This window comes from Rhinoderma darwinii, unplaced genomic scaffold (genome assembly GCF_050947455.1).
Source record: "Rhinoderma darwinii isolate aRhiDar2 unplaced genomic scaffold, aRhiDar2.hap1 Scaffold_1023, whole genome shotgun sequence".
Lineage (NCBI taxonomy): Eukaryota > Metazoa > Chordata > Amphibia > Anura > Rhinodermatidae > Rhinoderma > Rhinoderma darwinii.
The window spans coordinates 1-104809 of NW_027461905.1; the positions used below are offsets into that span (position 1 = coordinate 1).

A 104809-nucleotide genomic window follows, 5' to 3' on the forward strand; every position below is an offset into this window, starting at 1 on the left:
GTGACGATGACTGTGGTGGTGGCAGCGATGATGACTGTGGTGGTGACCGTGATGATGACTGTGGTGGTAGTGACGATGACTGTGGTGGTAGTGACTGGTGGCAGTGATGATGACCGTGGTGTTGACTGTGGTGGTGGCAGTGATGATGACTGTGGTGGTGGCAGTGATGAAGACTGTGGTGGTAACAATGGCGGTGGCAGTGACTGTGGTGGCAGAGGTGGTATCATCTGCAGGGACCGGACTCATCTTCAGTAAAAAAAACAAAAAACCTCAATCTTTGTAGAATGAAAAGTTCTACAACTTTCTAATATACATAGCATTTAACTGCCTCTCCATTTTTAACAACTCTGGTGGCTGTCAGTAAATGGAGACCTTCAAAGGTCCGAACCCATCTGGACCTTTGCTGAGGGTTTACTACAATGTGCCAGGGTAGGAAATTCTCTGGGAGCTAAAGACAGAAGCGTTACACGTCTCTCTCCTGTCCTGGACTGACGGATCGCTCTTACCTACACTCACTTGTAACAAGCGGCAGCTGTTTGAGCAGGACTAGGTCAAGACAGCTTTTCAGCCATTCCATGTAGGTTTCTGGGTTATTGGTAACACATGATCCCAGGCGACTGCCGCTGGAAGAAGCCATTACAGTGGCCGTTATTGATGCGCTCTCCCTGCTCGTTCTCCTGCTGCCTGGTCCATATAAGTGTCAGTGTTCACTGCAGTTCTGGCATTTTATTCATGAAGTATGAGAACAGGATGGAGCGCTGCAGTACACGGAGGCAGAAGATGTAAATATATGAAGTTATACGAATCCATGATCTAATCCTGCGATCATCACCAGTAACAAGGCTGCGTCTGCGGCTACGGCCTGTGAATTCAGTCGGCACATGAATTTATCCCCGTTACGGATCGTCAGATGTAGAAGACACTTTGCGTTTCAATTCCTGACTTTTAAAATCTCTGCTTCTGGTCAGTGAATTGAAATATTCATTGTTTAGAAGCTAAAAATCCACCCTCATCATAAGTTGGTCACACAGGCGCACGGCTCATCACAGCGGATGAAGGGAAGGCCACGTGGAGCGGTCCGGCAGCCGAGACACGCCCACAATGCGGACAAGAAGCGCACCAGCATGCGGTTTTATTGCAAATTGGCGCGGTATTTAAATCGGTTACGAGCTGAATGATTTTTAAGCCAAAAAGTTGCATTACTTGCAAAACCACGCGGTTATTACTAATCAAACATCTGATTAATTGCAAAATAATTCGGCCATTATCAATTTACAAACCGCGCCGATTTGCGATATCACGACATATATTCGGCATAAAGGCGGGTTTACCTCAGAGCGATTTCCTATAATCAGGCCTGCAGATATATGGACAGCTTTTCAGTCTCTAAGTACACAATAGATGTTCCCATTTGCTGACAGAAAGCAGAGATCTTAGAATATTAGAAAGTTGAGGACCTGTGAATACTGAGTTTTGACGCGGAAACCGCGCCTAAAAAAAGCTGAAGACGCCTCCTATTGATTTCAAATGGGAGGCGGAGACGTTTTTTCCCATGAGCAGAAAAAAAAACAATTGCGGGAAGAAAAAAAAACCAGGCGACAGGACCGATCGTTTTCTGCCTCAAAAACCCCATTGAAATCAATGGGAGTCAGAAAAAAATGCTACAAACGGCCGCGGCGTTTTGAAGCTTGCGGTTTTGTCCTTTGCCTGTTGGGCCCCGTTCACACAGTTTTTTGGCGCATTTTTGACGCGGAAACCGCATCGGAGGCAGCGCCAGAAATCGCCAGCCGCATCTCCTCATGGTGACTACGCGCACATTTTTGCCGTTATTACACAGCCGCAGCCCCGCTCTAATGGCGGAGACGAGAGAAACCTCTCACCTCCGCGCCAGAAAAACGCCAGAAACCAATGGGAGGCAGAGAAAGGTTTTCGCTGCGTTTTGTGCCCGCGCCACTCAATGGCCGCGGCCGATGAACACGACAGTGTACAGTCATGTCAAAATCTGCCTCAAAACTCTTGAAGGAATTTTGAGGCAGATTTTTCCGCCTGCAAAAAAACCGTGTGAACAGGGCCTTAAAGAAAGAAAACCGGGTAAAAAAAAAAAAAACGAAAAACATCGTGACAAAAAACACGTGCGGTGCAAAACCACGTACAAAAAAAACGGAGCTGATTTTTCTGAGCAGAATTTTCTGCCTGCAAAAAAACTGTGTGTGAACTAGGACTAAACATGGATTGAGAAGACGGCAGGATCCGGCGTGGTGAGCGGACACAGAACACGCGATCCTTCTCTTCCCTCCACCGGCACAAGAATAGTCTTGAGACGACGGTAAAAATAACCGCATTACGGTAAAATCCTGCGGAGAGACCCCGTGTGTCCGGGAACAGTCAATGATCGCCGTGCACGGGTGACAACGCTGCGCCTTTAACCCTTCCTGTGACATCGCAGGGGCGGCTGAGCGAGGGCGATGAGAGGGTGGGGTGAGTCAGAGGGGGTGTCCGTGCCGCTGAACGGTTCCAGGTGAGGATTTGGAGAGGGGCTCGGGCCGCTGCCGCGATCTTAAGAACAATACGGCCGTTTTGTGAGGTTCGCGGTGGAACAAGCAGCTTTTCAATATTAGTATAAAATAAAAACAGACGTCGGAGCGCCGGCCGGGGGAGGGGGCGCTGGCCGGGGGAGGGGGCGCTGGCCTCAACAACTAGTCCTAGCACCGAACAAACTCCATGAACTCCCCGGAGAGCCGTGAATCCAACTCCACTTCATATTCCAGCAGATTCAGGTGCTGCACAATATATAAACATCCGAGAAGAGAGGCCGACAAGACCGCGCCGACCGCCAGCGACGCCAGCGAACAGGTGCAACGCGGGCGACACCGGAAACAAAAACATTTTCTTTTCGTTTTAAGAGAATTTCACCTTGGAAATATCAGCCCCTGCGTCGTCCTCAGTCTATTAATATCCTACTCAACTTCATCTCTCCAGCACAGGTAACAAGTATTGGGTGACAACCGCTAATGGCTGCCATTAATGTACACGTAGAGGGCGTCACCCAGCTTTCCACACACCCTGAATGGCATAGAAGCCTGCACGGTTATTGGTTTTATTTCCCTGCCTCTCCAAAACTGGTTTCCAGGTGTAAGTGTCAGTCTTTACTGCAGCTTTTGCATTCTATTCATGAAACCGATGACTCGGGGTGAACAGCACTACGGGTCACATCCGATTTGAGCTGCAGGGGATTGTTGGAGGGTACAGAAAATATAAATATAAAGCCGATGAGATGAAGCCATGAAATAAAATAAATCCCGTGATCATCATCAGGAACAACGCGGCATCAGTGATTGGGATCTAAGGAGGCTCCTGGAGACGTTACAACCCGTTCCTTCCCTCCAAATTCTCAAACTGTACCTCAGTCTTTAATGTAGATCTAGCATCCTATTCGTGAACCAGGAAGATCAGGATGAAGAGCTGTAGACCCCAGACAGGGGCATCCCTACTCATCTTGTCTTATACTCCAGTCACATCCAGAGCAGCATTCTAAGCTACTATATGGATTTCCGGTCACCCGGGAGACACGTGGTCAAGCAGGCTGCAGGCTGCATGCTTACAAAAAACCTGATATACTTTAAATGCAGCTCTGGGTGTGACTGGAGTATGAGAGAAGAGGTAGCAAAGTATTTGCACAGTTGCTCAACATAAAATGTGGATTAAAGCTGCAAATCTTCAGAAGTGGAATGACGTTCCTCATCATCCTCATCCCTCAGATCCAGCACCAGTGATCCGTTCCCAGATAAACCTCTCCCCACCCCCGAGACATAAAACGTGGCAGCGATACAAGCAGCAATAAAACAGAAATCTTCACTATTGTGTTCTCATCTCCACACACACACGAAGCTTCATCAACTCAACATGTTTCTAATATAGAAGAACTGAACCTGAAAATACCCCTCAGAGGAGAACAAACTCCAAAGCCCAGTACCAGCGAGGCGCCAGCCATAGTGAGCAATGCCAGGATCACCCTGCCGATCAGTGGTTCACAATATATCTAAGCCAAGTCCCCCCCTACTGTAATACATCACACCACAGTACCCCTAGATCATGACCATACACAGTGCTGCACACTAAAAGCCCAGCATGAGGACTGAGCGTGTATCCCTAGAGACACGGCGTGTACCCCCCGAGATCACATATTACAGGATCACAACCCAGGCTGTAAAGAAAGAGATCAGAAAAACCCTCCAGCCGGTCCGCACTGTATACAACTAGTACTGAAATACATCAAATGTTCAAACTTCTCCACACAATCACATGGAAAAAAGTTTACAACTACGACAACGAAACTTAGTCTGAATTCACACATCGCGGATTTGTTGCAGATTTTTGAGCCAAAGCCAGAAGTGGCAAAAACTGAGAAACATGAAGGAAGAAATAATAATTCTCCTCACTCCTGGATCTACTTCCGGCTTTGGAGCAAATATCCAAATCAAAATCTGCCCAAAAATCTGCAGCAAATATGTGATTCATGAATCTAGTCAAACAAAGACAAAAGCATCAAAGGTCAATATAAAGAGCGACTCCAGTCAATACTCATAACATTCCCATCAAAGACGTCATCAATCCTAATTCACATGGTAAATACAAGATAGTATTTTCGCTAATTCTGTCTCATTAAAACTGTAACTACTATAATACTGCCCCTATATACAAGAATATAACTACTATAATACTGCCCCTATATACAAGAATATAACTACTATAACACTGCCCCCTATATACAAGAATATAACTACTATAATACTGCCCCCTATATACAAGAATATAACTACTATAATACTGCCCCCTATGTACAAGAATATAACTACTATAATACTGCCCCTATATACAAGAATATAACGACTATAATACTGCCCCCTATATACAAGAATATAACTACTATAATACTGCCCCTATATACAAGAATATAACTACTGTAATACTGCCCTCTATATACAAGAATGTAACTACTATAATACTGCTCCTATATACAAGAATATAACTACTATAATACTGCCCCTATATACAAGAATATAACGACTATAATACTGCCCCCTATATACAAGAATATAACTACTATAATACTGCCCCCTATATACAAGAATATAACTACTATAATACTGCCCTATATACAAGAATATAACTACTATAATACTGCTCCTATATACAAGAATATAACTACTATAATACTGCCCCTATATACAAGAATATAACTACTATACTACTGCCCCTATATACAAGAATATAACTACTATACTACTGCCCCTATATACAAGAATATAACTACTATAATACTGCTCCTATATACAAGAATATAACTACTATAATACTGCCCTCTATATACAAGAATATAACTACTATAATACTGCTCCTATATACAAGAATATAACTACTATAATATTGCCTCCTATATACAGGAATATAACTACTATAATACTGCCCCTATATACAAGAATATAACTACTATAATACTGCTCCTATATACAAGAATATAACTACTATAATACTGCCCCTATATACAAGAATATAACTACTATAATACTGCCCCCTATATACAAGAATATAACTACTATAATACTGCCCCTATATACAAGAATATAACGACTATAATACTGCCCCCTATATACAAGAATATAACTACTATAATACTGCCCTATATACAAGAATATAACTACTATAATACTGCTCCTATATACAAGAATATAACTACTATAATACTGCCCCCTATATACAAGAATATAACTACTATAATACTGCTCCTATATACAAGAATATAACTACTACAATACTGCCCCTATATACAAAAATATAACTACTATAATACTGCTCCCTATATACAAGAATATAACTACTATAATACTGCCCCTATATACAAGAATATAACTACTATAATACTGCCCCTATATACAAGAATATAACTACTATAATACTGCCCCTACATACAAGAATATAACTACTATAATACTGCTCCTATATACAAGAATATAACTACTATAATACTGCCCCCTATATACAAGAATATAACTACTATAATACTGCCTCCTATATACAAGAATATATCTACTATAATACTGACCCTATATACAAGAATATAACTACTATAATACTGCTCCTATATACAAGAATATAACTACTATAATACTGCCCCCTATATACAAGAATATAACTACTATAATACTGCCCCCTATATACAAGAATATAACTACTATAATACTGCTCCTATATACAGGAATATAACTACTATAATACTGCCCGCTATATACAAGAATATAACTACTATAATACTGTCCCCTATATACAAGAATACAACTACTATAATACTGCTCCTATATACAAGGATATAACTACTATAATACTGCCCCCTATATACAAAAATATAACTACTATAATACTGCCCCCTATATTCAATAATATAACTACTATAATACTGCCCCCTATATACAAGAATATAACTACTATAATACTGCCCCTTATATACAAGAATATAACTACTATAATACTGCCCCTATATACAAAAATATAACTACTATAATACTGCCCCCTATATACAAGAATATAACTACTATAATACTGCCCCCTATATACAAGAATATAACTACTATAATACTGCCCCTTATATACAAGAATATAACTACTATAATACTGCCCCTATATACAAGAATATAACGACTATAATACTGCCCCCTGTATACAAGAATATAACTACTATAATACTGCCCCCTATATACAAGAATATAACTACTATAATACTGCTCCTATATACAAGGATATAACTACTATAATACTGCCCTATATACAAGAATATAACTACTATAATACTGCCCCCTATATACAAGAATATAACTACTATAAGGCTGGGTTCACACGTGGCGGAATTTCACTTAAATTCCGCTGCGGACACTCCGCAGCGTTAATCCGCAGCGGAGCTGTTTCTGCATTGACTTCCACTTCTATTTAGAAGTGTTCGTTTAGACGATGCGTAACATTCTGCTGCGGAGCATAGGCTGCGGAGCGGAATTTGGTGTCCGCAGCATGCTCTGTCTGTTGCGGAGCAGTGGCGGACTCATGGCGGAATTTCCCCATTGACTTCAATGGAGATTCTAAGTTCGGCAATGAAGTCCGCAGATGTCATGCACATGTTATGTGTGCTGCGGATCCGTCTTGCTTTTTTGCCATGACATTTCTTCATTCTGGCTGGACCTATGTATTTCTAGGTCTACAGCCAGACTGAGGAAGTCAATGGGGCTCCCGTAATGACGGGAGCGTTGCTAGGAGACGTCTGTAAATAGTCACTGTCCAGGGTGCTGAAAGAGTTAAGCGATCGGCAGTAACTGTTTCTGCACCCTGGACAGTGACTACCGATCACAATATACAGCAACCTGTAAAAAAATATAAGTTCATACTTACCGAGAACTCCCTGCTTCTGTCTCCAGTCCGGCCTCCCAGGATGACGTTTCAGTCTAAGTGACGGCTGCAGCCAATCACAGGCCAAGTACAGGCTGCAGCGGTCACATGGACTGGCGCGTCATCCAGGGAGGTCGGGCTGGATGCCGAAAGAGGGACGCGTCACCAAGACAACGGCCGGTAAGTATGAAATTCGTTTACTTTCACTAGGGAAAGTGCTGTCCCTTCTCTCTATCCTGCACTGAATAGGGAGAAGAGAAGCACTTTTCCTGCAGTCCGCAGCAGCTAGTCCGCATCAATTTACTGCACATTTTGTGCAGATCCGCAGCAGAATCTGCAACGCAGATTCTGTGCGGCATTGATGCGGACAGTTGCGGAGGAAATCCGCCACGTGTGGTCATGCCCTAATACTGCTCCTATATACAAGAATAAAACTACTATAATACTGACTCCTATATACAAGAATATAACTACTATAATACTGCTCCTATATACAAGAATATAACTATTATAATACTGCTCCTATATACAAGAATATAACTACTATAATACTGCCTCCTATATAAAAGAATATAACTACTATAATACTGCCCCCTATATACAAGAATATAAATACTATAATACTGCCCCCTATATACAAGAATATAACTACTATAATACTGCTCCTATATAGAAGAATATAACTACTATAATACTGCCCCCTATATACAAGAATATAACTACTATAATACTGACTCCTATATACAAGAATATAACTACTATAATACTACCCCTATATATAAGAATATAACTACTATAATACTGCCCCCTATATACAAGAATATAACTACTATAATACTGCCCTCTATATACAAGAATAAAACTACTATAATACTGCCTCCTATATACAAGAATATACCTACTATAATACTGCCTCCTATATACAAGAATATAACTACTATAATACTGCCTCCTATATACAAGAATATAACTACTATAATACTGCTCCTATATACAAGAATATAATTATTATAATACTGCTCCTATATACAAGAATATAACTACTATAATACTGCCTCCTATATAAAAGAATATAACTACTATAATACTGCCCCTATATACAAGAATATAACTACTATAATACTGCCCCCTATATACAAGAATATAACTACTATAATACTGCCCCCTATATACAAGAATATAACTACTATAATACTGCTCCTATATACAAGAATATAACTACTATAATACTGCTCCTATATACAAGAATATAACTACTATAATACTGCCTCCTATATACAAGAATATAACTACAATAATACTGCTCCTATATACAAGAATATAACTACTATAATACAGCCTCCTATATACAAGAATATAACTACTATAATACTGCCACCTATATATAAGAATATAACTACTATAATACTGCCCCCTATATACAATATAACTACTATAATACTGCTCCTATATACAAGAATATAACTACAATAATACTGCTCCTATATACAAGAATATAACTAATATAATACAGCCTCCTATATACAAGAATATAACTACTATAATACTGCTCCTATATACAAGAATATAACTACTATAATACTGCCCCTATATACAAGAATATAACTACTATAATACTGCTCCTATATACAAGAATATAACTACTATAATACTGCCCCTATATACAAGAATATAACTACGATAATACTGCCTCCTATATACAAGAATATAACTACTATACTACTGCTCCCTATATACAAGAATATAACTACTATAATACTGCCCCTATATACAAGAATATAACTACTATAATACTGCCCCCTATATACAAGAATATAACTACTATAATACTGCCCCTATATACAAGAATATAACTACTATAACACTGCCCTTTTATACAAGAATATAACTACTATAATACTGCCCCTATATACAAGATACTGCCCCTATATACAAGAATATAACTACTATAATACTGCCTCCTATATACAAGAATATAACTACTATACTACTGCTCCCTATATACAAGAACAGAACTAATATAATACTGCTCCTATATACAAGAATATAACTACTATAATACTGCCCCCTATATACAAGAATATAATTACTATAATACTGCTCTTATATATAAGAATATAACTACTATAAGACTGCCCCCTATATACAAGAATATAACTACTATAATACTGCCCCCTATATACAAGAATATAACTACTATAATACTGCCCCCTATATACAAGAATATAACTACTATAATACTGCTCCTATATACGAGAATATAACTACTATAATACAGCCCCTATATACAAGAATATAACTACTATAATACTGCCTCCTATATACAAGAATATAACTACTATAATACTGCTCCTATATACAAGAATATAACTACTATAGTACTGTTCCTATATACAAGAATATAACTACTATAATACTGCCCCCTATATACAAGAATATAACTACTATAATACTGCCCCTATATACAAGAATATAACTACTATAATACTGCCCCCTATATACAAGAATATAACTACTATAATACTGCCCCTATATACAAGAATATAACTACTATAATACTGCCCCTATATACAAGAATATAACTACTATAATACTGCTCTTATATACAAGAATATAACTGCTATAATACTGCTCCTATATACAAGAATATAACTACTATAATACTGCCTCCTATATACAAGAATATAACTACTATAATACTGCCCCTATATACAAGAATATAACTACTATAATACTGCCCCTATATACAAGAATATAACTACTATAATACTGCCCCTATATACAAGAATATAACTACTATAATACTGCTCTTATATACAAGAATATAACTGCTATAATACTGCTCCTATATACAAGAATATAACTACTATAATGCTGCTCCTATATACAAGAATATAACTACTATAATACTGCCCCTATATATAAGAATATAACTACTATAATACTGCCCCCTATATACAAGAATATAACTACTATAATACTGCCCCCTATATACAAGAATATAACTACTATAATACTGCTCCTATATACAAGAATATAACTACTATAATACTGCCCCCTATATACAAGAATATACTGCCCCCTATTTTTATATCTGGAATAGCGGCTTATAGACTGGGTTTGTGTTATGCACCTGTCTTCCTGTGGAGGGCGATGGGCCGGGTGTCTCCACCACTAGGGGTTGCTGTGTCCTGTAGACCCCTCTGTACAGAGTTCCCCTCCCCCTTTGGTCCGGTGTGGGGTCGGGGTGGGGTGCTGGGTATCTTGTATGCAGCGTCCTGATTCCTCCTCTTCTCTTTCTTTATCATACTGACCAGAATATCTGAGGATCATCAATAGGAGAATAACAAGAATCTCATTCTGGAGGTTTCTACATTGTATAGACTTCCTATGATCTTCCAGTCAGAGAACATTTGATAATTGAGAACCTGCAGATAAAAGGGATTGTACATTTCTTGGGTATTTTCTGTAATTCTGGCGATCATTGTCGCTCTGCCGCTGCTTCTATTCAACTGAAAATGAGAAAATTCTCTTTATGGTTCCATTCCGGGGGGGAGGGGGGGCGGCATTTTTTTCCAGGCGCGTTTAGCAGCTGTAAGATTTACTTTTTTGCACATTTTTTTCAGCTTTCCCATAGTTTGTATTTTTTTTCGAAATATTAGGCTTATAGAAGAAACCACACTCTGTCTCCACACTCTGTCTCCACACTCTGTCTCCACACTCTGTCTCCACACTCTGTCTCCACACTCTGTCTCCACACTCTGTCTCCACACTCTGTCTCCACACTCTGTCTCCACACTCTGTCTCCACACTCTGTCTCCACACTCTTCTTGTGGACGCATTATATTACGCCAAGAAATTGGTAGCTAAACCTTGGATGTCTCGTGGTGCGCTTACATTTGTAGAATGGCTGCCCCACAAGAAATGGATAAACCAACATAGAAACCGTCCTCTCAGATTTACTAAAATATGGGATGGATTGTTACAATCTCCTGCCGCTGCTGTTCCTCCCATCGTAGACTCTCTCACCCCCCCCCCCCCCCAGCCCATAGTTGTTCTTTGCCACGGATGTGGTTCACATTTAGGCTAGTCACACATGCGTGTCAGATTCACGTGCGTAAAAAAACGCAGCGTATTTCTTGCATCTTATGTCAGCGTGCAACACAGACGGTACACTGATGTCATGCGCTTGCGGTCAGTGAATGGCCACATTGAAATGAATGGGTCCGAGTGCTGTCAGTTATTCAACGGCCAGCACACGGAGGAGGATTAGCCTCTCTATTCCCTATGCTTTCAATGCCCTGATTGATCGACATTTGTAACTTCACCGACTCGTTGCTTCGCTTCTTTGTTCCTTTGTCTTTTACGTTTGACTTGCTTTTTGCTGGTCTCGTGCTCGGCGTGTGATATTTATTATATTGCAATAAACTTTATTAAAAAAAAATAAAAAAATTCTCGCGGTTTGTTCTGGCAATCAGTGAGATTTGATATTTTTATTCGCCATTATTGAACATCTCTTTTGTTTTGATTTATAAACGATATGGACAAAAAGTCCACGTTCCACCTGCAGGAGCTTTTACGACGTCCCATTCTAGATCCATAGACATTAAGTTTATCCCAAAGGTGTTGGGTGGGGTTGAGGTCAGGACTCCGTGCGGCCGGTCACGTTCTTAAGTCCGTAAAAAACGGACAGCACGCGGATGTCGGACATTTTTTTTTCCATATACCCATAGTCTCTGGCAAGTCTGATCCGCAAAAAAAGGAGCAGAATACGTCATGCTGTGGATTTGTTGCAAGAGAGACACGCGCAGTTGAAAAAAACGGATGTGTGAATAGCGCCGATGAAGTCTATGGGTCTGTTGTCAAAATGGACCGCACACAGACGAGAAATACGATTGTGTGAATAAGGTCTAAGGGCAACATGGGCATTTACACATTGTCTTTGGGATAAGTGGGACAAGCGGACAGGTCAGGTGGTCACATGGGGGCGGGGTCCCACGTTTGATGGCCTCTCCATTGCAGACAGGAAATGATGGGAACCTGCTTTACGACTGTCCTCACTGGCGGGGGGTTTATTGTCGCACTATTCCTTTAAATCCCACCGGTCCACGCGGCAGACTGCACCCTCAGCTCGGGGCGGACCCTCTGGCACGTGTATATTCTGCCTGTTACTAAATATAACTGGAGATATTGAAGTTTCCGAGGAGAATTAGTAGTAGAATGGATTCCACATGATTTACGCTCGCTTGTTATGTTGAATGGGGCGACGTTACAGAGGTGAAGGGTTTACTGATGACTCCATTATGAACCGTGACGGGCTGCTGCGCGGAGAGGAACGCCGTCTGGGGAGACGCTGAGAGAAATGAGGTACCCGTGGTAAGAGGTTCAGGGATTATACGGCTACTATATCGCTATATGAAGAGGGAGCCGAGTCCTGGATCACAGACGCAGCAGGGGGCGCTGCCAGGAAACGGGCAGTTCACACGTTGCATAAATACTGCAGATTTTTCCACAACATTAAGCAAATCCAGTAGCAGCAAAGAGGATGAGATAAAACAAATCTCCTCCACACGCTGTGTAAATAGTGAGCGGAACTTTATTCCGCAGCATGTCAATTGTATTTGCGTAAACGCTGCTTTTTTGTTGCGTTTTCCCCGTTGAATTCAATGGGAGGTAAAACTTACAACAAATAGCAGTTGCTGCGATTTTTTGCGGCAGGTTCGCAGCAATCCCGGCGCAAAAAAACGCAACTAATTAAAATATTTTTTTTTTTATACTTACCCAGAAGTCTGTGTTTCTTCCGCCAGGCTGGCCTCCTAGGAAGACGTTTCATCCCATGTGACCGCTGGAGCCAATCACAGGCTGCAGCGGTATTCCGGGAGGCCGGCCTGCTTAGTGCTGCAGTTTTCCGGGCGAAACCACAGTGTTTGCCCGGAATCCCCTGCAGCGCACAGGAACTCACCCCGTGTGAACTCAGCCTGAGCGGTAGCCACCTGTCAGAGGATATGAAGGCAATACCGTGGATCTCCAGTTGGGGCGCCACTCTTATTCCTTGTGTCAGAGAGGTAACGCACTGCTGGACTGCTTTCATTTAGGGGAAATGGATATTGAGTTGCTATTTTTCCATGGCCGATTGCTGGGGGTCCGTAAAAGGACTTTACCCTCATCATTGGAAGCAAATGCTGGACAGGGGTTGTCCAATTGAGCATCCACTTTAATGCCCCAGTGTCTTCCTAACAGTAACAACCTCAGTCCCCCCAATAAAAGTGCCAGCCAAACCCCCCTCCCCAACAGTGCTAGCCATAGTGCCCATGTAATGGTTACAGCTACAGTACCTTAATAGCAGTGCCCCCATAACAGTGCCAATCACAGTGCCCCCAGTGTTACTCCACACCAGTTGAGCTTGTTGCTGTGTGGGTCGCCTGCGTTCTGCTTTAGCTTCCTCTAGGTCGTTATTGAAGGATACTGATTTCATTGTCTCTTTGCTGCAGGAGATCTCGGAGCTTCTTCATCTCCTCTGGACGTGCGGAGGTCGTTGCAGGTCTTTCCGGAGAGGACCCCCCGCTGTCTGACGACTTCTTTTCGTGGAAAAATCTCTGTTAAGACAAAAATAATAAACAAATACGGAATTAACTTCATTATTGCACTAAAGTTAATCGCCACTTCCGTTTTTGCCGCCCAGTTGTCATAGGACCAGGCCGGCCGCTTCCTGCTGCGGCGGAGGTAGCGCGGTGTCTCACAGGAGCCTCAGACAGGCGCCTGCAGACCCCGTCAGTAGGAGGTTCGTCTACGAAGGCTCCGCAGGTGATGAGCCACGCGCTCCACCGCGAGCCTCTCCTCATCCTCAGCTGCGTACGTTGGAGACGACCGCGCTGGCAGAAGATTCGGTCGCATTTCTCAACATTTCACTACCGCAGCAACAACATGAGAAATAGATGACGTGGAGGACCTCCGGGGAGACAGCAATGATATCTGCTGGCCACATGGCAACGGACACAACTAAAGTGGTCACCCGGTCTGGTGTGTGTGTGAATGGAGTCTTGCTTACACTCAGAGCAGAACATTTGTTGCACTGTATCAGCGCACTTAAGCCTTATTCACACAATCGTATTTCTCACGCGTGTGCTGTGCATTTGACAATGGAAGCCGACGGACCCACACAAGTCTATGGAGCTATTCACACATCTGGTTTTTGTTTTTTACCGGAGCATGACGTGGCGGAAAAATGACAGCGTGCCCAATTCTAGTCTGTTGTGGCTCGTCTATTGAAGTTTATGGGTTCACGAAGAATCGGAAAATACGTGACGACATCTGAGCGATGTTCATGGATGAGGTGCGTGTGCGCTCTGCTTTTTTACAGATCCGCTGAGAAGCGACGCAGAAAAATAAAAATGCTCTCTATGCTGTAAAAGCGACTGAAAATGGCGTCTGAGCGATCACGTGACCTTCCTGGGGGTGTTTTCAGTGGGTTGGGACAAAATAGGAAAAAAAAAAAAGTCTGGTTTTTTTTTGTACACGGGAAAAATGGACGCATGGAGACGTAAAAAAAATAAAAATGGACAAACGGAATATCATATGGATGAAAGACAATCGCTTTTTTGGGGATGCAAATCGGACACGCTCGTGTGAAGAAGGACTAATAAGAGCGATCAGTCTAGAGAGGGGGCAGAGGGTGGTGTTGCTGCTCCGTTTAGCACAAAGAATTGTCTATACTGATACATTGTAACAAACCCTTATAGGAGCAGGATGTGGTTAGAACAGGGTTGGAGTCTAAATGAAAATGTATACGATTTCTATTCTCTGACAGTAAGCAGAGATCTTGATAACGATGAGAAATAGAAACAAAATGTATATAAGAAAATTGCAGACATTTTTCTTCATTACACAAGTAACGGCCCTAGTACGAGATTCTTACATTTGCATTGAATCTTTGCCTGTTCACATCAGCGTTCCGTTTGCGTTACTAATTGTTTCCGTTTGTTTCTGTTCCTTCAGGTTTCCGTTTTTTGTACTGAATCAATAGTGCAGTTGATGGCGCTATGGATTGCGTCAAAAAACGGAAACCTTACATAACTTAGACAAGCGGAAACAATTAGCAACGGAAGCGTTACCATTGAAATGAATGGTAATTGGACGGAAAGCCGTGGTTTCCTATTTCCTTTCCGTTGAGGGGTTCGTCTTACGGAAAGGTCTGACGGAAACCAAACGCTGACGTGAACAGACCCCTAATCGGATGAAAAATAGAAACAGTTCAGACCGATATCCAGATCCGACATCTACCTTAAAGAAACCAAAACAATAGTGAATCTTCCGCATGTCGGCCCCGACCTCCAGGACACTGTCCCGGTCCACGTCATCCAGAAAATTGTGAAGTTGCTCCTCGAGCCTGAAAGAAAAACCGCAGCGTCGTTACAATGTGTCGTACGATATTTACCAGGTGAAGATAAAGGAGACGTCTATTGTTGGATCCTTCAAAGAGCCGCCCTCCGAGCAGGTGGAGTTTCTGCAAGAATTGCTCTAAGGCTTTGTTCACAGGAGCGTTTCAGATTCACGTGCGTGAAAACCGCGCGTGATTCTGGTCCGTGTGTGTAGCGTTCGGCATCAGTGCGCTGTGCGAGCTGCAGGCGTTATTCACGCACATCTTTTATGTTATTGTTGCTTTTTTCAGTCGAATTGATGCTGAAATCACGCACTGCGCACGATGTTTATCAAGGAAAAACAGCCCCTCGTTTTCAGCCGTTTTTAAAGCATGAAACGTTTTTTGATACATTTTTTGGAGTTGTTTTTCTATTGAGACAATGAAAAATGGCTCAAGAAGAGAGATGCACTTCTTTTTACGGGGCGTTTCGTTACGCACTAAAAAAAACGCCCCGTCTGAACGAATTGCCGTTTTTCCCATTGAAATCAATAGGCAGATGTTTGGAGGTCGTTCAGTTTACGTTTGTTCAGGCAATTTTCTAGGTGTTTACTCCCTGAAAACCACCCGAAAACAGTGAGTGTGAACATACCCCAAGCGTAGGAACACACATGGCGTGTCCCGGGCGGATACGCTACGTCAAGCTGCACAGTGTATCCGCCCTGAACACCGCAGGGAATGCTGTCTGAAAATCCACGCCACATTGTGATGCATTTAATCGGGCGTAATTTCCCCTGCGGGAAGCTGCGCTGGAAAAAAAAAAGTCATACTTACCCCCACCCCCTCTTCCGTGCGTGGTCCGGCCTCCTGGGATGAGGTTGGAGGCCATGTGACCGCTGCAGCCTGTGATTGGCCTGTGATTGGCTGCAGCAGTCACATGGGATGAAATGTCATCCCATGAGGCCAGACAGGAGAAGCAGCAGGGAACTCTGGGTAAGTAGGACTATTTTTTGTATTAAGATTTTTGCGGTGGAATAATTCAATGGGGAAATCCCACAACAGAAGAGCTGCGATTCCACATCATTAATGGACATGCGGCGGCTGATGAAACCGCAGGTCAATTTAGGTGCGTTTTTTCGGCGACTTTTCTCCGCTGTGTGGGGACAAAATTTGTTAAAATCTCACCCGCTCTGCTGCTACTGTAAGGGCCTGTCCACACACAACGGAATTGCTGCAGAAAATTCAATTGAAAGCCAAAGACTCTCTGCCATGGCAAAAACGCGCCATTTCCTGTGCCCCCCCCCCCCCCCCCCCCCAATGTCAGGAGGTGGAGACGTCTCCTCTGAATAACGCAGCAATTCTGTCCACGTAGCAGGAGTGGACACGCTGCGGTCCGAACAATACCAACAGTGGGTCCATTTCGGCTCAGAAATTTTATGCATCGTGTGGATGAGATTTGTATTCTGGTGCATTTTTTCCGTAAAAATTCCGGAGCGTGTGGACGAGCCCGAATACGCTGCGGATTTTCAGTTGTGTTTACGCCGTGTGTTCCTTCCCTAAATGTTGAACTATAAACCGTGGACTGGAGGAGGCCGAGACAGGCAACGAAATAGGCATCAGCAAACCAGCGATTTATGAGGAGAGAAGAACATTCCCGCCATGACAGCGTCATCACTACCTTACTTATCCTGCACTGATCCGGAGTTACATCCAGAGCTGCATTCACAGATCTTATGCTCCACTCACACACAGAGCTGCATTTCCACATCTTTTAATCCACTCATTCAGAGCTGTATTCATAATTCTTATGGCCATTTACATCCAGAGCCGCGATCCCAGTTTTACGGCTTTCATGTACACAGGTGCATTGTGGGAGTATGAAATCTGCTCTAACTCCAGATCAGTACCAGTAAGGCGGTGTTCACATTCATGTTGAGAAATCCATTCAGAGCCTCTGTTAACAATTCCAGCAGATTTGATGGCAAGAATAGCGCAGCGTTATTTGTTGTGAAAATGACGAAAACCCAGCAGAGCCCATTACGAGGCAATAGGGTCATTCGGACGCCGTCGTTGTGGCTTTCATTATGAATTTATTACTATTGTCTCAATGGAAAGTTCTGTTCTTGTCACAAATCAGCGAGAAGAAGAGGAGCGGACGGCGAGGACGGAGAGTACGGCGAGGACGAGGCTGCAAAAGTCTGCACGCCCGAAAACTCAAGGTGAACTCGAACTTCAACCGCGAGAGAAGACGCAGCTCCAGAAACTACAGAGAAGCCGCAGCACACAGCCAATCCTGATCCAGCAATGCAAGACACATGGTAGGATTAGATACACAGCTCACACATGATAGGATTAGATACACAGCTCAGCAGACAGTATCACACATGGTAGGATTAGATACAGCAGCTCAGCAGACAGTATCACACGTGATAGGATTAGATACACCGCTCAGCAGACAGTATCACACATGATAGGATTAGATACACAGCTCAGCAGACAGTATCACACATGGTAGGATTAGATACACAGCTCAGCATACAGTGTCACACGTGATAGGATTAGATACACCGCTCAGCAGACAGTATCACATATGATCGGATTAGATACACAGCTCAGCAGACAGTATCACACATGATAGGATTATATACACAGCTCAGCAGACAGTATCACACATGATAGGATTAGATACACAGCTCAGCAGACAGTATCACACATGATAGGATTAGATACAGCGGCTCAGCAGACAGTATCACACATGATAGGATTAGATACACAGCTCAGCAGACAGTATCATAAATGATAGGATTAGATACACAGCTCAGCAGACAGTATCACACATGATAGGATTAGATACACAGCTCAGCAGACAGTATCAAACATGATAGGATTAGATACACAGCTCAGCAGACAGTATCACACATGATAGGATTAGATACACAGTTTAGCAGACAGTATCACACGATAGGATTAGATACACAGCTCAGCAGACAGTATCACACATGATATGATTAGATACACAGCTTAGCAGACAGTATCACACGATAGGATTAGATACAGCAACCCAGCATACAGTGTCACACATGATAGGATTAGATACACAGCTCAGCAGACAGTATCACACATGATAGGATTAGATACACAGCTCAGCAGACAGTATCACACATGGTAGGATTAGATACACAGCTCAGCATACAGTGTCACACGTGATAGAATTAGATACACCGCTCAGCAGACAGTATCACATATGATCGGATTAGATACACAGCTCAGCAGACAGTATCACACATGATAGGATTAGATACACAGCTCAGCAGACAGTATCACACATGATAGGATTAGATACACAGCTCAGCAGACAGTATCACACATGATAGGATTAGATACAGCGGCTCAGCAGACAGTATCACACATGATAGGATTAGATACACAGCTCAGCAGACAGTATCATAAATGATAGGATTAGATACACAGCTCAGCAGACAGTATCACACATGATAGGATTAGATACACAGCTCAGCAGACAGTATCAAACATGATAGGATTAGATACACAGCTCAGCAGACAGTATCACACATGATAGGATTAGATACACAGTTTAGCAGACAGTATCACACGATAGGATTAGATACAGCAACCCAGCATACAGTGTCACACATGATAGGATTAGATACACAGCTCAGCAGACAGTATCACACGTGATAGGATTAGATACACAGCTCAGCAGACAGTATCACACATGATAGGATTAGATACACAGTTTAGCAGACAGTATCACACGATAGGATTAGATACAGCAACCCAGCATACAGTGTCACACATGATAGGATTAGATACACAGCTCAGCAGACAGTATCACACGTGATAGGATTAGATACACCGCTCAGCAGACAGTATCACATATGATCGGATTAGATACACAGCTCAGCAGACAGTATCACACATGATAGGATTAGATACACAGCTCAGCAGACAGTATCACACATGATAGGATTAGATGCAGTGGCTCAGCAGACAGTATCACACATGATAGGATTAGATACAGCGGCTCAGCAGACAGTATCACACATGATAGGATTAGATACAGCAACCCAGCATACAGTGTCACACGTGATAGGATTAGATACACAGCTCAGCAGACAGTATCACACATGGTAGGATTAGATACACAGCTCAGCATACAGTGTCACACGTGATAGGATTAGATACACCGCTCAGCAGACAGTATCACATATGATCGGATTAGATACACAGCTCAGCAGACAGTATCACACATGATAGGATTAGATACACAGCTCAGCAGACAGTATCACACATGATAGGATTAGATACACAGCTCAGCAGACAGTATCACACATGATAGGATTAGATACAGCGGCTCAGCAGACAGTATCACACATGATAGGATTAGATACACAGCTCAGCAGACAGTATCATAAATGATAGGATTAGATACACAGCTCAGCAGACAGTATCACACATGATAGGATTAGATACACAGCTCAGCAGACAGTATCAAACATGATAGGATTAGATACACAGCTCAGCAGACAGTATCACACATGATAGGATTAGATACACAGTTTAGCAGACAGTATCACACGATAGGATTAGATACAGCAACCCAGCATACAGTGTCACACATGATAGGATTAGATACACAGCTCAGCAGACAGTATCACACGTGATAGGATTAGATACACAGCTCAGCAGACAGTATCACACGATAGGATTAGATACAGCAACCCAGCATACAGTGTCACACATGATAGGATTAGATACACAGCTCAGCAGACAGTATCACACGTGATAGGATTAGATACACCGCTCAGCAGACAGTATCACATATGATCGGATTAGATACACAGCTCAGCAGACAGTATCACACATGATAGGATTAGATACACAGCTCAGCAGACAGTATCACACATGATAGGATTAGATGCAGTGGCTCAGCAGACAGTATCACACATGATAGGATTAGATACAGCAACCCAGCATACAGTGTCACACATGATAGGATTAGATACACAGCTCAGCAGACAGTATCACACATGATAGGATTAGATACACAACTCAGCAGACAGTATCACACATGATAGGATTAGATACACAGCTCAGCAGACAGTATCACACATGATAGGATTAGATACACAGCTCAGCAGACAGTAGTGTGCGTCACCTCTGCAGCTCGTCCGGGGTCAGGTCCGATGTCCTCTGCTCCCCAGTGATCAGGACAATCTCATCTTTAAGGGCTTGAATCTCTTTCTTGAGACGCACGATCACCTGAGAAACATCAAGAGGACACAAGTGAGTGCACAGGAAACCCTGTCATCTTTCACATCACGAGAGCGCTCACAGCAGCACAGGGTATTTCAGGAGGAGAGCGCTGACCTGGTGGAGGGTCACAGCCTGGGAGTTCGGCCTTATTCCCGCATTGCAGATTTTTTCAGTTCTTTAAAGCCCAAACCAGGAGTGGGTGCAAAAAAGAAAGATTGTATAAATCTTTCCACTATATCCCCCGTGTTTAGGATTCGCTCCTGGTTTTGGCTTCAAAACACGGATACAAAATACAGACCAAACCTGCAATTTGTGAACGAGGCCTGGGAAGAAGCGGGGTCCACAGCAGCACAGAATATTTCAGGAAAGGAGCAGACAGAGATATTCTTACCAGCTGCGGGTCCGTCTCCTCGTTGAGCACGGCTTCATTCCTGATCAGTGCGACTCTTTGTGCAAAGCGACAGGTGGAGATGGATTCCTGTAAAGCAGATTACATATAAAAGATGTTTGAGGGACGGTAACCAACGAACCAACGCAAATGTTCCAAAAATCGCAGCAAAACTGAGCCGTTCTGAAGCAATTTTACAAAAATCATGGCAAAGAAGCCACGATATGACTGTGGCATGTGAACGCGGCCTTATTATGGGATTACAGCCGCCCATCATCCCCTGCAAGTCCCGGCTATCAGGAACGGACAGCGCTACAGATCGGCGCACGGACGATCTGACTATTGAATACGGAGCTCAGACCAAAGTTGCAACAACATGCGAATTCTGCAAATCTCTGTCGTGGGCACATTGACTCAACTGTGAAGTAAGACATAGTGGGCAGGGTTGCCAACCGTCCGTAAATTTACGGACAGTCCGCAAAAATGGGTGTTTTTTTTTCTGCAGTCTGTAGTGTCCAGCAGAAAAAAAAAAAGAAAGCACCAGCCGCGATTTTTCCTTATTCTCCCGGAACTTTGCACTGCGCATGCGCCAAAATGTACATGCGCAGCGCAAAAGGAAGATTTCCAGATTCCGCTTGACGTCTGGGAGGTCAGTGCAAAGAGTCAGTGCCAAGAGTGAACCAATCCAATCAGTGACATGAAGTCAGGTGACTCGGGTCAGGTGACTGGACTGGTCCACTTCCAGGCGGTCACCGACCGCAGTCAGAATTAGGACCTCCACCGCTGCGCCGCACGACCTCCTCGGCTCCTCCAAATGGTGAGTTACGTCAGGCAGAGCGTGGCAGCGTCAGGCCACCACAAGGGCTCTCCGCTCTGTCTGCAGTGTGGCGCTATTTACAAGGAGGGGCTGTGTGTGTTGGGGTATCTACAGGGGGCTCAACTGGGGCATTATTACGGTGTGGGGGGGCACGGGTACTGAGGGGGCACCTTTATTGTGTCGAGCACTGAGGGATCATTATCACCATCTGGGGTGCTGTGGATTAGGGGTTTGTTTAGAGAACGGGGTACAGGTGAGGAGGTGCTGGAAAAGCGAGAAACCAACATGTCTGTGTGTCAAGTTCTGCAGAGACGAGTGTAAGAAGTCGTCGCAGGGGTCGTCTGGAGAAGAAAAAAGAAAGTGAACGACTAATCAGAGAAAACATCACCTTGTTAGCGGGGGAAGCTACGAGTTGAGCGGTGATTGGGGAGTCACTCCTAGCGCCCTGCACAGGCAATGATTTTGTAATGTGTCCGTAAAAATGTTGGTCTGTCCGTGATTTTCAGCTCAGTGGTCCAGAAATTTTTGTAGTGGAGGTTGGCGACCCTGATAGTGGGGGAGATCGTTTTATACTGCCTTAAACGGGATGTCCAGTTTAGAAAACACATTGTCATACACCCCATTAGTGAATTCTGGAGTAATAGAGGGGGGGGTCCTCTGTTTCCTCATCTCTTGGTCAGAGTGGAGAGCGGTTACATGGAGCGTATCTGGAGGACCTGTCCAGTACTACACAGACAACACATTGATATGAATGGACACTGTGTAATACTTTATTTCTCCTGTGGTGGCGCTGCAGGAATACTGAACACTTACTGACAGGTTTCCCCACAAATCACAGATGATCGCTGGGGGTTCCAATGGGGGACAATTGTGATCTGTTTATTGTCAAGAGACCCTTCTAACAAGTAGGGATGGTCTACAGCGGAGAACACCTTTAAAGTTAGGAAGGATAAAATTAGACCAGAGAGGCAAAAACTGCGCTAAATCCATCATAGTGGCGCACGCTGTATGATAAATTTGGCGCACCTTGCGAGACCCTTTTCTCTCCTATTAGCTACGCCCCTTTTAAAAGACACTTATAAAAACTAGTATTAAAAGTGTATAAAACACATAATAAACTTGCAGCACGACATGTTTGCCACTTTTTTGGTGCAATTCGAGCCAGAACTCTGGTGCATTTTGCTTTGTAAATCTCGCTGAATATATTTCTAAGGGAGAATCGATCACATGACTCCTCAGTGTTGTAACAAATGGCGCCATCTCGCCTAGGCCTGGTGACCGATGGAGAAAGGTATAATAATAATAAATATGGGCCAACACTTCTCTTCAGGAGCCACGTAAAGCCGGTGACAACCCCCAATGATGTGACTCGTAGGGAGCGGTGTCTACATAACCAGTAATGGCGGCCGCGCTCGTAGTCACGCAGATTTTGGAACTATTTTTTAACAAGACGGCGGAAAACTTTTATCTGCTGGGAATGGTTTGCTTTTTTTTTCCCCGGGGAAAATCAGCGCTGCAGCCCAAACGATTATCTGGGAGCAAATAAAGTCTCATTTTACAACATTAATACGAGTCTAGAATAACAAACATCGTCCGCAAATCAATCACTAAGACACTGAAACGCAGTCTACAGCTCCATAAATAGAATTATAACAATGGAGAACAATGCTGGTGTCTGGACGAGGAGAGGGGCTGGAGCAGTGTACGGATGGCTCACATACATCAATGTTCCTCTTGTCTATGGAGAGGGTGGCGATCATTGTGGTCATACAGTTCCCACCAAGGCTGTCCCGGAGTACAGAGGTCATCATGGAGTTTCTGTACGGTACGTGGGAGCGATTCTTTTCAGCCAGCGCAATAATGACCTAGAGAAGTGACAGAAGTTATATACGGATTCCCCAAACATTCACTTAGTGTTAGCACATACTCAATCTACAGAACCCCTATAGAGAGAACCTACATACAGTTATAGAGTCACTGTGTACATACATGACATTATTTATCCTGTACTGATCCTGAGTTATATCCTGTATTATACTCCAGAGCTGCACTCACTATTCTGCTGGTGGTGTCACTGTGTATATACATTACATTACTTATCCTGTACTGATACTGAGTTACATCCTGTATTATACTCCAGAGCTGCACTCACTATTCTGCTGGGGGAGTCACTGTGTACATACATTACATTACTTATCCTGTACTGATACTGAGTTACATCCTGTATTATACTCCAGAGCTGCACTCACTATTCTGCTGGTGGAGTCACTGTGTACATACATTACATTACTTATCCTGTACTGATCCTGAGATATCCTGTATTATACTCCAGAGCTGCACTCACTATTCTGCTGGTGAAGTCACTGTGTACATACATTACATTACTTATCCTGTACTGATCCTGAGTTACATCCTGTATTATACTCCAGAGCTGCACTCACTATTCTGCTGGTGAAGTCACTGTGTACATACATTACATTACTTATCCTGTACTGATCCTGAGTTATATCCTGTATTATACTCCAGAGCTGCACTCACTATTCTGCTGGTGGAGTCACTGTGTACATACATTACATTACTTATCCTGTACTGATCCTGAGATATCCTGTATTATACTCCAGAGCTGCACTCACTATTCTGCTGGTGGAGTCATTGTGTACATACATTACTTATCCTGTACTGATCCTGAGTTATATCCTGTGTTATACTCCAGAGCTGCACTCACTATTCTGCTGGTGGAGTCACTGTGTACATACATGACATTACTTATCCTGTACTGATCCTGAGTTACATCCTGTATAATACTCCAGAGCTGCACTCACTATTCTGCTGGTGGAGTCACTGTGTACATACATGACATTACTTATCCTGTACTGATCCTGAGTTACATCCTGTATTATACTCCAGAGCTGCACTTACTATTCTGCTGGTGGAGTCACTGTGTACATACATTATATTACTTATCCTGTTCTGATCCTGAGTTACATCTTGTATTATACTCCAGAGCTGCACTCACTATTCTGCTGGTGGAGTCACTGTGTACATACATTACATTACTTATCCTGTACTGATCCTGAGTTATATCCTGTATTATACTCCAGAGCTGCACTCACTATTCTGCTGGTGGAGTCCCTGTGTACATACATTACTTATCCTGTACTGATCCTGAGTTACATCCTGTATTATACTCCAGAGCTGCACTCACTATTCTGCTGGTGGAGTCACTGTGTACATACATTACATTACTTATCCTGTACTGATCCTGAGTTATATCCTGTATTATACTCCAGAGCTGCACTCACTATTCTGCTGGTGGAGTCACTGTATACATACATTACATATCCTGTACTGATCCTGAGTTATATCCTGTGTTATACTCCAGAGCTGCACTCACTATTCTGCTGGTGGAGTCACTGTGTACATACATTACTTATCCTGTACTGATCCTGAGTTACATCCTGTATTATAATCCAGAGCTGCACTCACTATTCTGCTGGTGGAGTCACTGTGTACATACAGTAAAGGAAATAAGTATTTGATCCCTTGAACAGTCTAGAATTTTTAGGCTAGGTTAATTTTACCAGTGAGAGATAGATTATATTAAAAAAAAACAGAAAATCACATTGTCAAAATGATCTCTATTTATTTGCATTGTGCACAGAGAAATAAGTATTTGATCCCCGACCAACCATTAAGAGTTCAGCCTCCTCCAGACCAGTTACTGCTCCAAATCAACTTGGTGCCTGCATTAACCCCTTAATGACCGCCGATTAGCCTTTTCACGGCGGTCATTAATGGGATTTATTCTACAGCGCCGCTATTCCACGGCGCTGCTGTAGAATAAAGTAAACAGAGCAGGGAGCTGTCAAATGCCAGATGTAGCTGAGGGCTGGGGGCGTCCCTGCTCTGCTGTGTGAGATCGATATTAGTATCGATCTCACCCGTTTAACCCCTCAGATGCGGTGCTCAATAGCGTGCACTGCATCTGAGTGGTTTTGGAGAGAGGGAGGGAGCACCGAGTGTCTGTGTCTCCGATGGCAGCCGGGGGCCTAATAAAGGCCCCCCATGTCTGCCTGTAATGAATGCCTGCTAGATCAGGCCGCAGGCACGACCTAGCAGATGCCTGTCCGTTTTAAACGGACAGGCAGTAATACACTGCAATACAGAATTATTGCAGTGTATTATAATGAGGATCGCATAGTGAAGTCCCCTAGTGGGACTAGTATAAAAGTAAAAAAAAGATGAATAAAGTTAATTTAAAAAAAATAAAATGAAAAACCCACTTTTTCCCCTTACAAACTGCTTTACTATAAAAAAAGAAAAAAAAACACAATAAAGCAAAAAAGTTACACATATTTGGTATCGCCGCGTCCGTAACGACCCCGACTATAAAGCTGTTACATTATTTAACCCGCACGGTGAACGCCGTAAAAAATTAAATAAAAAGCTATGGAAGAATTGCTGTTTTCTGGTTAACTGGCAGAAATTGGCCATTTTATATACAGCCAGACACCGGACTCCAGACCCGTCTGTCACTATATGGCCTTGAAACCGTCTCTAGATTTAAATATTTAGGCATAACTATAGTACAGGATCATAACCAGACCCGAGATACGTCATTAACCCCATTGTTAAATAAGGTTGGAGGAAAATGTAAGACATGGTCTAAACTCCCGTTATCTGTGGCGGGTCGTATTAATTTGGTCAAGATGGTGATTCAGCCCCAATGTAACTATACATTACAAGATATGCCCGTTGCAGTCCCTATATCGTTCTTTAAATCCCTTAACTCCTTAATCATACAATTCATATGGGGCTCCTCCAGGTCAAAACTCAATCTGGCCACATTACAACGACCAAAAAGTGAAGGGGGAATGGCCTTGACGGATTTTTACCTGCACTACCTGGCGGGTCAACTTCGCAACATCCGGGATTGGGTGGGAGATTCACCTCTGTCTGACACAGATCACTACCTAGCCTCCCTGGTTATGGGACGTAGCCTGATCAGTTTTCTGGAATACCCTAAATTTACTCCCCATACTGAACTACTTCCTATGCATGTTCTGGCACTGGCGGTTTGGCGAGCATCCAAAAAAATACTCACTTACACTGGTACGGTTCCAGAGATTCCTCTGTGGCATAATCCTACATTACCACACATACAATTATTGGACGATATACGGGGGTGGCAAGATATGGGCATTGCTTGTCTGGGAGATATGTATGATAACGGTCTGATACTTACATTCCAACAGGTCAAAGAGACGCATCAAACTCCAGACTTACAATGGTTTAAATACCTGCAGTTACGGCATGCCATACAGACCCAATTCCCACCTCATTCCTCACTCATACCAGCATACCCTCTTATTGGCATACTAAAATCACAGGGGCCTCAGGGTCTTATCTCGGCTCTATATACTCACCTGATTCTAGCTAAAATCAATTCTGCTCCACTTCCGTTTCTGACTAAATGGAAATCGCAAATACCAGACCTTTCTTCGGAAGATCTGACTAACATCTTACACTTACCAGTATCCCCGGCTATAAATAATAAACTCATCCAGTTATACGTCGTACACCAAGCTTATCTCACCCCGGTCAGATTACACCGTATGGGCAGACTACCCACCTCAGCATGCCATAGATGTGGGCAACCAGAAGCAGATTTTTGGCACCTCATGTGGGAATGTTCATTCATATCGATATTTTGGACAAAGGTTTATGACGTTATCACTCCATTATTACCTAGCCCTCTATCGTTCTCCCCGAAAATAGCTTTACTGGGACTCATAGACGAAGAACACTGGACACATCACACTGGGATTTTTATAAAAGAAACTTTATTTCTAGCTAGGAAGACAATAGCTACACATTGGATGGCAGACACAGCTCCATCAATAGCCTCGTGGAAATCGCTGGTTGATACTGTGGTTACTTATGAACAGCTGGTATATTCCCACAGGGGCTGTCCAGACAAATTTCAGGGAGTGTGGGGTCAGTGGTTGGAGGTCAGGGCCGTCAGCCCTCATATCATGGCGAGATAAATCAGCTTCCGTACTCCCAAGTAAGATATGAGATATTGATACAGTCCATGATGTTATAACGCCACAGAGGCGACTTGTTGTTTTGTTCGATCTGTTTAATTGTTTCCTTTTAATACATACGAAATAAATTAATAACACCCCTGCAATTCTATGAAATGATCGGCAATTGGAAGTTCTGTTAACATTCTACATGTGAATATGTGTCAATGTTGATATCTTACGCAATGTCATTGCTGCTACTGTCATGTATTGTCCAATTGCTGAGATACTTTGTATGTGAGATTTTGAATAAACGAATTTAAAAAAAGAAAATCCTCAATGGACCTTGTCATTAAGCGGAGTGTGCGCTCACAGGCACGTTCTTATAAAAACAATGATAACGTTTGAATTAAAGATTTTTCTGGGATTATATTCTTAAGGGAAGATACAGACGGACGTTGCGTTTTAGCGCGCGCAAAAACCATTTGACAGCTGCGTGTGTCATCCGTGTCTGATGCGCGGCTGCGTGATTTTCGCGCAGCCGCCATCATAGAGATGAGGCTAGTCGACGCCCGTCACTGTCCAAGGTGCTGATAGAGCTAACTGATCGGCAGTAACTCTTTCAGCACCCTCGACAGTGAATGCCGAACACAATATCGAAAAACCTGTTGAAAAAAAAGAAAAAGTTCGTACTTACCGAGAACTTCCCGGCCGTTGCCTTGGTGACGCGTCCTTGGTGACGCGTCCTTGGTGGCGCGTCCTTGGTGGCGCGCCTCTCGACATCGGGCCCCACCTCCCTGGATGACGCGCCAGTCCATGTGACCGCTGCCGCCTGTGCTTGGCCTGTGATTGGCTGGAGCTGTCACTTGGACTGAATTGTCATCCCGGGAGGTCAGACTGGAGGAAGACGCCGGGAGTTATCGGTAAGTCAGAACTTCGTTTTTTTTTCTACAGGTTCATGTTTATTGGGATCGGTAGTCACTGTCCATGGTGCTGAAACAGTTTAACTCTTTCAGCACCCTGGACAGTGACTATCTCCTGACGTCGCGTACCGATAATTTTTTTGCCGGTTTCGGCCAAAACGAGTTCGGCCGAACCCGGTGAAGTTCGGTTCGCTTGTCCGGCTTCGCTCATCGCAAAGACACTCCGTTTGGATGTTCGGAAACAGAAAAGCACGTGGTGCTTTTCTGTTTACATTCATCCTTTTGACAGCTGGTGCGCTGTTTCAGTCGGTTCGCACGGAAGTGCTTCCGTGCAACCTGCGTGGTTTTCACGCACCCATTGACTTCAATGGGTGCGTGATGCGCGAAATACGCAGAGTTATTGAACCTGTCGCGCTTTTTGCACAGCAGACAAACGCTGCGCAAAAAGCACGGACTGTCTGTACTGCCCCATAGACTTGTATTGGTCCATGCGTGCCGCGTGAAAACCACGCGGCCCGCACGGACCGAATACACGCTCGTGTGAATCCCCCCTAACACCATACTCCTTCCAAAATAATGATGTCCCTTAAAATGGTTATTCTTCCTTTTAAATCACAGAGGTATGAATAACGTAGTATGTATAAAATAAAGTTTCACATTCTTATTTGCTCTCAAAAAAAAAAAAAAAGAATTGCTGTTTCCTGTTAATCCCTTCTTTAAAAAAGTGTGATAAAAAGTGATCAAAAAGTCGCATCTACTCCAAAATGGTACCAATAAAAACTTCAAGTCGTGTCGCAAGAAACAAGACCATAAACAGCTATGTCGACGCAAAAATAAAAAAGGTTATAGCTCTTCGAATGTGACAATGGAAAAATTTAAAAAATGGCTTGGTCATGAGGGTCCCAGAATGCAAGCAGGGGGAAGGGGTTAAAGACTGTATAACAGACTCCTGTCCACAGACTCAATGATCAGTCTGACTCTAACCTCTACAACATGGGCAAGACCAAAGAGCTTTCTAAGGATGTCAGGGACAAGATCATAGACCTGCACAAGGCTGGAATGGGCTACAAAACCATAAGTAAGACGCTGGGTGAGAAGGAGACAACTGTTGGGGCAATAGTAAGAAAATGGAAGACATACAAAATGACTGTCAATCGACATCGATCTGGGGCTCCATGCAAAATCTCACCTCGTGGGGTATCCTTGATCCTGAGGAAGGTGAGAGCTCAGCCGAAAACTACACGGGGGGAACTTGTTAATGATCTCAAGGCAGCTGGGACCACAGTCACCAAGAAAACCATTGGTAACACATTACGCCGTAATGGATTAAAGTCCTGCAGTGCCAGCAAGGTCCCCCTGCTCAAGAAGGCACATGTACAGGCCCGTCTGAAGTTTGCAAATGAACATCTGGATGATTCTGAGAGTGACTGGGAGAAGGTGCTGTGGTCAGATGAGACTAAAATTGAGCTCTTTGGCATTAACTCAACTCGCCGTGTTTGGAGGAAGAGAAATGCTGCCTATGACCCAAAGAACACCGTCCCCACTGTCAAGCATGGAGGTGGAAACATTATGTTTTGGGGGTGTTTCTCTGCTAAGGGCAGAGGACTACTTCACCGCATCAATGGGAGAATGGATGGAGCCATGTATCGTCAAATCCTGAGTGACAACCTCCTTCCCTCCACCAGGACATTAAAAATGGCTCATGGCTGGGTCTTCCAGCACAACAATGACCCGAAACATACAGCCAAGGCAACAAAGGAGTGGCTCAAAAAAAAGCACATTAAGGTCATGGAGTGGCCTAGCCAGTCTCCAGACCTTAATCCCATCGAAAACTTATGGAGGGAGCTGAAGATCCGAGTTGCCAAGCGACAGCCTCGAAATCTTAATGATTTACAGATGATCTGCAAAGAGGAGTGGGCCAAAATTCCATCTAACATGTGTGCAAACCTCATCATCAACTACAAAAAACGTCTGACTGCTGTGCTTGCCAACAAGGGTTTTGCCACCAAGTATTAAGTCTTTTTTGGCAAAGGGATCAAATACTTATTTCTCTGTGCACAATGCAAATAAATATATATCATTTTGACTATGTGATTTTCAGTTTTTTTTTTTATATAATCTATCTCTCACTGGTAAAATTAACCTAGCCTAAAAATTCTAGACTGTTCATGTCTTTGACAGTGGGCAAACTTACAAAATCAGCAAGGGATCAAATACTTATTTCCTTCACTGTACATTACATTACTGATCCTGAGTTACATCCTGTATTATACTCCAGAGCTGCACTCACTACTCTGCTGGTGGAGTCACTGTGTACATTACATTACTTATCCTGTACTGATCCGGAGTTACATCCTGTATTATACTCCAGAGCTGCACTCACTATTCTGCTGGTGGAGTCACTGTGTACATACATTACATTACTTATCCTGTACTGATCCTGAGTTATATCCTGTATTATACTCCAGAGCTGCAGTCACTATTCTGCTGGTGGAGTTACTGTGTACATACATTACATTACTTATCCTGTACTGATCCTGAGTTACATCCTGTATTATACTCCAGAGCTGCAATCACTATTCTGCTGGTGGAGTCACTGTGTACATACATTACATTATTATCCTGTACTGATCCTGAGTTACATCCTGTATTATACTCCAGAGCTGCACTCACTATTCTGCTGGTGGAGTCACTGTGTACATACATTACATTACTTATCCTGTACTGATCCTGGGTTATATCCTGTGTTATACTCCAGAGCTGTACTCACTATTCTGCTGGTGGAGTCACTGTGTACATACATTACTTATCCTGTACTGATCCTGAGTTACATCCAGTCTTATGTACAAAAAAGATCATCATCAAGTTCTGCAACTTTCTAATAGACTTTTTGTTTCAATTCCTCACCATGTTCAAGATCTCTGCTGGCTGTCAAGGAATGTAAAGATTCATTGTTTACTTCCAGAAGGCTAATATCCATGTAGTAAGATCTATAAACATGGAGTCCAGGCAAGGAGAGAAATGTGTGCTGCTGCTGCTTTGGTTACAGAGAATGGTCTACACTGATACATTGTAACAGACTACATACAGCTACATGGGCAAATAAGCATTACAAACACTCAACTCAGAGGCCAACCTGTAAAGGAGGTCAAAAACAGAAGTCTCATTACTGAAAAAAAGGAGGGGGTTTCCAATCAGAGACCACCCCCAGTGGTGAGGGCAGGGCATGGCAGGGAACTTCATATAATCACTGACTGAATAACAGGAATTCCCGTCTCAGGCTGTGTTCACACGGCTTAGCAAAAAACTTCTGAAAATACAGAGCAGTTTTCAAGGCGAAACAGTTCCTAATTTTCAGACGATTTTTACGGCCGTTTTTGGAGCGGTTTTTCTATAGAGTCAATGAAAAACGGCTCCAAAAACGGCTCAAGAAGTGACATGCACTTCTTTTTCGCGGCCGGTTTTTTATGTAGCCGTTTTTAAAATCGGCTGCGTATACATACACCGGTCGGAACAGAACAACGTATTTCCCATTTAAATCAATGGGCAGATGTTTCAAGGCGTTCTGCTCCCGAAAAACGGCCGAAAATAAGCCGTATGAACACACCCGTAACTCTTCAAAATAAGGTTTCACAGCAGCCGAGGGGAAGATCCCAGTGCTCAAAACATTACAGACCAATATAGACCACAGCTGCTGCAGAACCTCCTTCTCCATACAATCAGCTCAGCTCCCTGCGCCACAGAATTATTCGACAGCATCGAAGATTTGTGGTATACAGTACAGTGTCACATCTGCGCAGAACAACGTCACGGGCCCCTCGCAAACAGCGCGCGTCACGGGCCCCTCGCAAACAGCGCGCGTCACGGGCCCCTCGCAAACAGCGCGCGTCACGGGCCCCTCGCAAACAGCGCCCGTTGCAGATACTCAGCTCCTCCACCACCATATTTCTCCTAAAAGTCAGTGGCCAATCAGCAGCCGGTAACAATTCCCTCGCCCGCGGTCAGCGCAGAAGAGGATCCTCCCGCAGTAGCGCTGAGTTATTGCTTCTGCCTGCGCCTCCGTACAGTATATTCGGTGCGTTCTAACCTATAACCAATTATACATTTATTATATACAGACGTCAATGGGGGAGGGGGCAGTGATGTGTATTATATGTACAGAGATCATATTCTAAAGACACTTCATGATCCCAGAGGAGAGACTTAACCCCAAAACCGTAACACCTGCCTGTCCCACTACGTGCACCCCTCCCATTGTCACCCCTTTATAGGGACTCTTCCTGTGTGTCCGGCCTCACCTGCTCCAGGTAGTGCAGAGACAGATTGATGTACTTGGCCTCAGTCAGTAGCTGCCCCGCGACTCCAGTCTTTGCCACGCGCTCCGATCCCGCCAGGTCCACAAGGTGCAGCTTGGAGCGGCGGACAGTGGCGGAGCCGGGCTCTTTGCTGGAGATGTGGATGGTGAAGATGCAGTGGGAGCGGGTGGAGGCCTGGTTCATCGGGGTCTGGAGACGCAAGGAAATGAAGACGGCAGTTAGTGATACTGAAGAAACAGGAAAAAAATCCAATAGTATAATAAGAATAGTAAAAATCTGCAACTTTCTCATAGACCGTTTAAATTTCTCACAGTTTACAAGATCTCTGCTTGCAATCAGCGAGTGGAAACACTTGTTTAAATCCAGAGGCTGAACACCTCTGCTGATCATATGCTGTGCATTGGAGTCCTCTCTTATTAATGTGTAATAGGCTGTGTGAGTAAGAACAGGTCAGGGGTAAAGGTCCAGTCACACGTTGCGGTTTAGGTGCGGTAAATCCGCTTCGAAAAACCATGTCCAAGAACCATATGTTACTTATAACCCTGATGTCTGTACACACCGCAGAGTCATGCGGCCGAAAATTTCGCATTTCAATCCCTCACCATTTTTAAGATCTCTTGCGATCAGTGGAACACTCAGAGGCTGAAACCCTGTCCTGACCTAGTCCTGCTCACTCAGCTCCAAGGTTTGTTACAATGTATCAGTGATGGTAACAGCCCAGTACAGGAGAAAGGTTTGTGCTGCTGATGTATTAGGCGTGACTACACAGCTGAGAGTTTGCTACAGTGCCATTTAGTCTATACAATTCCCAAAGATGTAAACAGCCAGGACTCCAGACTGATACATTGTACCTGCACTGATACATTGTAACAAACTATCAGCACAGGAGAGACATTTGCACTGCTATCTTCTCACAGAATATTTTCTGGACTGGATACAATTGTAACAAACCCTCCGCTGGAGATATTAGGCCAAGATTATGTAAATGAGAAGGTTCCCATTTACTGACAGCAAGCAGAGATCTTGAACTTTTCTATTCGAAAGCTGCAGAGCTTCCTTCACACGTCGTCTTGCTGTATAGACTGCGGCGGACAGTAAAGATTTATAGGCAGCGGTCGGTCTTTGGTAAACATTCATGGCAGTAAAGCGGAACGTGGTAAATATTTATAGACTGAAGGGGCTTCTTCATAAACATTTAGACTCAGGAGGACGTCAGCTGGACCCGCTCCAGATCTCCTCCGTAATATCCAGCAGTGGCCGCGTCAGGAAGAACACGGGAAGTTCACTCATCCGACCAATATAAATCACCAACGAAATAATATAATCACGTGATCGGCGGAGTGGACATGGCGCTCCCCGCGAGACGCTCGATTGTCCCCATTATAAAAACGGTTCTCTGCGGGTAAACTAGAGGCAAGATCTAAGACTTGGCGTTACGAGGAGACCACCCTGACCACGTACCCGGTTAGGACACGTGGATATCATAGAAGGGGGGCCCCTCAGGACCCCCTCTATGAGCCAGGTCGCTCTAGTACTGTACATGGAGGGTCATCCATCTGAGCGGTCTCCACGTAACATTACATTTATACTACAGCGACTGTTTGCTGGCTCCAAACTGCAAGAACTTGTCTCTGACAGGCCCCTTGAACTAGAAGAAGCAGCACAAAGTATTTCAGGAGAGGAGTGTGCTGATCTTGTGCAAGGCAGTGACTATTAGCGAGGACAGGGCTGCGTGTGACAGAGTCGTGATGGGAGGACAAAAATGGAGACAAGTGGAAGGTCACAGACCAAGAGCTACATAGTGGAAGAAGCAGGGTCCCACCAGCACAGAGTATTTCAGGAGAGGAGTGTGCTGATCTCGTGCTGGGCATTGACCTGTCCACTCGAGATATTAGTGAGGACAAGGCTGCAAACGACAGAGGCAATGTTATGGAAATAAAGACAAGCGGTAGGTCACAGACTGAGATTTTGTGGAAGGTGAAGGGTCTCCCAGCAGCACAGAGTATTTCAGTAGAAGAGTGTGCAGAGGGGCTAATTAAGGCACGGTGTGAAATTTTATTGCATGCCTTCCGAGGGTGACTAAATAAAAAAACAAAATGTCTTTTGTGGAGTCTCCTGTGCCACCGCTGCACCGTCTGCGTAACGCCCGTCCTGTCAGACGACGATCACGTGTTTCATTCCTGAATAAGCCGAGGAGATGGTGAGCGCGTCCACGTCTCCAGCAGAGTAAATAAGGCTGTGTTCACACGCAAACTCAAAAACGTCTGAAAATACGGAGCGGTTCTCAAGGGAAAATAGCTCCTGTTTTTCAGACGTTTTTTTAAGCCACTCGCGATTTTCGCAGCGTTTTTTTACGGCCGTTTTTGGAGCCGTTTTCAATAGTATGAAAAACGGCTCCAAAAACGCCCCAAGAAGTGACCTGCAGTTCTTTTTCGCGGCCGTTTTTCCAAACGGGCGCGCGAAAAAACGGCCAGACGGAACAGAACGCCGTTTTTCCCATTGAACTCAATGGGCAGATGTGTGGAGGCGTTCTGCTTCTGATTTTTCTGCCATTTTTTGGGCGTTTACGGCCCGAAAAACGGCCGAAAATAGGCCGTGTGAACATACCCTTATTGGACGTGGTCTCCTCTGCCGCCTGGTTCATTCCTCGTACGTGGGAATTCGCTCACATTTGGTAGACATTAGCGTGGACGGTTTTGCTGAGATCGGCCAGTCCAAGTAATGAGAAATATGCTGAAACCGCGGCTGCCGGGGAAATTCCATCCCGGAGAAGATGCCGGAGTCTCCTCTACGTAACATCCTGGGACTCGGAGCCTTGAAAACGGGGAAACTCAGCCGAGCAGATTGTCTCTGACTCAGGCGGCGTTGGCGGCAGCGGCGGGGGGGGGGCCACATGTTCATTATTAAGGAGCCTTCAAGTGTAACCACTTCAAATAGTGATGAGTCCGTCAGCGAGAAGACTGACAATGGCGCAATAAGTGGGGAAAGCTCAGATCTCTTATGAATCTACATGTGCTCCACATACATTGTCCCAGACCAGACGGCTCAGAACCCCCCCCCCCCCCCCCCGCCCGCCGGCCGCCACATAGCGCTGACCTCTGAATAACTCTGCATACGTGAACATGAACTATGTACAGCGAAATTCCTCTAACCCGGTATCTGATAACCCGGCACAACTCTGCAATATAAATCAAATGTCACAAGATTTAGGGGGAAGACACAGGTTGGCGTTATCAAAAATTGCGGAAAAACCACAATAAAACCGTAGCCGGTGGAGCGAACCGATTAAATAATTCGGCAGATTAAAAAGTGACAGCAGCACATTGTATTTTTGGGCATCTGGTCTTCCTAAAGGTTCTCTACCCTGACAAGTGACGTTTCTATAACTGTCCAATAAACCGGAATATCCGATAATCCAGCACCTGTCAGCAGTAACAATGGGGGTGCAACTGACGGGGGCTCCGGGAAGAGATCACCGCAGTATAGGTGGTTTTTACGTGAGTAGATATCGCCGTGTTTCGCCACCTAGAACGAGCGCCGATTGACAGTGCGGCTCGTAGATCGGCGCTCGTTTGCTCCATTTACAAGCAATAACGATGTTTAATATGGTGACAGGTGACGCCGAGCGCTCGTCCTCATGCATTTGCATCTTGGCGGCAGCTCCTCCTCGGTTCTCACACGGAGATGCGCTGCCGACAAGCAAACTATTTTTGGGACAGTGTAAAGATGCGATCAGCTGATGGACGAGCGTTTGCTCATTGATCGCTCCCATGTTTACACAGGGCAACGATCAGGAACGAGCGATCACTCAATCATTGGCTCGTGTAAAGGCCCTTAAAGACACCACCACATACTGCAAGATGGTTTATGTTCCCTGCAGAATGTGGACACCGCCTCATAAATATTCAGACATCAGTACAAACATTTCAGCAACGTGGTGACGGAGCCGCCAGGAAACCTCCAGTGTGGAGCAACAGTCTGACGTTTCCCACATATAGGAGGTGGAGTCGGGTTGTAAATCCTTTACTTTATTTCTCTTGTACTGATCATGAATTCCATCATGTCTTATACTCTAGCCACATCCAAAGCTGCGTTCACCAGAAACAAATAGCGTTCAGTTTTGGGTGGAGTGAAGCTGCCAATACATTTACGATCGCTGTGGGCCGAAAACTAATCATCAGCCGACAACTATTCCTCCCGACTCCAGAGCGTGAATGTGTTTAAAGACGAGTGGGAAATAAGCCAATGCCAGACCCCTCTATACCCCCTCCAGGCCACCTTCTGGCCCCCACTCCAGACCCCTCTGTATCCCCCCTGTACCCACTCCAGACCCCTCTGTACCCCCTCCAGCCCCCTCTGTACCCCCTCCAGCCCCCTCTGTACCCCCTCCAGGCCACCTTCTAGCCCCCACTCCAGACCCCTCTGTACCCCCTCCAGACCCCTCTGTATCCCCTGCAGACCACCTTCTGGCCCACACTCCAGACCCTTCTTTACCCCCTCCAGACCCCTCTGTATCCCCCCTGTACCCGCTCCAGACCCCTCTGTACCCCCTCCAGACCCCTCTGTACCCCCTGCATATCCCCTGCAGACCACCTTCTGGCCCCCCACTCCAGACCCCTCTACCCCCTCCAGACCCCTCTGTACCCCCTCCAGACCCCTCTGTATCCCCTGCAGACCACCTTCTGGCCCCCACTCCAGACCCCTCTTTAACTCCTCCAGACCACTATCTGGCCCCCACTCCTGACCACTCTAACCCCTCCAGGCCACCTTCTGGCCCCCATGACAGACCTCTCTGACCCCCACGCCAGACCCCTCTGGAGGCAACTTATTTCTTGTGGGAACAAAGGATCGGACACGTTGAAATCCAACATGCCCGATCCTTCTTTTCCCCGACATCTGCCGCTGTGGGAGGGTCGGGACATCCCCATACACATGAGTTGGCCGGTCCAGTGGAATTGGCGGGTTCGGCGAACTTTCATCTAATGTATATAGGCACCTTGACACGGATTACCCAGAGATTCCTTATAAAACCCATGTACCCACATCCAGACTATTAATGAAATGGGTGACAAATTAAATGGGACGAACAAAAGAGGAATGAGGAATTCTTCTATAGAAAGGGACAAAAAAAAAAAATATCTCATAGTGCCGCCTCATGGTCTCCGGCATGGAGCGGTCAACCCACCTCCTAATTTTACACCAAACCTTCCAGACCCCACAGGTGTGAATGATGAGGGGACGCAGTTTTTATGGGAAACGTCTCTAGTAGGGTTGGGCCATTAAACTTCACGATCCTTCCTAAAAGAGTGATGATCCCGTGTGAATGTGAGAGAAGATCATCATCGATATCCCACACAATGAAGTGATGTCGGTCAGATGTGTGGGGTTCATCATCAGCGAGGTGCGTTCTACTCCTCCGCTCCTATAGGGTCAGTCATGGTTCAGGGTCCTCTTATACGGCCTGACACGGGGAATGTAAACGAGCGCCGATCCACAAGACCGCTCATTGACCGGCGCTCGTTGGCTCCTTCCGCAAGGAGCTATGGATGGGGTGGAGCGGACGTCACTGGGATCGCTCGTCCCCGTACATTATAATCATGTCGGCAGCGCGTCGTCGTTCACACAGGGGGATGCGCCGCCGACAACGATATTTCCTGCTGCATAAACGATACGATCAGACGATGAATGAGAGTTTGCTCGTTGATCGTCGGATCGTTGCCCTGTTTACACTGAACAATGTTTTGGAACGAGCCTTCATATGAGCGCTCGTTGCCCGATAACTGGTCCGTGTAAAAGGGTAAGGGGAGTGCCCGAGGATCCCACCACTAATCCGGATCTCAGGGCTCGGGCTGACGTCTCCAGTCCTACAGATGCCGGATTTTACACCTGCTGACTACAGAGCCATTATAACCAGTACACGAGGCCTATTCTGTTAACCCTTGCTGTCAGCTCCGTGTAAGCTAGTGTTCTCTGGTACCAGCCGTTTTGAATACAGACACATTTTTGCATAAATCAGTAGCACGTCAACACATAAAACGTTGCAATATATCTCATCCGGAGGGAAACGGCATCTTCCTGACCTTATTGCAGCCGGTTGTCCCCCTTTCCAGGATATCCAAAAACCTTTTAAATCCCCAAAAATATGATTTTGCAGTAATAGGGTGAATAGTGGACAGGAGGAGGGGGAGGGGGAGCCTCGTTCTATGTCATGGAGACTTCTACATCCCACACACAGCGGACTGAGAATAAGGGGAGAAACATCCCCAGAAGCCGTACAGTCAGACCCGCTCATACTGGTTGTGGGGGCTCCTCCATACTGGGGCGCCCCAGTCTCACCTCCGCTATCATCCGGTTGGTGTCCCCCAGGAAGAGCAGGTTCAGGGCTTCCTCCTCGGTGGCGGCCGGCTGCAGCGACAGGTTCTTCAGGTGAATGTTCTGCTCTGGATCTTCCATTATGGTCACCTTCCTGGACACAGAGACGAGTACGATTATTATTATGATGATCAATGGGGAGAAAAATGGCAAATCTGCGACAAACCGCAAGATAAAGGTTGTGCTGCGGCCGCATCGCGTGAGCGGGATCTCATCAAACTGCGCAAGACATTGTATGTGTGAACGCACTCGTAGGCTCCATGTTCAGCAGCCTGTATCCTAAGCAGCAATAAAACATCCGGGGGGGGGGGGGTTAAATATAAAGGGAATTATTGTAATAAATAACTATGGATTGGTTGGATGACAACAGATATGGCTGCCATGACCGGTCACCCAGCTTTCCCAAACTCCTCAATGGCCGATCTGCCTAATTTCTGGGATACGGCGTCTAAGGGTCATTGCCATTCAGAGTCCTGGGAAAGCAGAATATAAACCCTCAGGGAAGCTGTACCGGCGGCCATATTGCTTGTCATCACAAGGAGATAGCTCTTGACTCTTGGCAGCTTTTTATTTAAGTGTGACCAACATGGCGGCTCAGCGTCTTCCCCTTTAGATTACAATGAATCCCCAGAGACAATCCACCGGCTGCGCTATAGGCGCCGCTTCTCCTCTGTCAGATGTCGTCCGTCGAAATAGCCGAGAAAAATAAATATCTGCGGCCGCTCCATCTGTTTTGTGGCAAAGTCGCGGAGATAGGAATCAGATTTCTAACTAAACAATTACACGGCCAAGTGAGGAGGAGGAGGAGGAGGAGGAGGATTTAGTCATTTCCTACATGGAAAAGCCTATTTTTATTTTCTGGTCGGGACGGTGAGAGCGGTGATCAGCAGATCCGGTGACTCGGTCGCAGTCGGACGGTCGTATTTAGGGGCAGGTGGTTGATTCTCGTTCTTGTGCGATGTCCTGACTGCCGCTTTCGGAGATCGTTTTCCGAGCCCCCGATTCCTACCATCTGGACGGCTGCTCTGCGGACGACAGACTGAACGCAGCTGATAATTAAAACTCACGTATGTCACCGCCTGTCACGCGCTTCTCCTGGAGCCGAAGCGATCATGTAAACAATCACATTTATATACTGCAGGAGTTTGCTTAATCTCCTACCACCCGTTCAATGATTCCTGTGTTACACAAACATGGCTGCTACCTTCCAGAAACAGCGCCACTCTTGTCCATAGGCTGTGCCTGGTATTACGGCCACATGCACGTGAATAGTAATGTGCTGCACTGAACCTGGACAAGAGGGGTGCCAGTTCTGTAATAAAGCAGCCACGTTTGTTTGATCTCAATCCCTTTAAATTCCTAAAGAAATCTTAAATCTTAAAGTGTAAATAAAAGTATTAGTTGGATGCACGGCACGTTCTTCATATTGGATCACGGATGCCCATAACAGGAGTACGAATATATCCTAAAACGCTCTGTGATCCTCGTCTTCATTCTCCTCCTTACATCAGTACATTCCTCCTGCCCCCCCAAATAAGCACATTTCTGTCCTGAAATACTTTGTGCTGCTGCAATGACCCTGCTTCTTTCAGCAATGTCATAGGGTCAGTTAATGTAATTGCTCATAGGAAACTGCAGAATTTTTTAGCAATGTAAATATTTGGTAAATATTATTACAGTCCATCAGTCAGGAGGAGACGAGCTCTTACTACAGTCCATCAGTCAGGAGGAGCTCTTACTACAGTCCATCAGTCAGGAGGAGCTCTTACTACAGTCCATTAGTCAGGAGGAGCTCTTACTACAGTCCATCAGTCAGGAGGAGCTCTTACTACAGTCCATCAGTCAGGAGGAGCTCTTACTACAGTCCATCAGTCAGGAGGAGCTCTTACTACAGTCCATCAGTCAGGAGGAGCTCTTACTACAGTCCATCAGTCAGGAGGAGCGCTTACTACAGTCCATCAGTCAGGAGGAGCTCTTACTACAGTCCATCAGTCAGGAGGAGCTCTTACTACAGTCCATCAGTCAGGAGGAGCTCTTACTACAGTCCATCAGTCAGGAGGAGCTCTTACTACAGTCCATCAGTCAGGAGGAGCTCTTACTACAGTCCATCAGTCAGGAGGAGCTCTTACTACAGTCCATCAGTCAGGAGGAGCTCTTACTACAGTCCATCAGTCAGGAGGAGCTCTTACTACAGTCCATCAGTCAGGAGGAGCGCTTACTACAGTCCATCAGTCAGGAGGAGCTCTTACTACAGTCCATCAGTCAGGAGGAGCTCTTACTACAGTCCATCAGTCAGGAGGAGCTCTTACTACAGTCCATCAGTCAGGAGGAGCGCTTACTACAGTCCATCAGTCAGGAGGAGCGCTTACTACAGTCCATCAGTCAGGAGGAGCGCTTACTACAGTCCATCAGTCAGGAGGAGCGCTTACTACAGTCCATCACTCAGGATGGAGACGAGCTCTTACTGCAGTCCATCAGTCTGGAGGTGACGAGCTCTTACTACATACAGTCCATCAGTCAGGAGGAGACGAGCTCTTACTACAGTCCATCAGTCAGGAGGAGACGAGCTCTTACTACATACAGTCCATCAGTTAGGAGGAGACGAGCTCTTACTACTGTCCATCAGCCATGAAAAGAACTCTTCAATCATCTAAGTTAAGACTTCTCACAATTAGCAATCAAGGAGAAAAAATTGGTAACACTATGAATCATCTAGGTGAGGACCTCTCACAAATGTTAATTATCCCAGGGAATACAGTACCTACTACAGTCAAGAAACCTATAGACTTTAGGTAACATTTAAAATAAAATCAACATAATGGGAGTAACTAGCGCTAGCTAAGCAGGTGGATGGACTTGGTGGTCAAAGACTACGGAGACAAGATCTTACAGTGTTCAACCTGCCCTGACCATGCTTTTTGTAGAGAATATATCACATAAAAAACACCAACAACAAAATGTACTGCAATAGAATCTACTACAAGACTTATGTATCTGCCTTCTATAGTACCAAGTCCAAATCCTACAAGCTATTTGAAGCTTTGTCACTGCCGAAAATAAAAAATGATTGTGCAATGACGACACCCGAACTGTAACAAGTAAATACATACATACAATTTTGGGTCCATTGATTTACATAACATGACAATTAAAGACTCTGCAGGAATGAGTGTCTGCTTCCCCAAAATAGCCATGTCCTAACCAGGACAAATCCATCTGAAGCTAAGCATTGATAAATATAGGACGGCTGTCTGTAATTTACTTGCCTATCCACATTATTACCAGTAACAGGATACTGCGTGAAGGCCGATTTCATCAAAATACTTGTGGATATTCTGAAACCCATTTGTGCTTTTTAAAAATCAGACTCCAGCTTATTCCCATTAGTTATGGATGTATCGTGCAGGGAACGGCCCATTTACGATAGGTGCTAATGATTGTCATGTACAGATGGGCATGGAGCAGGTGTATGGTAGCCAGCTCTAGGTAATAGCGGACCCATAGGCTGACAATCACAGTAGACTCCCTTTCTACCTTCATCCTCTTAGATTCATCAACTGACCCAGGCTATGTACGTTAAAAAACGGTTATTTAGGGCAGGAGCAATTCCACTTTATTGCTCTGTAAAAAAAAAAAAAAAAAAAAAATCAAGAAAGAACCTGTCACAGCTATCAATCATCCAGGAGGATCTGTCACAGCGATCAATCATCCAGGAGGATCTGTCACAGCGATCAATCACCCAGGAGAGGATCTGTCACAGCGATCAATCACCCAGGAGAGGACCTGTCACAGCTATCAATCATCCAGGAGGATCTGTCACAGCCATCAATAACCCAGGAGAGGACCTGTCACAGCCATCAATAACCCAGGAGAGGACCTGTCACAGCTATCAATCATCCAGGAGAGGACCTGTCACAGCCATCAATAACCCAGGAGAGGACCTGTCACAGCCATCAATAACCCAGGAGAGGACCTGTCACAGCTATCAATCACCCAGGAGAGGACCTGTCACAGCTATCAATCATCCAGGAGAGGACCTGTCACAGCTATCAATCACCCAGGAGAGGACCTGTCACAGCTATCAATCATCCAGGAGAGGACCTGTCACAGCTATCAATCATCCAGGAGAGGACCTGTCACAGCCATCAATAACCCAGGAGAGGACCTGTCACAGCCATCAATAACCCAGGAGAGGACCTGTCACAGCTATCAATAACCCAGGAGAGGACAGTTCACAGCTAATCATCCAGGAGAGTATCTGTCACAGCTGTCAATCATCCAGGAGAGGATCGGTCACAGCTGTCAATCATCCAGGAGAGGACGGGTCACAGATGTCAATAATTCTGGAGGGGACCTGTCAATTATCCAGGAAAGCATTTGTCATTGTTGCCAATCACCCTGGAGTATCTGTAATCATCTCTTAATAAACTCTCAATCATCCTGGATAGGACCGGTTACCGTTGTCAACCATCCATGAGAGATCTTTTCAGTAAAGAACGTACAGGGGGGCATGGAACTGGTGCATATATTTATTTCCCCATTTTATGTCAGTCTATTCCATAGAGAATGAATGGAGCGGTAGCGTGAGCACCGCTCCCTTCAAAATGGGGACACAGGACCGTCGTTCTTATCTCTGGTTGTCCCAGCGTTTGAGCCCGCAGCGATCATACATTTATCCCCTGTCCTGTAGATAGTTGATAAATGTTTTTCGTGTGATAACCCCTTGGCCACATTATGCCTAATCGATCGCATCTCTGATCACTCGTATGAACGTTTCGACCATCGGCATGCCAGCCTGAACTGACAGACAAGGGACATAGTTTACATTTTCTTTTTGGTAAAACCTCAAGATGCGATTGCGCAAAGTGGGGAATAAGAGGCCGTAACTGGCGGATCACTCCACAAATGAATAATTTCAGCTGACGACCGGATGAAAGATTCCAACATGGTCGATCACTTTTTCAGCAGACACCGGTCGATCGCCGGGCAATCACATTTTTAAACGATCATCGCCTGAAATCTACGATGACTTTCATTTCATGTGTTTACAAAACGGTCAATACATTTTTTTTTTCTTATTACTGCAATAATATAATTATGCCAAAAATAAAACCCAGCACAGCTGACCAGTTACTCAGCGCACTGTCCATCCCGCATATGGTGGACTAAAACGGTCCATACACGTCAGATAAACCTGTCGGAGGAAAGAGATGGCCACGTGGGACGTCAACACGACTGATCCTTTACTGTTGCAGGACAAAGTCCTCGCTCCCCATTGAAATAACGGCGCACACTCTGCGTGTTTCTGGTGTATGACGGACTTACGGCTGGGTAGCCTGCATGGGATTCTGTTTATTGCGCGTTTAGTGATGTGATTTTCTCCTACACATTCATGCCTTGAGCACCCTATATTTTGTGGGTTTCCTCCTGCAGCTCAGATAAATGAGTGTTTTCTTTTCAGGTGGTTATCCGCGGCTATTCTCAATGACCGGACGCTCGCTATATCTCGTGTAATAAGCGGAATGCCTGTAATTCTCATCACCGTATAATATAGAAGGCTGGGAAACCCATCGCCAAACGCAGGAGAGATCGCGGTGGACGGGGACTTCATCAGGGCGCAAGGAACAAACTATGGCAAACCATATTCTGCACATAGGACCTGGTGTATGGAGGCAGCGTGCGGGGGATGATCGGTGCTCAAGTGACTTACGGGAGGTCTTCCAGCTTGGAGGCTTCATGTCTCGGGTCCAGCAGATCGTAGCCGCACTCATTGTAGATCTCCAGGTAGGAGATGTGCGCCGTGTAGACTTTACTACTGTCCTGTAGAAAGAAAAAGTAACAGAGAAGCACAAAGGTAAAATGCACGACACAAACATAAAACCTGCCGTGCACAAAGTCAGAACGGATTCTACAGGATATCACCCCTGCAATCCATCAGACTCCCCTACCAGCCCTCCACTTCTCATCTGCTGCCCCTCACAAGCTGCTAATAAACCTAAGAAGGCCCCGTGCACACGACCGGATTTTCATCTGTCCGTAAATACCGATCTGTAGTCATCCGTAATTTATCCATATATACGCATGGGTGTCCGTATATACAGTCCGTATTACATCCGTATATAAGGAGGCTGCAAATGGTGTCGTCAACATGTTGCATAGCAACGCTTCCGCAAATACGGACTGTTTATGGATGAACATCTGTAGCCGTCCGTATTTACGCAAGCGCCCATAGGCTTCTATGGGAAAGTCCGGCCGTAATTACGGACAAGAATAGGACGGGTTCTATCATTTTTTCAGCACGGACGCCCATCAGTAAAAATACTGAAAGTTGTCCGCGGCCAATAGAAATGAACGGGTCCGTAATTACTGATGAAATATTGATATCAAAGGGAGGTCAGAGACTTAAACGCCCGAAGATAGGGCATGTCGCTTCTTTTTCCCGCGAGACGGTTTTTCCGCTTGCAGGGAAAAAAAATAAATCAATGGGATGCATTTTTGGCAGTTTTTTTTTTACGCGTTTTTAGACGCAGTTTCCGCATCAAAAAACGTGTCAAAAACTCTGTGTGAACAGGGCCTTATACTCCAGATCTTCACTCGCAATTTTACAGAGTCTCCGGAGATAAAGTCTCCAAGCATTGTTCAGGGTCTACTCAAAGCTTATTCTTCCTGGCGATTTGCATTCTCCGAACTGTTGTCTACACCAGATACTGTACAGCAATCTAATGTAGCAAAACCAAACTACACCCTGTATTATAGAGGCTCAGCTAAGCTGTTAGGGGGGTGTCGATTAACAAGCTTGCTAAATTGTTTCGAATGAAAATCAGAAGAATAGTGAGTGCAGCTCTGGAGTATAATACAGGATGTAACTCAGGATCAGTACAGGATAAGTAATGTAATGTATGTACACAGTGACTCCACCAGCAGAATAGTGAGTGCAGCTCTGGAGTATAATATGGGATATAACTCAGGATCAGTACAGGATAAGTAATGTAATGTATGTACACAGTGACTCCACCAGCAGAATAGTGAGTGCAGCTCTGGAGTATAATACAGGATGTAACTCAGGATCAGTACAGGATAAGTAATGTCATGTATGTACACAGTGACTCCACCAGCAGAATAGTGAGTGCAGCTCTGGAGTATAATACAGGATGTAACTCAGGATCAGTACAGGATCAGTAATGTAATGTATGTACACAGTGACTCCACCAGCAGAATAGTGAGTGCAGCTCTGGAGTATAATACAGGATGTAACTCAGGATCAGGACAGGATAAGTAATGTAATGTATGTACACGGTGACTCCACCAGCAGAATAGTGAGTGCAGCTCTGGAGTATAATACAGGATGTAACACAGGAGCAGTATAAGATAAGTAATGTAATGTATGTACACAGTGACTCCACCAGCAGAATAGTGAGTGCAGCTCTGGAGTATAATACAGGATGTAACTCAGGATCAGTACAGGATAAGTAATGTAATGTATGTACACAGTGACTCCACCAGCAGAATAGTGAGTGCAGCTCTGGAGTATAATACAGTATAATAATAGTGGGATGATCAGAAACATTTAAATGTGAAAAATTAGCAAAAATAGAAGAAATCGGATGAGGGGCACATACTTTCTCGCAGCTTTGTATGTACACAGTGACTAAACTTTTTTTTTTATGTGGGTGTGTTTAAAATAATTAAAGGATAAGAACAATAATTCTATAAACAATCATACAGGAGACCCGCTGACTTTACAGACAGTCCAATACTAATAAAACTAGATCGTACCTTCTGAAGCTGTTCAAATATATAGGACAAGGTCCTGGGGATGATTCCTCTGTCGCTGTAACGCTCGGCTCCTCCGGTGATGGTGAAGGTTTTGCCGCTGCCGGTTTGCCCATAGGCAAATATGGTGCCATTGTAGCCAGTGAGCACGCTGTCAAGACAGAACGCACCACGTTATATAATAATATGAGGGACAAAAGAGGCTCAATCACCAATTTAGATTTATTCAATGATTTTGTAAGTCTGCAGAAATCAGAACCGGAAGTGTTGTCATGAGGACAGTCTCACAGCTGCAAACTAAACATTTGACACACTCGAGGCCACTCCAGGGTCTTGTACAGCAAAGTAAAGGGTTAACATATATCTGAGCCCACACAGGGCGACAAACGTAGGAACACGGGATAAATTCTGTAAATGTGGAGGGATAAATTCTGCAATGTGACTAAATGTATCTGCATCCAGCCCACATAATATACACACTAAGAAACCGCTCAGAGGTCGCCGGGTCCATCTCAGCTGGAACACAGAGGACATGTATAGACTGGATCCAAGGCGCCGACTGATTCCTCCCCTCCACCTCACGTTTGTACTGACACGACGGGACTGCTACTTATAAGTCATATTGTTTATTGTATGTATTATGTAACACATGCATAAAATAGTTACAAAGTGTCTAAATCAAGATTAATCTACAAATAGAGAAAAAAAAAATAATTATGTTTGAGTCACATTCAAAACTTCTCCAAGTATGGCCAAGGAAATGAGACGACAGCTACTCTGCTGCCAGGTAAGGAGGGGGACAGCTACTCTGCTGCCAGGTAAGGAGGGGGACAGCTACTCTGCTGCCAGGTAAGGAGGGGGACAGCTACTCTGCTGCCAGGTAAGGAGGGGGACAGCTACTCTGCTGCCAGGTAAGGAGGGGGACAGCTACTCTGCTGCCAGGTAAGGAGGGGGACAGCTACTCTGCTGCCAGGTAAGGAGGGGGACAGCTACTCTGCTGCCAGGTAAGGAGGGGGACAGCTACTCTGCTGCCAGGTAAGGAGGGGGACAGCTACTCTGCTGCCAGGTAAGGAGGGGGACAGCTACTCTGCTGCCAGGTAAGGAGGGGGACAGCTACTCTGCTGCCAGGTAAGGAGGGGGACAGCTACTCTGCTGCCAGGTAAGGAGGGGGACAGCTACTCTGCTGCCAGGTAAGGAGGGGGACAGCTACTCTGCTGCCAGGTAAGGAGGGGGACAACTACTCTGCTGCCAGGTAAGGAGGGGGACAGCTACTCTGCTGCCAGGTAAGGAGGGGGGACAGCTACTCTGCTGCCAGGTAAGGAGGGGGACAGCTACTCTGCTGCCAGGTAAGGAGGGGGACAGCTACTCTGCTGCCAGGTAAGGAGGGGGACAACTACTCTGCTGCCAGGTAAGGAGGGGAACAACTACTCTGCTGCCAGGTAAGGAGGGGGACAACTACTCTGCTGCCAGGTAAGGAGGGGGGACAACTACTCTGCTGCCAGGTAAGAAAAGGAGGTGACAACTACTCTGCTGCCAGGTAAGGAGAAGAGGTGACAACTACCTTGCGGCTAGATAAGGGAATGGCCATAAATGTCAAAGATGGGAATACAACCTATAGTGAATGTCCACACTTGAACCCCATTTTTTTTTAAATCTTAATTTTTCTGATGCAGGGCTCCAATGCCTTTGCATTGATAGAGATAAACGATACAATTCTGACTGCCACTAGAGGGAGCTCACCGCATACTGTCTTATTATTGAGCTTTATGTATCACCAATATGCAGTAAGCTCCCCCTAGTGGTGGCTGTAGACAGACATAATTTTATCGTTTAACTATGTCTATGGTGGAGATTCGGAGCACTGTTTGGGAAAAACTGAGCTCATACCTCTATAATGATGTATTAAGAAATCAATCAAAACAGAACGTAGCACCTAAAACTAACGTTGTGTTAAGAGGAGCACCCGAACTTCAGGCTGGCTATACAGGTTTATAAGACATATGCCCGTATTTTCTACTTTGCCAGAGGCACCAGCAGCGAATCAGGGCACCAATCCTGTAAGGTCTTGTTCACACGTTGCAGGTTAGATTTTTTTTTGCTGCACAAACCACAGAAAAACCCACGATTCAACATGTGAAAGGGTTTGATGGTTCACATCTACAACATGTTGCAATGACGAGTGTTTTTTGACAATTTGAAGTCCTTGTTCGCGTTCCTCCTACATATCCGCCTAAACTCCTCGGTCTACACGTGGCCACTTGCTGGAATCTCAGCTGCACATCGGTATCCAGTTAGTGAACACAACCCTTGTTATTTGGCCATTTCCAGCCACATGCGGCCTCAGGCAAAAACATTTACATCCAAAACTCGGAAGACAAACAGAAAAGATTAGCAGCCCCCGTACAGCTAATGAGATGTTAACGCCGGGTTATGAACGCAGAGTCTCCGTGACCAAGTCCTTGGCGGTGGCTCCAAAACGGGCAAAACAGCCAAACGCCGGGGTCACCGATTAAATGTGACAAATTGAACTAGGGAGGTTATTATTAGAAAATTCCTTCTGCATGAGCGCAATTCTTTAAATTGCAAATGAAAACAAATAAATAACAAGCAGAGAGAGCGCAAGCGGAGCTGAAATCAATGCGCGCCAGATGTCTGACCAAGATTCGGAAACACCAGGGGGGGGGGGGCGATGTACAAAGACGAGATTAGAAACAGCAAAATGATGCAGAATTGTCTCAGCCGCGTGACGTACAACAAAAACGTACCAGGGAAAATGGCCGGCAGCAATGACACGGGGCAACGTCCTACGTTTCCGACAATTCCATTATTCAAATAAGAATTTTTCACTATTTATAAACATGGCGGATAAAGGATCTTGTTCTACGAAGCCGAGAGATCATCAAGTAGACTGTGTGCAGTGATCTTCCAGCAGAGGACTGTTACAGAGCAGAGCTGTCAATCATATTACAGCCGCACTCAAAATTAGCTGCTCAGCAGTGTAAACATTGAGGGTAATACAGTAGCGATCAGCACAGAATAAAGCCCCTAATACACATTGAATCAATGTCGGCCAATTTCGGCAGGACTAGCCGACCATCTAATGCCTGTGGGGTCTTTCGACTCTCCCGACAGATTATGTTGGGGGAGAGACGGAACGGGCATGTTGAGTTTCAATGCCCGATCCTGTTCTTAGGAGGAGACCAGCCGCTGCCAGAGGAGTCTGCCGGCAGCTTACTACCCACTCCCCATTGCAAATACACAAGGGAGGCCGAACAGCGTTCATTAGGAACAGGAACGAGCGCTCGGCTGACAAATATTGAACTTGAATGGTCGCAACGGAAAATCAACTAAGGCCGGGTTCCCATGCAGAGTAAATGCTGCGGAATTTCTGCAACGCCATTCTGTGTGGAAATTCCGCAGCATTTACAGTATCGGCAAAGTGGATGAGATTTAGAAGATGGAAAAAAAACGCAGCGGAAAACGTTAACAAATTGACCAGCGGTGCGGAATTTAATCCCGCAGATTGTCAATTTATGCTGCGTTTTAGTTGATTTTCCGTTGTGGGTTTTCCCCATTGAATTCAATGTGGATGCAAATCCCGCAATATAAAGCCAAGTTTTGCGACTTTTGCGGAGTATTCTCTGCCACAAAAATCGCAACTACGAGAAAAAAAAAAATCCCATGTGACCGCTGCAGCCAATCAGTCTGCAGCGGTCACATGGGCTGCAGCGTCACCCGGGGAGGCCGGACTGCACAGGAGGGACGCGTTGCCATAACTGCCTAGGTAAGTATGAGCGTTTTTTTTACCACTGCTTTCCGCAGTGGAAAATCCGTCTGAATAAACGCACGCGATTTTTATACGGAATGTACTGCGGGTTCCAGGCCGGACACGCCGCGTGATTTTTACGCAGCGTATTTGACCCGTGGGAACCCGGCCTAAACCTTTATTTCTATGCACTGTTGCCCTTATTTTATTATAAGATGGCGATAAATAGTTATCAGGTGAAGTGAAGCGTCTGCAGGACTAGGAACAGGGAATACGACGTCCGCCGTGAGTCAGCGTGGAACGATAATCTCCCAGCCCAATGGGAAACCGCCCGGTCTGAATTTAGGGCTTTGATGAATTGCATTGTGGTCCATGGAAATGCTCATGTAACGTTTCTTGCAGCTCCCAGACACCTCGTGTGACAACAACGCAAAGCAGCGGCTTGTTGGGAAAATTTCCGTCTACGATCGCCAGATCCAAGCTCCAAAAGTCAGATATCCTGCGAAGCCCCCCCACACCCCACCCTCATTAGTACAAATATGCAGGACTCCAACTAATAAAAAGAGAAGAAAAGGAAGGAGCAGGAACACTGACAGCTTTGTGGCTGCGCTGACGACGAAGGGCACCGCACCAGAGGAATCCGAGCGCGGCCCAGTTGTCTTTAAATGAAGCGTGACGGATTTAGAACATATTAATACGAGCTCGGAAGACGTCCGGTTTCCTGGATTTCGCACGGAGCAGCGAGGACGCTGTATAAATAGGACCGTGTCAGAAGTGGAAATTCTCCTCTGGATATAATGAATCATCTCCCGGCCCCCGTAATGTCCACGTTACCATACGACCGGACGAAACACTCCGTTCTGACCCGGCTCTTAACCCCTTACTGCAACCGGAGCTCTGAGCTTCAGCCACTTCATGTCCCGGGACAATATTACTACTCATATAGGTTCTCTGCCTCTATGTAAATGAAAAGAATGAAAACTTCTTAAAGATCTCCGTTTGCGGTCAGTGAATGCAAACATTTGTTAACATCCAGAGGCTGAAAACAGTCCTGAACTAATACTGCTCACAGCGGAGGGGTTGTTACAGTTGTTTCCTCAAGCTAAATACATTAGCAACATAAAGCTCTCTCTTGTCCTGAGTGTGTTACAATGTATCAGGGCAGGTAAAATGTATCAGTCTGAAGTGCAGGATGTTTAACTCAAAGTGGATTGTTTAGACTGAATACAATTGTAACAAACCCTCAGCCTGGATTAAGGTTGGTGAGGACTGGGCCCCTATGAGTGAGGCCCCCTGCACACGACCGTATTTTTCATCCGTAATTGCAGACCCATTCATTTCAACGGGCTACGGACACCTTTCCGGATTGGTGTCTGTTCTGTAAAAATGATCCATAAAATATAGAACACGTCCTATTCATGTCCGTAATTACAGCAGAAGTCTATGGGCACTTCTGTAATTACAGCACGGACTCGCCATAGAAGTCTATGGGCACTTCTGTAATTACAGCACGGACTCGCCATAGAAGTCTATGGGCACTTCTGTAATTACAGCACGGACTCGCCATAGAAGTCTATGGGCACTTCTGTAATTACAGCACGGACTCGCCATAGAAGTCTATGGGCACTTCTGTAATTACAGCACGGACTCGCCATAGAAGTCTATGGGCACTTCTGTAATTACAGCACGGACTCGCCATAGAAGTCTATGGGCACTTCTGTAATTACAGCACGGACTCGCCATAGAAGTCTATGGGCACTTCTGTAATTACAGCACGGACTCGCCATAGAAGTCTATGGGCACTTCTGTAATTACAGCACGGACTCGCCATAGAAGTCTATGGGCACTTCTGTAATTACAGCACGGACTCGCCATAGAAGTCTATGGGCACTTCTGTAATTACAGCACGGACTCGCCATAGAAGTCTATGGGCACTTCTGTAATTACAGCACGGACTCGCCATAGAAGTCTATGGGCACTTCTGTAATTACGGAAGCTTTGCTAGGAGACGCCAGGTTTTCAGATGTTGCACATCATTGGTGGTTTCTTTTTGCGGATCCATTACGGATGAACTATGGACTGTATTTATGGACACCATTCCGTATATGCGGATGATTTACGGATGACTATAAATGACTACGGATCCGTATTTACGGGTGGATGAAATCTACGGTCGTGTGCATGGGGCCAGTGTTATATAATGTGTGCAAAGTGGTGTTCTGCTTTGGACAATCCCTACCTGTTAGAAGGGTCCCTTGCCCAGTGGCGTAACTAGTCCCATGGGCTCCAGGCCCCCATATAATAGTAGGGTGCCCCCATATAATAGTTTAGGCCTCTATATAGTAGTAAGAAGCCCTCCCCCATTAATAGTGCCCGATTTACGACAATGAAAACAAAAAATAAAATTGAAACTCCCTAAACCCCATTGACACAACGAGCTGCTGAGTCTTCTGCCTGGCGAAGGCGGCGCAATGCAGTGATGTCATCATGCCCCCTGCCTTGGGACCTCAGGCGGACATCCTTAGTAACCTCTAGTATGACACAGGTCTAAAACAGCCTATGGCTTATTAGAGTTTGTGGCGGGGCAGGGAGCCAATGGCTCTCTGCTCACCCTTAATAAGTTGCAGACTTTATCCCTCTATATAAAACCTGTTGCTTTATTGAGGGGCTGTATGTCAGGACATGGACTACTTTGTACTTGGGATTGGAGGGGCTCTCAAGAGTCATACATGCAGGGGTGTTACTAGGGTGCAAACAATCTCTCGCCAACTAAAGTTCGATAATGTCGCCATAAAAGTGGAATATGTGGCATATTTGTTGCTTGGCAGTTTCCATAAATCCTTTGAGAGAAGCTCATGTGCTCAACCTGTTCTTTTTCCCCCCTTCTTTTTGGGGGACACCAACCTATCAGACCTTTCCTACAGATATCCCATCTCTATGGTTAGAACACACCTTAATTAAGAAGATTTAGATTTCCTGCATCATTACATGAACAGGTAAAGGGGAGGAGCATGACACAGATGTCACCCCTATTCCATGGGCGATTCCCTATGCCATGCAGCGCCCTCTGCCCCTGAACTCGCTGGTATACGGTCGCATTATAGCTGTTTTGCCCGGAGTGTTCCTTTAAGAGCCCATTTATGGCTTGCAGCATTATGTTCTATATACATGTAAGATCTGAGGAGCCGGACTCGGAGGCAGCCAGAGACATTCTGTACTGGTGAGGTGTGGGACGTACTGGCTCATTATACAGCAGCTGGAGTGTAATAAGCGCAGGCTGCTGCGTGTCAGGATACAGCTGTGTGCACAATACACAGCGACTGACCGGAGACGCACATGAGGTCAGGGCATGCCGGGAACAGTGAGACGTGGGGGGGAATCATTTAATTTACACCCAGGACTGTGCCCCCAGTCTAGGAAGATTTGGAGGTCACTTTATAATAAACACAAAAAAATCTAATTCTTATTCTTGGCATGAAGATCTCCAGTAAAGAGGACGACTGCGATGAGATGGTTTAACGCGGTTCTAACTATGATGGACACCGGGGCCGCAGCCGTTTCGCTCCGTGTGAACGAGCCCGAACAGTCGCACCCGGGCACTTTCAGAGGCTCAATGGTCCCTCCGCTGCATAAGAAGACACCGGGCAGGTGGGGAGGCCTGTTAGGGTATATTTACACAGTGCAGTTTTTTTCAAGCAGTTTTTGAAGCCACAACCAGGAGGGATTTAAAAAATAAAATAAATTGGAGGTCTAAGCCGGAAATGTATAAAGTGCGTGTGACACGAAACTATTGGACCAGGTGTCCACTACTCAAGGGGTTTTGCGCGTTACATACAGAACGGCCATTTATTTTCCTGCAGAACAGTCGGCGTAATGATAGATTTTATAAACGTGTCCTACAGGGTTTCATTCTGCAGGAAATATCGGCGTCCATCTCTTTGGCAGGTTCTTTCCATATCATTCTGCTGCCTAACAAACATGATCCTATAGAGAGAGAGTGCAACGACGCGCCTATAGAGAGAGTGCAACGACGCGCCTATAGAGAGCGCAACGACGCGCCTATAGAGAGCGCAACGACGCGCCTATAGAGAGAGCAACGACGCGCCTATAGGGAGCGCAACGACGCGCCTATAGGGAGCGCAACGACGCGCCTATAGGGAGCGCAACGACGCGCCTATAGGGAGAGAGCAACGACGCGCCTATAGGGAGAGAGCAACGACGCGCCTATAGGGAGAGAGCAACGACGCGCCTATAGGGAGAGAGCAACGACGCGCCTATAGGGAGAGAGCAACGACGCGCCTATAGGGAGAGAGCAACGACGCGCCTATAGGGAGAGAGCAACGACGCGCCTATAGGGAGAGAGCAACGACGCGCCTATAGGGAGAGAGCAACGACGCGCCTATAGGGAGAGAGCAACGACGCGCCTATAGGGAGAGAGCAACGACGCGCCTATAGGGAGAGAGCAACGACGCGCCTATAGGGAGAGAGCAACGACGCGCCTATAGGGAGAGAGCAACGACGCGCCTATAGGGAGAGAGCAACGACGCGCCTATAGGGAGAGAGCAACGACGCGCCTATAGGGAGAGAGCAACGACGCGCCTATAGGGAGAGAGCAACGACGCGCCTATAGAGAGCGCAACGACGCGCCTATAGAAAGAGCGCAACGACGCGCCTATAGAGAGAGCGCAACGACGCGCCTATAGAGAGAGCGCAACGACGCGCCTATAGGGAGAGAGCAACGACGCGCCTATAGGGAGAGAGCAACGACGCGCCTATAGGGAGAGAGCAACGACGCGCCTATAGAGAGCGCAACGACGCGCCTATAGAAAGAGCGCAACGACGCGCCTATAGAGAGAGCGCAACGACGCGCCTATAGAGAGAGCGCAACGACGCGCCTATAGAGAGAGCGCAACGACGCGCCTATAGAGAGAGCGCAACGACGCGCCTATAGAGAGAGCGCAACGACGCGCCTATAGAGAGAGCGCAACGATGCGCCTATAGAGAGCGCAACGACGCGCCTATAGAGAGCGCAACGACGCGCCTATAGAGAGCGCAACGACGCGCCTATAGAGAGCGCAACGAAGGGAGAGTTCACACATGGCAGATTTGTTGTAGAAATTTCAGTCTGTTTGTAAAAATTCATGCCCCTGCCGCAGGAACAACCCCTTTCACCTGTATGGAAGAGAAGTGGAGAGGAGCAGTGTCCCGGGGCACAGGTGGAGCAGACTGTGTTACCCGGACATAGGATTCCCTGCACTACATGACAGTAACCGCTGGAGTGTGCGACGCGTTTCACTTGTTGTAAAGCCTCGACTGCAGGAATACCATTACTCCCACTACAAACATGATCAACTTCTGGCCACTCAGCAGAGGATCGCTGCCAAATGTCCGTGTCAAGTCGCAAAGAACAGAAAACAAATGTTCTGTTCCTGAAACCCAGCGGCCTGGTCAGAGCAGCGGTAACTTACAGCCTTGCGCAAGACTTGAATCCCGTCCTAGATGGATAATAAAGCATCTGACCGCACTCCGCTAAACACCATCAGAGACGCTAGAACTGAACGGCGACCCAAAGACTTCAGTCATTCCAGCTGGTCATGGGCTAAACCGGCCCTAGAAAAAGTCTCCCCCTCCCCCCACCGGTCCCTTTTCTGTGCTTCATCATTTCAGGACACTAGAGGGCAGCGGATTTATTAAGACTTTTTGGTACCAATTATAAGAAAAGACTCAAGTCAAAGCGAATCCCAAGGCTCAATGCACACGATGCGTATTACATGCGGTTTTGCCGTGTGTATTTGTGTGCGGCAAATCCGCAGCATAATACAGGACCAGAATAGTCAACGAGATTCCAGGTAATCTCATGTACGCGCTGCGGTATTTTATCAGGACGGAAATAGACCTGCGGTGCGTTTTTTAGAATCCGCAGCGCGTCAATTTCTCTTCGCATTTTATCTGCCCGGTGCTGTGGAAAAATCGCACCAAAACCCGCAGCATGAAAACGCACTGAAAAACGCATTATAAGAACACGCATGAGTAAGTGCGCTTTTTACCTGCGAATTTCCTGTGGTTTTGGTGCATATTTTCCGCAGCAACATACGCAATGCCTGCATGTGGCCTTATAAAGAAATCTTCGAAAATAAATGTTTTGTCAAGTTGAAATCCTGCATCAAGGTGAAGGCGTTCCTAGTGACCAAAGTCTAAATACGCCGGCATCTGGAGGAGCCGACCGCCGAGGGGACAAACTGAGAAAAACCGCATCACGAAGACAAGAGAACCCTCCGAAATACTGCCGGGTGACTGACGAGCGCCGGACGGGGGACGGATACAAAGAACTGAATGAAACACAAAATGTAACATCAGCAACGAATAACAGTGCTAGAACCGCGAATCTCATTCACACATGGCGGTAAATGCTTCTAGACCTTCACCCCGTTGTAACTAAATGGGGCCAAGTGCCCGCTTAACGCAGGCAGTTCCTGGGCAGACTCCCCTCCTCTCCCGACATCGTCTTTCAGCCATTTCCGGACTTCCCGCCATCGGTTGGCACGAGGTGCTAAAAGCCAGAGGTCCCTCTAATGGTCAGCGTGCAATACTACATTTCAGAGCGCCTTCTAGTGGTCAGCGTGGGGAACTAACTTCTCATCAGAAGACCTCCCTCTAGTATCACATGATTCAATTGGACTGACCAGGTACCTGAATTTTAGGTGCCATCCTGACTGCAGCACGCTTGTTCCGGGACCGCTGATTGACTATTTGGGTACCGGAGCTTGGCTAGTGACTCCGCTTCTAGACCACAGCTTGTGACCACGACCTCAACTTCATTTCAACTATTCTCTTGAATCTCAACTTGGCACCGCATCCTCGTACAGTCGTCTGCCGCCTCCAACTGGCCACGTTAAGGGGGCAGTTACTGGTCCCTGGCAGCCAAGTCCTTACCGTCTTGCGGTGGGTCCCTGGTGAAGACCGGGGGGCCTGACAGAATTGAGGTACAGTACAGTACACCCATGGGAGGTAACTACAGTCATTCCTCCTCAGTCTGAAATGGCTGATAACAGGAAGAAAAGATACCATTTGAATGCGCAGCAAGCAGAGATATGGTAGACTGAAGGTTTAGCGTCAAGGAACCATTATAAACCATTAGAAAGAACATGGCACAGCTTAGCAGCTCCTTTACCAGGTGCCAACAGAGAAATGCGCCAAGAACACCAGTGAGGCGCTGCTAGTGAGGTACGAGGCATCACATAAGAAATCTTTTAGTGAAACACGTGATTAACGCCGCACGTCTTGGGGTCGGTCTGACCTCTTCCTTAGGAATCACATTTACCAGGTGCTAAAGGAATAAACATGAAGAGGTCGAGCGATAGTTACAGGCCCGGAGGACGCAGCATTATCGGTCCGGTCACACGGAGCAGTCACTTCAGACCTCAGTGTTCAGGTCGTCAAATCTGACAGAATATCCAAAGGAGGCTCCGAATAAAGCGACCGGGAGCGCAGACATAAGTGTCCTGGAAGAAAATACCGGTCATCTCATACAACATTCAGAGCTTCACCAGGAGCAGAGAAGACAGACAACGCAGAGAAGACAGACAACGCAGAGAAGACAGACAACGCAGAGAAGACAGACAACGCAGAGAAGACAGACAACGCAGAGAAGACAGACAACGCAGAGAAGACAGACAACGCAGAGAAGACAGACAACGCAGAGAAGACAGACAACGCAGAGAAGACAGACAACGCAGAGGTGACAACGCAGAGAAGACAACGCAGAGAAGACAACGCAGAGAAGACAACGCAGAAAAGACAACGCAGAAAAGACAACGCAGAAAAGACAACGCAGAAAAGACAACGCAGAAAAGACAACGCAGAAAAGACAACGCAGAGAAGACAACGCAGAGAAGACAACGCAGAGAAGACAACGCAGAGAAGACAACGCAGAGAAGACAACGCAGAGAAGACAACGCAGAGAAGACAACGCAGAGAAGACAACGCAGAGGTGACAACGCAGAGGTGACAACGCAGAGGAGACAACGCAGAGAAGACAACGCAGAGAAGACAACGCAGAGAAGACAACGCAGAGAAGACAACGCAGAGAAGACAACGCAGAGAAGACAACGCAGAGGTGACAACGCAGAGGTGACAACGCAGAGGTGACAACGCAGAGGTGACAACGCAGAGGTGACAACATGGGGTTCCCGGAGGGTCTCTTCCCAACATGTAAGATTGCGGAAAAAAAAAAAAAACATCACATGTAAATATACTCAGAGTAAGGCCCCATGCACACGACCGTAAAAAATCTCCGTAGTTGCGGACCGTAATACAGTGCGCAATTACGGACCCGTTCCGTTCTATTGGGCGTGGACACCTTTCTGTATCGCTATGCATAACCATGCCGGGAATTATCGTGAATGTCCTACTTTCCGTGTTTTACAAAGTATGGGAGCATGGCCTGAAAATGCAGCCCGCGGCCAGCCGTGCCCGCAAACGCGGGCCGTGATTACGGGCACGGCCGTGTGCATGAGGCCTAAGTCCACAGGTAACGTAAATGCTGCAGATTTTCCACAGCGGATTTCATTGCGGAAAACCTGCAGCATATCACAGTAGCAGCAGAGTGGATGAGATTTGAACAAGTCTCATCCGCACGCGGTGTAAAGAATTCGCTGAAAAACCGTTCATAAATTGACCTGCGGTGCAGCTTTTTAATCCACAGCGTGCCAATTTATGCTGCCGAATCGCTGCTTTTCTGCTGCGGGTTTTCCCCATTGATGCGAAAAAAAATCAAAAACTCAGGAGGAGAAAAAAAAGCTTATACTTACCCAGATCTCCACACTGCTCTGTCCAGGCCGGCCTCCTGGGGTGACGTATTATCCCATGTGACTGCTGCAGCCAATCACAGGCCAACCATAGGCTGCAGCGGTCACATGGGATGGAACATCATCCCAGGAGGCTCAGCTATAGGACATCAGAAGGACATGTTTTTTGTTTTATTTTAACCTGCTGTTTTCCACAACGGATATTTCGCTCTAAAAACTGCACCACAATTTGGTGCGGTTTTTCGGACGGAATACCCTGCGGGCTCCAGGGCGGAAGCGTTGTGGACTTTTACTGTGCAGCAATACACAGGTAAAAACCGCAGTAGATGGCGCATTTTCATGCTGCGGGTCTTGGTGCGAATTTCCATAGTACTAGGTAGATCCAATTTTCAGGCGGAAACGCTAAATAAATTGACATGCTGCGGATTTTAAAATTCACACCGCACGTCAATTTCCATGCAGAAAATAGCTGCAGCGTGTAGAGGAGATTTCATGAACTCTTATTTACGTTCCTGGTACTGTATTATATTATGCTGCGGTTTTGCCGCACGTAATACGCATTGTGTGCATTGACCCTTACAGTGGCTCGGTGTGCTGAAATGCAATTCTAGTCTTCAATAAATGAGAGCGGCCATTGAGAAAACCAGCAATGTACGGCGCAGAGCACGGCTGCGGCGCTCCTCATTCCTCGATGACTGCAGCCGTCGCCGCCGACCTTTTGGCAGCGTTTATGTGAGATCGACGGAGCTGTTGGCAGATAAACTCCATGTGCTCGTCCTGGGCGCTCGCTCAGCCGCGATATCAGGCCTTTCATGCTGCGTACTCTCACATTAATTGCGCTTTGATCGTTTTTCGCCTCTTGTTTGCCTATCAAGGTATGATCCAGACTCGCCATTAAAACGTCGGCGGACTGTTTGGCTTGTGCTATTTGGCCACTACCTTCCAGCCTTGTGTTTTACATCAATCTCTAAACTCGGTTCAGTTTATTTAGGAAATGATTGTAAGGTCTCATGAGGAGGGGGGTTTGGGCATTGGTGCAGAAATTTGACTTGTGCCGCCACGGCTTGTATTACTTCTAATAATATGGATTTGCCTGTTCCAATAAGACAGCACAGACTTATACAAGGGGCCTTCGACATAAAACAGCATAAAACCTGTGTGGTGTAGTATAGAGGAGCTGTCAGCTCTGCTGTGTGGTGTAGTATAGAGGAGCTGTCAGCTCTCCTGTGTGGTGTAGTATAGAGGAGCTGTCAGCTCTCCTGTGTGGTGTAGTATAGAGGAGCTGTCAGCTCTCCTGTGTGGTGCAGTATAGAGGAGCTGTCAGCTCTCCTGTGTGGTGTAGTATAGAGGAGCTGTCAGCTCTCCTGTGTGGTGCAGTATAGAGGAGCTGTCAGTTCTCCTGTGTGGTGCAGTATAGAGGATCTGTCAGCTCTCCTGTGTGGTGCAGTATAGAGGATCTGTCAGCTCTCCTGTGTGGTGCAGTATAGAGGAGCTGTCAGCTCTCCTGTGTGGTGTAGCATAGAGGATCTGTCAGCTCTCCTGTGTGGTGTAGCATAGAGGATCTGTCCGCTCTCCTATGTGGTGTAATATAGAGGAGCGGTCAGCTCTCCTGTGTGGTGTAGTATAGAGGTGAGGTCAGCTCTCCTGTGTGGTGTAGTATAGAGGAGCTGTCAGCTCTCCTGTGTGGTGTAGTATAGAGGATCTGTCAGTTCTCCTGTGTGGTGTAGTATAGAGGAGCTGTCAGCTCTCCTGTGTGGTGTAGTATAGAGGAGCGGTCAGCTCTCCTGTGTGGTGTAGTATAGAGGATCTGTCAGCTCTCCTGTGTGGTGTAGTATAGAGGAGCTGTCAGCTCTCCTGTGTGGTGTAGTATAGAGGAGCGGTCAGCTCTCCTGTGTGGTGTAGTATAGAGGAGCTGTCAGCTCTCCTGTGTGGTGTAGTATAGAGGATCTGTCAGCTCTCCTGTGTGGTGTAGTATAGAGGATCTGTCCGCTCTCCTGTGTGGTGTAGTATAGAGGAGCTGTCAGCTCTCCTGTGTGGTGTAGTATAGAGGAGCTGTCAGCTCTCCTGTGTGGTGTAGTATAGAGGAGCTGTCAGCTCTCCTGTGTGGTGTAGTATAGAGGAGCTGTCAGCTCTCCTGTGTGGTGCAGTATAGAGGAGCTGTCAGCTCTCCTGTGTGGTGTAGTATAGAGGATCTGTCCGCTCTCATGTGTGGTGTAGTATAGAGGATCTGTCAGCTCTCCTGTGTGGTGTAGTATAGAGGAGCTGTCGGCTCTCCTGTGTGGTGTAGTATAGAGGATCTGTCCGCTCTCCTGTGTGGTGTAGTATAGAGGATCTGTCAGCTCTCCTGTGTGGTGTAGTATAGAGGAGCTGTCAGTTCTCCTGTGTGGTGTAATATAGAGGAGCTGTCAGTTCTCCTGTGTGGTGTAATATAGAGGATCTGCCAGCTCTCCTGTGTGGTGTAGTATAGAGGATCTGCCAGCTCTCCTGTGTGGTGTAGTATAGAGGTGCGGTCAGCTCTCCTGTGTGGTGTAGTATAGAGGAGCTGTCAGCTCTCCTGTGTGGTGTAGTATAGAGGTGCGGTCAGCTCTCCTGTGTGGTGTAGTATAGAGGATCTGTCAGCTCTCCTGTGTGGTGTAGTATAGAGGATCTGTCAGCTCTCCTGTGTGGTGTAGTATAGAGGTGCGGTCAGCTCTCCTGTGTGGTGTAGTATAGAGGAGCTGTCAGCTCTCCTGTGTGGTGTAGTATAGAGGAGCTGTCAGCTCTCCTGTGTGGTGTAGTATAGAGGAGCTGTCAGCTCTCCTGTGTGGTGTAGTATAGAGGAGCTGTCAGTTCTCCTGTGTGGTGTAGTATAGAGGAGCTGTCAGCTCTCCTGTGTGGTGTAGTATAGAGGATCTGTCAGCTCTCCTGTGTGGTGTAGTATAGAGGATCTGTCAGCTCTCCTGTGTGGTGTAGTATAGAGGTGCGGTCAGCTCTCCTGTGTGGTGTAGTATAGAGGATCTGTCAGCTCTCCTGTGTGGTGTAGTATAGAGGTGCGGTCAGCTCTCCTGTGTGGTGTAGTATAGAGGTGCGGTCAGCTCTCCTGACATGTCGGTTTTGGTAACTACTGTATTGCCTATAAAATAATTATTCTGATGCCCCTTCCTGAAATAGCGATACCCACTAAACATTTTTTTTATTTGAGCTCATCAGTTTGGTCTTTCAGTTTCGTTGCGGTTTTCGGACTAAAAAAATAAATAAATATGTGAAATACGCCTGAATGATGAATTGCAGTTTGTGCAAGTTGCGGTGAACCCCTTTAAACACGCCGCAGTCCTCTTACCTTTCTGCTACCGGCTTCGCAATGCTTTCAAATATGGCTTCTTGCTTTGTTTCTTGGTCGAAAGTCTCTTGAAACCTGCAAAATATCCAAGAATTAGGAGCTTTTAGCACCTCGGAGTGTGAAACAAAGCTCGATTCATAACTTTAATGTTTCTGTAGAGACCCCCCCCCCCCCCCCTACAGCTCATAAAGTGTCCGCAGAATGAAACAGAGCCCCCCCTGTGTTCTGCCAGGGAGCGCCGCCTCGCACTATTGTCAGCAAATTGATGGCCAAGATTAGTTCTGGGTAGTAAAAATCAGGTGAAAAATGTATCAATGTGGAATTTATTTTCTGGATTTATAAGAGCTGGGGGAGCGGCCGCCCCGCACTGGACCAGGTGCAGGAACAGCTCCCATTTCTGGGTATATTCAGCATCTGACGGAGCAGAGCAAGGAAATTAAACACTGACGGGAACCTGCGACGAGCTAAGAGGGGAGTTACCTGCTTAGGATCCCCTTGTATTAGCGGAGGTTGACTGATCCGGCCCGGCCCTCCCATTGTACAATGCAGGACCGCGGGGGTGCCCAAGGTAAACAATAGATGGCACTGGTTCCCACTTTACTTGCTTTTGCGTTTCCACCAACGACCCAAATATAAAAACAAGTAGAAACGTTACCGCTCCACTGCCACAAACACCCAAATGTGGGAGCGTCAATCAGTGGGACGATTTGGTCCTGAAACTCGAGAACCCCTTATCAAAGATCATCTGTCACCCCAACAAGTTCAAGGCAACTCCAAGGCCTGTGCTACATACAAATACTCTGCTCATCCTCTCGCCTGTACAGCTATTCAGAAGTCGCGAGATTGCTAACTCCTTCTGACAACACTTCCGGTCTTCAGTCTAGGAGACCGGTAAGTGCATTGGTTTCTGATTGGCTGAGAGGGCTAATAAGACACGGCCTATTCACTTCATTATGGCTGCGACTTCACCCACTAGTTCTCCTCTATTAGGACATGTTGTAGGCGACCGGATAGGGGTCTGTCCTAGTGACTGCAGCCGTGCTGTACAATCCACAGCCCAATCTAAAGCCAGAGGACGCCCCTATATCATGATGAGGTCACACTAGAAGGTCAGAGCTGTCAGGACGAGACGGCCGCTTACAGGATGAACCTTTAGCAGCGCAAACTTTCATTCCCGGCAGCCATCATCAGTCACAGACCTGTGAAACGCGTCAGCGAGGCCACGATCTCTGATAGATCTTTTATATATATATCTCCGTGTAATAGTCTGAACACAGAAGTACTATCACAAAGGATGCCGTTCATATAGGAAATAATACTTCTGTCCTTGTATATAGGGTGGTGAAAGGGTTACTGGAGACATCCCTGGTGGGCTAGGGAGATTAATGCCAAGAGAACTGGTGCTCTAAGGTAGTGAAAGGGTTAATGGGTGGATCATTGAGAGTCTAGTGTGGCGAATGGATTCATGGAGACATCTCTGTTGGGCTAGGGTCATGAAGAGGTTAAATTCCAGCTGGTCTATTGGATATTCACCTCTCCAGTCTCCAGTGAGCTCTGGTCCCCAGCGGTGGCACGAAGCCACCGCCGCCGCTGCCGCTTCCTCCTCCTCCTCCTCCTCCCGCACGGATAATAAAGATGACATATATCAGTGCAGGCAGAGGAGAGGGGTGCGTGACTGTGCCCTCAACATCTTCCTATGGATTAGGTATGAGCGCCGCAAAGCCCGATCCCTTATATGATGCACAAGATCAATTGAGTCCTTCAAATATTTCACTGTAAAATTCTGCAGAAACGGAACGTACCGGAACTTGTAACTCTCCCGCTTATTATTGACAAATCCGTCTGCCAGGTCTCGAGGGACGATGATCTCCAGGGATGAGGCGGCAGCTTCTTCATTACTAATGGAATAGATCTATAGGAGGAAGGCAGAGCGGAGATATGAACAGCACTGAATAGATCCTATAATGTACTGGAATATACCTGCCCAGAACAAGTGTGACGCTATACACGCTGCGAACAGGTCTCATGAACCAGTGCAACCCCTATCTGCTATTGTAGCAGATAGGCGCTGCAATGTAGATTACAGTAACGTTTTTATTTTTAAAAAACGAGCATTTTTGGCCAAGTTATGACCATTTTCGTATTTATGCAAATGAGGCTTGCAAAAGTACAACTGGGCGTGTTGAAAAGTAAAAGTACAACTGGGCGTGTATTATGTGCGTACATCGGGGCGTGTATTATGTGCGTACATCGGGGCGTGTATTATGTGCATACATCGGGGCGTGTATTATGTGCGTACATCGGGGCGTGTTTACTTCTTTTACTAGCTGGGCGTTCTGATGAGAAGTATCATCCACTTCTCTTCACAACGCCCAGCTTCTGGCAGATCACGCTGTGACGTCACTCACAGGTCCTGCATCGTGTCGGCACCAGAGGCTACAGTTGATTCTGCAGCAGCATCAGCATTTGCAGGTAAGTAGCTACATCGACTTACCTGCAAATGCCGATGCTGCTGCAGAATCATCTGTAGCCTCTGGTGCCGGTGTGTCCTCGCTCGTCTGACACGATGCAGGACCTGTGAGTGACGTCACAGATCTGCACTGCCAGAAGCTGGGCGTTGTGAAGAGAAGTGGATGTTACTTCTCGTCAGAACGCCCAGCTAGTAAAAGTAGTAAAAACGCCCCGATGTACGCACATAATACACGCCCACTTGGACTTTTACTTTTAAACACGCCCAGTTGGACTTTTGCAAGCCTCATTTGCATAAATACGAAAATGGTCATAACTTGGCCAAAAATGCTCGTTTTTTAAAAATAAGAACGTTACTGTAATCTACATTGCAGCGCCGATCACAGGCAATAGCAGATAGGGGTTGCAAAATCTGGTGACAGAGCCTCTTTAATCATTGTATAATGAAAACTTCTGCAACTTTGTAACAGACTTTGTGTTTAATTTGTTACCCATTTCAAAATCATTACTTGCTGTCAGTGAATGTCAGTGACACTTCTGAAACTCCGAAGAACATGGAGATCTGGAGTGGTCACGCACAGGCAGCGTCATCTGTTACTAGGCAACAGCGTCAAACAGATTTGGGCTTCTGCTTAAGAAATAGCGACTAAATCCCTGAAAGAGTCCGAAAAAAATAGCAAGAACGGGAAGTCCAGGTGTAACTGGAATTTCTCTATAACAATATTCAGCAAAGAATTCCCCATGTGGCGACCGCGCAATTCTCCTCTGATCAGGAATAAATCGTCTGTCTATTGCTGTATTAGTGACATCACCATGTAGCGCAAGCTCCGGTATTAGTGACATCACCATGTAGCGCAAGCTCCGGTATTAGTGACATCACCATGTAGCGCAAGCTCCGGTATTAGTGACATCACCATGTAGCGTACGCTCCGGTATTAGTGACATCACCATGTAGCGTACGCTCCGGTATCAGTGACATCACCATGTAGCGTACGCTCCGGTATCAGTGACATCACCATGTAGCGTACGCTCCGGTATTAGTGACATCACCATGTAGCGTACGCTCCGGTATCAGTGACATCACCATGTAGCGTACGCTCCGGTATTAGTGACATCACCATGTAGCGTACGCTCCGGTATTAGTGACATCACCATGTAGCGTACGCTCCGGTATTAGTGACATCATCATGTAGCGTACGCTCCGGTATTAGTGACATCACCATGTAGCGTACGCTCCGGTATTAGTGACATCACCATGTAGCGTACGCTCCGGTATTAGTGACGTCACCATGTAGCGTACGCTCCGGTATTAGGGACGTCACCATGTAGCGTACGCTCCGGTATTAGTGACATCACCATGTAGCGTACGCTCCGGTATTAGTGACATCACCATGTAGCGTACGCTCCGGTATTAGTGACATCACCACGTAGCGTACGCTCCGGTATTAGTGACATCACCACGTAGCGTACGCTCCGGTATTAGTGACATCACCATGTAGAACAAGCTCCGGTATTAGTGACATCACCACGTAGCGTACGCTCCGGTATTAGTGACATCATCATGTAGCGTACGCTCCGGTATTAGTGACATCATCATGTAGCGTACGCTCCGGTATTAGTGACATCACCACGTAGCGTACGCTCCGGTATTAGTGACATCACCACGTAGCGTACGCTCCGGTATTAGTGACATCATCATGTAGCATACGCTCCGGTATTAGTGACATCACCACGTAGTGTAGGCTCCGGTATTAGTGACATCACCACGTAGCGTACGCTCCAGTATTAGTGACATCACCACGTAGCGTACGCTCCGGTATTAGTGACATCACCACGTAGCGTACGCTCCGGTATTAGTGACATCACCACGTAGCGTACGCTCCGGTATTAGTGACATCATCATGTAGAGTACACTCCGGTATTAGTGACATCATCATGTAGAGTACGCTCCGGTATTAGTGACATCACCACATAGCGTAGGCTCCGGTATTAGTGACATCACCACGTAGCGTACGCTCCGGTATTAGTGACATCACCACGTAGCGTACGCTCCGGTATTAGTGACATCACCACGTAGCGTACGCTCCGGTATTAGTGACATCATCATGTAGAGTACACTCCGGTATTAGTGACATCATCATGTAGAGTACGCTCCGGTATTAGTGACATCATCATGTAGCGTACGATCCGGTATTAGTGACATCACCACGTAGCGTACGCTCCATGTCAGTCATAAGTGATTATATTAATAATAGTAATGATAATATTTATACTGCAGATGCCGTCCCTCACCTGCTCCCTGTCCCTCCAGTAATAACCCCCCCACCAAATATCCCCCCACCCCTCAGTCCCCCCCGTAATATCCCCCCGCTCCACAGTCCCCCCAGTAATATCCCCCGCTCCACAGTCCCCCCCGGTAATATCCCCCCGCTCCACAGTCCCCCCCGGTAATATCCCCCCGCTCCACAGTCCCCCCCGGTAATATCCCCCCGCTCCACAGTCCCCCCGGTAATATCCCCCCGCTCCACAGTCCCCCCGGTAATATCCCCCCGCTCCACAGTCCCCCCGGTAATATCCCCCCGCTCCACAGTCCCCCCCGGTAATATCCCCCCGCTCCACAGTCCCCCCGCTCCACAGTCCCCCCGGTAATATCCCCCCGCTCCACAGTCCCCCCAGTAATATCCCCCGCTCCACAGTCCCCCCAGTAATATCCCCCGCTCCACAGTCCCCCCAGTAATATCCCCCGCTCCTCAGTCCCCCCAGTAATATCCCCCGCTCCACAGTCCCCCCGGTAATATCCCCCCGCTCCACAGTCCCCCCGGTAATATCCCCCCGCTCCACAGTCCCCCCGGTAATATCCCCCGCTCCACAGTCCCCCCGGTAATATCCCCCGCTCCTCAGTCCCCCCGGTAATATCCCCCGCTCCTCAGTCCCCCCGGTAATATCCCCCGCTCCACAGTCCCCCCGGTAATATCCCCCGCTCCACAGTCCCCCCGGTAATATCCCCCGCTCCACAGTCCCCCCGGTAATATCCCCCGCTCCACAGTCCCCCCGGTAATATCCCCCGCTCCACAGTCCCCCCGGTAATATCCCCCGCTCCACAGTCCCCCCGGTAATATCCCCGGCTCCACAGTCCCCCCGGTAATATCCCCCGCTCCACAGTCCCCCCGGTAATATCCCCCGCTCCACAGTCCCCCCAGTAATATCCCCCGCTCCTCAGTCCCCCCAGTAATATCCCCCGCTCCTCAGTCCCCCCAGTAATATCCCCCGCTCCACAGTCCCCCCAGTAATATCCCCCGCTCCTCAGTCCCCCCAGTAATATCCCCCGCTCCACAGTCCCCCCAGTAATATCCCCCGCTCCACAGTCCCCCCAGTAATATCCCCCGCTCCACAGTCCCCCCAGTAATATCCCCCGCTCCTCAGTCCCCCCAGTAATATCCCCCGCTCCACAGTCCCCCCAGTAATATCCCCCGCTCCACAGTCCCCCCAGTAATATCCCCCGCTCCACAGTCCCCCCGGTAATATCCCCCGCTCCACAGTCCCCCCAGTAATACCCTCCGCTCCTCCGTCCCCCCAGTAATATCCCCCGCTCCACAGTCCCCCCAGTAATACCCTCCGCTCCTCCGTCCCCCCAGTAATATCCCCCGCTCCACAGTCCCCCCAGTAATATCCCCCGCTCCACAGTCCCCCCAGTAATATCCCCCGCTCCACAGTCCCCCCAGTAATATCCCCCGCTCCACAGTCCCCCCAGTAATACCCTCCGCTCCTCCATCCCCCCAGTAATATCCCCCGCTCCACAGTCCCCCCAGTAATATCCCCCGCTCCACAGTCCCCCCAGTAATATCCCCCGCTCCACAGTCCCCCCGGTAATATCCCCCGCTCCTCAGTCCCCCCAGTAATATCCCCCGCTCCACAGTCCCCCCAGTAATATCCCCCGCTCCTCCGTCCCCCCAGTAATATCCCCCGCTCCACAGTCCCCCCAGTAATATCCCCCGCTCCACAGTCCCCCCAGTAATATCCCCCGCTCCTCCGTCCCCCCAGTAATATTCCCCGCTCCACAGTCCCCCCAGTAATATTCCCCGCTCCAGTCGCCCCAGTAATACCCTCCCCCTCAGTCCCCCAGTAATATCCCCCCGCCCCTCAGGTATACCCCTCCTGCCCCTCTCACCCCGGGCGGCCTCCTGCTTGGCTTCACCCGGGCATAGATCTGTATCGTCTGCTTCACCATGTTCCCGGGCACTTCTCAGACAGGTGCGGGATCCCTAGCAACCGTTACTAGGAACACTACCCAGAATGCTCGGCTGCTCAAACCGGCATTTCATTGGCGTCGTTGATGGAGCTGGGCGGAGTAACGATGACAAAACAGCGAGTAGTTACAGGTGCCACGCCCCCTGTCCGGTCACATGACCACTAACTGTTACGGGGAGCGACTTATAAATCCACCTGTCCGCAGAAGTTGGTCAAATTATTATTATTATATTATTATTATATTATTACTGTTATTATATTATTACTGTTATTATATTATTACTGTTATTATATTATTACTGTTATTATATTATTGTTATTATTATTATTATATTATTATTGTTGTTATATTACTGTATTTATTATGTTATTATTATTATTATATTATTATTATATTATTATTATTATTTTATTACTGTTATTATATTATTATTATTATTATTATATTACTGTATTTATTATGTTATTATTATTATTATTATTATTATTATATTATTATTATTATTATTGTTGTTATGTTATTATTATTATATTATTATTATTATTATATTATTATTGTTGTTATGTTATTATTATTATTATTATTATTATATTATTATTATTATTATTATATTATTATTATTATTGTTGTTATGTTATTATATTATTATTATTTTATTACTGTTATTATATTATTATTATATTACTATGCTTTTACTTTATATTATTTTATTATTTGATTGATGTTGTGTGCGCAGGATTATAAAATAAAACAATCTGGTGCGGCACGCCGGGATGACGTGACACCTTTGTTTCCTGGTGTCAGGTGACTGCGCATGTTTAGTCACTGTCTATTATATTTTAACAGCGTGTGTTTGTAAGGCGTCTTTCACACTAGCGTTATTATACGTTTACCTCTCTCCATCAGAGGAAGATTAAACGGAAAGCAACGGTTCCGTTAGAATTACCATTGATTTCAATGGTAATTATTTTCTTTCAGTTGCTTTACGTTTGTCTCCGTTCTAAAGGTTTCCGTTTTTTTAGTGGAAAAAATAACGTAGTCGACTGCGCTATTGTTTCCGCTAAAAAAAGGGAAACCTTGCAGAGACAAACGGAAGCCATTTGCAACGGAAGCATTACTATTGAAATGAATGGTAATGCAAGCAGAAGCTATGGTTTCCATTTGGCTTTCCGTTCACGGCTTCCCTTGATGGAAAGGTCTAATGGAGTCCATGAACGGAAGCGCAACGCAGATGTGAACGAAGCCTTAAACACATCAACAGCACAAATCTCTCTCCTATCCTGATAATTTGTTACAATGTATCTGTGCAGGTCAAATGTATCAGTCTGGTGATAAGTTCTGACGCTGTCTAGCATCAAGACGTAGTGTACGGCAGCGAGGAGCGGGGAGATGTGATTATATAAAGGAATCGTCGGTGCCGGTGCCGACCATGTACAAAGCGCGTCTACGTTTGTTACACGTGTATGTCATGCGTTTTTTTACATCTGCAAAAAAAAATTAAGGAGGTTTTTTTTTTTTCCTCTTCATTTCTTTAGCAACTGGTGCGTGAATCATGGACAGCACACGAATGACGTCTGTGTGCTGTCCGTTGTTTTCACGCACCCATTGACTTCAATGGGCTACGTGTGTGCAAAAACAGACGAAAATAGGACCTGCGGTAAGTTTCACGCAGTGGACACACGGACACACGCTGCGTGAAAATCAACCCATGTCTGAATGGCCCCATTGAATTACATAGGTCCGTGTGACACGGACGTAAAATGCGCTCATGTGAATCAGGCCTTAGGAGTCTGGGGTGTGAAGTAATTTTCTATTGTCTAGTGTCTCAATTTATTTAGCGGTCTAGTCTGATTCATTTTGGGGTCAAAGGGTCCTGTCCAAGATCTAAATTTGATTTTGTTACAGAGTCAGGGGATGGCTGCAGAAGTGAGAGGCCTGGGGAGGTAACTCTGCAGTGGTCAGGAGAAGTCCTCATGCCGGCCTGGGTCGGATGGCGAGAACAGAAATTATAAACGACTACAATCAGAGAAGACGTCAACTGTAGTCACTGGATGTAATTGTTATGTGTTCTGCCTGTCCGTGACTGTAAGAGCGAGTGTACGCCTGTCCCTGACTGTAAGAGAGAGTGTACGCCTGTCCCTGACTGTAAGAGCGAGTATACGCCTGTCCCTGACTGTAAGAGCGAGTGTACGCCTGTCCATGACTGTAAGAGAGAGTGTACGCCTGTCCATGACTGTAAGAGAGAGTGTACGCCTGTCTCTGACTGTAAGAGAGAGTGTACGCCTGTCCCTGACTGTAAGAGCGAGTATACGCCTGTCCCTGACTGTAAGAGCGAGTGTACGCCAGTCCATGACTGTAAGAGAGAGTGTACGCCTGTCTCTGACTGTAAGAGAGAGTGTACGCCTGTCCATGACTGTAAGAGAGAGTGTACACCTGTCCCTGACTGTAAGAGAGAGTGTACGCCTGTCCATGACTGTAAGAGAGAGTATACGCCTGTCCCTGACTGTAAGAGCGAGTGTATGCCTGTCAATGACTGTAAGAGAGAGTGTACGCCTGTCCATGACTGTAAGAGAGAGTGTACGCCTGTCCATGACTGTAAGAGAGAGTGTACGCCTGTCCCTGACTGTAAGAGAGAGTGTACGCCTGTCCATGACTGTAAGAGAGAGTATACGCCTGTCCATGACTGTAAGAGAGAGTGTACACCTGTCAATGACTGTAAGAGAGAGTGTATGGTGGTCCCTGACTGTAAGAGCGAGTGTACGCCTGTCCCTGACTGTAAGAGAGAGTGTACACCTGTACCTGACTGTAAGAGAGAGTATACACCTACCCCTGACTGTAAGAGCGAGTGTACACATGTCCCTGACTGTAAGAGCGAGTATACGCCTGTCCCTTACTGTAAGAGCGAGTGTACACCTGTCCCTGACTGTAGGAGCGAATGTACACCTATTCCTGACTGTAAGAGAGAGTGTACGCCTGTCCATGACTGTAGGAGAGAGTGCACGCTTGTCCCTGACTGTAAGAAAGAGTGTACGCCTGTCCCTGACTGTAAGAGAGTGTACGGCTGTCCCTGGCTGTAAGAGAGAGTGTACGCCTGTCCCTGACTGTAAGAGAGAGTGTACGCCTGTCCCTGACTGTAGGAGAGAGTGTACGCCTGTCCATGACTGTAAGAGAGAGTGTTCGCCAGTCCCTGACTGTAAGAGCGAGTGTACGCCTGTCCCTGACTGTAAGAGAGAGTGTTCGCCAGTCCCTGACTGTAAGAGAGAGTGTATGCCTGTCCCTGACTGTAAGAGCGAGTGTACGCCTTTCAATGACTGTAGGAGAGAGTGTACGCCAGTCCCTGACTGTAAGAGCGAGTGTACGCCTGTACCTGACTGTAAGAGCGAGTGTACGCCTGTCCCTGACTATAAGAGCGATTGTACACCTACCCCTGACTGTAAGAGCGAGTGTACACATGTCCCTGACTGTAAGAGCGAGTATACGCCTGTCCCTCACTGTAAGAGCGAGTGTACACCTACCCCTGACTGTAAGAGCGAGTGTACGCCTATTCCTGACTTTAAGAGAGAGTGTACACCTGTCCATGACTGTAGGAGAGAGTGTACTCCTGTCCCTGACTGTAAGAGCGAGTGTACGCCTGTCCCTGACTGTAAGAGCGAGTGTACACCTGTCCATGACTGTAGGAGAGAGTGTACGCCTGTCCATGACTGTAGGAGAGAGTGTACGCCAGTCCATGACTGTAAGAGCGAGTGTACGCCTGTCCCTGACTGTAAGAGCGAGTGTATGCCTGTCCCTGACTGTAAGAGCGAGTGTACGCCTGTCCCTGACTGTAAGAGCGAGTGTACGCCTGTTCCTGACTGTAAGAGCGAGTGTACGCCTGTTCCTGACTGTAAGAGCGAGTGTACGCCTGTCCCTGACTGTAAGAGCGAGTGTACGCCTGTCCATGACTGTAAGAGAGAGTGTACAACTGTCCCTGACTGTAAGAGAGAGTGTATGTCTGTCCCTGACTGTAAGAGAGAGTGTACGCTTGTCCCTGACTGTAAGAGAGAGTGTACGCCTGTCCCTGACTGTAAGAGAGAGTGTACGCCTGTCCCTGACTGTAGGAGAGAGTGTACGCCTGTCCCTGACTGTAAGAGATAGTGTACGCCTGTCCCTGACAGTAAGAGAGAGTGTACACCTGTCCCTGATTGTAAGAGAGAGTGTACGCCTGTCCCTGACTGTAAGAGCAAGTGTACGCCTGTCCATGACTGTAAGAGCGAGTGTACGCCTGTCCATGACTGTAAGAGAGAGTGTACGCCTGTCCCTGACGGTTTGATCAGGGTTTTTTTTTTTTGCATCCCTGCCCCTTGAGTTCAATCCTGGGCCTGGAGTCCAGTTAGGCTTTTTAGCTCACTGACAATTGTCTAGACTGGATAAAAATGAGCAATCCCTCTGTGAAAAGTATTAGGTCAGGATGGTATTAGGCCAGGATGGTATTAGGACAGGATGTGTATTAGCCCAGGATGGTATTAGGTCAGGATGGTATTAGGCTAGGATGGTATTAGGTCAGGATGGTATTAGGTCAGGATGGGTATTAGGTAAGGATGGTATTAGGTCAGGATGGTATTAGGCCAGGATGGTATTAGGTGAGGATGGGTATTAGGTCAGGATGGTATTAGGTCAGGATGGTATTAGGCCAGGATGGTATTAGGTGAGGATGGGTATTAGGTCAGGATGGTATTAGGTCAGGATGGTGTTAGGTGAGGATGGGTATTAGGCCAGGATGGTATTAGGTCAGGATGGTATTAGGTCAGGATGGTATTAGGTGACGATGGTATTAGGTCAGGATAATATTAGGTCAGGATAGTATTAGGTCAGGATGGGCATTAGGCGAGGATGGTATTAGGTGAGGATGGGTATTAGGTCAGGATGGTATTAGGCCAGGATGGTATTAGGACAGAATGTGTATTAGCCCAGGATGGTATTATGGCAGGATGGCTATTAGGCCAGGATGGTATTAGGTGAGGATGGGTATTAGGCAAGGATGGTATTAGGTCAGGATGGTATTAGGTCAGGATGGTATTAGGCCAGGATGGGATTAGGTGAGGATGGGATTAGGTGAGGATGGGATTAGGTCAGGATGGTATTAGGCCAGGATGGTATTAGGTCAGGATGCTATTAGGTCAGGATGGTATTAGGCCAGGATGGTATTAGGTCAGGATGGTATTAGGTCAGGATCGTATTAGGTCAGGATGGGTATTAGGCCAGGATGGTATTAGGTCAGGATGGTATTAGGTCAGGATAGTATTAGGTCAGGATGGTATTAGATCAGGATGGTATTAGGTTAGGATGGGTATTAGGCCAGGATGGTATTAGGTCAGGATGGTATTAGGTCAGGATGGTATTAGGTCAGGATGGGTATTAGGCCAGGATGGTATTAGGTCAGGATGGTATTAGGTCAGGATGGGTATTAGGCCAGGATGGTATTAGGTCAGGATGGTATTAGGTCAGGATGGTATTAGGTCAGGATGGTATTAGATCAGGATGGTATTAGGTCAGGATGGGTATTAGGCCAGGATGGTATTAGGTCAGGATGGTATTAGGTCAGGATGGTATTAGGTCAGGATGGTATTAGGTCAGGATGGGTATTAGGTCAGGATGGGTATTAGGTCAGGATGGGTATTAGGCCAGGATGGGTATTAGGTCAGGATGGGTATTAGGCCAGGATGGTATTAGGTCAGGATGGTATTAGGTCAGGATGGTATTAGGTCAGGATGGGTATTAGGTCAGGATGGTATTAGGTCAGGATGGTATTAGGTCAGGATGGTATTAGGCCAGGATGGGTATTAGGTCAGGATGGGTATTAGATCAGGATGGTATTAGGTCAGGATGGTATTAGATCAGGATGGTATTAGGTCAGGATGGTATTAGGTCAGGATGGTATTAGGTCAGGATGGTATTATGCCAGGATGGTATTAGGTCAGGATGGTATTAGGTCAGGATGGGTATTAGGTCAGGATGGTATTAGGTCAGGATGGGTATTAGGTCAGGATGGTATTAGGCCAGGATGGTATTAGGTCAGGATGGTATTAGGTCAGGATGGTATTAGATCAGGATGGTATTAGGTCAGGATGGTATTAGATCAGGATGGTATTAGGTCAGGATGGTATTATGCCAGGATGGTATTAGGTCAGGATGGTATTAGATCAGGATGGTATTAGGTCAGGATGGTATTAGGTCAGGATGGTATTAGGTCAGGATGGTATTATGCCAGGATGGTATTAGGACAGGATGTGTATTAGCCCAGGATGGTATTAGGTCAGGATGGTATTAGATCAGGATGGTATTAGGCCAGGATGGGTATTAGGTCAGGATGGGTATTAGGCCAGGATGGGTATTAGGTCAGGATGGGTATTAGATCAGGATGGTATTAGGTCAGGATGGTATTAGATCAGGATGGTATTAGGTCAGGATGGTATTAGGTCAGGATGGTATTATGCCAGGATGGTATTAGGTCAGGATGGTATTAGGTTAGGATGGTATTAGGTCAGGATGGTATTAGGTCAGGATGGGTATTAGGTCAGGATGGTAATAGGTCAGGATGGGTATTAGGTCAGGATGGTATTAGGCCAGGATGGTATTAGGTCAGGATGGTATTAGGTCAGGATGGTATTAGATCAGGATGGTATTAGGTCAGGATGGTATTAGATCAGGATGGTATTAGGTCAGGATGGTATTAGGTCAGGATGGTATTATGCCAGGATGGTATTAGGTCAGGATGGGTATTAGGTCAGGATGGTATTAGGTCAGGATGGTATTAGGTCAGGATGGTATTAGGTCAGGATGGTATTAGGTCAGGATGGTATTAGGTCAGGATGGTATTAGGTCAGGATGGGTATTAGGTAAAGATGGGTTTTTAGCTTTTGGGAGGAGCCCTTTAAAGGTGCAGTCAAGACAAGCAAACTGTGGGGACGCTCCTGTATCTCCCGCTTCACAGCGCTGACAGAAATGAAGAATCGTGTGTCGGTATTGGCCGTCTTTGTAGATAATGAGCACAGGATGAATCTGGAAGGACAGACTGTGCGCCTGGAATCTCGGAGATTGTGGCTTTACTGAAGTCAAACTGGAGTCATCACAAATAAACAGGAAGTGATGTTACTAAAAATAGCAGTCAGCCGATCGCCAGGAAAGCAGCAGCGACATTTATCAATTCTGGTCCAGTTACCAGCAGGTGTCACTGACTGGCAATAAACAATCGGGCCAGGAAAGCAAAACATGGAGCGTGTTATGTGATGTGCGAGAGGTAAAGCTTCGTGATGCACAACAGACAATCGTCTTCAAGATATAAGACAGTAAATCAACAGAGCTACTCAATGATTCTAGACCCCAAGTGCAAAAACTACACCTGGGCCAAAAATGACATCACAGCTGCCATATGCAATGAGGTCACATAGGCTGCATTCTCAGTGATGTCACTAGTGGTCCCTAGTGAATGGATAGGCTGTATTCCGAATGATGTCACTGCTGATCTCCACTGAATGGATAGGCTACATTCACAGTGATGTCACTGCTCACTAGTTAATGGTTAGGCTGTATTCTGACTGATGGTCTCTAGTGATTGGATAAATTGCATTTTAAGTAATGTCACCGCTGGTCTTTAAAGATTGCATAGGCTGCATTCTCAGTTATGTTACCTCTTGCCTCTAGTGAATGGATAGGCTGCATTCTCAGTGATATTGTAACGTCTACGACTGTCGTTCCAACGTACCCCTCGACGGCCGTGGCCATGGACTTGTGAGTGCTGGCCGGCATCTCTTCCTAGGAGACGCCAGCACTCACTTCCACTCCGCTCTGCTGTGTCCCGTAGGGTGCGCGCGCTCGCCCTAATGAACCAGTGTGCGCACATGTTAAAAGTTACCAATTAGCCCACGATCACCCTGGACTATAAGAAGGGCTCTGCCCTTTCACTCCTTGCCTGAGTGTTGTTGTGTATACCCATGTTAGTCTTAGCAAATGGTCCCTTAGTGTTATCCTGTTCCCGTGCCCTGCTACCTGTATCCTGTGCTGTATTTGTTCCCGTGCCTTGGAGTGTTGCAGTCGTGTTGCTATTTTACACCACGTCTGGTGTCATCTGCCACGCCTGATATAATCCGCCACGTGTGGCGTCATCTCCCTTCAAGTTCATCTGTGCCTAAGCCTCGGCTACTGTCTGGACTATCAAAGGTACTCTTGTACTAGGACTTTGTATAGACTGTTGTTTGGCCAGCTGCTACTTCGCTACGGCGGTGCGTCCTAGTGGGTCCATAGTCCCATGGATCGTGACAGTACGCTCAGGCAATGGACCCTGCTGGTCAACCCAAGACCATGACGACGTAACAAGTCATGCAGGCAGACATGCGATACCTTTGGTCACGACAAGACCAACTCCTTCAGGCGGTCAACGCCATTGCACATCGGCTGGATGCACAACCTGCAGTCTTCACAGCGCTTGTTTGTTTTGTTGTTCCTGCTGTTCATCCTGCTACACCTCCTGTCAGTACCAGTGCCAACTCCCGATTCTCCCTGCCACTACCTCCTCGCTATGACGGAGACGTGAGTACTTGCAGGGGATTTCTGAACCAGTGCCAGATCCACTTCAGCTTCGATCCTCCATCATCCTGACGTCTCTTGACAGTTCTCGTTGAAGGTGGACGCTTCTTCTGTTGGTGCAAGTGCACTTCTGTTCCAGAGTGGTTCCAAAGGAAAGGCAGTAGTATGTGGCTATTACTCAAGACTTTTTTCTCCTGCAGAGCACAATTACTCTATTGGGGATCGGGAGTTACTGGCCATCAAATTGGCTCTGGTGGAGTGGAGACATCTACTAGAGGGCGCAGCTCACTCCATCCTGATCTACGCCGACCACAAGAACCTCATCTATCTTCTGTTGGCTCAACGGCTGAACCCCCGTCAAGCCAGGTGGTCACTGTTCTTCACCCGGTTCCAATTTGTGCTCCACTACCGTCCCGCTGACAAAAATGTGAGGGCCAATGCCCTGTCGAGGACGTTTGAAACAGAAGACACTGTGGGGTCCCCTCAAAGTGTCATAGACCCGTCTTGCATTATTTCTGCTAATCCACTGCAAATTAGAGACACCCCTTCGGGGAGGACTTTTGTGCGGTTTGCAGGCAGGAGGAGAATCCTTCGCTGGGGGCACATCTCCAAACTGGCTGGACATGCAGGTGTTCGTAAGACTGATATCTGGGATATCAGCGCTCTCTTATGATTGAGTAGGCTGTATTCTTAGTAATGTCACCGCTCACTTGTGGATGAAATAGGCTGCATTCTCTGGGATATCAGCGCTCTCTTGTGAATGAATAGGCTGCATTCTCTGGGATATCACCACTCTCTTGTGAATGGATAGGCTGTATTCTCTGGGATATCAATGCTCTCTTGTGATTGGATAGGCTGCATTCTCTGGGATATCAGCGCTCTCTATTTATTGGATAGGCTGTATTCTTAGTAATGTCACTGCTCTCTTGTGAATGAATAGGCTGCATTCTCTGGGAAGTCAGCGCTCCCTTGTGAATGAATAGGCTGTATTCTCTGGGATATCAGCGCTCTCTTATGATTGGAAAGGCTGCATTCTCTGGGATATCAGCACTCTCTTGTGAATGGATAGGCTGCATTCTCTGGGATATCAGTGCTCTCTTGTGATTGGAAAGGCTGCATTCTCTGGGATATTAGCGCACTCTTGTGATTGGATAGGCTGCATTCTCTGGGATATCAGTGCTCTCTTGTGATTGGATAGGCTGTATTCTTAGTAATGTCACTGCTTTCTTGTGATTGGATAGGCTGCATTCTTAGCAATGTCACCGCTTTCTTGTAAATGGATAGGCTGCATTCTCTGGGATATCAGTGCTCTCTTGTGATGAGATAGGCTTCATTCTCTGGGATATCAGCACTGTCTTGTGAATGTATAGGCTGCATTCTCTGGGATATCAGTGCTCTATTTTGATTGGATAGGCTGTATTCTTAGCAATGTCACCGCTTTCTTGTGAATGGATAGGCTGCATTATCTGGGATATGAGCGCTCTCTTGTGAATGGATAGGCTGCATTCTCTGGGATATCAGTGCTCTCTTGTGATTGGATAGGCTGCATTCTCTGGGATATCAGTGCTCTATTTTGATTGGATAGTGTAATGGTGGGGGGGGGTAGGGAAACGGACAAGTGAGCCCTAATCTACCCGCCACTCTGTCCCTGCCTACTTGCAACGACCCGCCCTAGACGACGGGGTACAACTGGGCGGCGGTCCCTGCGCTCAGTAAGTGCATGACAAACACGACAAACAAACAAGGGAACACAAGCAAGGGAAATGGGCAGTTGCTCGCGGAAACACCGTGAGCAACAGAGTAGTGAACGAGCCGAGTCAAGCCAGGAGAGTGCGAGGTACAAAGCGAAAAGCAGAAGAGTAGTCGGTAAGCCAGGGTCTGTATGGAGCAGGATCAAAAAGTAGCAGGAGCTGTAGCTGGGCCAGGAAACCTCAAGGAAAGAATTCACAAGCACAGATGGACAGGAAGAGCAGGCTTAAATAGACCGAGGGCGGGAGCTAGCTGAGTCTGGCCAGGTTGCGATAGGCTCTCCCACTCCTAAGCCTGCCAGCCTGAGTGGAGGAAGCTGGTGTCTGTCTCAGGGATGTACACTCAGGTGTTGACTGATTAATTCTGGGAGTTAACCCTGAAGCAGTGCCTGGCAGATCCTTTACAGTACCCCCCCTTTTATGAGGGGCCACCGAACCCTTTCTAAGTGGACCTGGCTTACTGGGGAAACGCAGGTGGAACCTCCTGACCAATACCCCAGCGTGAACATCCCGGGCGGGTACCCAAGTCCTCTCCTCGGGCCCGTATCCTCTCCAATGGACCAGGTACTGGAGGGAGCCTTGGACCATCTTGCTGTCCACGATCCTGGCCACCTCAAATTCCACCCCCTCAGGGGTGAGGACGGGAACAGGAGGTTTCCTCGAGGGGGCCAAGGACGGGGAGCAGCGTTTCAGGAGGGAGGCATGAAACACGTTGTGTATACGAAAAGACGGGGGTAACTCCAGCCGGAAAGAGACAGGACTGAGGACCTCAATGACCTTATACGGCCCAATAAACCGGGGAGCAAACTTTTTGGACGGAACCTTGAGACGCAAGTTCCTGGATGACAACCACACCAGATCCCCGACCACAAACAGGGGGTTAGCAGAACGTCTTCTATCGGCCTGAGCCTTCTGTATGCTCTGGGACGCCTCTAGGTTCTTCTGAACCTGGGCCCAGACTGTGCACAGATCCCGATGAACGACCTCCACCTCGGGATTGTTGGAACAACCAGGTGAAACGGAGGAGAACCGTGGATTAAACCCAAAATTACAGAAAAAGGGAGAGACCCCTGACGAGTTACTGACCCGGTTATTAAGGGAAAATTCGGCGAGGGGAATGAAAGAAACCCAATCAAATTGACAGTCAGAGACAAAACATCTTAAGTATTGTTCTAGAGACTGATTAGTCCTCTCCGTTTGGCCATTGGTTTCAGGATGGAAGGCAGAGGAGAAGGACAGATCAATCCCCAACTTATTACAGAAGGCTCTCCAAAACAATGAAACAAATTGTACCCCTCTGTCAGAAACAATATTGACGGGGACCCCATGGAGACGCAGGATGTGTTTGATAAACAAGGTAGCCAACGTCTTGGCGTTGGGTAGTTTCTTGAGGGGCACAAAGTGGCACATTTTACTGAAGCGGTCTACCACCACCCACACCACCGACTTGCCTTGGGATGGAGGCAAATCGGTGATAAAATCCATGGAGATATGTGTCCAAGGTCTCTGGGGAATGGGCAACGAACGCAGTAAGCCCGCTGGTCGGGACCTGGGAGTCTTGGACCTGGCACAAACCTCACAGGCGGCGACGTAGGCCTTAACGTCTTTAGGCAAACCAGGCCACCAATAATTTCTGGTAATGAGGTGTTTGGTACCCAGGATGCCTGGATGGCCAGATAGTGCGGAGTCGTGATTTTCCCTAAGTACCCTTAGCCGGAATTGCAGGGGAACAAACAGCTTGTTCTCAGGAAGGTTCCCAGGAGCTGAACCTTGATCAGCAGCAATTTCAGAGACTAAATCGGACTCGATAGAGGAAATGACTATACCTGGAGGCAAAATACAAACAGGATCTTCCTCCGAAGGAGGGCTGGCCATGAAGCTACGCGACAGTGCATCCGCCTTAATATTTTTAGACCCGGCCCTATAGGTAACCAAAAAATTGAATCTGGTAAAAAACAACGCCCATCGAGCTTGTCTCGGGTTTAGCCTCCGGGCAGATTCTAGGAAAACCAGATTCTTGTGGTCGGTAAGGACCGTTACCTGGTGCCTAGCCCCCTCCAGGAAGTGGCGCCACTCTTCAAATGCCCATTTAATGGCTAAAAGTTCGCGGTTGCCAATATCATAGTTACACTCCGTGGGCGAAAACTTCCTAGAAAAGTAAGCACAGGGGCGGAGATGGGTGAGGGAGCTGGTACCCTGGGACAAGACGGCCCCCACTCCCACCTCGGACGCGTCAACCTCCACAATAAATGGCTCCCTTTGGTTGGGCTGAACCAGCACGGGGGCCGAGATAAAGCACTTCTTGAGGGTCTCAAAAGCCTGGACGGCCTCAGGGGGCCAATGGAGGACATCAGCACCCTTGCGAGTGAGGTCCGTAAGAGGCTTAGCGACGACCGAGAAGTTAGCAATAAATCTCCTGTAATAGTTAGCGAACCCCAAAAAACACTGTAGCGCTTTCAGGGAGGCAGGTTGGACCCATTCAGCCACAGCCTGAACCTTGGCAGGGTCCATGCGGAATTCATGAGGAGTGAGGATTTGACCTAAAAATGGTATCTCCTGTACCCCAAATACACATTTTTCGATTTTGGCAAACAGTTTGTTTTCTCGAAGGACCTGGAGCACTTTCCTGACATGCTCTATGTGGGAGGACCAGTCCCTGGAAAACACCAATATGTCATCAAGGTACACTACAAGAAATATCCCCAGGTAATTTCTCAAAATCTCATTTATGAAGTTCTGGAAGACCGCAGGGGCATTGCACAACCCAAAGGGCATGACGAGGTATTCGAAATGGCCTTCGGGCGTGTTAAACGCAGTCTTCCACTCATCCCCCTCTTTGATGCGAATAAGGTTATACGCCCCCCGTAGATCCAATTTAGAGAACCATTGGGCCCCCTGAACCTGATTAAAGAGATCAGGAATCAAAGGAAGGGGATACTGGTTCCTTACCGTGACCTTATTCAGGCCACGGTAGTCAATGCATGGCCTAAGACCCCCATCCTTCTTCCCTACGAAGAAGAAGCCAGCACCTACCGGAGAAGAAGAGGGACGAATGTAACCCTTGGCCAGGGATTCCTGGATATACTCCCTCATGGCTTCACGTTCGGGACAGGAAAGGTTAAATATTCTACCCTTAGGAAGCTTAGCTCCTGGTACCAATTCGATAGCGCAATCGTATTCTCTATGAGGCGGTAATACTTCGGAGGCCTCTTTAGAGAAAACATCAGCGAAGTCCTGAACAAACTCGGGTAGCGTATTCACCTCCTTAGGGGGAGAAATAGAATTAACAGAAAAACATGACGTACAACATTCATTACCCCATTTGGTTAGCTCCCCAGTATTCCAGTCAAACGTGGGATTATGCAACTGCAACCAGGGAAGACCTAGAACCAAATCGTACGATAATCCCTGCATCAATAGTACAGAGCACTGCTCCAAATGCATGGAGCCAACAAGGAGTTCAAAAACAGGGGTATGCTGTGTAAAATAACCATTAGCAAGAGGAGTGGAGTCGATACCCACTACCGGAACAGGTTTAGGCAAATCAATCAGAGGCATAGCAAGAGACATAGCAAATTCCACAGACATGATATTAGTAGAGGACCCTGAATCCACGAAGGCACTGCCGGTAGCAGACCTACCACCAAACGAGACCTGAAAGGGAAGCAATATCTTAGTACGTTTCATATTTACGGGAAATACCTGTGCGCCCAAGTGACCTCCCCGATGATCACTTAGACGCGGGAGCTCTCTGGCAGCATTCTTACGCTTGGGACAGTTGTTTACTTGATGCTTGACATCCCCACAGTAGAAGCAGAGACCATTCTTCCTGCGGAATTCTCTACGTTGTTGAGGGGACACGGAGGCCCCGAGTTGCATAGGTATTTCTGAGTCTTTAGGGGACAAACGAAGCAACGGGACTTCGGGAGGCATCATGGGGGAGTCGGAGGAAAAAACACATAAACGTTCACGTTGTCGTTCCCTGAGACGTCGGTCAAGTCGTACCACTAAAGCCATAACCTGGTCTAGGGAGTCAGAAGAGGGATAGCTAACTAGCAGGTCTTTCAGGGCGTTCGACAGACCCAACCTAAACTGGCACCTTAAGGCAGGGTCATTCCACCGAGAAGCTACGCACCACTTCCGAAAGTCAGAGCAATACTCCTCAACAGGTCTCTTACCCTGACGTAAGGTCACCAGCTGACTCTCGGCAAAGGCAGTTCTGTCAGTCTCGTCATAAATAAGTCCGAGGGCAGAAAAGAAACAATCAACGGAGGAAAGTTCAGGGGCGCCAGGAGCCAAGGAGAAGGCCCACTCTTGGGGCCCTTCCTGGAGCCGGGACATAATTATACCCACCCGCTGGCTCTCAGAACCTGAGGAGTGAGGCTTTAAGCGAAAGTAAAGCTTACAACTCTCCCGAAAGGAGAGAAAAGCCCTCCGGTCACCTGAGAACCGGTCGGGCAACTTGAGGTGGGGTTCAAGGGGTGCGGTGAGGGGAACTACCAAGGTAGCATCAGGCTGGTTGACCCTCTGAGCCAGGGCCTGGACCTGTAGGGAGAGACCCTGCATTTGCTGAGCCAGGGTTTCACGGGGTTCCATAATGGTGTCAGGGACCAGGGTAGACTAGGTATAGGGCTTGTGAATTTGTAATGGTGGGGGGGGGTAGGGAAACGGACAAGTGAGCCCTAATCTACCCGCCACTCTGTCCCTGCCTACTTGCAACGACCCGCCCTAGACGACGGGGTACAACTGGGCGGCGGTCCCTGCGCTCAGTAAGTGCATGACAAACACGACAAACAAACAAGGGAACACAAGCAAGGGAAATGGGCAGTTGCTCGCGGAAACACCGTGAGCAACAGAGTAGTGAACGAGCCGAGTCAAGCCAGGAGAGTGCGAGGTACAAAGCGAAAAGCAGAAGAGTAGTCGGTAAGCCAGGGTCTGTATGGAGCAGGATCAAAAAGTAGCAGGAGCTGTAGCTGGGCCAGGAAACCTCAAGGAAAGAATTCACAAGCACAGATGGACAGGAAGAGCAGGCTTAAATAGACCGAGGGCGGGAGCTAGCTGAGTCTGGCCAGGTTGCGATAGGCTCTCCCACTCCTAAGCCTGCCAGCCTGAGTGGAGGAAGCTGGTGTCTGTCTCAGGGATGTACACTCAGGTGTTGACTGATTAATTCTGGGAGTTAACCCTGAAGCAGTGCCTGGCAGATCCTTTACAGATAGGCTGTATTCTTAGCAATGTCACCGATTTCTTGTGAATGGATAGACTGCATTCTCTGGGATATCAATGCTCTCTTGTGATGGGATAGGCTTCATTCTCTGGGATATCAGCACTCTCTTGTGAATGGATAGGCTACATTCTCTGGGATATAACCGCTCTCTTGTGACTGGATAGGCTGCATTCTCTGGGATATGAGCGCTCTCTTGAGAATGGATAGGCTGCATTCTCTGGGATATCAGTGCTCTCTTGTGATGGGATAGGCTACATTCTCTGGGATATCATTGTTCTCTTGTGAATGGATAGGCTTCATTCTCTGGGATATCAGCGTTCTCTTGTGAATGGATACTCTTCATTCTCTGGGATATCAGTGTTCTCTTGTGAATGGATAGGCTTCATTCTCTGGGATATCAGTGCTCTCTTGTGATGGGATAGGCTTCATTCTCTGAGATATCAGTGTTCTCTTGTGAATGGATAGGATGCATTCTCTGGAATATCAGTGTTCTCTTGTGATTGGATAGGCTGTATTCTTAGTGATGTCACCGCTCTCTTGTGAATGGATAGGCTGCATTCTCTGGGATATCAGCGCTCTCTTGTGATTGGATAGGCTGCATTCTCTGGGATATCACGCTCTCTTGTTATAGGATAGGCTGCATTCTCTGGGATATCAGCGCTCTCTTGAGAATGGATAGGCCTTTTGTGCGGTTTGCAGGCAGGAGGAGAATCCTTCGCTGGGGGCACATCTCCAAACTGGCTGGACATGCAGGTGTTCGTAAGACTGATATCTGGGATATCAGCGCTCTCTTATGATTGAGTAGGCTGTATTCTTAGTAATGTCACCGCTCACTTGTGGATGAAATAGGCTGCATTCTCTGGGATATCAGCGCTCTCTTGTGAATGAATAGGCTGCATTCTCTGGGATATCACGCTCTCTTGTTATAGGATAGGCTGCATTCTCTGGGATATCAGCGCTCTCTTGAGAATGGATAGGCTGCATTCTCTGGGATATCAGCGCTCTCTTGTGATGGGATAGACTGCATTCTCTAGGATATCACGCTCTCTTGTTATAGGATAGGCTGCATTCTCTGGGATAACAGCGCTCTCTTGTGATGGGGTAGGCTGCATTCTCAGGGATTTCAGCGCTCTCTTGAGAATGGATAGGCTGCATTCTTAGTGATATCACCGCTCTCTTGTGACGGGATAGGCTGCATTCTCTGTGATATCAGCGCTCTCTTGTGATGGGATAGGCTGCTTTCTCTGTGATATCAGCGCTCTCTTGTGATGGGATAGGCTGCATTCTCTGGGATATCACCGCTCTCTTGTGACTGGATAGGCTTCATTCTCTGGGATATCAGCGTTCTCTTGTGATGGGATAGGCTGCTTTCTCTGTGATATCAGCGCTCTCTTGTGATGGGATAGGCTGCATTCTCTGGGATATCACCGCTCTCTTGTGACTGGATAGGCTGCATTCTCTGGGATATCAGCGTTCTCTTGTGATGGGATAGGCTGCATTCTCTGGGATATCAGCGCTCTCTTGTGATGGGATAGGCTGCATTCTCTGGGATATCACCGCTCTCTTGTGACTGGATAGGCTGCATTCTCTGGGATATCACCGCTCTCTTGTGATGGGATAGGCTGTATTCTCTGGGATATCAGCGCTCTCTTGTGATGGGATAGGCTGCATTCTCTGGGATATCAGCGCTCTCTTGTGATGGGATAGGCTGCATTCTCTGGGATATCAGAGCTCTCTTGTGATGGGATAGGCTGCATTCTCTGGGATATCAGCGCTCTCTTGTGATGGGATAGGCTGCATTCTCCGGGATATCAGCGCTCTCTTGTGATGGGATAGGCTGCATTCTCTGGGATATCAGCGCTCTCTTGTGATGGGATAGGCTGCATTCTCTGGGATATCACCGCTCTCTTGTGACTGGATAGGCTGCATTCTCTGGGATATCAGCGCTCTCTTGTGATGGGATAGGCTGCATTCGCTGGGATATCAGCGCTCTCTTGTGATGGGATAGGCTGCATTCTCTGGGATATCAGCGCTCTCTTGTGATGGGATAGGCTGTATTCTCTGGGATATCAGCGCTCTCTTGTGATGGGATAGGCTGCATTCTCTGGGATATCAGCTCTCTCTTGTGATGGGATAGGCTGCATTCTTACTTCTTTTTCACCCAGCGTTGAGCTGCATCCACTGTGTCAATGTGACTTTATGTAATGAAGAAATAACTGTTACATGAACTTTTATTACATTTTTCCACTTTTATATGTTTTGGTTCTCATTGCTCAGTGACCCATAGACTCCTTCCAGAACTCGGAGCCAGATATCTTTATAACCTTTCCGTAAACCTCTTATAAATGTTGTATATTTAACAATAGCTTCCAGTGCGATAACTCGCCCTTCACGAATTAAGGAGTTTAATCTTGATTGCTTCCATGTTCGGACTGAACTGGTTCCCAGGATCTCGGTCTTCTTCCTGCCTCTGACTCGTCTTAAAATATTCTGGACCAGGTCCCTCTTGGAAACAATGGCTGCTGACGGAAATGGCTTTCCATGAGGTCACCTAGCAACCTATGAAGCATCTAAATAAACCTCAAAACAGTCAGATATTGCGTTGGACATTTTTGCCATCTCACCTCATTTCATTCTCGCTGGCTGACCCTCTGCCCTTTTTACATCATGTGATTGGATTTATTTGTAAGCAGTTCCAGTATCTGCTCTTTATCGGCCATCACAAACAGAACGCGATTGTGCGAGACGAGAGGTTACGACGGGTGGAGCGCTTTCTTATTTAACCGAGCACAGACACTACAAGTCAGCATGATACGTGTATTATACTGTATAATCTCTACGTGCCCTAATAGCGTATACGGACCAGGGTCGTCACCACAAGGTGAATACTAAGTGGAAAAAACGCTCAGAAATTGACCTGCGGCGCGTTTTTTTTATTCCGCAGCATGTCAATTGTATTTGCATAAATGCTGCTTATTTGTTGCGGGTTTTCCCCATTGAATTCAATAGGAGGTAAAATCCATAACAAATAGCAGTTGTTGCGCTTTTTGCCTGATTCCGCCGCAAAAAATCTATTACTTACCCAGAAGTCTGTGTTTCTTCGTCAAGGCTGGCCTCCTGGGATGACGCTTCATCCCATGTGACCGCTGCTGCAGCCAATCACAGGCCAATCACAGGCTGCAGCGGTCTTCTGTGATGAAACGTCAAAAAGCTGCAGTTTTCCGCAGCGGACATTCCGGGTGAAATACTGCATTACAGTTTGATGCGTTTTTTCGCCCGGAATTCCCTGCGGACACTGGGGCGGATGTGCAGTGTAACTTTGGGTCATGTTCACATGGAGTTTTTTGCAGGCAGAACATTATATATATATATACCCCACCAATAACATTATATATATACCCCACCAATAACATTATATATATATATATATACCCCACCAATAACATTATATATATATATACCCCACCTGTTATGGCAGGAAGGAGGTGAAGGGAACAAGTGAGCCCTAATCTACCCACCGCCATGTCCCTGCCTACTTGCAACGACCCGCCCTAGGCGACGGGGTACAACTTGGCGGCGGTCCCTACGCTGACTAAGTGCAAGGGAATACAAACAGGGAACAAGCAAGGGAAGGGGCAGTAGCCCACGTAACACAGTGAGGAAACGGAGTGGTGAACGGGCCAGTCAGGATCAGGATGTAATGAAGTATACAAACGCAGAGCACAGAGCAGGAAGCAAGCCGGGGGCAGAGCGAAGCAGGATAAGCGGGAACTGTGGCAAGGCAGAAGCACGGCAGAAGCAGGCTGGAGCAAGGCAGCAGTGGGGCCAGGAAACCAAGAAGAATCACAAGCAATGAGGAAGAGAAAACGGCAGGTATAAATGGACAGGGGGCGGAGCTAACTCCGACTGACCAGGCCGCGATAGGCTCTCCCACTCCTGAGCCTGCCACCCTGATTGGTGGGAGCCGGTGTCAGTCTAAGAGGTCTGGCCTCAGGTGTGGATTGATTAATCCTGGGAGTATCCACAGACGTAGTGCCTGGCAGATCCTTTACAGTACTCCCCCTTTTATGAGGGGCCACCGGACCCTTACTAAGAGGACCTGGTTTAGTGGGGAAGAGAAGGTGGAACCTCCTGACCAATACCCCAGCGTGAACATCTCGAGCAGGTACCCAAGTCCTCTCCTCCGGCCCGTAACCTCTCCAATGGACCAGGTACTGGAGGGAGCCCTGGATCATCCTACTGTCCACAATCTTGGCCCCCTCGAATTCCACCCCCTCAGGGGTGAGAACGGGAATAGGAGGTTTCCTCGAGGGGGACCAGGACGGGGAGCAGCGTTTAAGGAGGGAGGCATGAAAGACGTCGTGTATGCGAAAGGATGGGGGCAGCTCCAGACGGAAGGATACAGGGTTGAGGACTTCAATGACCTTATAAGGCCCAATAAATCGGGGAGCAAACTTCCTGGACGGGACCTTAAGGCGCAAGTTCCTAGACGACAACCACACCAGATCCCCGACGACAAACCGGGGGTTAGCAGAACGTCTTCTATCAGCCTGAATCTTTTGTACGGTCTGGGACGCCTCTAGGTTCTTCTGAACCTGGGCCCAGACTGTGCATAGTTCCCGATGAACGTCCTCTACCTCGGGATTATTGGAACAACCAGGAGAAACGGAGGAGAACCGTGGATTAAACCCGAAATTACAGAAAAACGGGGAGACCCCTGACGAATTACTGACCCGGTTATTCAGGGAAAATTCGGCGAGGGGAAGGAATGAGACCCAATCAAATTGACAGTCAGAGATGAAACACCTTAAATATTGTTCCAGGGATTGATTAGTCCTTTCCGTTTGGCCATTAGTTTCGGGATGGAAGGCGGAGGAGAAGGACAGATCAATCTCCAACTTTTTACAAAAAGTTCTCCAAAATAAGGAAACAAATTGTACCCCTCTGTCAGAAACGATATTAACTGGGGCCCCATGGAGACGCAGAATGTGTTTAACAAACAAAGAAGCTAACGTCTTGGCGTTAGGTAGTTTCTTAAGGGGCACAAAGTGGCACATCTTGCTGAAGCGGTCTACTACCACCCACACCACCGACTTGCCCTGAGATGGAGGCAAATCGGTGATAAAATCCATGGAGATATGGGTCCAAGGTCTCTGGGGAATGGGCAAAGAACGTAGTAAGCCCGCAGGTCGGGACCTAGGGGTCTTGGACCTAGCACAAACCTCACAAGCGGCGACGTAAGCCCTAACGTCTTTAGGCAACCCAGGCCACCAATAGTTTCTGGTAATGAGGTGTTTGGTACCCAAGATGCCAGGATGACCAGATAGTGCGGAGTCATGGTTTTCCCTGAGTACCCTTAGCCGGTATTGCAGGGGGACAAACAGCTTGTCCCCAGGAAGGTTCCCGGGAGCTGAACCTTGATCAGCCACAATGTCAGAGGCTAAATCAGAATCAGTGGCAGAAACGATTATACCAGGGGGTAAAATACAAGCAGGATCCTTCTCAGAAGGAGGATTGGCCATGAAACTACGTGACAGTGCATCAGCCTTAATATTTTTGGACCCAGCCCTATAGGTAACCAAGAAGTTAAATCTGGTAAAGAATAGCGCCCATCGAGCTTGTCTAGGATTAAGCCTCCGGGCAGATTCTAGGAAAACCAGATTCTTGTGGTCAGTAAGGACCGTTACCTGGTGTCTGGCCCCCTCCAGGAAGTGGCGCCACTCTTCAAAAGACCATTTAATGGCTAAAAGTTCGCGGTTGCCAATATCATAGTTACTCTCCGTGGGCGAAAACTTCCTAGAGAAGTAAGCACAGGGGCGGAGATGGGTGAGGGAGCTGGTACCCTGGGACAAGACGGCCCCCACTCCCACCTCGGACGCGTCAACCTCCACAATAAATGGCTCCCTTTGGTTGGGCTGAACCAGCACGGGGGCCGAGATAAAGCACTTCTTGAGGGTCTCAAAAGCCTGGACGGCCTCAGGAGGCCAGTGGAGGACATCAGCACCCTTGCGAGTGAGGTCCGTAAGAGGCTTAGCGACGACCGAGAAGTTGGCAATAAATCTCCTGTAATAGTTAGCGAACCCAAAAAAACACTGTAGCGCCTTCAGGGAGGCAGGTTGGACCCATTCCGCCACAGCCTGAACCTTGGCAGGGTCCATGCGGAATTCATGAGGAGTGAGGATTTGACCCAAAAATGGTATCTCCTGTACCCCAAACACACATTTTTCGGTTTTCGCAAACAGATTATTTTCCCGGAGGACCTGGAGCACCTTCCTGACATGCTCTACGTGGGAGGACCAGTCCTTGGAAAACACCAGTATGTCATCAAGGTACACTACAAGAAAATTTCCCAGGTAATCTCTCAGAATTTCATTAATAAAATTCTGGAAGACAGCAGGGGCATTACACAACCCAAAGGGCATGACCAGGTATTCGAAATGACCTCGGGCGTGTTGAACGCAGTCTTCCACTCATCCCCCTCTTTGATGCGGATAAGGTTATACGCCCCCCGTAGATCGAACTTAGAGAACCATTGGGCCCCCTGAACCTGATTAAAAAGATCCGGAATCAAAGGAAGGGGATACTGGTTCCTTACTGTGACCTTATTCAAGTTCCGATAGTCAATGCACGGACTAAGACCACCATCCTTCTTCCCCACGAAGAAGAAGCCAGCACCTACAGGAGAAGTCGAGGGGCGAATGAAACCCTTGGCCAGGCATTCTTGGATATACTCCCTCATGGCTTCCCGTTCAGGACATGAAAGATTAAATATCCTACCCTTAGGAAGCTTAGCACCTGGTACCAAATCGATGGCGCAATCGTAATCTCTATGAGGGGGCAACACCTCGGAGGCCTCCTTAGAAAAAACATCAGCGAAGTCCTGAACAAACTCAGGTAGCGTGTTTACCTCCTCACGGGGAGAAATAGAATTAACCGAAAGACATGACGTCAGGCATTCACTACCCCATTTGGTGAGATCCCCAGTATTCCAATCAAACGTGGGATTATGCAACTGCAACCAGGGAAGACCTAATACCAGATCAGACGATAATCCCTGCATCACCAGTACAGAGCACTGCTCCAAATGCATGGAGCCAACAAGGAGTTCAAAAACAGGAGTATGCTGAGTAAAATAACCATTAGCAAGAGGAGTGGAGTCGATACCTACTACCGGGACAGGATAAGGCAAATCAATAGAAGGCATTTTTAGTGACATAGCAAATTCCACAGACATGATGTTAGCAGATGAGCCAGAATCCACGAAGGCACTGCCAGTGGCAGACCGGCCAGCAAACGAGACCTGAAAGGGAAGCAAAATTTTATTGCGTTTCATATTAACGGGAAATACCTGTGCGCCCAAGTGACCTCCCCGATGATCACTTAGGCGCGGAAGTTTTCCGGCTGCTTATTCTTGCGCCTGGGACAGGTGTTCAGTTGATGCTTGTCATCCCCACAATAGAAGCAGAGACCATTCTTCCTGCGGAACTCTCTACGTTGTCGAGGGGACATGGAGGCCCCGAGTTGCATAGGTACCTCCGAGTCTTCCGTGGAAGAGCGAGGAGACGGGACCTCGGGGGGAATCGCAGGGAAGTCAGAGGGGAAAACACTGAAACGTTTAAGCTGACGTTCCCTGAGACGTCGGTCAAGTCGTACTGCTAGGGCCATAACCTGGTCTAGGGAGTCAGAAGAGGGGTAGCTAACAAGCAGATCCTTCAGGGCGTCAGATAATCCTAACCTAAACTGGCACCTTAGGGCCGGGTCGTTCCACCGAGAAGCTACGCACCACTTTCTAAAATCAGAACAGTATTCCTCAACAGGTCTCCTACCCTGACGTAAGGTCACCAGCTGACTCTCGGCTAAGGCAGTCCTGTCAGTCTCGTCGTAAATGAGTCAGAGGGCAGAGAAAAAACGATCAACGGAGGAAAGTTCAGGGGCGTCAGGAGCCAAGGAGAAGGCCCACTCTTGGGGCCCTTCCTGGAGTCGGGATATAATGATTCCCACCCGCTGGTTCTCGGAACCTGAGGAGTGAGGTTTTAGACGGAAGTAAAGTCTGCAACTCTCCCGGAAGGAGAGAAAAGTCTTACGGTCCCCTGAGAACCAGTCAGGTAACTTGAGGTCAGGTTCTAGAGGAGAGGTGAGGGGTACTACTATGGCAGCGTCAGACTGGTTGACCCTCTGAGCCAGGGCCTGGACCTGTAGGGAGAGGCCCTGCATCTGCTGGGTCAGGGTCTCAAGGGGGTCCATGATAGCGTCAGCGTAGGAGAAATGGTAGACTAGGTATGGGCTTGTGATTATGTTATGGCAGGAAGGAGGTGAAGGGAACAAGTGAGCCCTAATCTACCCACCGCCCTGTCCCTGCAACGACCCGCCCTAGGTGACGGGGTACAACTTGGCGGCGGTCCCTACGCTGACTAAGTGCAAGGGAATACAAACAGGGAACAAGCAAGGGAAGGGGCAGTAGCCCACGTAACACAGTGAGGAAACGGAGTGGTGAACGGGCCAGTCAGGATCAGGATGTAATGAAGTATACAAACGCAGAGCACGGAGCAGGAAGCAAGCCGGGGGCAGAGCGAAGCAGGATAAGCGGGAACTGTGGCAAGGCAGAAGCACGGCAGAAGCAGGCTGGAGCAAGGCAGCAGTGGGGCCAGGAAACCAAGAAGAATCACAAGCAATGAGGAAGAGAAAACGGCAGGTATAAATGGACAGGGGGCGGAGCTAACTCCGACTGACCAGGCCGCGATAGGCTCTCCCACTCCTGAGCCTGCCACCCTGATTGGTGGGAGCCGGTGTCAGTCTAAGAGGTCTGGCCTCAGGTGTCGACTGATTAATCCTGGGAGTATCCACAGACGTAGTGCCTGGCAGATCCTTTACACCATCAGTAACATTATATATATACCCCACCAATAACATTATATATATATATATATATATATATATATATATATATATATATACCCCACCAATAACATTATATATATATATATATATATATATACCCCACCAATAACATTATATATATATACCCCACCAATAACATTATATATATATATATACCCCACCAGTAACATTATATATATACCCCACCAGTAACATTATATATATATATACCCCACCAATAACATTATATATATACCCCACCAATAACATTATATATATACCCCACCAATAACATTATATATACCCCACCAATAACATTATATATATACCCCACCAATAACATTATATATACCCCACCAATAACATTATATATATATATACCCCACCAATAACATTATATATACCCCACCAATACCATTATATATACCCCACCAATAACATTATATATACCCCACCAATAACATTATATATATATATACCCCACCAATAACATTATATATATACCCCACCAATACCATTATATATACCCCACCAGTAACATTATATATATACCCCACCAATAACATTATATATACCCCACCAATAACATTATATATACACCACCAATAACATTATATATACCCCACCAATAACATTATATATATACCCCACCAATAACATTATATATATACCCCACCAATAACATTATATATACCACACCAGTAACATTATATATATACCCCACCAATAACATTATATATACCCCACCAATAACATTATATATACCACACCAATAACATTATATATATATACCCCACCAATAACATTATATATATATATATACCCCACCAATAACATTATATATACCCCACCAATAACATTATATATATACCCCACCAGTAACATTATATATACCCCACCAATAACATTATATATATACCCCACCAATAACATTATATATACCCCACCAATAACATTATATATATATATATACCCCACCAATAACATTATATATACCCCACCAGTAACATTATATATATATATACCCCACCAATAACATTATATATATACCCCACCAATAACATTATATATACCCCACCAGTAACATTATATATACCCCACCAATAACATTATATATAGTACCCCACCAATAACATTATATATACCCCACCAATAACATTATATATATACCCCACCAATAACATTATATATATATATACCCCACCAATAACATTATATATATATATACCCCACCAATAACATTATATATACCCCACCAGTAACATTATATATACCCCACCAATAACATTATATATACCCCACCAATAACATTATATATATACCCCACCAATAACATTATATATACCCCACCAATAACATTATATATACCCCACCAATAACATTATATATACCCCACCAATAACATTATATATATCCCACCAATAACATTATATATATATACCCCACCAATAACATTATATATACCCCACCAATAACATTATATATATATATATATATATACCCCACCAATAACATTATATATACCCCACCAATAACATTATATATATATATATATACCCCACCAATAACATTATATATACCCCACCAATAACATTATATATATATATATATATATACCCCACCAATAACATTATATATATATACCCCACCAATAACATTATATATATATACCCCACCAATAACATTATATATATATACCCCACCAATAACATTATATATACCCCACGAATAACATTATATATACCCCACCAGTAACATTATATATACCCCACCAGTAACATTATATATACCCCACCAATAACATTATATATACCCCACCAATAACATTATATATATCCCACCAATAACATTATATATATACCCCACCAGTAACATTATATATATACCCCACCAGTAACATTATATATATACCCCACCAGTAACATTATATATATACCCCACCAATAACATTATATATACCCCACCAGTAACATTATATATACCCCACCAATAACATTATATATACCCCACCAATAACATTATATATATACCCCACCAGTAACATTATATATACCCCACCAATAACATTATATATACCCCACCAATAACATTATATATATATATATACCCCACCAATAACATTATATATATACCCCACCAATAACATTATATATACCCCACCAATAACATTATATATATACCCCACCAGTAACATTATATATACCCCACCAATAACATTATATATACCCCACCAGTAACATTATATATACCCCACCAATAACATTATATATACCCCACCAATAACATTATATATATATATATATATACCCCACCAATAACATTATATATACCCCACCAATAACATTATATATATACCCCACCAATAACATTATATATACCCCACCAATAACATTATATATATACCCCACCAATAACATTATATATATACCCCACCAATAACATTATATATATACCCCACCAATAACATTATATATATATACCACCAATAACATTATATATACCCCACCAGTAACATTATATATACCCCACCAATAACATTATATATACCCCACCAATAACATTATATATATATATACCCCACCAATAACATTATATATATACCCCACCAATAACATTATATATACCCCACCAATAACATTATATATATCCCACCAATAACATTATATATATACCCCACCAATATCATTATATATATACCCCACCAATATCATTATATATACCCCACCAATAACATTATATATACCCCACCAATAACATTATATATATACCCCACCAATAACATTATATATATACCCCACCAATAACATTATATATACCCCACCAATAACATTATATATATACCCCACCAATAACATTATATATACCCCACCAATAACATTATATATATATATACCCCACCAATAACATTATATATACCCCACCAATACCATTATATATACCCCACCAATAACATTATATATACCCCACCAATAACATTATATATATACCCCACCAATAACATTATATATACCCCACCAGTAACATTATATATATACCCCACCAATAACATTATATATATACCCCACCAATAACATTATATATATATATACCCCACCAATAACATTATATATATACCCCACCAATAACATTATATATATATATATATACCCCACCAATAACATTATATATATATATACCCCACCTGTTATGGCAGGAAGGAGGTGAAGGGAACAAGTGAGCCCTAATCTACCCACCGCCATGTCCCTGCCTACTTGCAACGACCCGCCCTAGGCGACGGGGTACAACTTGGCGGCGGTCCCTACGCTGACTAAGTGCAAGGGAATACAAACAGGGAACAAGCAAGGGAAGGGGCAGTAGCCCACGTAACACAGTGAGGAAACGGAGTGGTGAACGGGCCAGTCAGGATCAGGATGTAATGAAGTATACAAACGCAGAGCACAGAGCAGGAAGCAAGCCGGGGGCAGAGCGAAGCAGGATAAGCGGGAACTGTGGCAAGGCAGAAGCACGGCAGAAGCAGGCTGGAGCAAGGCAGCAGTGGGGCCAGGAAACCAAGAAGAATCACAAGCAATGAGGAAGAGAAAACGGCAGGTATAAATGGACAGGGGGCGGAGCTAACTCCGACTGACCAGGCCGCGATAGGCTCTCCCACTCCTGAGCCTGCCACCCTGATTGGTGGGAGCCGGTGTCAGTCTAAGAGGTCTGGCCTCAGGTGTGGATTGATTAATCCTGGGAGTATCCACAGACGTAGTGCCTGGCAGATCCTTTACAGTACTCCCCCTTTTATGAGGGGCCACCGGACCCTTACTAAGAGGACCTGGTTTAGTGGGGAAGAGAAGGTGGAACCTCCTGACCAATACCCCAGCGTGAACATCTCGAGCAGGTACCCAAGTCCTCTCCTCCGGCCCGTAACCTCTCCAATGGACCAGGTACTGGAGGGAGCCCTGGATCATCCTACTGTCCACAATCTTGGCCCCCTCGAATTCCACCCCCTCAGGGGTGAGAACGGGAATAGGAGGTTTCCTCGAGGGGGACCAGGACGGGGAGCAGCGTTTAAGGAGGGAGGCATGAAAGACGTCGTGTATGCGAAAGGATGGGGGCAGCTCCAGACGGAAGGATACAGGGTTGAGGACTTCAATGACCTTATAAGGCCCAATAAATCGGGGAGCAAACTTCCTGGACGGGACCTTAAGGCGCAAGTTCCTAGACGACAACCACACCAGATCCCCGACGACAAACCGGGGGTTAGCAGAACGTCTTCTATCAGCCTGAATCTTTTGTACGGTCTGGGACGCCTCTAGGTTCTTCTGAACCTGGGCCCAGACTGTGCATAGTTCCCGATGAACGTCCTCTACCTCGGGATTATTGGAACAACCAGGAGAAACGGAGGAGAACCGTGGATTAAACCCGAAATTACAGAAAAACGGGGAGACCCCTGACGAATTACTGACCCGGTTATTCAGGGAAAATTCGGCGAGGGGAAGGAATGAGACCCAATCAAATTGACAGTCAGAGATGAAACACCTTAAATATTGTTCCAGGGATTGATTAGTCCTTTCCGTTTGGCCATTAGTTTCGGGATGGAAGGCGGAGGAGAAGGACAGATCAATCTCCAACTTTTTACAAAAAGTTCTCCAAAATAAGGAAACAAATTGTACCCCTCTGTCAGAAACGATATTAACTGGGGCCCCATGGAGACGCAGAATGTGTTTAACAAACAAAGAAGCTAACGTCTTGGCGTTAGGTAGTTTCTTAAGGGGCACAAAGTGGCACATCTTGCTGAAGCGGTCTACTACCACCCACACCACCGACTTGCCCTGAGATGGAGGCAAATCGGTGATAAAATCCATGGAGATATGGGTCCAAGGTCTCTGGGGAATGGGCAAAGAACGTAGTAAGCCCGCAGGTCGGGACCTAGGGGTCTTGGACCTAGCACAAACCTCACAAGCGGCGACGTAAGCCCTAACGTCTTTAGGCAACCCAGGCCACCAATAGTTTCTGGTAATGAGGTGTTTGGTACCCAAGATGCCAGGATGACCAGATAGTGCGGAGTCATGGTTTTCCCTGAGTACCCTTAGCCGGTATTGCAGGGGGACAAACAGCTTGTCCCCAGGAAGGTTCCCGGGAGCTGAACCTTGATCAGCCACAATGTCAGAGGCTAAATCAGAATCAGTGGCAGAAACGATTATACCAGGGGGTAAAATACAAGCAGGATCCTTCTCAGAAGGAGGATTGGCCATGAAACTACGTGACAGTGCATCAGCCTTAATATTTTTGGACCCAGCCCTATAGGTAACCAAGAAGTTAAATCTGGTAAAGAATAGCGCCCATCGAGCTTGTCTAGGATTAAGCCTCCGGGCAGATTCTAGGAAAACCAGATTCTTGTGGTCAGTAAGGACCGTTACCTGGTGTCTGGCCCCCTCCAGGAAGTGGCGCCACTCTTCAAAAGACCATTTAATGGCTAAAAGTTCGCGGTTGCCAATATCATAGTTACTCTCCGTGGGCGAAAACTTCCTAGAGAAGTAAGCACAGGGGCGGAGATGGGTGAGGGAGCTGGTACCCTGGGACAAGACGGCCCCCACTCCCACCTCGGACGCGTCAACCTCCACAATAAATGGCTCCCTTTGGTTGGGCTGAACCAGCACGGGGGCCGAGATAAAGCACTTCTTGAGGGTCTCAAAAGCCTGGACGGCCTCAGGAGGCCAGTGGAGGACATCAGCACCCTTGCGAGTGAGGTCCGTAAGAGGCTTAGCGACGACCGAGAAGTTGGCAATAAATCTCCTGTAATAGTTAGCGAACCCAAAAAAACACTGTAGCGCCTTCAGGGAGGCAGGTTGGACCCATTCCGCCACAGCCTGAACCTTGGCAGGGTCCATGCGGAATTCATGAGGAGTGAGGATTTGACCCAAAAATGGTATCTCCTGTACCCCAAACACACATTTTTCGGTTTTCGCAAACAGATTATTTTCCCGGAGGACCTGGAGCACCTTCCTGACATGCTCTACGTGGGAGGACCAGTCCTTGGAAAACACCAGTATGTCATCAAGGTACACTACAAGAAAATTTCCCAGGTAATCTCTCAGAATTTCATTAATAAAATTCTGGAAGACAGCAGGGGCATTACACAACCCAAAGGGCATGACCAGGTATTCGAAATGACCTCGGGCGTGTTGAACGCAGTCTTCCACTCATCCCCCTCTTTGATGCGGATAAGGTTATACGCCCCCCGTAGATCGAACTTAGAGAACCATTGGGCCCCCTGAACCTGATTAAAAAGATCCGGAATCAAAGGAAGGGGATACTGGTTCCTTACTGTGACCTTATTCAAGTTCCGATAGTCAATGCACGGACTAAGACCACCATCCTTCTTCCCCACGAAGAAGAAGCCAGCACCTACAGGAGAAGTCGAGGGGCGAATGAAACCCTTGGCCAGGCATTCTTGGATATACTCCCTCATGGCTTCCCGTTCAGGACATGAAAGATTAAATATCCTACCCTTAGGAAGCTTAGCACCTGGTACCAAATCGATGGCGCAATCGTAATCTCTATGAGGGGGCAACACCTCGGAGGCCTCCTTAGAAAAAACATCAGCGAAGTCCTGAACAAACTCAGGTAGCGTGTTTACCTCCTCACGGGGAGAAATAGAATTAACCGAAAGACATGACGTCAGGCATTCACTACCCCATTTGGTGAGATCCCCAGTATTCCAATCAAACGTGGGATTATGCAACTGCAACCAGGGAAGACCTAATACCAGATCAGACGATAATCCCTGCATCACCAGTACAGAGCACTGCTCCAAATGCATGGAGCCAACAAGGAGTTCAAAAACAGGAGTATGCTGAGTAAAATAACCATTAGCAAGAGGAGTGGAGTCGATACCTACTACCGGGATAGGATAAGGCAAATCAATAGAAGGCATTTTTAGTGACATAGCAAATTCCACAGACATGATGTTAGCAGATGAGCCAGAATCCACGAAGGCACTGCCAGTGGCAGACCGGCCAGCAAACGAGACCTGAAAGGGAGGCAAAATTTTATTGCGTTTCATATTAACGGGAAATACCTGTGCGCCCAAGTGACCTCCCCGATGATCACTTAGGCGCGGAAGTTTTCCGGCTGCTTATTCTTGCGCCTGGGACAGGTGTTCAGTTGATGCTTGTCATCCCCACAATAGAAGCAGAGACCATTCTTCCTGCGGAACTCTCTACGTTGTCGAGGGGACATGGAGGCCCCGAGTTGCATAGGTACCTCCGAGTCTTCCGTGGAAGAGCGAGGAGACGGGACCTCGGGGGGAATCGCAGGGAAGTCAGAGGGGAAAACACTGAAACGTTTAAGCTGACGTTCCCTGAGACGTCGGTCAAGTCGTACTGCTAGGGCCATAACCTGGTCTAGGGAGTCAGAAGAGGGGTAGCTAACAAGCAGATCCTTCAGGGCGTCAGATAATCCTAACCTAAACTGGCACCTTAGGGCCGGGTCGTTCCACCGAGAAGCTACGCACCACTTTCTAAAATCAGAACAGTATTCCTCAACAGGTCTCCTACCCTGACGTAAGGTCACCAGCTGACTCTCGGCTAAGGCAGTCCTGTCAGTCTCGTCGTAAATGAGTCAGAGGGCAGAGAAAAAACGATCAACGGAGGAAAGTTCAGGGGCGTCAGGAGCCAAGGAGAAGGCCCACTCTTGGGGCCCTTCCTGGAGTCGGGATATAATGATTCCCACCCGCTGGTTCTCGGAACCTGAGGAGTGAGGTTTTAGACGGAAGTAAAGTCTGCAACTCTCCCGGAAGGAGAGAAAAGTCTTACGGTCCCCTGAGAACCAGTCAGGTAACTTGAGGTCAGGTTCTAGAGGAGAGGTGAGGGGTACTACTATGGCAGCGTCAGACTGGTTGACCCTCTGAGCCAGGGCCTGGACCTGTAGGGAGAGGCCCTGCATCTGCTGGGTCAGGGTCTCAAGGGGGTCCATGATAGCGTCAGCGTAGGAGAAATGGTAGACTAGGTATGGGCTTGTGATTATGTTATGGCAGGAAGGAGGTGAAGGGAACAAGTGAGCCCTAATCTACCCACCGCCCTGTCCCTGCAACGACCCGCCCTAGGTGACGGGGTACAACTTGGCGGCGGTCCCTACGCTGACTAAGTGCAAGGGAATACAAACAGGGAACAAGCAAGGGAAGGGGCAGTAGCCCACGTAACACAGTGAGGAAACGGAGTGGTGAACGGGCCAGTCAGGATCAGGATGTAATGAAGTATACAAACGCAGAGCACGGAGCAGGAAGCAAGCCGGGGGCAGAGCGAAGCAGGATAAGCGGGAACTGTGGCAAGGCAGAAGCACGGCAGAAGCAGGCTGGAGCAAGGCAGCAGTGGGGCCAGGAAACCAAGAAGAATCACAAGCAATGAGGAAGAGAAAACGGCAGGTATAAATGGACAGGGGGCGGAGCTAACTCCGACTGACCAGGCCGCGATAGGCTCTCCCACTCCTGAGCCTGCCACCCTGATTGGTGGGAGCCGGTGTCAGTCTAAGAGGTCTGGCCTCAGGTGTCGACTGATTAATCCTGGGAGTATCCACAGACGTAGTGCCTGGCAGATCCTTTACACCATCAGTAACATTATATATATACCCACCAATAACATTATATATATATATATATATATATATATATACCCCACCAATAACATTATATATATATATATATATATATATATATATACCCCACCAATAACATTATATATATATACCCCACCAATAACATTATATATATATATATACCCCACCAGTAACATTATATATATACCCCACCAGTAACATTATATATATATATACCCACCAATAACATTATATATATACCCCACCAATACATTATATATATACCCCACCAATAACATTATATATACCCCACCAATAACATTATATATATACCCCACCAATAACATTATATATACCCCACCAATAACATTATATATATATATACCCCACCATAACATTATATATACCCCACCAATACCATTATATATACCCCACCAATAACATTATATATACCCCACCAATAACATTATATATATATATACCCCACCAATAACATTATATATATACCCCACCAATACCATTATATATACCCCACCAGTAACATTATATATATACCCCACCAATAACATTATATATACCCCACCAATAACATTAGTATATACACCACCAATAACATTATATATACCCCACCAATAACATTATATATATACCCCACCAATAACATTATATATATACCCCACCAATAACATTATATATACCACACCAGTAACATTATATATATACCCCACCAATAACATTATATATACCCCACCAATAACATTATATATACCACACCAATAACATTATATATATATACCCCACCAATAACATTATATATATATATACCCACCAATAACATTATATATACCCCACCAATAACATTATATATATACCCCACCAGTAACATTATATATACCCCACCAATAACATTATATATATACCCCACCAATAACATTATATATACCCCACCAATAACATTATATATATATATATACCCCACCAATAACATTATATATACCCCACCAGTAACATTATATATATATATATACCCCACCAATAACATTATATATATACCCCACCAATAACATTATATATACCCCACCAGTAACATTATATATACCCCACCAATAACATTATATATATACCCCACCAATAACATTATATATATACCCCACCAATAACATTATATATATACCCCACCAATAACATTATATATATATACCCCACCAATAACATATATATATATATACCCCACCAATAACATTATATATACCCCACCAGTAACATTATATATACCCCACCAATAACATTATATATACCCCACCAATAACATTATATATATACCCCACCAATAACATTATATATACCCCACCAATAACATTATATATACCCCACCAATAACATTATATATACCCCACCAATAACATTATATATATCCCACCAATAACATTATATATATATACCCCACCAATAACATTATATATACCCCACCAATAACATTATATATATATATATATATATATATATATACCCCACCAATAACATTATATATA

General features: G+C 46.3%; 1 protein-coding gene across 1 annotated transcript; it reads right to left on the reverse strand.

Moving 5' to 3' along the window:
- Positions 1 to 10556: 10556 nt before the first annotated feature.
- LOC142698342 (kinesin-like protein KIF6) lies at positions 10557 to 70438 on the reverse strand. The gene is made up of 13 exons (XM_075847905.1): positions 70209 to 70438; positions 65374 to 65483; positions 63572 to 63646; positions 47683 to 47830; positions 45617 to 45726; positions 39871 to 40000; positions 33517 to 33723; positions 23991 to 24134; positions 21456 to 21542; positions 20967 to 21070; positions 15712 to 15817; positions 13898 to 14027; positions 10557 to 10753 (listed from the first exon to the last, which is right to left on the reverse strand). The coding sequence occupies exons 1-13, from the start codon at positions 70266 to 70268 to the stop codon at positions 10557 to 10559; spliced, it is 1608 nt and encodes a 535-aa protein (XP_075704020.1). The 5' UTR covers positions 70269 to 70438.
- Between the last annotated feature and the right edge of the window lie 34371 nt (positions 70439 to 104809).

What these genes read in the sequence shown, in the direction of transcription:
- LOC142698342 (XM_075847905.1), bottom strand. Translation starts at nt 70,268, where the DNA reads ATGGTGAAGCAGACGATACAGATCTATGCCCGGGTGAAGCCAAGCAGG. An exon ending in CAAGCAGGAGGCCGCCCGGG is followed by an intron (nt 65,484 to 70,208) that starts GTGAGAGGGGCA and finishes TTCCTCCTATAG; the next exon opens with ATCTATTCCATTAGTAATGA. An exon ending in TATTTGAACAGCTTCAGAAG is followed by an intron (nt 45,727 to 47,682) that starts GTACGATCTAGT and finishes TTCTTTCTACAG; the next exon opens with GACAGTAGTAAAGTCTACAC.